This window comes from Bombina bombina, chromosome 1, assembly GCF_027579735.1.
Source record: "Bombina bombina isolate aBomBom1 chromosome 1, aBomBom1.pri, whole genome shotgun sequence".
In the NCBI taxonomy this organism is placed as follows: domain Eukaryota; kingdom Metazoa; phylum Chordata; class Amphibia; order Anura; family Bombinatoridae; genus Bombina; species Bombina bombina.
Genome location: NC_069499.1, coordinates 1042334366 through 1042478544, shown reverse-complemented (window position 1 = coordinate 1042478544; position 144179 = coordinate 1042334366). Strand labels below are relative to the sequence as shown.

At 39.0% G+C, this 144179-nt stretch overlaps 1 protein-coding gene across 1 annotated transcript; it reads right to left on the bottom strand.

Annotated features, from left to right (window-relative positions):
* Positions 1–62497: 62497 nt before the first annotated feature.
* Positions 62498–103219, bottom strand: EIF6 (eukaryotic translation initiation factor 6). Its single transcript, XM_053720650.1, has 7 exons — positions 103070–103219; positions 102765–102898; positions 80616–80701; positions 76044–76219; positions 73105–73281; positions 66443–66624; positions 62498–62699 (listed from the first exon to the last, which is right to left on the bottom strand). The coding sequence occupies exons 2-7, from the start codon at positions 102869–102871 to the stop codon at positions 62690–62692; spliced, it is 738 nt and encodes a 245-aa protein (XP_053576625.1). The 5' UTR covers positions 102872–102898; positions 103070–103219; the 3' UTR covers positions 62498–62689.
* Between the last annotated feature and the right edge of the window lie 40960 nt (positions 103220–144179).

The window sequence follows — 144179 nt, the reverse complement described above, 5'->3', positions numbered from 1 at the left end:
GCCCATGTGGGCTGTTATATGTTGGCGAGACGACCCAAGGGGTCAAGGACCGCATATGCCAACATAAATCCACAATTAGAAATGAGAAAACTGCTAACCTCCCTGTACCTGCACATTTCATTGAGAAAGGCCACCAAATTAACCAGCTCAGATACATGGTAATAGACCAGGCCCCTACACAGATTAGAGGGGGTGATAGGGTTAAGGACCTCCTATATAGGGAGGCCAGATGGATCTGGAAGTTAGATACTATGCACCCCAAGGGATTAAATAGGGAATTTGATTTACTTCCTTTTATTTAAGGCCTCTGTTCATTTTGTTTTTGTTTTTGTTCTAGTTGATCAATACACTATGGATATTTTAGATGTAGCCAAATATTTAGCCATATAGCATAGTTTATATAGCAACTTGCTGCATCTGTTTTTAAATGGAGTCTTTTTCACATGAGGCTCTGAAGGGGTTAACATTTTGACTATGTGAGAATTACTCACTTATTTGTTAGGTCAGGTGAGACCTTAACAGGTGTGTGACCCCTCCCTCTGAGTTTGTGATTGGTCTCCTATGTACATAAATGTGTGTTTTTTCTTCATATATGTTAGCTTGATAAAGGGGCAGGAGCCCCGAAAAGTTGCTCTGTAATAAAGGCACTGTTGCCATCTTTTGAGTGCCACCGGTGTGTTGTTTTACTATAGTGGTACAGATATAGGTACCTATCTATCAAGCTCCGAATGGAGCTTGATGCCCCGTGTTTCTGGCGAGCCTGCAGGCTCGCCAGAAACACCAGTTATGAAGCAGCGGTCTAAAGACCGCTGCTCCATAAAGTGTCTGCCTGCTCTGAGCAGGCGGACAGACATCGCCGCAATTCAAGCCGATTGAGTACGATCGGGTTGATTGACACCTCCCTGCTGGCGGCCAATTGGCCGCGAGTCAGCCGGGGGCAGCGTTGCACCAGCAGCTCTTGTGAGCTGCTGGTGCAATGTTAAATGCGGAGAGCGTATTGGTCTCCGCATTTAGCGATGTCTTGCGGACCTGATCTGCACTGTCGGATCAGGTCCGCAAGACCTTAGATAAATAGGGGCCATAGAATGTACTGCAGTATCCTCTCACAATGAAAGATAAAGAATTGCACAGTAATATATAACATCAGTACAAGATATGGAATAAACTGTAGTATCCTCTGATGAATAAGGGCATAACATTCTATGACAATATATAATAGTAAAAGGAGGGTAAGGTGTATACCTCTCACAAAGGTATACCAATGCATAGTAAAATGACAGCATGACAAGATATGGAACATACTGTAGTATCCTCTCACGAGGTGTACTGAAAGCTATACCATTAATAGAAAGTTTTATATAGACTGTAGAATCCTCTGACAAGTGCAAGTATAACTTTGCATAGCAATATATCACAGTAGTAGAAAGATATAGAATATGCTGTAGTATCCTCTCCAAGTAAAGATATACTATTGCACAGCAATCTAATATCCTCTCACAAAGAAGCATATACCAGTGTATAGAAAAGGTGGAAAATTAGAAACCATACCCTAACAAGGGAGGATAGACAGAAATGGATAAGGAAAACAGCATGGGGGTTAACTGACACAAATCATCCCTCTACCCTAGTGAAAAACAAATTAATAAGTAGTAGCTAAACCCCAAGTAGAGCTGTCCCAAAAATAACACTTAATACCTCCATGCTCTAAGTATTATTATTATTATTTATTTATAAAGCGCCAACAGATTCCACAGCGCTGTCCATAGGTACAAAGATAAACGTACAACAGTGATACAATACAATATAAGACACCGGACAAAATTAAACAAACAAATACAGGGGGAATCAAGGGCCCTGTTTCTGTGGGAACTTACAATCTAGATGGGTAGGAGGGTGAGAAACAGGAGGTGGGGACTGCAAAGGTGATAATGATGTTAGTATGGAGTTTGAAAAGGGCAACTATTAGGCAAGTGGAATTCATTTGTTACTGATTTGGTGATAGGCTTCCCTGAACAAAAAGGTCTTTAGGGAGTGTTTAAAGGGACAGTCAACACCAGAATTGTTGTTGTTTAAAAAGAAAGATAATCCCTTTATTACCCATTCCCCAGTTTTGCATAACCAACACAGTTATAATAATACACACTTTACCTCTGTAATTACCTTGTATCTAAGCTTCTTCTGACTGCCCCCTTATTTCAGTTCTTTTGACAGACTTGCATTTTAGCTAATCAGTGCTCACTCCAGGGTAACTTCACGTGCATGAGCTCAATGTTATCTATATGAAACAAATTAACTAATGCCCTCTAGTGGCCAAAATGCATTCAGATTAGAGGCAGTCCTCATGGTCTAAGAAATTAGCATATGAGCCTCCTAGGTTTAGCTTTCAACTAAGAATACCAAGAGAACAAAGCAAAATTGGTGATACAAGTAAATTGGAAAGTTCTTTAAAATTACATTCCCTATTTAAATCATGAAAGTTTTTTTTGGACTTGACTGTCCCTTTTATTAAAGACCTTTACAAAATATCGGGCACATTGCATTCAAGTGCATTTACTAATGATTGTTACTCAAGGAGGGCAACTGCTATCCTTTTATTCAAGTTTGTTGAGTATATAATGTACCACTCTATAGTCCTGTGTAAAATACTTGTGCTTTATAAAGAATCTATCATAAAAAGTAACAAATCATATATTAATAATGTAATATGAGAGCATCAAAACTAAAGAATTGATTAACTAAAACTACTGCTTTTTCAATTTTAAAAATTGTCACCCACAAAAAGAATAATTGTTTTTATTCTTGCACTTTCCATGATTTTTGTGAGTTTTTCTCATCAGCCAGTGAACTTCTATCCCACAGTCTAGTTCACTTTATGTCTGTTTCCAAGTGAAAATAAAAAAAAACAAACTTATTTTTCGGGCAAAAAAATAAATAAAATGTTTGTAATATGTTGAACACATTCTCATTTATATACATGATAGGAAATGTATGAATTTACTGTTCCTTTGCACGCTGTACAACTACTTTGCTTCTATCTTAAGAATGCTTTCAAATGCTTTGCATGTAAAAAGAAACAAAATATAATTTTACAATTATTCTCAGATACCATTAAATAATTTGCCATATGAACTCCTGCTACAAAGAGGAGACGGCAGAGGTACAAGAGTGACAATTTCATTTTGCATTTCTTATGCTTGTTGATTGTACTATCACCATGGTTATTGGCCTAATCAGCAAGGCACAAACCATACCACTGGGACAGGACAAAAGTAGCCTGTCATTAGTCTCATCAATACATATATTGTGAACCTGTTAAGCTAGCTGAAGTAATCATCAATCTTCTGTATATTTGTTGTATATATGTAAGCACTGCACTATAGTTGTGCCAAAAAAATAAATATTTTTTCACATAATAATGTTTCAACGCTAGTCATAGAAATTAAAACTGCTTACTTAACCATTGATCAGCCTCCCCCCTTTGACATGTGCAATTTTTAACCAAGTGACTAAAACATATATGTACTTTATTCTTAAGTGTAGTAAAAATGTTGTAAAGGTAGTAAGACACAAACGCAGAAACACACAGACAAACATAAGGATTCACATATAGACACTCTAGCAGACACACAAAGAAACACACAAACAATCTCAGACACAGACACACAGACAATCAGCACTTATTCACATTGACTTGACAAGTAATGAGGTAGACTACAGTTTTGTCAAAAAAAGGAGATTTTCAAGACAAAATATGTAATTCTGATTATCTTTTTGTCAAGGAAGATGCCAACTATATGATGACAACACCATGCAGTGGCTGAAAGGAAGGGCCCTGAGTTGCCTAAACAATAATTTAAAGGTTAAGTGGTGGATTGGTTACTTCCAGAAGGTATCATTAGTCTCAATGTCTGTAGAAAGATGTGAATAATCAGTAGTAAGGTCAAAATGTCCTAAAAAGGAACAGACAATGGACACACATACACAAACTCAAACTTGCACATACACCCAAGGAAACACCCACAGAGACAGCCTCAGAAAACACACAAAGACATACACACTCACAGACACACACAGAAAATACACAAAGACATACACACACACCCTCACAGAGACATCCACAGAAACTTTACAGACAGACACACTACCCTCACAGAGAGATCCACAGAAAAAATACATACACACTTATAGAGACACCAACAAAAGCACAAAGACATTAACACATACACCCACAGGAACACAGGAGGTAAAATGTCTGCACATTGCCATCCCCTAAATCAACAGTGTGTGACATGCATGATAATAAAAATAGCAGAAATTACGAGATCACTTTTTAAAGAATCATATTTGTAAATGTGCAAACAAAAATACTTCTGTGAATTCAAAATTGTACAATATTGATCTGCCAGAATGGGTAGATGAAGAAAAGTACTTCTGAAAGGTTGACATATGTTTGGGTCCACCCCCCCCCCATTTTCCCCAACCAAGAGCACCACTTCAAATCTGGTGTACAAATGTTCCCATCTGTCAGCTATACTTATGGATTTTGAAAATGCTGTACTCTATATGGTCTTGGTGGAAGCATAAGCTGTGGCACTAGGTCTCATACCATTAAATATGGTTAAATGCAGGATTTAGGGTTATTTGTTTGTATTTCAAAATTAAGTTAGTTGTAGTGTAAACTAAACAGTGTTAAGTTAACCTGTCTCATTTCAAACACCAAGCAATCTTAGTCTGAGAGTATAACATTTTATACAGATGTAAAAATCTTAGATAAAATACCTCCTGGCCCCTGGAAAGTCATTGCATAAAGGGGCAGTAAACTGGAATGTAATTAAATATATATATATACAAATATATATATCTACCAAAAGGGCACCTACCATTTGTGTATTAAGGAGGAAACATTTCTGCATGGTTTTAAATATAGAATTTCTACAGCATTGTCAAATAATCATAAATACACTGCTGCATATTGCTAAAAAATGTGTTTTTATGGATCCCTGGCCCCACCACACAACTACCACACTGAAGTTACAATCTGAAATTGCAAAAATAAATAAAAAACATTTACTAAGTAAGTCCTACCTACTCTGCAAATGAAAGTGATCTGCCGTCTAAGTCAGGCACACACTGTACAAACTGAAGTGCCAAGTCTGTCTCACACTGTGCATAGTGGTTTAGTGCACACTCAGAAATCCTTTCAAATGCTAATGTTTTACTCCTTGTAATGACATTTCCCACGCTCAATAGCACTCTGCTGTAGCGCCCTCTGGTGGCTGCTAAAATGTTATTTTTTAAATAATAGTTGTGCTTGTCTCATGGAGCCCAATGGGCCCCTGACAGGAGTCACCATATTCATCCCCTGATGGCGGCCCTGCTTGCATGTTCTTTATTATTGCATTATCTCTATTTGTAATGTGACAAGATATTCTCCAACACTATACAGGGGGTAGAAAAAATTAAACCAAGATAGAAAAGGGAGATAAGCGCAAAAGGAAGGATTACAAAGCCTTTCTTCTTAGACAGTTTTCCTCAAACTGTCCCGATTTGTGCGGGACAGTCCCGAATTCTGAAGTCTGTCCTGCTGAGACATCCTTTAGTCCCGAATTGCCCACAGTTCCCTCTGAGGTGTTTCCAACAGAGTGCACATGCCATTCAAAAGTGGGCACAGTGCAGAATAAATGTATTTTTTTTAAACTGTATTTATTTATTAATTGTGGTGGTCCGGAGACTAGCTCACACTAGTTATGTAGAACAAAGTGCAACCGGATTCAAGTGTAGATAAAAAGGATGAAACACGCCACACTGATATATTGCACTTACAATGTTAAAATTTTAATTGTTGCACATCAACACATCCCAACAGTTCTTCAAGCGAAATGAAGGGTAAAACCAATAAACATAATAATGGTGAGCATAAGAAGTAAAACAAGAGGGTCCCTGTGAGTCAGTCACTTCTCCGAAATAATCTCTGAGCCAATCTCAGTGTTCAAAGCTCACTGCGAGTGTAACCATGACCCGCATGAACTTTCGGCTTGCGGCGTAGATTTCAATCGTTGTGCTTGGAAGGGAAAAGCGAGGTATGACTTCTACGGATCCTCAAAAGACTCAATTGGCCTCAACGCGTTTCAACCGCCACCGTGCAGTCTTTCTCAAGAGGTGATATGTCCACAGTAAGAATAGCCTTCCTTAAATAGCTGATAATCTGTTCTTATTGGTCAACAATGCTCCAATGGCCACTTTTCATATTTCATCATATTCTTAATCAGACTTTCCATCTATACATAAAAACAGCTAGACAACAGCTTAAAAACATATATTTAATATTTAAAACTAATAAAATATATTTATAAAAACATCTTACACATAATGACACTATAATCAAAACAAATGGCTTAAAGAACACACAACTTAAAAATATATGTATTCAATAAATATATTTTATATACTTGGAAATAAAAAGATTAATTGATACACAATGATCCACTTTCCATTGAATCAAACCATTATTGTGACAAATAGCTAAAACAACATACATTATTAACAATATATTGTTATTAAATAACATAACATGATTAATATCATAATTGATAACAATTGACTAAAAACCCAGTATAAATTAACTAATACTAACTAAATTTAAACACCACTTTACATGAATGCAGCCAGATCTAAATCAACGTTCAGACCCCCTGTATGTAAACAATTCAACTTCTGGATCCAGTTTCCGGAGGGCAAGTAATCTATTCAGTCTATTAGGAGGGATCCAGTCAATAACTTGGATTCTTAGAGACCTGGAATTCCCCCATGGACATGTCTATAATTAATGGGAACACTATGTTTATCTGATTTGTTTTTAATATTATTAAGATGTTCCATGAACCTAAGTTTAATCTTTCTTTTAGTGCGCCCTACATAAATTAGGTCACACCCACATGTTAAAAGATAAACCACATGTGTAAAATCACACGTACAACGACCCTTAATTTGAAATTGTCTGGTATGATCACTATTTGTAAAACTAGAATCCATATTGACATACTTACACATTCCACAATTACCGCATTTATATGTGCCCTCTTTTAAACTTAGCCAGTTACTCTTGATCAATGTTATATTTTCATTTTTTATTGAATTTAGCTTACTTGGGGCTAAATTCTTAAGATTCCTTCCTTTTTTGAAGGTAATCCGTGGATTATTCGTCAATGTGGGTGCCAATAAACTGTCAGATTTTAAAATTCCCCAGTGTTTTCTTAAAAACATCTTTAATGATTTTATGACCTTCATTAAAAGTGGTGATAAATCTAACTTGCTCTTTATTCTGTTTTTGCTGTTGTTGTTGACTCCTATGTGTCCTATCAACCTCCTCTTTTCTTAGGAGTGATTCCCTATCTTGCCCTAAAGCTCTCATTCTAGATTTTCCTATCATCTTAGGGTCATAGCTCTTCTCCTTGAATTTATTGGCCAAGATATCTGCCTCCTTGTTGAAATCTCCTTCAGAGGTACAATTTCTTCTAAGTCTGAGAAACTGGCTATAAGGAATATTATCCTTCCAGTTTCTCTGATGGGCACTCCTATAATCTATGAAACTGTTTCTCTCTGTGGGTTTCCTAAAGTTTGATACTGATGTTTTGTTGTCACTATTTACAGAGTCGTAAATCCAAGAATTCAATTTCAGTTTTAGAGTGATTCTCGGTAAAGTTTAGGTTATAATCGTTGTTAGTAATATATTCAATAAATTCATTAACCGTAGTCAAATCACCTTTCCACAAAATGATAACATAGTCAATGAATCTGTGGTATTTAACTATGTTGTTCCTAAAGCGATGAGATTTTAATTAACATTGTAAGTGCAATATATCAGTGTGGCGTGTCTCATCCTTTTTATCTATATTTGAATCCGGTTGCGCTTTGTTTTTCACAGATTTTTTGGATTCTACCCTGCTCCGGGCAGCACGAAGGACACCTCCGGTGAACAGCTGCATCTAGTATTCGGGCGCTTTTTCAATATTTTCAGACATCTTCAGTCTGGGGTGAGATTTTGTTTTATGCTATTTTGCTATATGGTATTCTTAGATTCATAATAATCTTATAAGTATATGTATTAACTGGATTTCAGTTCATTTTCATTGTGTATTTGAAATTTTTTTGCTCCATGTCAAATTTTGAGGGGTATAATTAACATTCAAATCACGTCAGGAATATCATTATAGGTTTCTCCCCCCAGGTAGTAAGCACTGTTTAATTTTCTTTTCCACTTATACTAGTTATGTAGAGTGGATGGGACTTAGTTCAGGGGCGATTAAGATCTCCCTGTGACCCTGACTGAGACGGTGCAATCAGTGCAGCAGAGAGGGTTTAAAGGGACAGTCAAGTCCAAAAAAAACGTTCATGTTTTAAATAGGGCATGCAATTTTAAACAACTTCCCAATTTACTTTTATCACCAATTTTGCTTTGTTCTCTTGGTATTCTTAGTTGAAAGCTAAACCTAGGAGGTTCATATGCTAATTTCTTAGACCTTGAAGACTTCCTCTAATCTGAATACATTTTGACCACTAGAGGGCATTAGTTCACATGTTTCATATAGATAACATTGAGCTCATGCACGTAAAGTGACCTAGGAGTGTGCACTGATTGGCTAAACTGCATGTCTGTCAAAAGAACTGAAATAAGGGGGCAGTCAGCAGAAGCTTAGATACAAGATAATTACAGAGGTAAAACGTGTATTATTATAACTGTGTTGGTTATGCAAAACTGGGGAATGGGTAATAAAGGGATTATCTTTCTTTTTAAACAACAAAAATTCTGGTGTTGACTGTCCCTTTAAGCTGTCACGCTATGATATAAACACAACAGCATGTGACAGACTGCACACACTAGCATGCGACACACTGGTCACAGTAACACTTCATTTCCCATGCCTGACCTTGTTCTCAGACACTGCCGGTATATTTACCAGAGGTGGGGTCAGGGGCGTATTTAGGTCTAGGCAGACAAGGCACTTGCCTAGGGCAGCAGATTGCAGGAGGCCAGCACTTTTTTTGTGGCTATATTTGTAAGAAGCTTACAGTTATTTTAGAAGTATTATACAGGTATATAATGAAAGATTTTGCCCAAGGAGCTTACATTCTAGGGGGTATAATAAGAGATTGCCCATGGAGCTTACTTTTTAGAGGTAACTCTGGACCTTTCATTTATTTATCTAGCTATTACCTTTAGTTCTGTTGGCTTTCAGTGCTTAGTATTGAAGAAATCTGTGTTTGGGTTTTTTGTATATATTGCAGCAATAGATAGGTGTGTATGTGTATATGTGTTTGTGCGTGTGTATATGTGTTTGTGCATGTGTGTATGTGTATAAGTGTGTGCAAGTCCTTGTGAACATTTACTTTGGAAATGCCATAGAAGAAAACTAGGCAGAATTTTGAGTGCCTAGGGCAGCACAAAACCTAAATACTCCACTGGGTGGGGTATATGTGATGTGCTGCTTTATGCACTATATGATTACTGTGAAGTTACATAAACACTCTTGGGAATAAATTTACCTCAGAACCTCCATTCTAAGGTGTTTTTAACACCATTCAAAAGTGTGCACAGTGCAGGATAAATGTACTTTTATAAACTGTATTTAAAAATGGCGGTGATCCTGGGACTAGCGCACAATATTTATGAAGAGCGGAAGGGACTTAGTACAGGGAGAGATTAAGATCTCCCTGTGATCCTGATTGAGGCGGTGCAGTGACAGTCAGTGCAGGAGGGTGGGTTTAAGCATCACGCTGTGATAGGGATTTTCCAGGAGTAATGGTGGCAACACTACTTCTATCTACTATCACTTTAATTATAACAAGGCAAAAAATCATTTTTTTTACAGTGCCTGGCATACAGAAGGATAACGAAATATCTAAAATTGCAGTAGACATAAAAAGATGCATTCAAAGAGCATTCCAGAATGGAATTATTGATAATGAAACCAAAAATTATCTAATTAAAGAGGAATACACTATACCAGTACTTTACACTCTCCCAAAGGTTCATAAGAATCTAGGGACCCCCCCTGGACGTCCCATAGTGGCGGGTTCTGACTCTATTTTCACACATATATCCATATATCTTGACAGACTGTTGAGACCATTTGTAGCTCAGGCTATGTCTTTTATTAAAGACACTAATGATTTTTTATCTAAGATTGAAGGTCTGCCAGGGAATATGGATAGATGCATCTTGTATAGCTTGGACATTGTTAGCCTCTATACGTCCATACCACATAGCAGTGGTTTAGATTCTATCAGATATGCTATTGGCAAAAGTAATAGGTTCACTGCTATGCAACAGCAATTCATAATAGAGTTAATGGAAATTATTTTGCACTGCAATTATTTCCTTTTTGAGGATTCTTATTTCTTACAAAAACAAGGAACTGCTATGGGGTCCAACGTCGCCCCAACCTATGCCAATATTTTTATGAATATTTTCGAGGAGAAATTTGTATATGAAAATGAGCTCTTCATTCTATGTGGCGCCACCTGGTGGCGTTACATAGATGACATATTTGGCATTTGGTGGGGTGACGTTGGATCCCTACAACAATTTGTGAGTGAATTGAACAGGGCATCAAGATGCATTAAATTTACAATGTCTTGGAGTGAAGAATCTATTAACTTCCTTGATACAAAAATCTATAAGGATGGTTCCCTTCTAAAAACAGATATATTTAGAAAGGACACTGATAGGAATAGCCTCTTGCACTTCTCTAGTGCCCATTCACCTGCTTTGGTGAAATCTTTGCCTTACAGCCAAATGTTAAGAGTAAAGCGAATAGTGAAAGACAAAACTCTGGCTTTGCAAAGACTACAGGAGATGGGCATTAGATTTGTGCAACGTGGTTATCCCCCTGATTCGATCCAGGAGACTATTGACAAGGTGATACAACTACCTGACGAAAGGGTTAATACTGGAAATACCAATAAGAGAAAGGACCCTGATAGGATGGTATTTGTGTCTGAATACAATTCTTGCAGTTCAGAAATACAAAGGATCATTAGGAAACACTGGCATGTTTTGAGTGAGTGTAACCCTGAAGTACTAGCATTCCGCCAACCACCTATGCCAGCCTATACTAGACTTCCTAGTTTAAAAGACAAAATTGTTAAGGCTGACGTGGGTTCTAGTAAGAAATCCAAATTGGGGTACATTACTTCAGAGAGAAATGGCTGTTTCCCTTGTCTTAATTGCTCCAGTTGCAATAACATGATAAAATCTGATATATTCATCCACCCCCTTACGGGACAGAAATTTAAAATAAAGGGCTACTACAATTGTAATGCTAATTTTGTTATATATCTAATTAAATGTCCGTGTGGGTTAATTTATATCGGAGAGACGACCCAGAGGGTGAGAGATAGAATAATTCAACATAAATCAAATATTAGGACAGGAGATTTGAAGGCCCCAGTTGCCCACCATTTTTTGAGTAAAGGTCACTCTATTGCACAACTAAGATTTCAAATAATAGACCATATACGGAGCCCTAGGCGTGGCGGCAATAGAGAACTGCTTCTCAAAAAACGTGAGGCATTTTGGATTAATAAATTAGATTGCTTAATCCCCAATGGTATGAATAGAGAACTTGATTTAAGTGTATTCCTGTAAAGTATAATATCTTTATCTTTATACAATTCCTTTTCTGGCATTTAATTGTATAATTTTAAATTTTGACATTTTTTGATATCTGCTCTTCAACAAATGTGATTGTTCTCTTTTTTTAATAAAATTTTTTTAATAAAATTGTATGTTTGATATGGGTTAGACCACTAGATGGCAATAGAGGTTAAGAAAAATGTATATCTAAGTAATTAAGGTGAAAGGTGTGGTCTCACCTGACTGATGGCTATTTAAAGGTGATTAAGTCTAACAAACAGTATGTGAACATGACTAAGGGATAACTACCCGAAACGTCGTTCTATTTTACCTGCTCCTACTATGTGTTTAATAAAGGAACTTTTTATATGAGAAGTGGTGCTGCTGCATTCTTTGAAGATTTTGGATACAGAAGGATAACAGCAGAGTTGGAGTGGTAACTAAACATTTGGAATAATTCAGATGGGAATCAAAATGGGTTAAATTAAAGCAAGTGCTTTAATTCATAGGATGTCTCTTTAACTTAATAATAATAATTCCAGTTGATTTTAGTTCCTGTATCTTATGGCAGAATCATATCAGGGCCCACCTGTGACCCCTGCAATCACTTTATGCACATACCATTAACTTGAGTTCATTCCAGGTACAATCTCACATTTATGTACACACACACTCTACAAAGGGTGTCCCTATTTGAAATTTTGGGAGATATGACAGTCTAAGTGTATTTAAATGTATTTCTGATTGTTGCAATACTAGTCTATATATATATATATATATATATATATATATATATATATATATAAATATATATATATATATATATATATATATATATAGGCAGAACCAAAAGGAAGCTCAGGACAAGGATTTATGAACATATAACAAATATAGATATAAGGTTTTAAATTGCATAGCGTATCTGAGCACTTTCGTAAAGTACATGATATGAAACCAGATTATTTGAAAGTGACGGTTGTTGAAGTAATTCCCCCAGTTAGGAATAGTATACAGAGATTACTTAATTTGCGCAAATGCGATACTTAATGGATACATACTGTATATTGGGTAGTCTTTTTCCCCCCATGGGCTAAACATAGATTTAGATCTCCAAGCCTTCATGGGTTAAACATTACCTCTAAATGGGATTCTCTACCTTTTATTATGTCAGTATGTTTATAAATGTTCTCAGTTGGTTTACCGCTTTCGTACTAAAACAGTTCTCTACCGTGAATTTTAAATTGTATTTGACATATCTGTTTTTATGACATTTGTACTTGTAATTAAATATTTGTTTTTTAGAAATTTTTTAGCACATTATTAATGTTTAGTTTAATAATTTTTGTACTTTAATGTAACAGGTTGATTACTATAGGGTTATCCAATATGTATAAAATTTGAAAAATTAAGATGGCGTTATTTCACGGAATATTTTCTCACTGCAAATGATGCTATTAAGGGGTACCTGTTTTTTATATGTAGGATTTAATGTTAGCATAAATTACACAGCACGCAACCTAACGAAGATAGTTTGCCCTTGCTTCAAAGTTGCATTAGTGTAACATACTGGCATTTCAGCGCACAGTGAAAAATCAGCAGGGCTTCTTTCATTCGATATTGCGGCGAGTGTATTATCCAATAAGCGAGCGTGGGTGTGTTTTTGCACCATTTTTAAACCCACGATAGATAGTTGTTTCTCACACTCCGTTAAACTCTGGTGAAAGTCTGTTTAGGTAGCAGATGAAACACGTTGAGTTGCAGCCTTTGTGTTGGAGCTTTTTGCGCTTTATGACAGTTGGAGTTATATAGCATCTTTTCTTATATATCTTGGTATATATCTTGGCGATTGTGTGAGCAGAGAGTTACACCTGTGGTAACAGAATCATTGGGACTGCATTCACCTCGATATCAGCTAAGATATGCCTGTTTTATCCTTTATCTTGTAAGTGCATATGTTTGCGCACTTGTTTGTTTAATAAACGATATAGCCCCTGTGAATTGGAGTTGCGCTTGTTTTCTTGTACCCTCTGCAGATCTCGTTTTCAAGGAAGAGCGGCAGCAGCATTCTCTCCATTCCAGCAGCACCATCCGATTCACTTGCACGAGAAAAGCTGTGGACAGACCTACTTCAAGTTTACTTGTCCCTGGGATATATGGACAGCCCCTATTGTGGATTTTATTACAAGACCAGAGACTCCTATTTTGCATATATTTCTTTATACTACTCAATGCAGCATTTTTAAAGTAATGATACAGAAGAAAAAAATCCAACATTAAAACAATAATGATAAAACAGAGTAAGCATAAGTAATCAATGAAATGGGTACTTTTGAGAACACAGAAAAAATTGACCAATAAGATGAGTCATAGCTTCCATAAACTGTCCAATACGTTCCCCAACTTCCTCTTTCTTTTGCTGCTCGCTGCAGGATAAGTTATATTTTTCATTGCTCTATATTTATGTGTTTTTATATTAATAAATAAAAAGAGAGAAGCGCTCAACCTGGGAACGAACAATAGCATAATAGCTTGTTCTATGGCTAGTTACCACCCTAGAAGCAGCCTCTTTTTGCTCAATGTATGCCTTTCACAGAGAAGAACTTTCCTGTAGCATATCAGTCTGATCCTGACTTAACAGTGCAGTCCAGCCCCGAAATACCAGGCAATCCCTCTCTGAACGAGAGAAACAGCAAAACCCCAGACGTATGTTTCGGCCTATTGTGGGCCTCGTCAGTGAGGTGCAACCATATCCCTCTAGGCACACTGAGCAACGGGTCCACGTCTGGATTCCCGCATCACACTTAGGGAGACTTCCCTAAGTGTCATAATTTGCATAAATAAAAAGAGAGAAGCGCTCAACCTGGGAACGAACAATAGCATAATAGCTTGTTCTATGGCTAGTTACCACCCTAGAAGCAGCCTCTTTTTTCTCAATGTGTGCCTTTCACAGAGAAGAACTTTCCTGTAGCATATCAGTCTGATCCTGACTTAACAGTGCAGTCCAGCCCCGAAATACCAGGCAATCCCTCTCTGAACGAGAGAAACGGCAAAACCCCAGACGTTCGTTTCGGCCTATTGTGGGCCTCGTCAGTGAGGTGCAACCATATCCCTCTAGGCACACTGAGCAACGGGTCCACGTCTGGATTCCCGCATCACACTTAGGGAGACTTCCCTAAGTGTCATAATTTGCATAAATAAAAAGAGAGAAGCGCTCAACCTGGGAACGAACAATAGCATAATAGCTTGTTCTATGGCTAGTTACCACCCTAGAAGCAGCCTCTTTTTGCTTTTTTTTTATATTAATAACCTTGATTTTTTTCCCTTAATATTCTCTTTTAATTTGTTTAATCCCCTTTTATCTTTTATCTATTCCGGTTCTACTATATGTTTTTTATTTCCATTTATTTACAAATATATTTCTTTTTTAATAAAAAAGTGTGCCTCTTTGTCCCTTCGTTTTCATTTACATCCGTTCTACCGTCACACAACTATTCCTTCTTTCAGTGTATTTTATGTTACCTCTTTCGTTTTCCTTGTTAGCCGCTTTACCTTGTTTGGTTTATGACAGTTTACACTGTCTCGCACTGCCCTCCGCCATGTTGTGATGTCACGTTCATCTTATGGTTTCCCGCCTCCTCACCTGCCCACTGACGTCGCAGCAAATTCCGCCCCTCACCTTGGCTGACAGCTCCTCACACCGAGCGTTACATTCCCTGCTCCTAACATCCTGCATACGTTTAGTGTATTTTACCACTAGGTGGAGACTATTATATATATAAATATATATATATATATATATATATATATATATTATTTTTTACTGCCTGGTATAAATCCACATTTTATTATATGCTTACACCATTAGGTGGAGACAAAGTTTTATTTTACCTCACATATTTTATATAATTGTTTAAAAAATCTCTCATTATTTGACTGTTTTAAATATTTATTACTGAAGTTCTTACTTTTACTTTATTAATAAATCGTTTTAGTATAATTTAGTATAATTTATGAGTCAAATGAGCCTTTAACTGCTCAATCTGTACAGTTGATGATTGATAATTCTATGGGCAAATTGATGTCTCATATGTCAAATCTCCTATCTCAGCCTAATCCTAAAACTGTTTTTAAAAGAAAAAGACCTTGTTCTGTTTCTATTTTGGCTAGCAAAAAATTGCTTTCAAAATCTCGTCAGACTCTTGCTGACACCTCAATTCCTGGCGGTAAAGGAAGGAAAACATCCGCAAAACCTCCCCCTAATCCCAAGGGGTTACAAATGGGAAATAAAAATAATGAGATTTTAACTACTGAAAAGCCAAAGAAAATAGTATTATCATGTAATTCTGATTCTTCTACTGAAGAATTATCCAATTCTGATTTTGAGGACTTATCTGACATGGTATCATCAGATTCAGATTCCCCTAAACCTAAAAAATTGAAAAAAGTCCCTCAAAAAATCTAAACTTTCTAAAAAAGAAAATCTTTTTTTTTCGACTGTCTGGGTAATCCCAGATTTTCTGTGGATGATTTGCATCATCCCAGATCCTCTAAGTGGTGCCCCTCTTTAGATGTGGCCTCTTTTATTGATTTTCAATTGAAATTTCCTCTCAAAAAAGATGCCCGAAATAAAATGAGAGCTGAATGCCCTTGTCCCCTTCTCCCTAACAATGCTTGTATAACCCCTGAAATTGACCCCAAAACAATTAAATTTATTGGGTCCCCTGGTTATAAGGTTAAGAAAGGCATGGATAGAGCAAGGAAGACATGCCAAGACAAACTTCTGGATTGTATTGGTCCAGTTGCTAAGCTTTTTTAAATTTCAGAACAAGCCATTATAGAAAATTCTTCTCTTGACCCCTTTGTGGTCAGAGAATGGGTCCAAAGGATTCTCTCCTTTATTGGTAATGCTAATACTGCCATAATTGTTGAACGTAGAAAAAATGTTTTACGTAAGATAGATCCAAAAATTTGTGATAATGCTGTAAATGAGTTGGATTCTGACTCTAATGGTCTTCTTTTTGGAGACATTTTTCTAAAAGATCTTAACAGTTATATTAATACCTTTTCAAATTTAAACAAGGTAAGAACTTCAGTTCGTAAGATTTTTTATCCTAACAGTTTTTCTGACAGGGCCGGGAAAGGCAGAGGTCGCTTTCCAGGCTGCACAAATTACCAATCAAGACCTCAATTCCAATACCAACAAAATTTCCAACATAATTTCCAGCGATCCTTTCAAGACCCCTCTACCTCCCAGTTATTCCCGTCTCATTCCAGACCACGGTTCCAAAGGGGTCAACGATCCAGGGCTAGATCTCGCCCCCCTCCAGGTAAGCTTTCCATTTCCTCCTCCCCTCCCTTCTTTCCCAAAAAATCTTGGTGGCAGACTCGCTCTTTTTGCTCAAAATTGGAAACTTGTATCTTCGGACCCTTGGATTCTTCAAACAGTTCAAGGCGTTTTGATAGAGTTTTCCTCTCCCCCTATTCAAATATTAAGACCTCGTCCCATTCAATTTTCAAAAGAGGATCAAATTCTGGTCCAATCAGAAGTTTCAACTCTTTTTCAAAAACAAGCCATCCAAATTGTAAATTTTTCTCTTTTTGTAAAAAAGAAAAACGGTCAATTCAGACCAGTCATAAACTTGAGAGATTTAAACGCTTTTGTTTCCTATCATCACTTCAAGATGGAAGGAATTCATCTCCTAAGAGATTGCCTCAGGGAAAACGATTGGTTGGTCCGCCTGGATCTGACGGATGCTTATCTGACTGTTCCTATTTCCCCAGAACATCGGACATTTCTAACTTTTTCCTGGAAAGCCCAATTTTGGAGTTTTACTTGTCTCCGTTTTGGCCTTTCCTCCGTTCCTTGGATTTTTACAAAACTACTAAAACCTGTCATGGCCTGGTTAAGACTCAGAGGTGTCCGTCTAATCATTTATCTAGACGATATATTGATTATGAACCAGAATTTATTCTCTCTTCAAAATCAATTATCTCTTACCATTCATCTTCTGGAAAATCTAGGCTTTATAATAAACAAACAGAAATCTGTCCTGATTCCTACCCATTCTCTTATCTTTTTAGGTTTCACCATAGATACTTCCAAAGCTATTCTCAGTCTTCCTCCAGACATGATAAAATATATAAAAAAAAGAAATATCTCGTACCCTCAAATCTCAATTCACTCCTATCAGGAATATAGCCAGAATAGTGGGGTTACTTTCATCCTCTAGTCAGGCTATATTTCCTGCCCCCCTTCACTATCGGGAATTACAACGTCTCAAAATCTGTCATTTACAAAAAGGTTTTTCTCATGCGAGAATCTTGGGCCCCAGGCACCCATAAATCCTATTTTTATGCATGGACAAAGTAGTCTAGCTGGTGCTTGGCTAGGAACTTGGATCCCCTTTCAGCTGATATAAACCATATTATTATTTTCTTAACATCCCTTTTTGAATCAGGTTTAGCTTACAGATCTATCAATTTGTATCGCTCTGCTATTTCGGCTAAACACTCTTTATTAAATAATTTTCCTATCGGTCAACATCCACTTATTTGTAGACTTTTAAAAGCCATTAGACTTAAACGCCCTCCTATTCCTAAGTATATTTTTTCTGGGATGTGGATTTTCTCACTTTTTAAAACTTGGCCTTCTAATAACTTGCTTTCTCTGAAACAACTTTCTGCTAAACTAGCTACCTTATTTTATTATGTCTCATTTCCTTTCGTAGAGTTTCTGATGTTGGTGCTTTAGACTTTAATTCTAAACTTTTCTCTCCTGAAGGTATCATCTTTTTCTTATCTCGTAGAACTAAAACTTTGTCTACTTCTATTTTTTACCCTTACTTACCTTCTGAACCTTCCCTTTGTGTTGTCAAATGTCTTAAAGAGTACAAATCTAAAACCTCTCTTTTTAGATCGTCTTCTTCTAATCAACTTTTTATTTCCTTTATCCCTCCTCATGCTCCTGTCACTAATACTTCTACTCTCTCGCTGGGTGAAATGGGTTATGAAAGAAGCTGGCATTGATATTTCTATTTTTTCTGTCAGAGGTTCGGCTGCTTCCAAAGCTTTTCTTAAAGCAGCCCCTCTTCAAAAAAAATTATTTTCTGCAGATTGGTCTTCTGATTCTATTTTCAAACAGCTTTATTTCAAGCCCATTCATCATCCAGCCAATAATTTATTTTGTTAGATTTGCTTTAAACTAGCAAAATAGGAGTCTCTGGTCTTGTAATAAAATTCCGATTATCCTAGCTTGTGAAGGTGTAATCTAGATTTTATTAAAGACACAGAGACGAGTATTTTTCCACCCTTTATCATTGTACCCTCCCTTATTTTCTCATTATTAACAATCTGTTTGGTTTCAGTTGCCAACCAATTATGAGGATTTACTCAAAAGTGGTTTTATCCCTCTTCATTCTTCGCTTCAATCAAGCCATTACAGTCTTCGGAATTTACTCTCCTGGTTCAGAGTATTTGTTTTGCCTGGTTCATCTCTATGACATGGAATCAAAAGAAGTTTCTTCATTTCCAGCTGGATCTTGGTTCTTCTGATGGTTTTTATTCTGATGTTGGAACTTTCATCTGTTATTTAAAATTTTTTGTTTTTCAGCGTCAGACAAGAAAGAGGAAGTTGGGGAACGTATTGGACAGTTTATGGAAGCTATGACTCATCTTATTGGTCAATTTTTTCTGTGTTCTTAAAAGTACCCATTTCATTGGTTACTTATGCTTACTCTGTTTTATCATTATTGTTTTAATGTTGGATTTTTTTCTTCTGTATCATTACTTTAAAAATGTTGCATTGAGTAGTATAAAGAAAGATATGAAAAATACTCGTCTCTGTGTCTTTAATAAAATCTAGATTATACCTTCACAAGCTAGGATAATCGGAATTACACTCCATACAGTGACTGTATAGCACGGCTGGCTATATTAAAAGCCACTTTTTAAATTTGGTACATTTAAGCATTTGTATTTTATATGGCATTTTAACACTTTTTGTTAGCACATTTTATTATACTGATTGCAGTGTCAATTGTGTTTTGAGCAGTACCACTTTAACACTTACAGTTTCTCAAACTGGTTTATAAGATTGACAAGTCTCAAATACAGTTATTGCTTTAGCCTTTTCAGCGCTGAATTTTCTTTTTGTGTGTTGCATTACTAGTGCTCACATTTTTATAAGGTAATTTTGATTTCATAAGGATCATTTAAGCTGTAGCAAAAGTTGACAACTTCAGGGAGCTATAGCACCAATGTTTTTCCCCTGGACATTGGATAACACGGTATGTCAAGTTGTCAATGAAACCTTAAAAAAGTTACAAACTTGTAGAGCTTTTCAGCTTTATTATTCAAGCACCTGTAACACACACTATGAATGTGCTGTCTTATCTCTGGATACAATTATAATTGCTTATTGGATGCTGTTAAAATCTGTATTCAATAATATACATTTAGACTTTTTGCACTTAGTCCTGGGGTATCACCATTTGGCCAAATGCTGTAACTAACTCTTCCATTTTCCTTTTAATCTAGCTGTGTGCTTGCAAGACAGTGCTGGAATTTTTATATGTTGTGTTAATTTATATTTGTAATTTACCCTATGGCTTTGCACCCTGGCTTGGTTGGAGTGAACTGCATGTGTCACTGAAAGCTCTGTAGCGGTCTGTGAGTGCTGGTGAGCACCCAGGGCTGTGAGTTTTGCAGGGTCATGGGATGTGTACCCAGTCTGGTTTGAGAGTGCAGTCCATTTCCGTGTGTTGATGTGTCTAAGGCAATTACAAAGGGCCTGTATCACCCTTGTTTGCATATCAGTGTGATTGATTGAAGGCAAGCATTGTGTGGCTGTAGGTTAGGGACCCAGGGAGGAAGATTGGTCCTGTGCCTATCACCATTTGGCCAAATACTGTAAACCAAGACCTGATTTAAAGGGAAATTTTTTTTTTTTAAAAGACCCAACCAGTAAACCACCCCAAAGGAGTTTCGTCTTTGATCTTATAATGAACAAAACAGTCACTTAAGAAATCTTGGGATAATAATGTAGTACAAAATATTGGTTAGGAATAGGTAGCTAAACCTTCAAAGCCTAATGCAATTAAATGCATACAACATTTCCTGCATGACATATACATTTTAATTGGGTACTTAGCTTGAAAACACTTATAATTGGGTAAAAAAACCTCCCACAATACTATGAGTCCCTTGCTTCCCTAAACAAATGACGTTACCTTTCTGCCAGCATTGTTTTAATTTGTAGTGTAATAGTGTTTGGCTGTTGCTTCTATGCAGCCTAGTTTTTGTTTTATATAGAAAGAAGACTGTAACCCTTTCCGGTGCATATTTATGTAGTCTATTGCACAACCAGACCCTTACATCCATCAGGACTATCTGTGGCCAGTTTGGACTTTATGCAGCAGAGTATTATTTTCTATAATTTATGGACATATGGACTGTGGTAATATTCTCCTATATTGTCTTAATCTAGTGCAGGCTGATAAATTATGATATATAAATATTAAGTATAATAATAATACATGTATACTACTATGTGATACAGAAGCAATGGTAGCATTTGAAATAAAGCTAAAAAAAACAAAAAAACACTATGCTGTAATATAATATATACTAGTCCTAAAGCCCGTGTACACGGGCAATTTTTTGCAGTACAGCAGTTCCACCTCTTGCTCTCTCTCTATCCCCCCTCTCTTTTGATCTCTCTGCCCCTCTCTTTTGTTCACTCTATTCCCCCTCTTTTGCTATCTCTCTATCCCCCTCTTGTGCTCTCTCTATCCCTCCTCTTTTGCTCTCTCCAGGGCCGTCTTTAATATTGACTGGACCCTGGGCAAAATTTTTCTTGCCCCCCCCCCCCACCCCATGCAATTTCGCTCTCCACCCCAACATCCCAAAAAACAACTAAATCAATTTATTTTGTAATTGTTTTCAAAATTATTAGCCTAGCAGTGGATCATCCACTGCTGGGCTGATCATTTAAAAAAAATGAAATAAATTGCAATATGTGAAACTGGACCTAAGCAGTATTAATAAGTAAATAAATATATAAATTCCTCCACTGTGGATTTATTTAATATTCTTTTGAATGTGATTCTGGTGTGAGGTTAGCTGGTTAAAGAGATTTAGGGCAGCCAACAGGAGCAAAGCAAGTTAAAGACTGAGGAGGAAGCATGGAGGTGCAGGCAAATATAAGTTTACTGACTGGAACAGCAGAACTGCTATGGGAAGCTGTAAAATCTGAGACAGAGAGAAAACAAAAACTATAAAAATAAACCTTACATTAATGTGTGAAGTATCAGCATGACACTATACATCAACCACAGCAGCACATGTCACTTCTTTGCTAGAAACAAGTTCCCTCTCACCCTGCACTAGACAATACTGCATGGGGAGGGGCGTGTGTGCACTCACTTATTATTCCCACTGACACCTTTCTACAAAGCAATGTTTCCCTAACAAACTTCAGTTAGTTGATCTCCTTCAGAGCTGAAATAACACCTTATTTAGCCACAATAAAAAAATTTTAAAATATATCACAATAGCTACAAATACTTAATAAACACCAGAGAGATTTAACTACAATAACCAATTTATATGAAATTTGAGAATAGTAAAACTGATTTATAAATATGGAATGTAAAATCCTTTCTAGCAAATAAAATGACATAGCATCAATATGATTATTTTTAAACTACACCCGGCTGTGGAACATAGATTTAAAATACAAAGTACCTCTTTAAATCACTAGCTTCAATTAAACTGTAGCAACAATGAATGTTCTTGCTTTAAAATATTAAATTAATCACCATATACATTACAACATAAGCCAGTATGAGAATTTTCAGCTTTTTCAGATAAATCCGTTCACCTCATAAATAAGAAAGGTATTTGCAATTATGGAAAAAGAAAGTTAGCCCAATTTTGCTCTATAGAGACTGTGTTTCAAAGGCAACTGTTGTGAGTCAGTCAAAATTCCAGCAAAGACCTCTTTCTTTCCTCTTGCATGAGCTTTTGATGGGCCCTTCGGTGCTGAACATCTCATTGGCTTACTGGGAAGGCATATGATTATTTGATACTACTACCCGTTTGGCTGTAATTCTTGCATAAACCACCAGAGGGAAACATGAGCAGGAAAAACATTAGCACAATATTATTATATCCAAATGTATCTTTAATATACTTACTATTTCCTGATATTAATAAATTATATGTTCAGCATATATGGGACCATATAGTACTTATTAATCTGAGTATTTTCATTCTAAACATGAGTATATCTTTTTTATAATATTCCTATATTCCTACAAACATATATATATATATATATATATATATATATATATATACACACCTCCTATAAACTCAGATATTAGGTTTATGCACAACCTTAAATCTACATAATATACCTATCTGATGCATATTTCAATATAATTCTACTTATAATATTTTAAGAAATGTATTTAAAATCACATTTTTATGAGGGGATTTAAAAGGATTTTAATACTTTCAGCATGAATTTAATTCATATTTCAGTTCATATTCTGATTTAGTGCATCGCTTGATAAGGTTATTTTGAATGCATGAAAACACAGATATGATATATTTCATTGGACAACACTGGTTTCTCACAGGTCTGAAATGAAAGAAACAATGTTGTTATTCATTTTGAAATGAGTAGACATTTTAAATCCATCAATGTAGCTATTATGTTTTATTTAATTTAGCAGACTTTCATCCAACATGGTATATTTTTCAGATCAATACATATACAGATATTTTTACTATGCTCTGAGTATAAATGGAACATTTAATTTATTTATTTATAAAATATTTTACCAGGAAGGATACATTGAGATTTCTCTCATTTTCAAGTATGTCCTGGGACCACAAAACATTGCATTGCTACAATAGGGTACAATAAAATACAAAAACAATAATAATACACAATATATGCAAACATTTAACATAGAACTGGTAGGAAATATTTAATCAACCATGACAGGCACATTCTGTTTTGAGATATGTAGAGAGGGATCTCTTAAAGGATATTAGGCTTGGGGAAGTTTTTAAAGTGTGAGGGAGGTCATTCCATAATTGTGGTGCTCTGTAGGTAAAGGAGGATCGAGCTGCTTTCTTTTTGTTTTGAGGCAAGCTAAATAATGTGCTGTTAATGGATCGGATGTTATAGGAGGTGGGAATAGCAGGGGAGAGCATTCTGCTCAGGTAGGGTGGGAACTTCCCAGAAAGGCTCTTAAACACAAGGCAGGAAAGATGGAGGGTGTGCCTGGATTCCAGCGACAGCCAGTTTAGTTCTTTTAGCATGTCACAATGGTGGGTCATGTAGTTACATTGTAGCAAAAAGCGGCAGAACGAGTTATAAAATGTATTAAGTTTATTAAGGTGAGTTTGCGGTGCAGGTGCATATACTACGTCCCCATAATCCAAGCTAGGCATCAGCATTTGCTGTACAATCTTTTCCTTTACTGTAGGGCTGAGGCAGGATTTGTTTCTGTACAGGGCACCTAGTTTTGGATAAAGTTTAGATGCAAGTTTTTCTATGTGGAGGCCAAAAGATAGATTGGAGTCTAACAACATACCTAAGTATTTAAAAGAGTGTACTGCGGTCAGCATTCAATTGGATTTTGTTTTGATGCGAAAATGGGAATTTTGTAATTTGTGTAATTTAGGTCCCGTTCCAAAGATCATTGTGACAGTTTTGTCAGTGTTTAGGAAGAGTTTGTTTTTTGAGATCCACTTTTCTACCTCTGTGAACTGGTCTTGGAGCACTGCTTCAAGCTGTGGCAGATTGGAATTGTTTGCATAGATTACCTTGTCATCTGCGTACATGTGTACAGTTGAGGATTTGCAGACATTAGGCAGATCATTTATAAATAATGTGAATAGTAGGAGGCAGAGAATGGAACATTGGGGTACACCACATGTGACTGGGAGAGGGAGGGGCATGTGACTGGGAGAGGGAGGGAGTCGCTGTCAGAAATGGAGACATATTGTGATCAATCCGATACATATGATCGAAACCAGGTTAACGGACGATCAGCAATACCAAAGTTTTTTAGTTTGAGCAGTAGTATGTCGTGGTCTACTGTGTCAGAGGCCTTTCCAAAATCAAGGAAAATAGCTCCAGTTAGGTCTCCTTGTTCCATGCCAGTTTGGATGTCGTTGCAAACTTTTAGGAGGGCAGTTGTAGTGGAGTGATTCGGGCGAAAACCTGATTGATCAGGGGGTCAGATAGTTAGATTGTTGGTAATACTCACATAATTGTGTATGGACACATTTTTCTAAGATTTTTGACAATACTGGGAGCGAAGATATAGGGTGATAATTAGAAACCAAGGTTAACTCCCCACTTTTATGGATAGGCACTACTCTTACAGTTTTTCAAAGTTTGGGTATGTATCCAGACACGACACCAAGGATTCGTTTATTAGGGTGGTGACCAGCTTAGCAATTGCCGGTGCACTGAGCTTCAACAGCATTGCTGGGATTTGATCAGGTCCAGACTGTTTTTTCATTTTTAGATTATTAAGGTGTTTCTTAATGATATTGATGGGTACAGGTCTAAAACTGAACTTCTCTATATTGGGTCTTTGCTGATTTAGTGGGGCCTGATCCACATTTGTAGTTTCAGGATGTGTGTCATATATTAGTTTGTCAATCAGGGTGGTGGAGCATCTGTCAAAATAACTATTAAAGGCATTTGCTACTTCTAAGGGGAGTTGCAGGGTATGGTTGTCCACATTGACAGTGGGGGTTTGGGAGTGGATTGGAGGATTTTGTAAGTTATTTATGAGTTTCCAAAACTTTCTAGGGTTTGATATGTTATTGTTCAGATGTTCACAGAAATATTGGCCTTGGCCAATTTTGTTTAGTCCATATATTTCGCCATTGTCTATATACACAGTGATCGTTCATAGAGCCTGTATGCTTGAACTTTGACCACAATGAATTTGAAAATTACACAATTCATTTCATATGAAGTTCTAATTTTCTCCTTTTTAAAAACCAAGATTTACATTGCCAGTTTGTCTGGGAATATATTTATGTAGCTCAGTATGTACCAGTTTGCACCGAAGTGTGAATGGTCATTTTCCTGTAAACTGGTTCTTCTTTGCATATACTTGGGCTTCAAAGATTCATTACAGACAGTATGTCTGTTATCTGCACATGGTGTCATTACCTGGTAACTTTTCTTACATAGACGAAAGATCAGGACATCCTGATTTTTCTTAGTGTCTATTTCTTTTTTTCTGAGTCCAACAAAGTAGGGAATACAGCACAGCTGCTAGTGCTCGGTGTAAGGGGTAAACTGCAAATCCCCAAATGTAATCCAAAAAATCAAATATTCACCTGCACAATATGGTAAAAAGTGAAATCTTTATTTAAGACCCATGTTAAAATAGCAATGTTTTGGGGTTAACCCCTTAATCATGGCATGATTAAGGGGTTAACCCCGAAACGTTGCTATTTTAACATGGGTCTTAAATAAAGATTTTACTTTTTACCATATTGTGCTGGTGAATATTTGATTTTTTGTATTTCTTTTTTTCTGCAAGTCTGTGTTTCAGAACAAAAAGGGAGGGATTGATAGCTCCCATTCCAGCGTTTGTTCACAATGCAGCTAAATCAATTCATAATAGATATTAGCTAAATATTAAATTATGTGATATCCAATGCCACTCAGCCATACCCTGACATAAAATACCCCTTCCAGGGGGCGTGTCTTCAGGTGGCACCTTAAGTGGTTGCAAAATTAGTTGTTGTGTTAGGAGAACTGATACTCTGCCACATATCGGTTGTCTATGAAGCCATTTAATCTGTACACATTGCTGAGTGGACTCTACAGATCCTGCTGAACATTTTGATGCCAGAAATGTGCCGAGTTCCACACCAGAAAACTAATCTGAAGCGTTGAGGCCTGCGGCAACCCTTGTGGAGGATCTCAACATCCCCCCCCCCCCGCAAGTAATTTATCGGGGTATGAACAACTTTTATGCTGCTATAAAACAGTTCAAGCGTTATCTCCTAATCCTATAATGGAGCCTATAGAATTAGATTTGCTGACAGCTTTGGATCGCCTGCTACATGAATGTTTGCTCCGTGTGGAGGACCATCTTGAGACAGCGGGGCGCAGAGCCGGCAAACTTGAGATTATAGACCCTGCATGTGAAAACCAGAGGGAGCTACAAGGAGAGCCGAGCCCTGATCTATCTAAGTCTTTGAAGGCATTTGAAATTGCTGAAACTGGGGTAACTTGTCCAACCATCCAAGTCCACAATGACCTGCTGTTTAAAGCCGTTGGTAGATCAGACATGGCGGCAAATAACCCGAGTGGAAAGAGGAAGCATGCTGCAATATTGCATACTCTGACTAGCGGAGTGAAGGAGATCGCAGATGCAGCGGCGGATGTTAGAGAGAGAGAGACACGCTGCCTAGTTTGGAGCTACTCCCGAATCAGGAGGAAAACTGCTGGAAGATCATGGTACCTGTTCCAGCCACTGCCTGTAACATTACGCAAGCAGTTCGGGAAGTCCAGATTAGATGTTTTCCTCGACTCTCGCCCCCGCAAGTCATCAGCAGTGATGAATGGTATCTCCCCGGACGGTCGGATACAACTATCTCACAGCTGTATTTCAACAAGAAGCCCAGCTGACCTATTTTGGGACTCTGCCAACACCAGACAACAGTCATACACAAGCGGAAACTTTCAGATTTGAGAGGTCCGGTGTGGGTTGATCTCAGCCGCCTATCCACTAAACAATCTTTTTCATGAGGGGCAATTCGTACTTCTACTAGACTTTTTTTATGAGGACTTTTGGTCTGATTCTTGAAGTATCGTTGTCCCTCTGTACACTTAGCAGTATTAGTCTGGTCAGGAAACAACAATTCAGTTATGGCTAACAAAAGCCCAGAGACAATGTTGTTAACCAGGAACCATAGCTTTGTGACTACCCTGTAAGTACAGGGAGTGCAGAATTATTAGGCAAGTTGTATTTTTGAGGATTAATTTTATTATTGAACAACAACCATGTTCTCAATGAACCCAAAAAACTCATTAATATCAAAGCTGAATAGTTTTGGAAGTAGTTTTTAGTTTGTTTTTAGTTATAGCTATTTTAGGGGGATATCTGTGTGTGCAGGTGACTATTACTGTGCATAATTATTAGGCAACTTAACAAAAAACAAATATATACCCATTTCAATTATTTATTTTTACCAGTGAAACCAATATAACATCTCAACATTTACAAATATACATTTCTGACATTCAAAAACAAAACAAAAACAAATCAGTGACCAATATAGCCACCTTTCTTTGCAAGGACACTCAAAAGCCTGCCATCCATGGATTTTGTCAGTGTTTTGATCTGTTCACCATCAACATTGCGTGCAGCAGCAACCACAGCCTCCCAGACACTGTTCAGAGAGGTGTACTGTTTTCCCTCCTTGTAAATCTCACATTTGATGATGGACCACAGTTTCTCAATGGGGTTCAGATCAGGTGAACTAGGAGGCCATGTCATTAGATTTTCTTCTTTTATACCCCTTCTTGCCAGCCACGCTGTGGAGTACTTGGACGCGTGTGATGGAGCATTGTCCTGCATGAAAATCATGTTTTTCTTGAAGGATGCAGACTTCTTCCTGTACCACTGCTTGAAGAAGGTGTCTTCCAGAAACTGGCAGTAGGACTGGGAGTTGAGCTTGACTCCATCCTCAACCCGAAAAGGCCCCACAAGCTCATCTTTGATGATACCAGCCCAAACCAGTACTCCACCTCCACCTTGCTGGCGTCTGAGTCGGACTGGAGCTCTCTGCCCTTTACCAATCCAGCCACGGGCCCATCCATCTGGCCCATCAAGACTCACTCTCATTTCATCAGTCCATAAAACCTTAGAAAAATCAGTCTTGAGATATTTCTTGGCCCAGTCTTGACATTTCAGCTTGTGTGTCTTGTTCAGTGGTGGTCGTCTTTCAGCCTTTCTTACCTTGGCCATGTCTCTGAGTATTCCACACCTTGTGCTTTTGGGCACTCCAGTGATGTTGCAGCTCTGAAATATGTCCAAACTGGTGGCAAGTGGCATCTTGGCAGCTACACGCTTGACTTTTCTCAGTTCATGGGCAGTTATTTTGCACCTTGGTTTTTCCACACGCTTCTTGCAACCCTGTTGACTATTTTGAATGAAACGCTTGATTGTTCGATGATCACGCTTCAGAAGCTTTGCAATTTTAAGAGTGCTGCATCCCTCTGCAAGATATCTCACTATTTTTGACTTTTCTGAGCCTGTCAAGTCCTTCTTTTGACCCATTTTGCAAAAGGAAAGGAAGTTGCCTAATAATTATGCACACCTGATATAGGGTGTTGATGTCATTAGACCACACCCCTTCTCATTACAGAGATGCACATCACCTAATATGCTTAATTGGTAGTAGGCTTTCAAGCCTATACAGCTTGGAGTAAGACAACATGCATAAAGAGGATGATGTGGTCAAAATACTAATTTGCCTAATAATTCTGCACTCCCTGTATGTCAGAACCTCTTTTTCCCTGTGCTCCACTGGCCCTTTAATTATACACATGCCTATTTAAGGCATACCTTTGCCCCTCTTCTACGCTGGATTATTGAATCACTCACCTAAGGGTGTGTGAAACCTGAGCCAATCCGGCTCCACCTGCTCTCCTCAGCGTCTCAGAGCGGAACCCTCTCACGCCTCCTACCCTGTCTCTCAGCACGCCACTCAGTCCTCTGAGAGTATCGGCTGCTAACTAGCCACATCATCAGCTACCGCCAGGTGAAGGAACCTCTCCTCTCAGTCACACGCTGCAAGCCGCAAACTACCGCAACTCCGCTTGGACTTCTGCAGACTCTTGCTTTCAGAAGTATTCTAACAGGTCGTATTGTTACCTATTCTAGTGCCTAATATTCTAAAGTTACTGTGAATAACTTGCCTTATTATTATCCTCATATTAAGTAATACTGAACTGTACTGCTGCGTGAACCTGATCTTTAACCTGCCATCCTAGTTTCATGCAGACTTCCATGTCTGACATCTAAACTAACTTTTGGCACATAGTAATAACAGATAGGTTAACCTACCAAAAGCCTAATTCGTGTTAACCCCATCTGTTACAAATAACATTTTCCTTGCAATCTCATACTCTGCTTGCTATAGAAAACTCTGTAAATTTGAGTGTTTCAAACACTTAAACAAAAATTAAGTTATAACATAATAATCCAGCCTCTTGAACAGGTTATAGCAACATGGACATGACAGAGATTGCAAACCAAGTTGCCACTTTAACCCAACGTATGGATTCAGTAAACTTATCACTCAGGGAAGTACAAACTGAAAATCAGGTCCTTAAGGATTGCCTTAGAGATATGTACTCTGCTAAGACCACACATTCAGACGTACTTCCTGAGCCACAGGTGTCCCTACCTGACAAGTTCAGTGGTAACAGGGCAACTTTCAAGGAATTTAGAAATGCCTGTCTTTTGATGTATGAACTGAAACCCAGAACATACAACACAGATAAAATTAAAGTACTGACGACAATCTCCTACTTAAGGGGTGAGCCCCGTGTATGGGCAGATAGTTTATTCGAAAACCAGAACCCCATTCTTAACTCTTTACAGGATTTTTTAAAGGCATTATCCTCGCTGTACGATGATCCCTTCAAACAGGAATCAGCCGAAACCTCTCTCAGGGCCTTGAGACAGGGCAGGCAACCTGTGGAAAACTACATCTCTCAATTCAAAATTTATGCAATAGAATCTAAGTGGAATGAGCCCTCACTTAGACACCAGTTCAGGATAGGGCTCTCAGAAGACATCAAGGATGAGCTCTTCCGCACTGGCGTTCCGGAGCGTTTGGAAGATCTATTCGCTCACTGCACTACCATCGATAGGCGTATAGGGGAACGCAAACAAGAAAGGGCTAATACTCCAACTCCATACAAACGACACAGTACCCCCTCAGTACCCATTAGGGAAACTGAGACTCCAATGGATATTGGTTTTATCAGAGGGCCCCTCTCCCCTGAGGAGAAAGGCAGAAGACGCACACATCGATTGTGTATGTACTGCGCTGCCCCAGAGCATGATGTGAATGCGTGTCCACTCCTAAAAAAGACGAAAAACTGTAAGACTTCTTCAAGATTTCTTAGCCTATCGTTAAATAGACAGAAACAACCTCATATATCTATGTCCTTTATTTTACAGTGGGATCTGCACTGCTTAAAGATTGACGCTATAACCGATACAGGCGCTTCAGGAAATTACATAGATTGTGATTTTGTAAATAAAAATAAAATACCCTCACAAGCAAAACTGTCTCCTGTTTCTATCAATTTGGTTGATGGTTCTTCCCTATCATTTGGTCCTGTAACACTTGAAACCACTCCCCTGCTTATGTGTACTACTTCTGGACATAGAGAATCTATCAGCTTTGACATTATACCTAGTCCCCTTTATCCTGTCATACTTGGTCTTTCATGGTTACAAATCCACAAACCTGTCTTTGACTGGCACAAATTGACGATAGATCTAACCTCACCTTACTGCTCTCAGACATGTTTCCCTCTCAATAACATTCTTCTCTCATCCACTACCCATCTGCCACATGAATACAATGACTTTCAGGATGTATTTAACAAAACTGACGCCCAGACACTTCCACCACACAGGACCTATGATTGTCCTATCGATCTCTTACCCGGTTCCACAATACCAGTTGGACACATTTACCCTCTTTCTAAACCTGAGTTAGATCACTTAAAACTATACTTACAAGAAAACCTAGCAAAAGGCTTTATTAGACCTTCCACCTCCCCTGCTGGGGCAGGTATATTTTTTGTTAAAAACAAAGACCTGTCACTTAGACCTATTATCGACTACAGGGAGCTAAACATAAGAACTAAGAAAAATCGCTACCCATTACCCCTCATCCCAGAGTTAATAGAAAGATTACGCACTGCCAAAGTCTTCACAAAATTGGACCTTAGGGGTGCTTACAATCTCATACGAATGAGAGCTGGAGATGAATGGTTAACAGCTTTCAGAACTCGCTATGGCCTGTATGAATATACTGTCATGCCTTTCGGGTTATGCAACGCTCCAGCTACATTCCAGTGTTTTATAAATGACATATTCAAAGACATCTTAGACACCTTCATAGTTGTATATCTTGATGACATTCTTATATATTCTGAAACACAACAACAACATGTCACACACATAAGAACAGTACTAGCAAGACTTCGCGAACATAAGTTATATGTTAAACTGGAAAAATGTGAATTCCATTGTAGCCAAGTCACATTCTTAGGCTACATCATCTCAAACACTGGTATTAAGATGGATGACTCTAAGATCCACGCTATCACTCAGTGGCCTACCCCTAAAACCCGAAAACAGGTACAAAGGTTCCTTGGCTTTGTAATTTTTATCGCAAATTTATTCGTAATTTCGCTCACACTGCCAAACCCCTCACTGACTTAACTAAACACACAAATACTTTTAATTGGACGACAGACTGTCAAAGGGTATTTCAGCAACTAAAGGTTGACTTCACCACAGCACCTATTCTTAACTTCCCCGACCCAGATTTACAGTTTATCGTTGAAGTCGATGCATCGGATTATGCTCTGGGAGCAGTGTTGTCACAGAAACAATCCCTTACTGATGTAATGCATCCTGTCGCCTACCTATCCAGGCTCATGCTACCAGCTGAACGAAACTACCCCATAGGGGAAAAGGAACTGCTTGCAATAAAAACTGCATTTGAGCAATGGCGACATCTTTTAGAGGGAGCTTCACACCCCATCATCGTTATAACAGACCATAAAAATCTACAATATTTGCAGCAAAGTAGGACTCTCTCTTCCAGACAACTCCGTTGGAATCTGTATTTCTCACGCTTTGACTTTGTCATCACCTACAGACCTGGAAGCCGAAATGGCAAAGCGCATGCTCTCTCCCGAAGGGATACTAGACCACCAAATCTGGAAACCCCATCTACAGTTATACCCACTTCAAAGTTTTTAGGGTTACTCGTACATACCGACTCTCAGTTCCAAAGACATCAAGTTCTAGATTCCACGAAACCTACTCATCTTTTGCAAAAGAATCAAAATGGATTATATTATCATGGAAAACATCTATATGTACCACCTGTGTACAGGACTTCCCTTCTACCATCACATCATGATTCCCCACTTACAGGACATTTGGGCGTACAGAAAACTCTGGAGCTTCTTCGACGTTGCTACTGGTGGCCGGCTATGCCCTCATCCATTCAAAACTATATATCTCAATGCAGCATTTGTGCCACCTGTAAACCAACACTACAATCTCCAATGGGACTTCTGCAACCATATCCAGTCCCGGATACTCCTTGGTCTCATGTCGCAATGGACTTTATTGTTGATCTACCAAGATCTTCATCTTATACCTCCATCCTTGTAGTAGTTGATTTGCTAACGAAAATGGCACATTTCCTACCAGCTATAGGAGTACCCACCGCCCAACAAACTTGCGATATGTTTATTAAAGAGATAGTTAGGTTACATGGTTTACCTACAGTTTTCCTTTCGGACAGAGGATCACAATTCACCTCTCGCTTTTGGAGACATCTGTGTCACACTTTGCATATCACCCAAAAACTTACAACCTCGTATCATCCACAGACAAATGGGCAAGCGGAGCGCACCAACCAGTGGTTGGAGCAGTACCTCCGCTGTTTTTGTTCTAACCAACAGGACCTATGGGCTGACCATCTCGCTTTGGCGGAATTCGCCTACAATAATGCCAAGAATTCCTCGACTGGTTTTAGCCCCTTCTTTCTCAATCATGGAATCCATCCCAGAATCAGCTTCCTCCCTTATTCACCATCTCCGTGTCCTAAAGTCAACGACACTGTAAATGACATCTCTCAGACTTTTTCTGTTGCCCAGGACAACATAAAACATGCACAAGCATCTTACAAAAGGTATTATGACTTACGGCACACGCCTCAACCCATTTACCAGGTTGGACAACTGGTCTGGCTATCCACCAGGAATTTACGCTTACATACACCCTCAAAGAAAATGAGTAAGCTCTTTATAGGACCCTTTCCTATTGTTGCCATTAAAAATCTGGCCACAGTCACCCTTCGACTTCCTGACACATATAGGATACATCCGACTTTCCACGTCTCTTTGGTCAAGCCCTGTCTCTCCGGCAGCTTGAAGGTTGATTCGGTTTCCCATGCTCTTTCCCACGATGTGGAATATGAGGTACAAGCTGTTCTTGATTCCAGACGTCGTCGAGGTGTTCTGGAATACTTAATACATTGGAAAGGATATGATCATTCTGAGGATTCCTGGGAACCGGCCACCTCTGTTTCCGCTCCCAGGTATGTTTCGCTTTTCCATCGCCGAAATCCGGTTAGGCCCAGTCCTTAGAACCCTCGCTGTGGGTGTTCTTGGGGGGGGATATGTCAGAACCTCTTTTTCCCTGTGCTCCACTGGCCCTTTAATTATACACATGCCTATTTAAGGCATACCTTTGCCCCTCTTCTACGCTGGATTATTGAATCACTCACCTAAGGGTGTGTGAAACCTGAGCCAATCCGGCTCCACCTGCTCTCCTCAGCATCTCAGAGCGGAACCCTCTCACGCCTCCTACCCTGTCTCTCAGCACGCCACTCAGTCCTCTGAGAGTATCGGCTGCTAACTAGCCACGTCATCAGCTACCGCCAGGTGAAGGAACCTCTCCTCTTAGTCACACGCTGCAAGCCACAAACTACCGCAACCCCACTTGGACTTCTGCAGACTCTTGCTTTCAGAAGTATTCTAACAGGTCGTATTGTTACCTATTCTAGTGCCTAATATTCTAAAGTTACTGTGAATAACTTTCCTTATTATTATCTTCATATTAAGTAATACTGAACTGTACTGCTGCGTGAACCTGATCTTTAACCTGCCATCCTAGTTTCCTGCAGACTTCCGTGTCTGACACCTAAACTAACTTTTGGCACATAGTAATAACAGATAGGTTAACCTACCAAAAGCCTAATTCGTGTTAACCCCATCTGTTACAAATAACATTTTCCTTGCAATCTCATACTCTGCTTGCTATAGAAATCCCTGTAAATTTGAGTGTTTCTAAGTGAACACTTAAACAAAAATTAAGTTATAACAAAGTATGACTGTCGGGCTGTTGTGTCTCAGGAGTCTTTGTCACTTTAACTATGGCACTAACCTGCTCCCCCACACCAACTATCGTGCTATGTCCCCACATGCTTCATTTCCCTATGGATCTTTGAGATGTTTTTTTGGGTTTTTTTTACACCTAAATGCTATTAAGTTACCCAGTTCTTTGGACATTGAAATTTCATATGTATATGTATAAGCTGTTTAGTCTTCGTTAAGCCTACCCTGTGCAGTAAATGTATTGGGCTATGATATTGTATCGTGATAAGTTCATGAATAATGGACTTCACACCCACCAAGACAATTTAGATTGTCTGCTATTTCCAATCATAGTTAAATGGGAGGTTGCAAATGTTTTCTGTTATCCCACAACTACCATGTCATTTCAATCAGTGTAAGCCCACTCTGAATCAAACATTATAGTGATTACTCACAAATGACACACTGTATCTTATCCTGGTCCCATAACTTTGATAGTTCACCCCAGACTTGTGAGGGTATAATAATGTCAACCGGTATAATTGAATAGCACCACTATAACGTTTAACCCCCTAATGAGTCTTAGAGCTCTTTAAACCTATATTGACATACTTTCATAAAGCAGGGAAGTTTGCAGCAACTTAAACTTACACCTTTACAGGTATGTATGATATATAACGCCCTTTTGTGTTCCAGGTCATGTTCACCACACATTGAATATGGCGCTCTATCTATAGTTGAATGGTCACCCTATTTGCTCTATTATGTTGGTGTGCTGTCTGTGGCCGAGATAGCTTACCTCAGACTTCCACTAAAGATTACTTTCATTAGTATTTGTGGGCACTTGTACATTTGTTTGAGCACACCTTAGACTACCCTTCCCATCCTCTTTATAATGGTTTGTATAAAAGCCAATACCAGAATGTAAATGTAGGGTGTTTATGACTGCACTAACAACTGATCCTATGTTGGACCCAGATGCTTATAGACAAATATTTACCCTCCTTTTGTGACCTATATAGATATACAGTCTACTTTTGGTTAATATGGCCCCTCTGAAATACCATTCATGAAGGCTTCATTATTATTATTATTATGTTTGTGCAATTTAGTCAATGGGCCCACAAGTGGTTCTACTAATCATAATCCCTTACATCCCCTTCTTTAAATTTGTTCAGCTATTCGCAGTCCAAGAGAGGCTGCCTCATGTTCCAAAGGGGTTTTGCACTCCATTATGATCTACTATATAAAGGGATTTCTTATGTGCTATTATTCAAAACTGAGGTATTGGACATGTTCTGTTGATGTGCTTCTGATCATTATACATTTGGAAATGCAAAAAAAAAAAAATATATACCTCTTCAAATTTGAATATATGTAGGACACGTATTGGAATTGGCTCAAAGTCAGTGGTACTTGGTGAGTGTACTGACGGTATCCACCATAGACATCTTATTATGAAGAGAGTTTGTTATTTTTGAGTCCTCATGCTCGTTAGCTAGCCATCTTTAAACTACAATATTTCTTTAGTGCATTTGGGGATATGATACTTCATTCTCCCTCTATGATTTGTAGTTGGGATCTAGGATGGCACACTTGCAACTGGTTAATATGGACCCATTTGTCTATAAAAGTAGCATTTTTAGGTATCCTAATTTTATAGGCAACTGGAGATATTTTGTCAGTAATGACAAAAGGACCCTTCCATGATGGAAGAAATTTCTTCTCCTTAACCTGATCTCTTCCAAAGTTATAAAGATAAACTTGATAATTTATTTCATATTTCTTTTTGGACGTTTTGAGATCATAATAAGTTTTAGCGGCAGTTGCGGGCTTCTCTATGTTCTTTTGAGCAAATGCAAAGGCATATTGCAGGTGCATCCTTAGGTTCTCCACATATTGATGCATATTTGCGGCATTTATCAAGTTCTGGTCTGATGTACGGTACAATAGATGTTTAGGTAGAACCATTCTTCTACCAGTCATCAATTCGAAAGGTGACATCTTAGTAGCACTACTTGGAGTTGCTCTTAATGCCATTAGGACTAGAGGTAATTTTATATCCAAGTCTTTACCTGTTTCACTCACAAACGTTTTGAGGATTTTCACAATGGACTGGTTGTAACACTCTACACCACCACTATATGGAGCTTCCTTTTAACCCCTAGTATTTTCCACATTTTGGTCAGCACTTCGCTAGTGAAGTGGGCTCCCTGATCGGATTCGATTCTCTGAGGTAAACCAAATTTGGAAAACACGTGGTTGATAAGCAATGCTGCACATGTTTCAGCACTATTTTTAGGTGCACTGATGCACTCTACCCATTTAGTGAACAGACATGTCACTGTTAACATGTATTTGTTACCTCTAGATGACCTAGTTACTGGACCAATAAAATCAATTTGGATATCTAACCATGGCATTACCATCCCAATTTTCTGGAATGGAGCTATATGCGTTGGTGCAGTGGGTTGGAACTGTGGACAGATTAAACAACCTTGGCAGTAGGTTTGAACATCTTTCAACATGTGTGGCCAAAAGGCGTAGTCACGCAATATTTCATACGTTAATTTGGCATCATGATGGCCAGATGTGGGAGTATCTTGGGCATGTTGAAGCATGAGACCTCTGAACTGGGTAGGTACAACCCATTGGTGGATGCCTGTTTTGGAGGTTCTAATTAACAAACTATCCTGTAACTTGAATTGTGATCTGGATTTCATTAAGATTCTAAGATCTTCCTTGCCAATACCGTCCTCTTTAAATATGGGGTTGTTTTCAGGATCGTCTATGTGTTTATAGAAGATACCTATAATGGGTCTTCCTTTTGACTAGTAATCAGGTCCTCACTAGGAGAATCCTGACTCCATTGTACCAGGTTAGGCTCATTTTGTTGTTTTATCCTGGTTTCTGGTAATGGCTTCTACCTGAATTGCATCCATTAAGTGGTCGATATTAAGGAGTTCTTCAGTTATGGCTCCTTGTTTGGCTAATGTATTCGCAAGATCATTGATCATTCAGGACCTAGAATCCTGGAATGACCCTTGGTCTTTTCCCAGTGTATGGTTAAACCATTGGTTACCACTATTTCATCAATCTCGCAGAATAACTTGCCATGTTTGACTGGTTTGTTGATAGTTTTCTGCATGCCATTTCTTTTCCAAGTTGACAGGTATTCAACAAAACTGTCACACACATAATTTGAGTCAGTAATGGTCACAAATTCATGAATACCTTGTTCAATAGCCATCTCAATGGTTTTTAGAACAGCAGTGAGTTCTGCAACTTGACTGGATCTTGGTTCAATGTTGAAAACTACAGAAATATTTGGGAATCCATTTGCCCAAGTTATACCAATTTCGGCGACTAATCTGCGCTCATTATCAATAGTGGCATGGTAAGAACAACCATCAACATATACTCACCGTAATGTTTGTTACTAGTCCTCGTATATTTTATATAGGGAAATCAATTGTTCCTCCAGGAAATCATCTTCTAATAGCTCTTCCCCATGATCCTTAGCAGTACAGTCATGGAGCTCGGCAAGCCCCTGTGCGACTGGATTCTTTTTGTTTTGCTTATAGCAAATTTCTAAAGGCCAGCCTTGTAAGGAAAGAGTCCAAGCTGTTATGCGGCTGTTAGACAGGTTCCCATCTCTTATTCTCTCACTTTGCAGATATAGCAAAGGCTGGTGGGCCGTTTCTACAATAATTTTATAGCCCTGTATATAGCTGCAGAAATTTTTTAGAGCCCATACAGTAGATAAGAGGGCTTTTTCGCATTCACTAAATTTTATTTCTACTGGGGATAAAGTTTTGCTCGCATAAGCAATTACTTTGCTTAAATTATCATGCTTTTGGTATAAAACAGCACTTATTCTTATAGCTGTGTAACCTGTCTCTAAGTAGAAAGGTTTACCCCCTTCAGGGTATGCTAAGCAAGGTGCTTGAGTGAGTTTTCTCTTCTGCTCTCTGATGGCTGTCTCTTGAGCCTCACTCCAGTGCCATTTCACATACTTCTTTAGAAGAAGTAGCAGTAGTTTAGCTAATTCTGCATAATTATCGATAAATTTGCGAGAATAATTTATCATACCCAGGAATGATCTTAATTCCTTTAAGTTAGTTGGGTTCTTAGAATTTGTTATAGCTTACACCTTTTTCTTCTGAGGATTAAACCCTTCAGAAGTAACTTCATGCCCCAAGAAGTTTACACAAGTGTGGCACCATTGAGCTTTTTGTAGGGATAATTTGACACCTGCTCTTTTAAGTTGGCTGAGGACGTGTTTAAGTTCTGTGATGTGTTTTCAAAGTCTTTGCGTTTGATCAAAACATCATCAACATAAGATAATGTTCCCCTTTCCAGTGCATCGGGAATGGCCTTATGCATGAATACAGCAAATTCATGTGCTGAATTTATGTATCCAAACGGAAGCCTTTAGAATGCATACTGGACCTTTTGGAACGAGAATGCAAGCTTATACTGGTCTTCCTCATGTACCTTTATGGTCCAATATCCCTGTGCACAATCAATGGCAGTGAATATTTTGGATCCCTGCATCTGCGCTAGGCACTGGTCAGTATATGGCATGGCCCAGGCAGATATGTACACTCGTTTGTTTAGCTGTCTTAAGTCAGCACACAAATGCCATTGTCCATTTGGCTTAAGAACACCTAGAATAAGATTGTTATAAGAGCTATGCACCTGTCTGATGATACCCCTTTCTTCCAGGTTCCTTATGATTTCTACTAGAGAATCATATGAGGCTGAAATAAGTTATTATTGTTTAACAAAGACAGGTGGTGCATTGGGATCTGTTTGGATTATTGCAATGTGTAAGTCTGTAGTACCACAGTCATAAGAATCCCTAGCAAAAATATCCTTGTACTCCATCAGGAGTTTTCGTAGCTGTCGGCGTTCATCATCACTGGAACAGTCATTAGCTAAGGAGAGTTGCTCTTCGACTATTTGCTGAAATCCTGGAAAGATTTTAGGCTGTCCTATCTCATAGGCTTCTTCCAACCTAGAGGTGAGATCCCCTTGATTATAATTTACATTGTCCCCATGATTCTTGGTATTGGGGTATTCTTGCTCTTTGATCGGCTGATCAAATACTAGGGAGGCTTCTTCAATTTTACAGATGCCTTCCTCTGAGCTGAATGGATAAATAGACTGAATTGTAAATAGTCCCTCTGGCATAGATGCAAAGGATTGTTCTATTAACTGTTCTTCATTTAAGTATCCTTCAGGTATTAGCCCAATTATATTATTCTGTAATCCAAAAGTGTAATAACTCGATTCCAGTGCATATCCTATGGTAGTTCCTTTGGACAAGGTAATATCCTGTGGGGTCATGTTATGCACAATAACATAACATGTATTGGAATAGTTCCAATATTTACCATAGGAATATGGGTCATTGTTATACCCAGATTTGGCATATTATAGGAGATGCATATTAGTGTTTCAGAAGTTTTTAATTTCTTTTTACCTGTAAGGATAAGAGGAATTTATCAACCTCAGCAGGGATTACAACATCATTAGACACCTGCATATTCACAGCACATGGCATTTGCTGGTTTGATTTCAGGGCTGCAATTTCATCCTGAAATACTTCAGGGTCCCTCTTTAACCTGCTCCAGAGGTAAAGGTTAATCAAATCTATTTGTATGGCATATCTATATAAGAGATCATTGCCAATGTATATTTGATTATGGGGATTATTTAAATTTAAAAACAGATGCTTCGCTGATTTATTACCGATGGAGATAGATAATAAACATTTAGCTGTGACGTTATAGCTTTCAGATTTGTCATCCAAGTCATGGACCCAGAGATCTTGGGGAGAAATATATTTAATCATCTTAGGTTCAGCTATCTGCACCAATAAGCCTTTGCTTATATAGCTAGCTTCCTGTTTATAAGTTCAATTTGACATACTTGCCTTTTCCAAGGTTATGCAACTGTATAGGAATGAATAGATCATCCTTACCTATCTCAATTTTCTGCGAGGAATTTAGAGTGATCTCCCCCTTTAGGGGATTTAGGAAATATTTGCTATCTTTCCATGTGAAATTTTAAAAGTATTACTATCAGAGTCACTTAGGGGAATCTGATTATCCATTTGTAGGATGGTTATTTCAGGTACAGAGTCATTTCAGTCGTTTCAGGAGATCACTACCAATTATTAAATGATCAGTAGGCAGATCCACTATAATGACAGGGTGTCTTATTACCCTGTTCCCCAGCTTTAGCTTTAACCATGCAGTATCGTAGACTTTGAGAGAGACACCCCCAACACCTATTAATGAACCATCAAATTCCTTTAGTTTAGGCTTGTGGGGTGTTAGCTAATTTAGCTGTGTGTAGTACCTGTGGGATAAAATAGTTGCCTGAGATCCAGTATCAATTAATCCCATGATAGGGTTGGTAACTGAATCCTAGAGTTTAGTTAATACATAATATCTCCCTGCAGCTTCTACCATTTCACACATAAAATTTTTACACAATTGTGGGCTTCGCCACATTTTACCTGTATCAACCACTTTACCTGATGCAGAAGAATATTCACTCTTACCGTTCATTTTCTCTATAATAGGGCTGACAGGGTTCCTGTGTACTGCATCTGTGGGAATAAGGTTAGGGGACAACTCCAAAAGAAGAGGTTTGTTAGAGCTTCCAGGCTGAGGTTGCTTATAATCACAGCTAGGACTTCTGTTTCTCAGCTGTAGGGAGAGAACATGATTAGTACCTTTATTGACATTTATCATTTCATTTGGTATATCTCTCCCCTCTCCCTCAGGTAATACTGGAGTATTTATGACCGTGCCTGTGGCCCACTGCTGGCTGTACCCCTAAAAAAGGATTATTAGGGTTCTGAGCTGTCAAAACTTGACATTAGTAAATAGTGTACATAATTGACTTACTTGCGTACTGAGTTGGCCCACTTCATTGGACAAGCTATTTCTATCCATGGACCGATTTTTTGATATCCCAGGGTACTGATTCCTGGATCCTTGAGATCCCTCAGAATCATAGTTAGTGTTTCTATATTGATGTGGTTGTCTTTGGGGTTCAACTTGTTCAGTGTTACTATGTTGGGGAGCACTATTTACTTGGGGTGTCTGGTTACCCTGAGAGTATTTTCACCACTTTTGGTATTTATGTTTACGGGGATAACTATTTGTCTGGGTATGCCCCCCATTTTGAGTATATCCTCTCTGCACGACTCTAAGTTGAGGGGGCTAGGTGACACCCTAGTTTCTGCCACAATTTTAGGGCTGGGCCTTGGTTCCCTTTTAACCCCCTGTTCACCGGACTGCTGAATAGAGAATAACTTTGTACTCTCTTTCATCAGCCAGTCCAATGAGCAGTTCTCATCAAAATTTCTAGCCAAATTAAGCTTAATTTGTGCGGACAATGCTTTGTAAAATAAATTCACAAACTCTGAGCTTTCAAATATGGGGTAGACTTCAGCCATAGTGTACTCACTTTTTAGTGCAGAAAGGAATTCTATAGGGCTTTAAATGGCGCCACATTTTAAACCGTATACAGCTATTTTAGCGGCTGTTTTCGTGTGATATTGCCCAAACTCCTTTTTGCACTGTTGCTTTGTTCCACTCCAGGAATAAATATTCATATCCTTTAGTGAAGCAAAGAACTTGTGATGTTTACTCTCAAATACCCAGGGCAGAAATGTAATTTTTGACTGCTCACTATTAACATTCATTATGGATAAAGCATTTTCATAGGCCTCTAAGTAGTCAATTATAGAATTGGTTCCCTTGTTGAAAAAATTAGGTACTGCACCACTTAAGAAAGTAATTATTTTAGGGCTGTCATATACCTTATTATATGTATCTTGGGCCTTCCTAGGGACCTTATTTTTGGGGCTGGAGCCCCACCCTATCTGCCCTTCTTTTACAATGAGGAGACCCCTTACGTATATTAGTATTATATGGGCTATCTGGGTAGCTGACTCACTATTAGAGTTGTCCTCCCCCTGTGAAGTATAGCAGTTCCCTGGATTTAAAACATAAGGTGACTGTCTGTGGGAAGTTTACCTCTGACCCAATAGTGGTCCTTTATATAAATTCTTCCCTAATGTTCTGCAGTTCATTTCTCATAAATTCTTTTAGGGTTTTTAAAATATCTGCACTATCCTCATTAGTAATAGAGGGGGGCGTATTATGGATATACTGCCTTTTCAGTTCACTAAGCTCTTTTTGGCTCTGTGCGAGTTGTTTATTCAAATCCTGTATTTGGGCTACTAAATTTTGGTTATACTTTTGTAAGGTGGCCATGTTCTGGGCAAGCGCATTAATTTTATCCTTGACTTGCTCCACCTCCTCTTTACCTAGCCTTTAGGAATAATTTTCACCCCTCAGTTGCTCCAATTGTGAGTTCTGTACTTCAATCTTATTGTACATTTCATTGTTCACATAGAGGAGCAGACCCCAAGTTTTGAAAATTATTTCATCGCGTTTTCTCGGTTTCTGAGGTTTGCCAAATTTTAACAGCCCTTGAAATATTTCACTTTTGCCACACCATATATTTGCAATATTTTTGGCCTTAGTCTTAAGCATCTTAATGTAAGCGCCTAATTCTCCCTTAATAATCTATTTTCTTTTTAATGACACAATGAGTCCACGGATCATCTAATTACTATCGGGAATATCACTCCTGCCCTGCAGGAGGTGGCAAAGAGCACCACAGCAAAGCTGTTAAATATCACCTCCCTTCTCTCCCACCCCAGTCATTCTCTTTGCCTACGTTAAGAGCAAGGAGGTGGTAAAGTAAGGTGTTAGAAAAGATTCTTCAATCAAGAGTTTATTATTTTTTAAAGTAGTGCAAGATTGTGCTGCTTTGTCCTAGGGTGTAGCCGTAGTCCATATCAGTCTCTTCAGTAGAGCAGTGGTGGCTTTAGAGCAATGGGAACTTGTGGGACATAATTCTCACTGCGCCTCCCATATATTTTATGCTGACCTAATTATGAAAGCCTGAGGGGAAATACTCAGTCTTTTTTGTTTCCACGGGTCTATGTGAGGGAGAGGACCTCTCAAACCTCGTGTTGGGCAGATTTGTGAGGTAAGTGCTGACTTTAATTATTTCTGGGAAGGCAAGTCACTCAGAAAAAGGGGCCGTTTTAAAGAACTTTATTTTCACAAGGGACATTTTAACTTTCCTTACTGGAGAGGACTCTTAGACAGCATGTTATGCAGGCACTGGGGCTGAGATAGCTGCTTATTGATTAAATTCTGCCGGTTCCACTTCTCCCGGCGGTTAAACTTTAACAAATATACCAACCGGGAGATTGTTATTTTGAGATGCCCATGAGGGGCGGAGCTAAGTGAGGCAGTAATCTCAGCATTACGCTCCATGTTACTTGCATCTGAGAGTGGAGGAGACTGAGTTTCAAGGGACTGCCTAGAAACGCATGATTTCCTGGAAGCATGCAATTCTAGGATCGGAACTCGACTAAGATGGTCTGCTCCTGGAGTCCGGATTGTTTGGCTGCTAAAGGGGACTAAACTCTGGTGTTGCAGGGCAGGTAAGCACCTCAGCATAGAGCTGTGGTGTAGAGGTGTTTTATTTTCTCTTATTTAACTGAATACCGCATTCTGCAGTTTGGAGTAAAAAAGTTGCGGTTTAAATTTTAAAGAGACAGTAATGTTTTTTCTCAATTTTTCTTTTTTATTAAAAATTGAACTTATTATTGTTAATTTGATCCATTGTGAGTCAGAATGGACCAAGAGGCTTTGCAAATTGTCACTTGCTCTTTGTGTTTTTGATGCCAATGTGGAACCACCAATCCCTTTCTGTTATTCATGTATTGAGAGGACTTTAAATTATAGGGATAGACCTTTCTCTGAGCCAACATATTCCAAGGCGGATGTTGTTCAGGAGTCTATTGACAATGTTCAATATATGCCGCAGCTTTCTCCTCAAACGTCCCAAAGTTTATCGCCCACACAAGCAGTGCCCTGCGCTTCCACTCTAAATCCTTCTGGGGTTACGTTACAAGACATCGCTTCTCTCATGTCTTCTGCAGTTTCTGATGTGTTGTCTGCTTTTCCCATGTTACAGGGAAAGCGTAAGAGGAAAAACAGATTCAGTAAGAGAGGTTTCTGACGCAGTTGTTGCTATTTCGAATGCCCCCTCCCAGAAGCCGGAGGAGGAGGATACCTTAGTAGCATCTGAAGGTGAAATTTCAAATTCTGACAGTGTAATTCCTCTTGCTGATACCAAAGTTGTATCTTTCAGATTTAAGCTAGAACACCTCCGTCTGTTACTCAAGGAGGTTTTAGCTACATTGGACGACTGCGACACCACGGTTGTAATTCATCCTAAGAAATCCAGTAAGCTAAACAAATATTTTGAAGTACCTTCCTTGGTGGAGGTTTTTCCTGTACCAGATCGAGCTACTGAGATCATTGCTAAGGAATGGGAGAGACCAGGTATTCCTTTTTCTCCTCCGATATTTAAAAAGATGTTTCCCATAGCAGACTCTATCAAGGAGTCTTGACAAACAGTACCCAAGGTGGAAGGGGCAGTTTCCACTCTGGCCAAGAGAACTACTATACCCATAGAGGATAGTTGTGCCTTTAAGGATCCTATGGATAAAAAATTAGAGAGGTTACTCAAGAAGATGTACGTACACCAGGGGTTACAATGGCAACCTGCAGTGTGAATTGCTACCGTCACTAGCGCGGCAGCATATTGGTTTGATGCATTGTCTGATGCTATTAGGACACTCCCCTTGATGAGATTCAGGATAGGATAAAAGCCCTTAAATTGGCTAATTACTTTATTACTGATGCTTCCCTACAGGTTATCAAGCTGGGAGCAAAGATTTCAGGCTTTGCCGTTTTAGCCAGAAGAGCCTTATGGTTAAAACCTTGGTCTGCGCATGTGTCATCTAAGTCTAAACTTTTAGCGATTCCTTACAAGGGGAAGACCTTGTTTGGACCAGGCTTGACGGAAATAATCTCTGATATCACGGGAGGAAAGGGTCATCTTCTCCCTCAAGATAAGAGAAACAAGCAAAAGGGACGTCAGAGTAATTTTCATTCCTTTCGAAATTTCAAAGGAAATTCTTCCACCTCCAAGCAGGAACAGCCTAAACCTTCATGGAGACCCATTCAGTCTTGGAATAAAGGAAAACAATCCAAGAAGCCTGCTATTGAATCAAAGACAGCATGAAGGGCATGCCCCCGATCTGGGACCGGATCTTGTAGGGGCAGACTTTCCTTCTTTGCTCAGGCTTGGGTTTGAGATGTTCATGATCCCTAGGCAGTAGAAATAGTGTCCCAGGGATACAAAATAGAGTTCAAAAGTTTTCCTCCCAGAGGTAGGTTTCTGCTTTCAAGATTATCTGTAGACCAGACAAAAAGAGAGGTGTTCTTACATTGTGTACGGGACCTCTCTGATCTAAGAGTGATAGTTCCTGTTCCGATGCAGGAACACGCTCTGGGATTTTATTCCAATCTGTTCGTGGCTCCCAAAAAAGAGGGAACCTTCAGACCAATTTTAGATCTCAAGAGTCTAAACAAATTCCTCAGAGTACCGTCCTTCAAGATGGAAACTATTCATTCCATTCTCGCTTTGGTCCAAGAGGGTCAATTTATGACAACAGTGGATTTAAAAGACGCGTACCTACATGTTCCCATTCACAGGGATCATCACAAGTTTATAAGGTTTGCTTTTCTAGACAATCACTTCCAATTCGTAGCTCTTCCTTTCGGTCTTGCCACAGCTCCCAGAATTTTCTCAAAGATTCTGGGATCTCTGTTGGCGGTGCTTCGATTATGGGGCATTGCAGTGGCACCCTATCTGGACGACATCCTGGTCCAGGCACCATCCTTTCAACAAGCAAGGTCCCACACGGAAATGTTGTTATCCTTTCTGCGATCTTACGGGTGGAAGGTAAATTTGGAAAAGAGCTCCTTATTTCCAAATACAAGGGTAACTTTCTTGGGAACCATAATAGATTCCCTATCAATGAAGATTTTTCTGACAGAAGTCAGGCAATCAAAGATTTTAGATTCTTGCCTAGTGCTTCAGTCCGCTCCTTGGCCATCAGTGGCTCAGTGCATGGAGGTAATCGGGCTGATGGTGGCGGCAATAAACATCATCCCATTCGCTCATTTCCATCTCAGACCTCTGCAGCTAGACATGCTCAGTCAATGGAACGGAGATTATGCCTATTTGTCTCTACGAATACTACTGAAGCAGGAGACAAGGGATTCTCTTCAATGGTGGTTGTCTCAGGATCATCTCTCCCAGGGAACCTGCTTTTGCAGACCCTCTGTTGGGTAATTGTGACAAGACGCCAGCCTTCTAGGATGGGGAGCAGTCTGGGGCTCCCTAAAGACTCAGGGAGTTGGACTCAGAGTCTGTTCTACCTATAAACATTCTGGAACTAAGAGCGATCTTCAATGCTCTTCTGGCCTGGCCCCAGTTAGCCTCAGCCCAGTTTATCAGGTTCCAGTCGGACAACATAACTTCAGTGGCTTACATCAATCATCAGGGAGGAAAGTGGAGTTCCTTGGCAATGACAGAGGTAGCCAAAATACTTTGGTGGGCGGAAGCCCACTCTTGCTGTCTGTCGGCGATCCACATCCCAGGGGTGGACAACTGGGAGGCGGACTTCCTGAACGGGCAGACTTTTCACCCGGGGGAGTGGGAACTCCATCCGGAAGTGTTTTCCAGCCCGATTCTCAGATGGGGTCAACCGGAATTGGATCTCATGGCATCTCATCAGAATGCCAAGCTTCCGAGGTACGGATCGAGGTCCAGGCTGTACTGATAGACGCCCTGGCAGTAGCATACCTATTTCCTCCGTTCGCTCTTCTTCTTTGGGTCATTGCTCGAATCAATCAGGAGAGGGCGTCAGTGATCCTCATTGCACCGGCTTGGCCTCACAGGATTTGGTATGCAGATCTGGTGGACATGTCGTCTCTTCCACCTTGGAGACTTCCGTTGGGGAAGGATCTTCTACTTTAAGGGCCCTTCCTTCATCTGAATCTAGTTTCTCTGACCTAACTGCTTGGAGATTGAATGCTTAATTTTATCCAAGCAGGGCTTTTCAGAATCGGTCATAGAAACCATGATTCAGGCTCATAAGCCTGTAACTAGAAGAATTTACTACAAGATATGGTGTAAATATCTCTATTGGTGTGAATCTAAGGGCTACTCTTGGAGTAGAGTTAGGATTCCTAGAATTTTGTCTTTTCTCCAAGAAGGTTTGGAGAAAGGATTATCGGCAAGTTCCCTAAAGGGTCAAATATCTGCCTTGTCTATTTTGTTACATAAGCGTCTGGCGGATGTACCAGACATGCAATCTTTTTGTCAGGATCTGTGTTCAAACCAGTTACTCCTCCCTGGAGTCTTAATTTAGTTCTTAAGGTTCTTCAAGGGGCTCCATTTGAGCCTAGGCATTCCTTAGATATTAAGTTATCTTGGAAAGTTTTGTTTCTTGTTGCTATTTCTTCTGCTCATAGAGTGTCAGAACTCTTGGCATTGCAGTATGAGTTTGCTTACCTTATTTTTCATTTGGATAAGGTAGTTTTACGTACAAAGTTAGGATTTCTACCTAAAGTAGTTTCTGACCGGAACATTAATCAGGAGATTGTTGTTCATTCCTTATGTCCTAATCGTTCTTCTCAGAAGGAACGACTGCTGCACAATTTAGACATGGTACGTGCTCTAAAATTTTATTTACAGAGGACTAAGGATTTTCCTCAGTCTTCTACCTTGTTTGTGGTTTTCTCGGGAAAATGTAAGGGACAGAAAGCCACGGCTACTTCGCTTTCCTTTTGGCTGAAGAGTATTATTCATTTTGCCTATGAAACTGCTGGACAGCGTCCTCCAGAGAGTGTTACGGCCCATTCCACGAGGGCTGTTGCTTCCTCATGGGCATTCAAAAATTAAGCTTCTGTGGAACAGATTTGCAAGGCTGCAACTTGGTCCTCTCTTCACACTTTTTCAAAATTCTACAAATTTGACACTTTTGCCTTGGCTGATGCCGCTTTTGGGAGAAAGGTTCTTCAAGCAGTGGTGCCTTCCATTTAGGTTCCCTGTCTTGTCCCTCCCTTATCATCTGTGTACTCTAGCTTGGTTATTGATTCCCAATAGTAATTAGATGATCCGTGGACTCATCATGTCATTAAAATGAAAATTTATGCTTACCTGATAAATTTATTTCTTTTTTGACACGATGAGTCCACGGCCTGCCCTGTTCTATAGACAGGTTGTTGGTTTGTTATAAACTTCAGGCACCTCTGCACCTTGTTGCTTCCTTTCTCTCCTTTACTTCGGTCGAATGACTGGGGTGGGAGGGGAGTGATATTTAACAGCTTTGCTGTAGTGCTCTTTGCCGCCTCCTGCAGGGTAGGAGTGATATTCCCGATAGTAATTAGATGATCCGTGGACTCATTGTGTCAAAAAAGAAATAAATTTATCAAGTAAGGTGATTATGGGGAACATATTTTAATACTATGTATAGATTCAATTGATTCACTTCTAGTAACAGACATTATTTTGGCTTAGTATTTGGTTAAATTAAAACGCTAATACGATTTTAACCAACGTGAGAAAAAATTTTAATTTTAAAATATTCATTTTTTTTTCTAGATAATTTTTACTACAAATATATTATATCAATGTGATAAATATAATAGTCTTACAGCCAGATTATATGTTAGTATATGCTTGGTTACAAAATTATTATTTAGCAGTAATCTCCAATTAAAATGTTGGTGTATTTATCTCAGCAGTTCCAACCAATAAAATGTATTCACATAAAAATATATTTATTACATTTTATATTTATTCCTTAATTCTAGATCAGTTATCCTTATGGACACCTTTAATTATATTTATGTAGAAACTAGATTATGAATCAATTAAACACACTTATTACAATACCACAAATGGTTCTATATAATTCCAATTAAAACCACCAGAAATTGTGTATTGTTAATACAACAGCCAATTTATATGCCAATTAATCTGAGCTGAAATAACCTCTTATTTAGCCACAATAAAACAAATGTTAAAATATATCAGAATAGCTACAAATACGTAATAAACACCAGAGAGATTTAACTACAATAACCAATTTATATGATATTTCACAATAGTAAAAATGAGTTATAAATATGGGATGTAAAATCCTTTCTTCTACTAGATACGATGAGTCCACAGATCCATCCTTACTTGTGGGATATCATCCTCCTGCTAACAGGAAGTGGCAAAGAGCACCACAGCAGAGCTGTATATATAGCTCCTCCCTTCTCTCCACCCCAGTCATTCTCTTTGCCTATACTAAGTAATAGGAAGAGGTAAAGTGAAAGAGGTGTTAAAATGATAGTTTTTATTTTCTTCAAACAAGACTTTTTTATTTTAAATGGTACCGGTGAGTGCTATTTTTCCTCAGGCAGCAGATGGATGAAGATTTCTGCCTGGAGGCTGATGATCTTAGCAGTTGTCACTAAGATCCAGAGGAGTTCCCACAGAATGGCTGAGCAGTACTTGAGAAGCTTCAGTGTGGGGAACGTTTTTCATGCTACAAGCATTGAGGTATGTTCAGTCATTTTTTTCTGGAGAGACTGTGGTATTTCAGAACTGGCTGACATAGTTCCCATGAGGGAAGGGGTAAGCAGTAATCCTACATGTCAATGAAGGGGTATTACTGGGACCTGTATATTATGGGCTAAGAATTGGTTGACACTGGTAACATAATGTTTTGATGAGGAAACGGTTTTATGTTTAAGGGCAACATAACGTTTTTATGAGGAAATGTTTTTTTTGTTTGATAGCACTGGAGGGTTTCACATGGCTTATAGTGTTATACTGGGAATATGAAAAACCCATATGGCTAGTTTCTATACCGCTTTACAGTGGTTTTTACTAGGCAGAGAGACATTGCATAGGATTGGCGGGGCCTAATTTTGTGCCTCAGATGCGCAGTTGAATTTCATATGAAGGCAGCAAGCTCCAGCTCCGGTGGGCCTAAGCTGAAGACATAGCCTAACAAAGTGATAGTGAGATTTCTCAGACCCCTGAGGGAAGGTAGGCGCCACAGCAGAGCTGTGGCGAGGTGCAGGGGGTTGCTATTCTATTTTTCATAACGTTTTTGGGTAAGGTTTTTTTCTAATAGAGGGTTAATTGTCCCTTACTTGTGGTGCAATCTTAGGTTACTAGATAAGACACATATATGCTAAAATTGTGAGAGTTAGAACATTTTAAAGCAGTTTTGGAAAAATAGTACGCTTTTTTAATCTTAAAGGCACAGTACCGTTTTTTCAGATTGTTGTTTTTTTTCATTAAATAAAGTGTTTTCAAGACTTTTTGTGGTTATTACTAGCCTGTTCAACATGTCTGACATTGAGGAAAGTCAATGCTCTATGTGTTTAGAAGCCATTGTGGAACCCCCACTTACATTGTGTCCCTCATGTACTGAAAGGGCCTTACATTGCAAAGAACATATTTTAAGTGATAAAAGTATGTCTAAGGATGATTCTCAGTCTGAAGAGAATCCGGTTATGCCATCCAATTCTCCCCAAGTGTCACAACCTTTAACGCCCACTCAAGCGACGCCAAGTACTTGTAGTGCGTCTAATTCTTTTACCCTGCAAGATATGGCTGCAGTTATGTCTACTACCATTACAGAGGTATTATCTAAACTGCCAGGTTTACAGGGTAAGCTCAGTAGGTCCGGTATTAGAGTAAATGCTGAGCCCTCTGATGCTTTATTGGCCATCTCCGATGTACCCTCACAGTGTTCTGAGTTGGGGTAGGGGAATTGCTGTCTGAGGGAGAGCTTTCAAACTCAGGAAATGTGTTCCCTCAAACAGACTCGGACGTGAAGGCCTTTAAATTTAAGCTTGAACACCTCCGCCTGTTACTCCGGGAGGTTTTAGCGACTCTCGATGATTGTGACCCTATTGTAATACCACCAGAGAAATTGTGTAAAATGGATAAATATCTAGAGGTCCCTACTTACACTAATGTTTTTCCAGTACCTAAAAGGATTTCGGACATTGTTACTAAGGAATGGAACAGACCAGGCATTCCGTTTTCTCCCCCTCTTACTTTTAAGAAAATGTTTCCAATATCTGACACCATTCGGGGTTCCTGGCAGACGGTCCCTAAGGTGGAGGGAGCTATTTCTACCCTGGCTAAGCGTACAACTATACCTATTGAGGACAGTTGTGCTTTCAAAGATCCTATGGATAAAAAATTAGAGAGTCTTTTAAAGAAATTGTTTATTCATCAGGGTTTTCTTCTACAACCTATAGTGTGCATTGTTCCAGATACTACTGCAGCAGCTTTTTGGTTTGAGGCTCTAGAGGAGTCTCTTAAGGTTGAGACCCCGTTAGATGATATTTTGGATAGAATTAAGGCTCTCAAGCTTGCTAATTCTTTTATTACCGATGCCACTTTTCAAATGGCTACATTAGTGGCAAATAATGCAGGCTTTGCCATTTTTGCGCGTAGAGCGTTATGGCTCAAGTCTTGGTCTGCTGATGTGTCATCAAAATCTAAGCTTTTAGCTATTCCTTTTAAAGGTAAGACCCTATTCGGGCCTGAACTAGAGGAAATCATTTCCGACATTACTGGAGGTAAAGGTCACGCCCTTCCTCAGGACAAGACTGTTAAGATGAGGGCTAAACAAAATAATTTTCGTTCCTTTCAAAACTTTAAAGGCGGACCCTCTACTTCCTCCTCCGCCACAAAGCAGGAGGGGAATTTTGCACAATCCAAGTCAGTCTGGAGACCTAACCAGACCTGGAATAAAGGTAAACAGGCTAAGAAGCCCGCTGCTGCTACCAAGAAAGCATGAAGGGGCAGCCCTCGATCCGGGAGCGGATTTAGTAGGGGGCAGACTTTCTCTCTTCGCTCAGGCTTGGGCAAGGGATGTTCAGGATCCCTGGGCATTAGAAATTGTGACCCAGGGGTATCGACTAGAATTCAAGGATTTTCTCCCAAGAGGGAGATTTCATCTTTCACGTTTGTCTGTAGACCAGACAAAAAGAGAGGCGTTCTTACGCTGTGTAGAAGACCTCTATACCATAGGTGTAATTTGTCCAGTTCCAAACCTAGAACAGGGACAGGGGTTTTACTCAAATCTGTTTGTGGTTCCCAAAAAAGAGGGAACCTTCAGACCGATTTTAGATCTCAAATGTCTAAACAAATTTCTCAGAGTCCCATCGTTCAAGATGGAGACCATATGAACAATTTTACCAATGATCCAGGAAGGTCAATATATGACCACCGTGGACTTGAAGGATGCGTATCTTCACATTCCTATCCACAAGGATCATCACCAGTTTCTCAGGTTCACCTTCCTGGACAAACACTATCAGTTTGTGGCCCTTCCTTTCGGATTGGCCACAGCTCCCAGAATCTTCACAAAGGTGCTAGGGTCCCTTCTGTTGGTTCTAAGGCCGCAGGGCATAGCAGTGGCGCCCTATCTGGACGATATTTTGATTCAGGCGTCAACTTACCATCTAACCAAATCTCACACGGACATCGTGTTGGCTTTTCTATGAAATCACGGTTGGAAAGTGAATATAGAAAAGAGTTCACTAGTTCCACTAACAAGAGTTCCATTTCTGGGAACTCTTATAGACTCGGTAGACATGAAATTATTTCTGACAGAGGTCAGAAAGCCAAAGATTCTAAATACTTGCCGAGCACTTCAGTCCCTTCTCCGGCCATCAGTGGCTCAGTGCATGGAGGTCATTGGATTAATGGTAGTGGCAATCGACATCGTTCCGTTTGCACGCTTTCATCTCAGGTCACTGCAGCTGTGCATGCTCAGACAGTGGAATGGGGATTATGCGAATTTATCTCCTCAGATAAATCTGGATCAAGAGACCAGAGACTCTCTTCTGGTGGTTGTCACAGGATCATCTGTCCCAGGGCATGTGCTTCCGCAGGCCAGCATGGGTAATAGTGACGACGGACGCCAGCCTCTTGGGCTTGGGTGCAGTGTGGAATTCCCTAAAGGCTCAGGGTGTTTGGACTCAGGAGGAGTCTCTCCTACCAATCAATATTCTGGCATTGAGAGCAATATTCAACGCGCTTCAGACGTGGCCTCAGTTTGCTTTGGCCAAATTCATAAGATTCCAGTCGGACAATATCACGACAGTAGCATACTGTTCTCTAGCGATGATAGAGGTTTCAAAGATAATCCGATGGGCGGAGGCTCACTCTTGCCATCTATCAGCAATCTATATCCCAGGAGTATAGAACTGGGAAGCGGATTTTCTAAGTCGTCAGACTTTTCATCCGGGGGAGTGGGAGCTCCATCCGGAGGTGTTTGCAGCATTGATCCGTCAATGGGGCACACCGGAATTGGATCTGATGGCATCTCGTCAGAATGCAAACTTCCTTGTTATGGGTCCAGATCAAGGGATCCCAAAGCCGTACTGATAGATGCTCTAGCAGTACCTTGGTCGTTCAACCTGGCTTATGTGTTTCCTCCATTTCCTCTCCTACCTCGTCTGATTGCAAGGATCAAACAGGAGAGGGCTTCAGTAATCCTGATAGCGCCTGCGTGGCCACGCAGGACTTGGTATGCAGATCTAGTGGACATGTCATCTCTGCCACCGTGGAAACTGCCATTGAGACAGGACCTTCTCATCCTAGGTCCGTTCCAGCATCCAAATCTAAATTATCTGTAGCTGACTGCCTGGAGTTTGAACGCTTGATTTTATCTAAGCGGGGATTCTCTGAGTCGGTCATTGATACCTTGATTCAGGCTCGAAAGCCTGTCACTAGGAAAATTTACCATAAGATATGGCGTAAATATCTTTATTGGTGCAAATCCAAGGGCTACTCATGGAGTAGGGTTAGGATTCCTAGGATTTTGTCCTTTCTCCAAGAAGGATTGGAGAAGGGATTATCAGCTAGTTCCTTAAAGGGACAAATTTCTGCTTTGTCAATTTTACTACACAGGCGTCTGGCGGATGTCCCAGACGTTCAGTCTTTTTGTCAGGCTTTAGTCAGAATCAAGCTTGTGTTTAAACCTGTTGCTCCGCCATGGAGTTTGAATTTAGTTCTCAATGTTCTTCAAGGGGTTCCGTTTGAACCTATGCATTCCAAGGATATTAAGCTTTTATCCTGGAAAGTTTTGTTCTTAGTTGCTATCTCTTCTGCTCGAAGGGTGTCTGAGCTTTCTGCGTTACAATGTGATTCTCCTTATCTTATATTCCATTCTGATAAGGTGGTGTTGCGTACTAAACATGGATTCCTTCCTAAGGTTGTTTCAAATAAGAATATTAATCAGGAAATTGTTGTTCCTTCCTTGTGTCCTAATCCTTTGTCTAAAAAGGAATTTCTGTTACATAATTTGGACGTGGTTCGGGCCTTGAAGCTTTACTTACCAGCGACCAAGGATTTCCGTCAAACATCTTCTCTATTTGTTGTTTATTCTGGAAAGTGTAGGGGTCAAGAAGCTACAGCTACCTCTCTTTCTTTTTGGCTGAAAAGCATCATCCGTTTGGCATAAGAGACTGCTGGACAGCAGCCTCCTGAAAAAATTACGGCTCATTCTACTAGAGCCATGGCTTCCACATGGGCTTTTAAAAATGATGCTTCTGTTGAACAGATTTGTAAGGCTGTGACTTGGTCCTCCCTTCATACCTTTTCCAAATTTTCCAAATTTGATACTTTTGCTTCTTCTGAGGCTATTTTTGGGAGAAAAGTTCTTCAAGCAGTGGTGCCTTCTGTTTAGGTATCTGTCTTGTCCCTCCCGTTCATCCGTGTCCTGTTGCTTTGGTATTGTATCCCACAAGTAAGGATGAATCCGTGGACTCGACGTATCTAGTAGAAGAAAAGGAAATTTATGCTTACCTGATAAATTGATTTCTTCTATGATACGACGAGTCCACGGCCCTCCCTGTCATTTTAGACAGATTATATTTTTGTTTTCAAAACTTCAGTCACCTCTGCACCTTTTAGCTTTTCTTTTCTCTTCCTATACCTTCGGTCGAATGACTGGGGGTGGAGAAAAGGGAGGAGCTATATATATATACAGCTCTGCTGTGGTGCTGTTTGCCACTTCCTGTTAGCAGGAGGATAATATCCCACAAGGATGAATCCATGGACTCGTCGTATCGTGGAAGAAATCAATTTATCAGGTAAGCATAAATTTCCTTTTCTAGCAAATAAAATTACTTGGCATCAAAATTATTATTTTTAAACTACACCCGGCTGTGGAACATAGATTTAAAATACAAAGTACCTCTTTAAATCACTAGCTTCAATTAAACTGTAGCAACAATGAATGTATTTGCTTTAAAATATTAAATTAATCACCATATACATTACCACATAAGCCAGTATGAGAATTTTCAGCTTTTTCAGATAAATCTGTTCACCTCATAAATAAGAAAGGTATTTGCAATTATGGAAAAAGAAACTTAGCCCAATTTTGCTTTATAGAGACTGTGCTCCAAAGGCAGCAGTTGTGAGTCAGTCATAATTCCAGCAAAGACCTCTTTCTTTCCTCTTGCGTGAGCTTTTATCCAGTGATAAGCCTGCATATATTTAGTAATTATTGGTGAATATTTGGATACGCACCATTGGTGCTCGTCTATGATAGGCCCTTCGGAGCTTAAAGGCACAGTCAAGTCCAAAAAAAAACTTTCATGTTTTAAATAGGGCATGCAATTTTAAACAACTTCCCAATTTACTTTTATCACCAATTTTGCTTTGTTCTCTTGGTATTCTTAGTTGAAAGCTAAAACTAGGAGGTTCATATGCTAATTTTAAACAACTTCCCAATTTACTTTTATCACCAATTTTGTTTTGTTCTCTTGGTATTCTTAGTTGAAAGCTAAAACTAGGAGGTTCATATGCTAATTTCTTAGACCTTGAAGACTGCCTCTAATCTGAATACATTTTGACCACTAGAGGGCATTAGTTCACATGTTTCATATAGATAACATTGAGCTCATGCACGTAAAGTGACCTAGGAGTGAGCACTGATTGGCTAAACTGCATGTCTGTCAAAAGAACTGAAATAAGGGGGCAGTCAGCAGAAGCTTAGATGCAAGATAATTACAGAGGTAAAACGTGTATTATTATAACTGTGTTGGTTATGCAAAACTGGGGAATGGGTAATAAAGGGATTAACTTTCTTTTTTAACAACAAAAATTCTGGTGTTGACTGTCCCTTTAACATCTCATTTGCTTACTGGAAAGACATATGGTTATTTGATACTTCAACCCATTTGGCTGTAATTCCCGCATAAACCACCAGAGGGCAACATGAGCAGGAAAAACGGCTTTGTTAGCACATTATTATATCCAAATGTATCTGTAATATACTTACTATTTCCTGATATTAAAGGGCCAGTAAACCTAAAAAATAATTATGTTAGCTTTAAGCAATGTAATATTGCCTGTGATTTTTTATAAAAAAAAGACTGTTTTTCAGACCCGCTCTCTGTGCTCTTCTAAGCGGGTCTGTTTTTATCACAGAGCGCATCTGGCCAGCCGTCTAGTCACAGCCTGGCCCGACCATTACACTCAGTGCAGCTCGCTCCTGCTCTGTCTGACAGATGGCACAATCGGGCCGGGCTGTGACTAGACAGCTGGCCAGATACACTCTGTGATTAAAAACAGACCTGCTCAGAAGAGCATAGAGAGCCGGTCTAAAAAAGTATTTTTTTTATAAAAATTCACAGGCAATATTAGATTCCATAAAGCTAACGCTAATATAGTTATATAATTCTGCACAATGTGCAGAATTATATAACATTATTTTTTAGGTTTACTGGCCCTTTAATAAATTATATGTTCAGCATATATGGGACCATATAGTACTATTTAATCTGATTATTTTCATACTAAACATGAGTATATCTTTTAAAATATTCCTACAAACATTATATATATATATATATATATATATATATATATATATATATATACACACAACTCCTATAAACTCAGATATTAGGTTTATGCACAACCTTAAATCTACATAATATACCTATCTGATGCATTTCATACAATTCTACTTATAATATTTTAAGAGATGTATTTAAAATCACATTTTTATGAGGGGATTTTAATACTTTTAGCATGAATTTAATTAAAGGGACAGTCAAGTCCAAAAAAACCCATTCATGATGTAATTTTAAACAACTTTCCAATTAACTTTTATCATTAATTTTGCTTTGTTCTCTTGGTATTCTTAGTTGAAAACGAATTCTAGGAGGTTCATATGCTAATTTCTTAGACCTTGAAGACTGCCTCTAATCTGAATGCATTTTGACCACTAGAGGGTGTTAGTTCATGTGTTTCATATAGATAACATTGAGCTCATGCACGTGAAGTTAGCCTGGAGTGAGCACTGATTGGCTGAAATGAAAGTCTGTCAAAAGAACTGAAATAAGGAGGCAGTTTTCAGAGGCTTAGATACAAGGTAATCCCAGCAGTAAAATGTGTATTTATATAACAGTGTTGGTTATGCAAAACAGGGGAATGGGTAATAAAGGGATAATCTTTTTAAACAACAAAAAATCTGGTGTTTACGGTCCCTTTAATATTTCAGTTCATATTCTGATTAAAGGGATACTAACCCCTCAGTGATTCTTTCATGATTCAGATAGAGCATGCAATTTTAAGCAACTTTTTAATTTACTCCTATTATCAATTTTTCTTTGTTCTCATGTTATCTTGATTTGAAAAAGCAGTAATAAAAGGTTAGGAGCCGGCCCATTTTTTAGTTCAGCACCTTGGTAGAGCTGCTGATTGGTTTGCTACATTTAGCCACAAATCAGCAAGTGCTACCCATGTGCTGAACAAAAAATGGTCTGGCTCTAAAGCTTACAGTACTGCTTTTTCAAATCAAGATAGCATGAGAACAAAGAAAATTGCTAATAGGAGTAAATTAGAAAGGTGCTTAAAATCTCATGCTCTATCTGAATCATGAAATAAAAAAATTGGGTTTAGTATCCCTTTAAGTGCATATCTTGCTAAGGTTATTTTGAATGCATGAAAACACAGATATGATATATTTCATTGGACAACACTGGTTTCTGAAAGGAAAGAAACAATGTTATTCATTTTGAAATGAGTAGACATTTTAAATCCACCAATGTAGCTTTTATTTATATTTAATTTAGCAGACATTCATCCAACATGGTATATTTTTCAGATCAATACATATACAGATATTGTTTTAATATGATCTGAGTATAAATGGAACATTTGACAATTACACAATTCATTTTACATGAAGTTCTAATTTCTCCTTTTTTAAACCAAGATTTACATTGCCAGTTTGTCTGGGAAGATGTTTATGTAGCTCAGTATATCCCAATTTGCACTGAAGTGTGAATAGTAATTTTCATGTAAACCAGTTCTTCTTTGCATATACTTGGGCTTCAAAGATTCATTAGACAGTATGTCTTATCTGCACATGGGATCATTACCTGGTAACTTTTCTTACATAGACGAAAGATCAGGACATCCTGAGTTTTACAAGTGTATTTCTTTTGTTCTACAAGTCTGTGTTTCAGAACAAAAAGGGAGGGGTTGATATCACCCATTCCAGCATTTGTTCACAATGCAGCTAAATCAATTCATAGTAGATATTAGCTAAATGAGATATTAAATTATGTGATATCCAATGCCACTCAGCCATACCCTGACACTAAGGGCTTTCTATGATTTTTTTTTAGAGCCAGGCAAAGATCTATAGAAAAGTTATAGGTTATTATCCTATATCAATACAAATTCTTGCAAATATGGTTGATTCATTGAGAGCTGTAAACATTTACCCCTGGATGACAAGGGACTGATAATACAAGGCAGATACCTGATATTCTATGGGAAGACATTTGGACAAGTGGAGGTGCCCCTTCTTGCCATAATGTGGAGAAGAGTGATCTATGAAAGGTCATAAATAACTAGTTTTCCCATCTGCTTTCAACAAGATTAGGACAATGAATGACAATGGTGTAAAAGAGAATACAAAATTATATTATAAGTATATTAATAAATCACTAGATACAGTAAACAATAGAAATTAATTAATACAATTATTAAAGGGACATTAAAGACTAAATAAATTATATATGGAATGATGCAAATAAGAAATTAGTCTGAGAATAACATGTAGATGTATTTGTAAGTTTCATTTCTTGTTAAATAGTGACAAAATAAGTGTAGAATTTTAGTGTCTATAAAACAATAGGAGCTGCCATGTAACTTAGGTTACCTTCTCTGCTGTGGCCAATTAGAGACAGTTATAAATAGGTCACTAGTGTGTGCAGCCAATAGCTGTGTAGAATAAGACATTTTTCTGCACTTCCATTTCTAACAGGAACTGAAAAAGTTTACAATTTCAGAATGGAATTACAGGAAAATGGAACAAAAAAAAAGAAGTTTTTTTTTCATATTACCATATCAAAGTGTTTACTGTCCCTTTAAGAGGAATTTACTGATTATCTATGCCAATACTGCTTACAGTAAAGTTATTGACAATGGTTTCAAATTTGTGGCCAAATTACCTCCTACAATTAGTAAAAAAGAATTAACAAGGCTAAGGTCACAAAACCCAATTGGCTACACAAGATAAAAGGCTCCTTTAAATGTGGTCATAGACCATGTCATGTAAATGTTGTGCTTATGTATGCAAATCTAGGAAGTTTAGCTCTAATAATACTGGTCAAACTTATACTGTCAATAGTAGGGTCACTTGAAACAAACAATTTTTTAAGGAGGTCTTTTTGATTAGACCTGATATCCTGATGGCATAAATCAAAGGTATGTTGATTTTTTTTTTTTAGGTGTTGGGTTTGTTTGTTTACCCTTCCTATTCTCCTGTATGAGATAAAAAAGCATTGAAGCATTTTGACATAACAGGGCTAAATTAATTTGAAGTGCTTTTTCCTCCTCCATTTCTTTTCCTGTGTATGTGACTTCCTCCAAGTCTCCTTTTGTATAATATTGTGCCTTTGCCTCACAGTATTGGGCTCACAATCATAATTGCCTTGTTTTCATCTTTATAACAAAGTATTAAAATATAGCTTGGAACTTTGCTGGATACTTTCTTATTGCTTTTATTTTAATGTTGTAGTACAATGGTCAGTTTAACTAACTTATAAAACTTACTCTTAAGAGTTAAACAAACAGGTGTTCACTTCACATTGTTTAACTATCTGATGATGATTGGTTAAGGGTTACATCCTTTTCCTTTATAAATTAGCCTCTGGTGTTAGTAAGGATCTCTGAGGAAGTGTGACCAGTGGAGCAGGAAACACGTGAGATCTTTTGTTGGTATGACCCAGGATTTAAATGTATTTATATATGTTCACAATAAACTACAGACTTTTTACCTGCATTTAAGTGTAGTCTGCAATATTTGCCTTTTTTGTTATGTGAACAAAGAGACTGATGTGATTTATATTTGCATCTTATCTTTGGCTATTCTTATTTTTTAATTCCCCTTTGAAATAGCTAACTGATCATATTTTGGGATTCTTGTTTGACTACATCACCCCGTCTCTCATTTCCTTAAACTTTGTTGGACCTCACTCCCTTCTGTATAGTACCTGGATTTCAATAGTTTAACCCTGAAAGAAAGCCTTAAAGAGAATGAACTCATGTGGTATAGGCAAATAGTTTAAGGTGTATCTTTATCAGGTCCGTATAACAACCTTAGAAATAAAAGAATATAATAATGTATTTTTTACTAATCTTTCCCAGTAGAAAATGCATCATGGTTTGGTATACACCACCTGTTATAGTGAAGCAGAAATCCAGATATTTTGTCACTTAAAGCAAAATTCATACATTATAATGGGACCGGAGTATGTTATCAAATTTGATAGTGCTTAATCATTTAGGGATTTTTACCAAGAACTCAAAAAAAAAAAAACGTCCATCTTCTTGAGCAATATAATTACAGCAGCGTGGGAGCGCTCAGGACATCCGCTCTGTGCGATCGTATGCGCTGGTGTGATCTTCACGTAGGCAAACACTCCCCCCTTCCTGACGTCACAATGACGCGCCACAGAAACAATCAGCTGTGCCGGTGCAATGCTAGAAGCGATCCACCACCGCTTCCATAAAACAACTACAAATGCAACATCCAATGCACCCGGTGGCTGTTGAAGAGTATGTAGTGAAGGAAAAAAAAATGACAAAAGGCTCAGTTGCGTTTGCAAAAATATATATTCCAGTGAAGTTCAATAGCAGAAGTGAAGGTAACAGACAGGCATTAGGATAGCAGGTCAAACGCGTTTCATATATGCTACATTACTTCATCAGTGACCATATATGAAACACGTTTGACCTGCTATCCTAATGCCTGTCTGTTACCTTCACTTCTGCTATTGAACTTCACTGGAATATATATTTTTGCAAACTCAACTGAGCCTTTTGTCATTTTTTTTTCCTTCAATACATACTCTTCAACAGCTACCGGGTGCATTGGATGTTGCATTTGTTCTTGAGCAATATATAGGCTTTAATTTTTTTTTTTTTTTTTACTTTTTGTCTTCTTAAGTAAGCAACAAGTTAATATCCCAATAAAAGAATCCATTAACTGTCTCAAAAGAAATTGCAAGAACAATATTTCATATCAAACAATGGCTAAAAGTAATTTCAATAAAAAAAAAAAAAAAAACTCATTTGATGTGATAAAAGTCTTTATTTGTTTTAAGAAAATTTTGTTTTTGCTTCACTTTACACTTATTTTATGAACAGATTAATGGTTTTAAGCTATAGATATTTCAGCAGCGTTTAATGTCCTATACACCTGTGCGATATTGATAAGCAGCAGAATTAGTTTTTCAACAAATGTACAAATTTCCTCTTGCAACTTATGTCAAGCTGAAAAAGGACAAAAAAACCATGGTCAGAAAAGGCATTTTAATGACAATATATACATTTTTCTTTAAAAGTTTTGTTTGTTTAAAGTGAATGTAAAGTTTCACCAAGTAGTGCCCGGTTTTTAAAAATCCGATTAAAATCAGGGGCACTTTCATTGAAGAAACTTTACATTGCACCATATTTGTAGAAATACTTACCTCTTCGTTTTGAAAGCCGCTCCAGAGCTTCGCCAGCCCGTCGCAAGCCTCTTCCTACGTCAGCAATGACGATTCCTGCATCCTCCAATCAGGGCTCCCCCCTGTGATTGGAGGAAGGCCGGAATAGTCATTGCTGATGTAGGAAGAAGCTTTCGACCGGCGGGGGAAGCTACATCAGCGATCCGGCTTTCAAGACGAAGAGGTAAGGATTTCTACAAATATGGTGCAATGTAAAGTTTCATCACTGAAAGTGCCCCTGTTTTTAATAATATTTTTAAAAACCGGGCACTACTTGATGAAACTTTGCATTCACTTTAATAAGAAATATTTTGGTAGAGAGAACATGACCAAATCGCAGTGAAATGTATTTTAGATGCTAGACATAATTTATTCTAAATAAAGGTTAGTAACGTTATAAAAATAGTTTTGCAATTACATACTTATTGTAGACCCAAGTCCATCTTTAACCCCTTAATGACCGGACCATTTTTCAATTTTCTTACCCTTAATGACAATGGCTATTTTTACATTTCTGCGGTGTTTGTGTTTAGCTGTAATTTTCCTCTTACTCATTTACTGTACCCACACATATTATATACCGTTTTTCTCGCCATTAAATGGACTTTCTAAAGATACCATTATTTTCATCATGTCTTATAATTTACTACAAAAAAAAATAATAAAATGAGGAAAAAAATGGAAAAAAAAAACACTTTTTCTAACTTTGACCCCCACAATCTGTTACACATCTACAATCACCAAAAAACACCCATGCTAAATAGTTTCTAAATTTTGTCCTGAGTTTAGAAATACCCAATGTTTACATGTTCTTAGCTTTTTTTTGCAAGTTATAGGGCCATAAATACAAGTAGCACTTTGCTATTTCCAAACCACTTTTTTTCAAAATTAGCGCTAGTTACATTGGAACCCTGATATCTGTCAGGAATACCTGAATATCCCTTGACATGTATATATTTTTTGTTAGAAGACAACCCAAAGTATTGATCTAGGCACATTTTGGTATATTTTATTCCACCATTTCACCGCCAAAAGCGAGCAAATAAAAAAAAAAAAAAAAAAAAACTTTACATTTTTCACAATTTTAGGTTTCTCACTGAAATTATTTACAAACAGCTTGTGCTATTATGGCACAAATTGTAAAAGCTTCTTTGGGATCCCCTTTGTTCAGAAATAGCAGACTTCTATGGCTTTGGCATTGCTTTTTGGTAATTAGAAGGCTGCTAAATGCTGCTGCGCACCACACTTAAATTATGCCCAGCAGTGAAGGGGTTAATTAGGTAGGTTGTAGGGAGCTTGCAGGGTTAATTTTAGCTTTAGGGTAGAGATCAGCCTCCCACCTGACACATCCCACCCCCTGATCCCTCCCAAACAGCTCTCTTCCCTCCCCCACCCCACAAATGTCCCCGCCATCTTAAGTACTGGCAGAAAGTCTGCCAGTACTAAATAAAAGGAGTTTTTTTTTTTTTTATAAAAAAAATAAAATATTTTAGCTGTGATGGACTCCTGCCTTAGCCCCAACCTCCATGATCCCCCCCCCCCCCAGCTCTCTAACCCTCTCCCCTATCTAATTGCGGCCATCTTGGGTACTGGCAGCTGTCTGCCAGTACCCAATTTGCCCAAAAACAAAAGTATTTTTTGCTCTTTTGCTTTTTTTTGGGGTTTTCTGTAGTGTAGCAGCCCCCCACAATACCCCTACCCCCTCCCAGATCCTTTCATATTATTTAAAAAAAAAATCTTTCCCCCCCCCCCATCTCATTGGTGCCAGTGGCCAGCTAATGCGCGCGCACGCGCGCCCCCCGCACGCTCCCGGCGTGCACATTGCACTTCTAGGAACCGGATGCCGGGTAGCGATGGGCCGCCCACCCGCCTCCCTGTTGCGCTCCCACCAACGAACCGGCACCATCGCTACCGGTGCAGAGAGGGCCACAGAGTGGCCCTCTCTGCATCGGAGTCTTCTAAAAAGTTATTGCAGGATGCCTCCATATGGAGGCATCACTGCAATACCCTGAGAGCTGCTGGAAGCGATTGCGATCGATTCCAGCACTCTCTTAGACAACTGACGTACCAGGTACGTCCATTGTCATTAACTACTTGTTAATGCATGACGTACCTGGTACGTCAGTTGTCATTAAGGGGTTAAGCAACGTGAAACCCAACATTTTTCTTCCATGATTCAGATAGAACATACACTTTTAATCAATTTTCCAATTTACTTCTATTATATAATTTGCTTTATTTTCTTTATATACTTTGTTGAAGAAGCAGTAATGCACTACTGGGAGCTAGCTGAAAGTCAATGGCAAGAGGCATATGCAACCACCAATCAGCAACTTCTACCTACGTATACTTTTCAAAGGAACAAAACAAATGACATACAATAAATAAATTGGAAAGTTGTTTAAAATGGTATACTCTGAATCTTGAAGAAAAAAAAAAAAAATTGGGTTTAATGTTTCTTTATGCAGGCATTTTCATTAACGTGCATTTATGAAATTGAATCCTTTAGATATACTGTAGGTGACTGTGCAAAACCAAAACCATCTTACAATACCGTATATTTTTAAATGATTTGAATATATGTACATATACATAGTAGATGAGGTTGAAAAGAAAAAAAAAAAAAAAAAGACCGAAGTCCATCAAGTTCAACCTATACAAATCTAAAATATATACAAAAAGCTCCAGTTAAGATTAAATAATCCCACTAAAAGGTGACCCATTTAATACTAGCAATCATATCCATGAATTTTGTTTATAGACAGAAATGTATCCAAATAATTTTTAAATGTATCTAGGGTATTGGCATTCACTACCTCCTTTGGTAATGAGTTCCAAAATGTTATTGCTCTTACAGTGAAAAAACGTTTCCGTTGCAGGAGATTAAATCTCCTTTCCTCCAACCTTAAATTGTAACCTCTGGTCACAAACTATTTTCTTGGAATAAACAGCGCTTCTGCCATCTCAGTATAAGGGCCTTGAATATATTTATAAAATATAGGGGAATAAAAGTAGAATGTTATGTGCCACAATCTTTTTCAGATTTTGATGTTGATATAATAGAGTTATAGATTAATGGCAAAGCAAAGTGTAATCTAGGTTGGGTGGTTCTTGTATTGATTTTTGATGAACTAGTTGTGGAACCCGAGAATCTCTCTCAAAATGCGTTGTTCCTATGACCTCTATATACTCTAACATTGAATGTAATTACAACCTTGTACCTAGGTGAATTAAGGTAAATGTTTTATTGCTATCATCCATACAATCTATTATAACGTAGAAATTCTAGTCTAGAGAACTACAAGTTGTTATTTAATACCATTTATACAATGTCACATTTTATTTTTTTAATGTTACAGTGTGAACTCAGAAAATTACAGGTATAGCAATTGAAAAACTGCTTTGGAATGTGTAAAAAATAAACTTACAAACCAAATGCCAAACATCTAGTACTGTACACTTATTAAATACAGCTGCAATTTTAACACACCTGATATTAGAATGAATAATGTAAAAATAATACTATACCTGTCAATCAGGGAATCTCTCATACTTGTAGCAATACTGCTAGGCTGAGCATCGCTTAATTTAAATACACTTTCAATGACTGAAAGCTCTGTGCTGGTTGTATCCAGGCCACAAAAAGAACACCAATCATTAACAACCATTCCTGCAGCAATCACTTCACTTCCACGATTAACTGTCCCAGCCTGCAATTACATGGTAAACAAAAAATATACAGACTGTAAAACTCCTGTAGTACTATCAGAATTTGCAGCTGATTTGAGATCACTGCAGTGAGTAAATATAAAACACATTCTAGCTTTATGGATAGTGCTGATCTTGCTAAACTTTGCTTGCCAAGTACAGGGTGCATGATGTGCTTTGCAAAATGATAAAAAATAACTAAAAGTTGAAAAAGCAGAAATAATGTAATCTATTATTCTCATTTCTCCTGTTAAGTGTAGTCAGTCCACGGGTCATCCATTATTTATGGGATTATAACTCCTCCCTAGCAGGAAGTGCAAGAGGATCACCCAAGCAGAGCTGCTATATAGCTCCTCCCCTCTACGTCATATCCAGTCATTCTCTTGCACCTAACTAAAGATAGGACGTGTGAGAGGACTGTGGTGTGTTAAACTTAGTTTTTATTTCTTCAATCAAAAGTTTGTTATTTTAAACGGCACCGGAGTGTGTTGTTTGTTCTCAGGCAGCATTAGAAGAAGAATCTGCCTGAGTTTGTCTATGATCTTAGCGGTCGTAACTAAGATCCACTTGCTGTTCTCGGCCATTCTGAGGAGTGAGGTAACTTCAGAACAGGGGATAGCATGCAGGGCCCACCTGCAAGGAGGTATGTGCAGTAAATTATTTTCTAAGGAATGGAATTGACTGAGAAAATACTGCTAATACCAATGTAATGTAAGTGCAGCCTTAAATGCAGTAGTAGCGACTGGTATCAGGCTGATATGTATGTATGTATACTCTGAGGTATTTCTGGGGAATGGAATTTCACTAAGAAAATACTGTCAATATTAAAGTAATATTTGAGCCTGCACTGCAGTGAAAGCGACTAGCAGCAGGCTTATTAACACTTCATAATTTTCAATTTTTAAAACGTTTACTGGCATGTTAATCGTTTTTTCTGAGGTACTTGGTGATAAAACTTTATGGGCATGATTTTACCACATGGCTGTCGTTTTTTTCTGAATAGAAACAGTTTACTGAGCTTCCCCACTGTTGTAATATGAGTGGGAGGGGCCTATTTTAGCGCTTTATTGCGCAGTAAAAATTTAGTCACAGTCTTCCTATTTCTTCCTCCATGATCCAGGACGTCTCTACAGAGCCCAGGGGTCTCCAAAACTAGTTTTGAGGGAGGTAATCAGTCACAGCAGACCTGTGACAGTGTGTTTGACTGTGATAAAAAAGTTTATTATTTCAACTGTTATCCGTTTTGGGTATTAAGGGGTTAATCATCCTTTTGCTGGTGGGTGCAATCCTCTGCTAACTTTATACATTTTCTGTTAAAATTTGGTTGTTTTAACATATTTGGTTCATTGTTAATTCAACTGTGTCACATTTTTATTTTTCTTAAAGGCGCAGTAGCGTTTTTTATATAGCTTGTAAATTTATTTAAAAGTTTTTTTCCCAAGCTTGCTAGTGTTATTGCTAGTCTGTTTAAACATGTCTGACAAAGATGAATCTGTTTGTTCACTATGTTTAAAGGCCAATGTGGAGCCCAATAGAAATTTGTGCACTCAATGTATAGATGTTACTTTGAATAAAAGTCAAACTTTATATGTTAAAAAAATATCACCAGACAACGAGGGGGAAGTTATGCCGACTAACTCTCCTCACGTGTCAGTACCTTCGCCTCCCGCTCAGGAGGTGCGTGATATTGTGGCGCCAAGAACATCAGGGCGGCCCATACAAATCACTTTGCAAGACATGGCTAATGTTATGACTGAAGTACTATCTAAATTGCCAGAATTAAGAGGTAAACGCGATCACTCTGGGGTAAGAACAGAGTGCGCTGATAATAATAGAGCCATGTCTGATACTGCGTCACAATTTAAAGAACATGAGGACGGAGAGCTTCATTCTGTGGGTGACGGATCTGATCCAAGTAAACTGGATTCAGAGATTTCAAATTTTAAATTTAAGCTTGAGAACCTCCGTGTATTACTAGGGGAGGTATTAGCGGCTCTGAATGATTGTAACACGGTTGCAATTCCAGAGAAAGTATGTAGGCTGGATAAATATTTTGCGGTACCGATGTGTACTGACGTTTTTCCTATACCTAAAAGGCTTACAGAAATTGTTAATAAGGAGTGGGATAGACCCGGTGTGCCCTTTTCACCCCCTCCTATATTTAGAAAGATGTTTCCAATAGACGCCACCACACGGGACCTATGGCAGACGGTCCCTAAGGTGGAGGGAGCAGTTTCTACTCTGGCTAAGCGCACCACTATCCCGGTGGAGGATAGCTGTGTTTTTTCAGATCCAATGGATAAAAAGTTAGAGGGTTACCTTAAGAGAATGTTTGTTCAGCAAGGTTTTATATTACAACCCCTTGCATGCATCGCGCCTGTCATTGCTGCGGCAGCATTCTGGTTTGAGTCTCTGGAAGAGACCCTTAGCACAGCTCCATTGGATGAGATTATGAACAAGCTTAAAGCCCTTAAGCTAGCTAATTCATTTATTTCTGATGCCGTAGTACACTTAACCAAACTTACGGCTAAGAACTCCGGATTCGCCATTCAAGCGCGTAGAGCGCTGTGGCTTAAATCCTGGTCAGCTGACGTGACTTCTAAATCTAAATTGCTTAATATTCCTTTCAAAGGGCAGACATTATTCGGGCCCGGCTTGAAAGAAATTATCGCTGACATTACTGGAGGTAAGGGCCATGCACTGCCTCAAGACAGGGCCAAACCAAAGGCTAAACAGTCTAATTTTCGTGCCTTTCGTAAATTCAAGGCAGGAGCAGCATCAACTTCCTCCGCTCCAAGACAGGAAGGAACTGTTGCTCGCTACAGACAGGGCTGGAAACCTAACCAGTCCTGGAACAAGGGCAAGCAGGCCAGAAAACCTGCTGCTGCCCCTAAGACAGCATGAAGTGAGGGCCCCCGATCCGGAAACGGATCTAGTGGGGGGCAGACTTTCTCTCTTCGCCCAGGCTTGGGCAAGAGATGTCCAGGATCCCTGGGCGTTGGAGATCATATCTCAGTGATATCTGCTGGACTTCAAAGCTTCTCCTCCACAAGGGAGATTTCATCTTTCAAGGTTATCAGCAAACCAGATAAAGAGGCGTTTCTACGCTGTGTACAAGACCTCTTACTAATGGGAGTGATCCACCCAGTTCCGCGGTCGGAACACGGGCAAGGATTCTATTCAAATCTGTTTGTGGTTCCCAAAAAAGAGGGAACCTTCAGACCAATCTTGGACTTAAAGATCCTAAACAAATTCCTAAGAGTTCCATCGTTCAAAATGGAAACTATTTGAACCATCTTACCCATGATCCAAGAGGGTCAGTACATGACCACAGTGGATTTAAAGGATTCCTACCTTCACATTCCAATTCACAAGGATCATTACCGGTATCTAAGATTTGCCTTCCTAAACAGGCATTACCAGTTTGTAGCTCTTCCCTTCGGGTTAGCTACGGCTCCAAGAATCTTTACAAAGGTTCTGGGCTCTCTTCTGGCGGTACTAAGACCGCGAGGCATAGCGGTAGCTCCGTACCTAGACGACATTCTGATACAAGCGTCAAGTTTCCAAACTGCCAAGTCTCATACAGAGTTAGTTCTGGCATTTCTAAGGTCACATGGGTGGAAGGTGAACGTAGAAAAGAGTTCTCTATTGCCACTCACAAGAGTTCCCTTTCTAGGGACTCTTATAGATTCTGTAGAAATGAAAATTTACCTGACGGAGGACAGGTTATCAAAACTTCTAAATGCTTGCCGTGTCCTTCATTCCATTCAACACCCGTCAGTGGCTCAGTGCATGGAGGCAATCGGCTTAATGGTAGCGGCAATGGACATAGTACCATTTGCGCGCCTGCATCTCAGACCGCTGCAATTGTGCATGCTAAGTCAGTGGAATGGGGATTACTCAGATTTGTCCCCTCTGCTATATCTGGATCAAGAGACCAGAGATTCTCTTCTATGGTGGCTTTCTCGGCCACATCTGTCCAAGGGGATGCCCTTCCGCAGGCCAGATTGGACGATTGTAACAACAGACACCAGCCTTCTAGGTTGGGGCGCAGTCTGGAATTCCCTGAAGGCTCATGGACTCAGGAGGAGAGGCTCCTTCCAATAAACATTCTGGAGTTAAGAGCAATTTTCAATGCTCTTCTGGCTTGGCCTCAGTTAGCAACTCTGAGGTTCATCAGGTTTCAGTCGGACAACATCACAACTGTGGCTTACATCAACCATCAAGGAGGAACAAGGAGTTCCCTAGCGATGATGGAAGTCTCAAAGATAATTTGCTGGGCAGAGTCTCACTCTTGCCACCTGTCAGCGATCCACATCCCAGGCGTGGAGAACTGGGAGGCGGATTTTCTAAGTCGCCAGACCTTTCATCCGGGGGAGTGGGAACTTCATCCGGAGGTGTTTGCCCAACTGCTTCATCATTGGGGCAAACCAGATCTGGATCTCATGGCGTCTCGCCAGAACGCCAAGCTTCCTTATTACGGATCCAGGTCCAGGGACCCGGGAGCGGTGCTGATAGATGCTCTGACAGCACCTTGGGTCTTCAACATGGCTTATGTGTTTCCACCTTTCCCGATGCTTCCTCGATTGATTGCCAGGATCAAACAGGAGAGAGCATCGGTGATTCTAATAGCGCCTGCGTGGCCACGCAGGACCTGGTATGCAGATCTAGTGGACATGTCGTCCTGTACACCATGGTCTCTGCCTCTGAGACAGGACCTTCTGATTCAGGGTCCTTTCAAACATCCAAATTTAATTTCTCTGAGGCTGACTGCATGGAGATTGAACGCTTGATTCTATCAAAGCATGGATTCTCAGAGTCAGTGATTGATACCTTAATACAGGCTAGGAAACCTGTTACCAGGAAAATTTACCATAAAATATGGCGTAAATACTTATATTGGTGCGAATCCAAGAGTTACTCATGGAGTAAGGTTAGGATTCCTAGGATATTGTCTTTTCTACAAGAAGGTTTAGAAAAGGGTTTATCTGCTAGTTCGTTAAAGGGACAGATCTCAGCTCTGTCTATCCTTTTACACAAACGTCTGGCAGAAGTTCCAGACGTTCAGGCTTTTTGTCAGGCTTTGGCTAGGATTAAGCCTGTGTTTAAGACTGTTGCTCCGCCGTGGAGCTTAAACTTAGTTCTTAACGTTCTGCAAGGTGTTCCGTTTGAACCCCTTCATTCCATCGATATCAAGCTGTTATCTTGGAAAGTTCTGTTTTTAATGGCTATTTCCTCGGCTCGAAGAGTCTCCGAGTTATCGGCCTTACATTGTGATTCTCCTTATCTGATTTTTCATTCAGACAAGGTAGTTCTGCGTACTAAACCTGGGTTCTTACCTAAGGTAGTCACTAACAAGAATATCAATCAAGAGATTGTTGTTCCATCATTGTGTCCTAACCCTTCTTCAAAGAAGGAACGACTTTTGCACAATCTGGACGTCGTCCGTGCCCTGAAATTTTATTTGCAGGCAACTAAAGATTTTCGTCAAACTTCTTCCCTGTTTGTCGTTTATTCTGGACAGAGGAGAGGTCAAAAAGCTTCGGCTACCTCTCTCTCTTTTTGGCTTCGTAGCATAATACGTTTAGCCTATGAGACTGCTGGACAGCAGCCTCCTGAAAGGATTACAGCTCATTCCACTAGAGCTGTGGCTTCCACTTGGGCCTTTAAGAATGAGGCCTCTGTTGAACAGATTTGCAAGGCTGCAACTTGGTCTTCACTTCACACTTTTTCAAAATTTTACAAATTTGACACTTTTGCTTCTTCGGAGGCTGTTTTTGGGAGAAAGGTTCTACAGGCAGTGGTTCCTTCCGTGTAAAGATCCTGCCTGTCCCTCCCGTCATCCGTGTACTTTTAGCTTTGGTATTGGTATCCCATAAGTAATGGATGACCCGTGGACTGACTACACTTACCAGGAGAAAATATAATTTATGCTTACCTGATAAATTCATTTCTCCTGTAGTGTAGTCAGTCCACGGCCCGCCCTGTTTTTTACGACAGGTCTAAATTTTAATTAAACTCCAGTCACCACTGCACCCTATAGTTTCTCCTTTCTCGTATGGTTTCGGTCGAATGACTGGATATGACGTAGAGGGGAGGAGCTATATAGCAGCTCTGCTTGGGTGATCCTCTTGCACTTCCTGTTAGGGAGGAGTTATAATCCCATAAGTAATGGATGACTCGTGGACTGACTACACTACAGGAGAAATGAATTTATCAGGTAAGCATAAATAATATTTTTTAGCCTGGTACTCTGCAGCATTGATTACAATGTATGCCATGTTTTAAAGGATTGGAAGCCATTTATATTTTGAATCAATTGTGCTGCAATACAGGATTACCAAGAAACAGGGTTTGCCAAAAGTTCATCACCCAAGATATGATCAAGTAGAGACACTGTTTACAATATCATGCTAAGAAGAAAAACAAACTGATGATCTCTCTAGGGTCTTTGTGTCTAATACACCAGCAGAATTACTTACCACAAGGGGAACTTGTAAGAGTGAAGACAGTTCATCTTGATCTTCAATTGATGTTTTTGGGTGCACTAAGCCTCCTTGATTACTAAATGCACAGTAGCTGCCAACCAGAACTTGCTCTGCAATAGTCTGCCTAAAAACTTCAACTTTTAGGACATCTGCCAAAATCTCTTCTGTCTCCTGCAAGAAAGGTTATTGGTTAAAGGGCCATGAAAACCAAACTTTTTTCTTTCATGATTCAGATAGAGAATACAATTTTAAACAACTTATATTTACTTCTATTATCTAATCTGCTTAATTCTTTTGGTATCCTTTGTTAATGCAGCAATGCACTTATGGGAGCTAGCTAAACACATTAGGTGAGCCAATGACATGTATATATTCAACCACCAATGAGTAGCTCCTAAGCCAATCTAGGTATACTTTTCAACAAGGATACCAATAGAATAAAACAAATTAAATAATAGAAGTAAATTGCAAAGTTGTTTAAAAATTACATGCTGTATCTGAAACAAAACAAAATTGGGCTTTATGCATCTACAGTATAAGTATAAACAGTCTATTACATACTCAAGAAGACTGTATATTCACCAGAGGCACTGTAGATATAACAGACTGCATATTTAACATAGTTTTGCTGCATTTCTGAGTGGTTATACTGAAGGCTTAGACAAGAAGAGTGCAGAAGATCCTTCCTTTGTACACAAAACACAAGAAGTGGATCAGTTTCTTTCTTACTATAAAATAGAGAAAGTCCACCTCATGCTTCCTTACAAATGAATGAATACAAGTTATTTGCATTTCAATTAGACACTTTATCTAAATATCTGTTTTAAAAGGGGGGTTTAGAAAAAATGATTACATTTTTTTATTATTTAAATTTTTCTGTAAAAAAAAAAAAAAATCTAAAGATTTTCTATTGAATACACAGTCCAAATTATTCATCCTGAAATAAGGATTAGTTTTTTATTCTATAGCATGAGGTTGCATCAACGGATTGATGCTGCAATGTTTGCAATTTTTGATAAATGAATTACATTTCTGTAAGGTTATTTTAAACATTAACCCTTTCCCTCCATTAGGATGTTCCATACCATCCTAACTGCGCTGGGCTTTAGCCATTTGGCTGTCCTAAAACCATACGGCTTGATAAATGGGATCAGGGCTGGAGGGCGTGCCTAGCGTCATAGGCACTCCCCCTAACTTAATACCATAATTCTGATGTAAACTCATTGAAATCACGTGATACACAGGAGGATCCCATAAATCCTCAGAAAGGGAGCTGAGGATTTATGGGATCCTCATTTTATTCAAATTATGGGAATAATCTGAGTCGCAGATAGAGGTGTTGTATTTACCCTTACTAAGATGAGGTAATATTAGACTGGTAGTTGACTGATAAACTCAGCATTGCTACAAGATAAAAAATAACTCAGCATGCTTATGTGCAACGGCGCATTTACTGATTAAAATGTATAAGCACCAAACCTGCTATACTGAGTGATATGATTTAATTTTATGTACTATTGACAATTTAGTTTAAACCCATTTACTAAGTGTTGCCATAACATTTTTAGTCAGGATTCGGTATGTTAAGTAAGCTAGTTTGAATTTAACCCGATTTTACCGATGCCTACGGAGCAATATATTAATTATATTAAGATCATACACACATGAGTTTTTTCATTTAAATATCTACTATTGCTATCTGCATTTATTTAAATTTAGCAAATATACTGTTATTGATAAATACTTGTGTTGCGATTCGCAATCCAAACATTGTTGTTAGATAGCAACATCAATTCACTAACTTGTTTAGAATTTGAATGACAGTTTAATATAGATGTATCTAGTAGCATCATACCGTTTATACATTACACAAAGCGAAGAGCAGCTTGTATCTATATCTATGCCTATTTAAAGTGTCAGTAAACCTTAAAAATAATGTTATATAATTCTGCACATAGTGCAGAATTATATAACATTACATTAACCAAACTTTTTTCAATTTTTCACATAATTTTTTCATTTTTGAATAAGCAATCTGACACGGTTTGGTTTCTTTATATTTGCAATCACAAAGGATAATTTTTCACCCTCTTGACCACTCTTATAATTTTGTACACATTATCACCACTAACATTGGTACACAATATCTCTTACGGTATCCTTTTCCTAGTCGATATCAGCAATCCATACATTTGATTTTATTGTATTTATTTAAATGCACACCTTGGATTGATTTCTTTCAGACATTGTTTGAATTTTCTTATGTTTTTATTGGAGGTTCTATCATTGCTTCTACATCAATTCATCATTCAGTGTTTTTATATAGATATATCCAATATTCAATTTGTACAAGAGTGGATCCACATCTTATTGTTTTTATTGTCATTTATTATCACTGTACCCATCGTGGCATGTTTTATTCTTGTGTAAATTACTAGATCTACAATTAAAATAATTCTAAACACACACTCTATACATTGTACAACACTTAGCCTATTTTGAGCCGCTCTGAAAACATTTATTTTCTTAGTATATCTTCTAAGCTAGCTAGCTCACTGTTCAGAGCTATAGGTGTCCGTCTTTGGCGCTATACCCCATTGAAATCCTTATTACCTTAATAATAAAACTTCACGTGAAAGAACAAAAAAAGATATGCATGCTACTAGTGCTTTACTATCATTACTGAATGCAAGGATTAATCACAGAAGCTTACAGCACTGCCTGTGCTACTTTCAAAAGAACAGAAGCTTTTATTGCTAAATATTTAATGTTCACATAACGTTTTAATTGAAGCACACACAGGTGGTTTTCATTTAAATTACTGTCTGCTGTTTTTAGAGTCTGCATATGTAAGAGAATCCCAGTAGATAATAAACTTTTCCATTTACAAACTTTTGGGTAAGTTACATCTTCAATAAATTCAAAATACATACCCTGTCAAGATCTGGATGGACAAGTGCCACATAGTCATTACATGCTATTACATTCCCTAAGGCTGACAGACGTTCCTCTACTCTCTGGATGCGGACAGAATCTGGCAAACTGTTTCTGATATGCTGAAGCTCCTGGTCTGTTGTACTACTTGGAACTAGAAGACCATTACGGTTTCCTAAAATATAAGACATTTTTCATTTAAACAAAGCGGTGCACCAATTTCTGTTGACTACTAATTTTATGACAGTTAAGAACAACTTTTCTTAGCCAGACATCTTTGAGAGATACCATAGTCAGCTTTTATTCTGTAAATCTAAGAGGGGATTTTAAAATGTAATTCCGTTTTAGAAAAAAAAACCCAAAACACCAACTCATTTTACTGTCCTGAATAAACTAATGTTTTGTTCTCACACTTGATGTCTCTCTACTTGTAAAGCAAAGGCAGTTGTCATTATCAGTCAGAGGATTTACTGTAGTATACTTGCATTAAATAGTTTTACTATTTTATTTTCAGGCCAAAAAATGTAAATTACTGAATGCTACTGTTACATATACATGATATATAATGTTTGAGTACACAGTCTCTTTAAATGGACATTAAACTGCTGGGTACAAGTACAGAAGAATGGTTACTACTCACAGTACTATTGTTTTTCCTCCTGTGATTGCTCTTATTTTAACCCTTCAAAAGTGCATGTAAATTTTGAATGAAACAGTGCCCGGTTTTTAAAAATACTATTAAAAACAGGGGCACTTTCATTCATTACAATATACATTGAAGCATTTTTTTTTAATACTTACCTTTTTCTTTAGGATAAGAAGACTAGTGATCCTCAGCTAGCTTCTCCTGCTGTACTTAGCATATCAATGACGAAACCGGCTTCCTCCAATCGTTGCGTGGTCTCATGAGCTGGACGCCTTGGGGTGCTCGCAACGACTGGAGGAAGCCGGTTTCGAAATGGCGGTTCTAAGTACAGAGGAGAAGTGGGCAGAGGATCGCCAGTCTGGTTTTCCTAAAGAACAAGGTATTTTAAAAAAATGCTTCAATGTAAATTGTAATGAATGAAAGTGCCCCTGTTTTTAATAATATTTTTAAAAACCGGACACTTATTCATTCAAATTTACATTCTTTTCACACTGGGCGGCGCCATGTTTGGAATTTAAGAATTCTTGTACCCTATGACACAAGTGTTGCACATTTACAGATCAGTGATATTGTTGTCTTCTTGACAAGCTGTATCCTGCACTTCAGTTTAGCTGCACAATACAGAGTGGGAGCTGTACATTTTTGCATGGGCTGCATTTCAATGTTATTTGAGGGCTTTTTAGATTTGTTATGTAATTTTAAATTGTTTAAAAAAAAAAATGTAACTTCTGCTTTCTAATGATACAGAACATAAGTTTTGCATAAATTAGTTTATTTGAAAAAACAGAATTTATGTTTACCTGATAAATTTCTTTCTCCAACGGTGTGTCCGGTCCACGGCGTCATCCTTACTTGTGGGATATTCTCTTCCCCAACAGGAAATGGCAAAGAGCCCAGCAAAGCTGGTCACATGATCCCTCCTAGGCTCCGCCTACCCCAGTCATTCGACCGACGTTAAGGAGGAATATTTGCATAGGAGAAACCATATGGTACCGTGGTGACTGTAGTTAAAGAAAATAAAATATCAGACCTGATTAAAAAAACCAGGGCGGGCCGTGGACCGGACACACCGTTGGAGAAAGAAATTTATCAGGTAAACATAAATTCTGTTTTCTCCAACATAGGTGTGTCCGGTCCACGGCGTCATCCTTACTTGTGGGAACCAATACCAAAGCTTTAGGACACGGATGAAGGGAGGGAGCAAATCAGGTCACCTAAATGGAAGGCACCACGGCTTGCAAAACCTTTCTCCCAAAAATAGCCTCAGAAGAAGCAAAAGTATCAAACTTGTAAAATTTGGTAAAAGTGTGCAGTGAAGACCAAGTCGCTGCCCTACATATCTGATCAACAGAAGCCTCGTTCTTGAAGGCCCATGTGGAAGCCACAGCCCTAGTGGAATGAGCTGTGATTCTTTCGGGAGGCTGCCGTCCGGCAGTCTCGTAAGCCAATCTGATGATGCTTTTAATCCAAAAAGAGAGAGAGGTAGAAGTTGCTTTTTGACCTCTCCTTTTACCTGAATAAACAACAAACAAGGAAGATGTTTGTCTAAAATCCTTTGTAGCATCTAAATAGAATTTTAGAGCGCGAACAACATCCAAATTGTGCAACAAACGTTCCTTCTTTGAAACTGGTTTTGGACACAGAGAAGGTACGATAATCTCCTGGTTAATGTTTTTGTTAGAAACAACTTTTGGAAGAAAACCAGGTTTAGTACGTAAAACCACCTTATCTGCATGGAACACCAGATAAGGAGGAGAACACTGCAGAGCAGATAATTCTGAGACTCTTCTAGCAGAAGAAATCGCAACTAAAAACAAAACTTTCCAAGATAATAACTTAATATCAACGGAATGTAAGGGTTCAAACGGAACCCCCTGAAGAACTGAAAGAACTAAATTGAGACTCCAAGGAGGAGTCAAAGGTTTGTAAACAGGCTTGATTCTAACCAGAGCCTGAACAAAGGCTTGAACATCTGGCACAGCTGCCAGCTTTTTGTGAAGTAATACCGACAAGGCAGAAATCTGTCCCTTCAGGGAACTTGCAGATAATCCTTTTTCCAATCCTTCTTGAAGGAAGGATAGAATCCTAGGAATCTTAACCTTGTCCCAAGGGAATCCTTTAGATTCACACCAACAGATATATTTTTTCCAAATTTTGTGGTAAATCTTTCTAGTCACAGGCTTTCTGGCCTGAACAAGAGTATCGATCACAGAATCTGAGAATCCTCGCTTCGATAAAATCAAGCGTTCAATCTCCAAGCAGTCAGCTGGAGTGAAACCAGATTCGGATGTTCGAACGGACCCTGAACAAGAAGGTCTCGTCTCAAAGGTAGCTTCCAAGGTGGAGCCGATGACATATTCACCAGATCTGCATACCAAGTCCTGCGTGGCCACGCAGGAGCTATCAAGATCACCGACGCCCTCTCCTGCTTGATCCTGGCTATCAGCCTGGGGATGAGAGGAAATGGCGGGAACACATAAGCTAGTTTGAAGGTCCAAGGTGCTACTAGTGCATCCACTAGAGCCGCCTTGGGATCCCTGGATCTGGCCCCGTAGCAAGGAACTTTGAAGTTCTGACGAGAGGCCATCAGATCCATGTCTGGAATGCCCCACAGGTGAGTGACTTGGGCAAAGATTTCCGGATGGAGTTCCCACTCCCCCGGATGCAATGTCTGACGACTCAGAAAATCCGCTTCCCAATTTTCCACTCCTGGGATGTGGATAGCAGACAGGTGGCAGGAGTGAGACTCCGCCCAAAGAATAATTTTGGTTACTTCTTCCATCGCTAGGGAACTCCTTGTTCCCCCCTGATGGTTGATGTACGCAACAGTCGTCATGTTGTCTGATTGAAACCGTATGAACCTGGTCCTCGCAAGCTGGGGCCAGGCCTGGAGCGCATTGAATATCGCTCTCAGTTCCAGAATATTGCACACCAATTTTTGAAGCTTTAACCCTTAAAATAACGGAACCGGAGCCGTTTTAAGCTTTAAACCCCTTTACAGTCCCTGGTATCTGCTTTGCTGAGACCCAACCAAACCCAAAGGGGAATACGATACCAAATGACGCCTTCAGAAGTCTTTTATAAGTATCAGAGCTCCTCTCACATGCGACTGCATGCCATGCCTCTCAAAAACAAGTGCGCAACACCGGCGCGAAAATGAGACTCTGCCTATGCTTTGGGAAAGCCCCTAAAGAATAAGGTGTCTAAAACAGTGCCTGCCGATATTATTAAATCAAAATACCCAGAATAAATGATTCCTCAAGGCTAAATAAGTGTTAATATCAATCGATTTAGCCCAAAAAAAGTCTACAGTTTAAATAAGCCCTTGTGAAGCCCTTATTTACAATCGTAATAAACATGGCTTACCGGATCCCATAGGGAAAATGACAGCTTCCAGCATTACATCGTCTTGTTAGAATGTGTCATACCTCAAGCAGCAAGAGACTGCAAACTGTTCCCCCAACTGAAGTTAATTGCTCTCAACAGTCCTGTGTGGAACAGCCATGGATTTTAGTTACGGTTGCTAAAATCATTTTCCTCATACAAACAGAATTCTTCATCTCTTTTCTGTTTCTGAGTAAATAGTACGTACCAGCACTATTTGAAAATAACAAACTCTTGATTGAATAATGAAAAACTACAGTTAAACACTAAAAAACTCTAAGCCATCTCCGTGGAGATGTTGCCTGTACAACGGCAAAGAGAATGACTGGGGTAGGCGGAGCCTAGGAGGGATCATGTGACCAGCTTTGCTGGGCTCTTTGCCATTTCCTGTTGGGGAAGAGAATATCCCACAAGTAAGGATGACGCCGTGGACCGGACACACCTATGTTGGAGAAATAAAAAAATAAGGTAAACACAGAGTAACTTCTATTGCTTAAGATGTTTTGGATAGAAAATCCCTTAAGACAAATGCCATACTCACCAACGCACATTCTTCCAATAATCCTGCATCCTGCAATTGAGGCATGGACTACAGGAATTGTTTCAGAAAGTTCCCCCTCAAAAACACTGAAAAATAAAAAGTTCATTGTAATCAAAGATATGAATATTTCAGGTAATATGATACGGCACACCACCAATTAATTAGCTTGCACTACAGTATATAGGCAGTGCCTGACATATAACACTACCACGAACAAATATAAAAAACCAATCGCTTGAGTGAAACCCCCCCACCCCCATAATTTATGTAAGAACTTGCCTGATAAATTAATTTCTTTCATATTGGCAAGAGTCCATGAACTAGTGACGTATGGGATATACAACCCTATCAGGAGGGGTAAAGTTTCCCAAACCTCACAATGCCTATACATACACCCCTCACCACACCCACAATACAGTTAAATAGCCAAGTAGTGGGGTGATAAAATAAGGAGTAGAAAAGCATACAAAAAGAGGAACTGGAAAAATAACTGCTTTTATACAGAAAATCATAACCACCATAAAAAGGGTGGGCCTCATGGACTCTTGCTAATATGAAAGAAATTAATTTATCAGGGAAGTTCTTACATAAATTAGGTTCTCTTTCATGTAATTGGCAAGAGTCATGTGCTAGTGACGTATGGGATAGAAATACCCAAGATGTGGAAGTCCACAGAAGAGTCACTAGAGAGGGAGGGATAAAATAACAGCTATTTCCACTAAGAAATTAAATCCACACAATAATTCAGTTTTCCTCAAAAAAACTTAAATCAATCAAAAGCAGTAAAATCAAACAAATAGCTGCCTGAAGCACTTTTTCTACCAAAGACTGCTTCAAAAGAAGCAAAAATACATCAAAATGGTAAAAACAATAAAAGTATGCAAAGAAGACCAAAATTACTGATTTGTAAATTTGATCAACCTAAGCTTCATTCTGAAAAGTCCAAGAAAATGCGACTGAGCTTAGGAGAATGAGCTGTAAAACTGAGGCGGAGCCTGCCCTGTCTCAAAATAAGCCTTGAAAAACAAAAGCTTTAATCAGGATGCCAAATAAATGGCAGAGGCTTCCTAAACTTTTCTGGAAACAAAAAAAAAAGCAAATAGACTAGAAGTCTTCTGAAATCCTAGTAACCTCGATATAGAATTATAAAGCTCTTACCACATCCAAAGGATGTAAAGAACTCTCAAAGAATTATTTAGGATTAGGACACAAAAAGGGACAACAAATTCTCTACTAATGTTCAAATTCACAATTTTAGGAAAAAAAAAAAAAAAAAAAAAAGTCCACAAAACAACTTATCTAGATGGAAAAAAAATTTGAAGGAGGCACACAAGAGAGCTGATAAATCAGAAACTCTTGTAGCAGAAGAGATAGTCAAAAGAAACAACACTTTCCAAGAAAGTAGATAATCTCCAAAGAAAATATAGGCTCATAAGAAAAAAAAAAAGTCAGCAATATCTTTAAACCAAATAAGACTCCAAAAAGGAGAAATTAATAAATGAACAGGCTTGATACCAACCAAAGCCTGAACAAAACAGTGAATATCAGGAAGTCAAAAATTTGCAGACAAACTTATCCAAACCATCCTGAAAAATCCTAGGAATTCTAAAAGAATGCCAAGAGAATTTATGAGAAGAACATTATAAAAATATAGGTTTTCCAAACCTGATAATACATGTTCCTTAAAACAGACTTATAAGCCTGCAACATAGCGATAAAAACAGAGTTAGAGAAACTTCTATGACTAAACACTTATAAATTTCCATATCCCCTAATTAGTCATTTGAGATCCTGATGGAAAAATAGCCCCTAAAACAAGAGGGCAGGCCAAAGAGAAGCAGCCAATGATGGCAACTGGACATCCGAACAAGATCCACATACCAAACCTGTGAGGCCATGCTGATGCTATCAGAAACATGACACTGTTCCAATATGATCTTGAAAATCATCTTTGGAAGAAAAAAAAAAAACAACAACAACGAGGCGGAAAGATGTAGTCAGGTTGCAAAACCAAGACACTGCTTAATGCATCCACCATCTCCACCTTAGGATCCCTGGACCTGAAAAGGTACCTGGGAAATTGAAAAAACACATCTGTATAGAGACACCACTCTCCCGGATGTAAAGACTGACGGCTGAGATAATCCACTTTCCAAATGTCTAAAATCGTAGAAAATAGACAGGAGATGTATTCTATCTAAGAACGTATTCAAGATGCTTCTTAATTGCTAAGGAACTAAGAGTCCCTATTGTTGATTGACATATACCACAGTTATGATATTGAACGTCTGAAAGCAAAAAATAAAGTTCTCTCATAAAAGAGGTCAAGCCTGAAAGAGCTCTGAAAAATAGCACAGAGTTCCAAAATATCGATTAGAAACCTCGCCTCTTGAAGTTTCCAAACCCCTTGTGCTGTCAAAATACCCTCAGACAGCTCCCCAACCTGTAAGACTTGCATCCATTAAGAATACAGTCCAGGAAGGACGAACAAAAGGAGGCCCCCTGAATAAAATCATAGACAAATCACCAAAACAGAGAGAGAAGAGTGTTAGGATTTAAAAATATCAATTGTGATATGTAAAAACAAACCCTGTATCATTGATTAAGGAAGCAAATCAAAAAGATCTCAGATGAAAAACGAGCAAAGGGAACCAAATGAACTACATCACCGGACTAAAAGTAGTGCAGAAAAAAAAACCCCCTCTAAACCTCCAGAAATAGTGGAGATAATAGAAATCAAATAACTTATCCTAACAAGAGAGAGATAATAAAATATATTTGAAATCATAATAATAGATATAGTAAACATAATTAAATGAATACATCTAAAGTAAATAAACAGAGTTATATACTTAAGAATCTGAAAACTGCTTATATTAACTGTTCAACAAAGGATGAGAGAACAGTAATGTCAGCCACAGATAAAGCCGAGCTAAAAATATAAACAGTACGTGAATATGCTTTACTAAGGTTATATTTAAATTCTAAAGAATCCTAAAAACAAGTACCAATTTCCATAGAAATAGTAGTACAGTTCCAAGAGGGAATCAGAATAACCATTCTCTAGAATATAATACAGTACAGATAGTATAATGAATAGGAAAAAAACCTCAAAAGCAACAAATGTTAAAATCCAGTTTTGAAAATGATTATTAACATAGTTAATAGGAGGACTAGACTCCTAAAAGCTATAAATAGAAAAAAAATCCTTAACAAAGAACAAAAAAAACGTTCAAATGAAAAATAAGGAGTATTTTCAACAAACTGTCTGATACAGGAGCCTTTGAGCTATCAGTAGAATAAACTTAAGTATGCTGTTGGTCAGAACAAAATTAAAACAATTTTGAAAAGACCTCATAAGTTTACTCAAAGGCATAAAAGCAGTCATAACCTTGTATGATATAAGAAACAACATGTGATGTCTGCAGATTAAATCAAGTACATGAACTGAATATGTAAAAAACAGTAAAATGTTATTGTACATGTAGAAACATTGCTAGCATAAAACATGATAAATAAATTCCACATAATTAAGCTGAAACAACAACAGCTAAAAAAATGAAAAGATTACATTTAGCTTTGCAGAATTGTGTTCCAAGGCATCATAGTTTCTACAGTAACATCAGTCAGGATCAGAATGAGACATCTCGCAAAATGTAACAGAAAAAAACAAAAAACATTTAGGCAAAACATTCAATTTCCACAATGTAACAGTTTCAATAGAGAAAAACAAAAAGCAGGCATAATAGTTTATGAAAACCGCGAGTAAGAGAGGGATAAAATGTCTAAATTTTGGCGTCAAGAATGACGCATTACACAAAAAGTTAACATTTTTTGGTGCAAAACTAACACCAGGAAATGACACAACTCGCCTACATAAACACTATTTCGTGCAAAATCAACTAGCGTCAAAGACGCAGGAAATGACGAAATTTGCGCCAAAGGAGCAACTTAGCTCCAAAAATGATGCAATAAAAAAACAGCATTTTGCGCCCTAGAAAAAAAAAAAGTCAAATTAGAAAAAGACTGAACCCCAGGTAAAAAAAAACAGAATTTATGTTTACCTGATAAATTACTTTCTCCAACGGTGTGTCCGGTCCACGGCGTCATCCTTACTTGTGGGATATTCTCTTCCCCAACAGGAAATGGCAAAGAGCCCAGCAAAGCTGGTCACATGATCCCTCCTAGGCTCCGCCTACCCCAGTCATTCGACCGACGTTAAGGAGGAATATTTGCATAGGAGAAACCATATGGTACCGTGGTGACTGTAGTTAAAGAAAATAAAATATCAGACCTGATTAAAAAAACCAGGGCGGGCCGTGGACCCGACACACCGTTGGAGAAAGTAAATTATCAGGTAAACATAAATTCTGTTTTCTCCAACATAGGTGTGTCCGGTCCACGGCGTCATCCTTACTTGTGGGAACCAATACCAAAGCTTTAGGACACGGATGAAGGGAGGGAGCAAATCAGGTCACCTAAATGGAAGGCACCACGGCTTGCAAAACCTTTCTCCCAAAAATAGCCTCAGAAGAAGCAAAAGTATCAAACTTGTAAAATTTGGTAAAAGTGTGCAGTGAAGACCAAGTCGCTGCCCTACATATCTGATCAACAGAAGCCTCGTTCTTGAAGGCCCATGTGGAAGCCACAGCCCTAGTGGAATGAGCTGTGATTCTTTCGGGAGGCTGCCGTCCGGCAGTCTCGTAAGCCAATCTGATGATGCTTTTAATCCAAAAAGAGAGAGAGGTAGAAGTTGCTTTTTGACCTCTCCTTTTACCGGAATAAACAACAAACAAGGAAGATGTTTGTCTAAAATCCTTTGTAGCATCTAAATAGAATTTTAGAGCGCGAACAACATCCAAATTGTGCAACAAACGTTCCTTCTTTGAAACTGGTTTCGGACACAGAGAAGGTACGATAATCTCCTGGTTAATGTTTTTGTTAGAAACAACTTTCGGAAGAAAACCAGGTTTAGTACGCAAAACCACCTTATCTGCATGGAACACCAGATAAGGAGGAGAACACTGCAGAGCAGATAATTCTGAAACTCTTCTAGCAGAAGAAATTGCAACCAAAAACAAAACTTTCCAAGATAATAATTTAATATCAACGGAATGCAAGGGTTCAAACGGAACCCCCTGAAGAACTGAAAGAACTAAATTGAGACTCCAAGGAGGAGTCAAAGGTTTGTAAACAGGCTTGATTCTAACCAGAGCCTGAACAAAGGCTTGAACATCTGGCACAGCTGCCAGCTTTTTTGTGAAGTAACACCGACAAGGCGGAAATCTGTCCCTTCAGGGAACTTGCAGATAATCCTTTTTCCAATCCTTCTTGAAGGAAGGATAGAATCCTAGGAATCTTAACCTTGTCCCAAGGGAATCCTTTAGATTCACACCAACAGATATATTTTTTCCAAATCTTGTGGTAAATCTTTCGAGTTACAGGCTTTCTGGCCTGAACAAGAGTATCGATAACAGAATCTGAGAATCCTCGCTTCGATAAAATCAAGCGTTCAATCTCCAAGCAGTCAGCTGGAGTGAAACCAGATTCGGATGTTCGAACGGACCCTGAACAAGAAGGTCTCGTCTCAAAGGTAGCTTCCAAGGTGGAGCCGATGACATATTCACCAGATCTGCATACCAAGTCCTGCGTGGCCACGCAGGAGCTATCAAGATCACCGACGCCCTCTCCTGATTGATCCTGGCTACCAGCCTGGGGATGAGAGGAAACGGCGGGAACACATAAGCTAGTTTGAAGGTCCAAGGTGCTACTAGTGCATCCACTAGAGCCGCCTTGGGATCCCTGGATCTGGACCCGTAGCAAGGAACTTTGAAGTTCTGACGAGAGGCCATTAGATCCATGTCTGGAATGCCCCACAGCTGAGTGACTTGGGCAAAGATTTCCGGATGGAGTTCCCACTCCCCCGGATGCAATGTCTGACGACTCAGAAAATCCGCTTCCCAATTTTCCACTCCTGGGATGTGGATAGCAGACAGGTGGCAGGAGTGAGACTCCGCCCATAGAATGATTTTGGTCACTTCTTCCATCGCTAGGGAACTCCTTGTTCCCCCCTGATGGTTGATGTACGCAACAGTCGTCATGTTGTCTGATTGAAACCGTATGAACTTGGTCCTCGCTAGCTGAGGCCAAGCTTTGAGAGCATTGAATATCGCTCTCAGTTCCAGAATATTTATCGGTAGAAGAGATTCTTCCCGAGACCAAAGACCCTGTGAGGAAGGGACGACGCTTGAATCAGAATGTTGTCCAGGTAAGGTACTACTGCAATGCCCCTTGGTCTTAGCACCGCTAGAAGGGACCCTAGTACCTTTGTGAAAATCCTTGGAGCAGTGGCTAATCCGAAAGGAAGCGCCACGAACTGGTAATGTTTGTCCAGGAATGCAAACCTTAGGAACCGATGATGTTCCTTGTGGATAGGAATATGTAGATACGCATCCTTTAAATCCACCGTGGTCATGAATTGACCTTCCTGGATGGAAGGAAGAATAGTTCGAATGGTTTCCATCTTGAACGATGGAACCTTGAGAAACTTGTTTAAGATCTTGAGATCTAAGATTGGTCTGAACGTTCCCTCTTTTTTGGGAACTATGAACAGATTGGAGTAGAACCCCATCCCTTGTTCTCTTAATGGAACAGGATGAATCACTCCCATTTTTAACAGGTCTTCTACACAATGTAAGAACGCCTGTCTTTTTATGTGGTCTGAAGACAACTGAGACCTGTGGAACCTCCCCCTTGGGGGAAGTCCCTTGAATTCCAGAAGATAACCCTGGGAGACTATTTCTAGCGCCCAAGGATCCAGAACATCTCTTGCCCAAGCCTGAGCGAAGAGAGAGAGTCTGCCCCCCACCAGATCCGGTCCCGGATCGGGGGCCAATATTTCATGCTGTCTTGGTAGCAGTGGCAGGTTTCTTGGCCTGCTTTCCCTTGTTCCAGCCTTGCATTGGTCTCCAAGCTGGCTTGGCTTGAGAAGTATTACCCTCTTGCTTAGAGGACGTAGCACTTTGGGCTGGTCCGTTTTTACGAAAGGGACGAAAATTAGGTCTATTTTTTGCCTTGAAAGGCCGATCCTGAGGAAGGGCGTGGCCCTTACCCCCAGTGATATCAGAGATAATCTCTTTCAAGTCAGGGCCAAACAGCGTTTTCCCCTTGAAAGGAATGTTTAGTAGCTTGTTCTTGGAAGACGCATCAGCCGACCAAGATTTCAACCAAAGCGCTCTGCGCGCCACAATAGCAAACCCAGAATTCTTAGCCGCTAACCTAGCCAATTGCAAAGTGGCGTCTAGGGTGAAAGAATTAGCCAATTTGAGAGCATTGATTCTGTCCATAATCTCCTCATAAGGAGGAGAATCACTATCGAGCGCCTTTATCAGTTCATCAAACCAGAAACATGCGGCTGTAGTGACAGGGACAATGCATGAAATTGGTTGTAGAAGGTAACCCTGCTGAACAAACATCTTTTTAAGCAAACCTTCTAATTTTTTATCCATAGGATCTTTGAAAGCACAACTATCCTCTATGGGTATAGTGGTGCGTTTGTTTAAAGTAGAAACCGCTCCCTCGACCTTGGGGACTGTCTGCCATAAGTCCTTTCTGGGGTCGACCTTAGGAAACAATTTTTTAAATATGGGGGGAGGGACGAAAGGAATACCGGGCCTTTCCCATTCTTTATTAACAATGTCCGCCACCCGCTTGGGTATAGGAAAAGCTTCTGGGAGCCCCGGCACCTCTAGGAACTTGTCCATTTTACATAGTTTCTCTGGGATGACCAACTTTTCACAATCATCCAGAGTGGATAATACCTCCTTAAGCAAAATGCGGAGATGTTCCAACTTAAATTTAAATGCAATCACATCAGGTTCAGCCTGTTGAGAAATGTTCCCTGAATCAGTAATTTCTCCCTCAGACAAAACCTCCCTGGCCCCCTCAGATTGGGTTAGGGGCCCTTCAGAGATATTAATATCAGCGTCGTCATGCTCTTCAGTAACTAAAACAGAGCAGCCACGCTTACGCTGACAAGGGTTCATTTTGGCTAAAATGTTTTTGACAGAATTATCCATTACAGCCGTTAATTGTTGCATAGTAAGGAGTATTGGCGCGCTAGATGTACTAGGGGCCTCCTGAGTGGGCAAGACTCGTGTAGACGAAGGAGGGAATGATGCAGTACCATGCTTACTCCCCTCACTTGAGGAATCATCTTGGGCATCATTGTCATTATCACATAAATCACATTTATTTAAATGAATAGGAATTCTGGCTTCCCCACATTCAGAACACCGTCTATCTGGTAGTTCAGACATGTTAAACAGGCATAAACTTGATAAGAAAGTACAAAAAACGTTTTAAAATAAAACCGTTACTGTCACTTTAAATTTTAAACTGAACACACTTTATTACTGCAATTGCGAAAAAACATGAAGGAATTGTTCAAAATTCACCAAATTTTCACCACAGTGTCTTAAAGCCTTAAAAGTATTGCACACCAAATTTGGAAGCTTTAACCCTTAAAATAACGGAACCGGAGCCGTTTTAAAACTTTAACCCCTTTACAGTCCCTGGTATCTGCTTTGCTGAGACCCAACCAAACCCAAAGGGGAATACGATACCAAATGACGCCTTCAGAAAATCTTTTCTAAGTATCAGAGCTCCCTCACATGCGACTGCATGCCATGCCTCTCAAAAACAAGTGCGCCACACCGGCGCGAAAATGAGGCTCTGCTTATGCTTTGGGAAAGCCCCTAAGAAATAAGGTGTCTAATACAGTGCCTGCCGATATTATTATATCAAAATACCCAGATAAAATGATTCCTCAAGGCTAAATATGTGTTAATAATGAATCGATTTAGCCCAGAAAAGTCTACAGTCTTAATAAGCCCTTGTGAAGCCCTTATTTACGATCGTAATAAACATGGCTTACCGGATCCCATAGGGAAAATGACAGCTTCCAGCATTACATCGTCTTGTTAGAATGTGTCATACCTCAAGCAGCAAGAGACTGCACACTGTTCCCCCAACTGAAGTTAATTGCTCTCAACAGTCCTGTGTGGAACAGCCATGGATTTTAGTTACGGTTGCTAAAATCATTTTCCTCATACAAACAGAAATCTTCATCTCTTTTCTGTTTCTGAGTAAATAGTACATACCAGCACTATTTCAAAATAACAAACTCTTGATTGAATAATAAAAACTACAGTTAAACACTAAAAAACTCTAAGCCATCTCCGTGGAGATGTTGCCTGTACAACGGCAAAGAGAATGACTGGGGTAGGCGGAGCCTAGGAGGGATCATGTGACCAGCTTTGCTGGGCTCTTTGCCATTTCCTGTTGGGGAAGAGAATATCCCACAAGTAAGGATGACGCCGTGGACCGGACACACCTATGTTGGAGAAAATAAAATTATTTAAACTTCCCAAACATGATTCCTATACTGAAACTGTTTAGACTGCAAAAGGGAAATACACATAGACCTGACTCATGGCAAATATAAGAATACATAGATTTAAAACTTTATATTAATACATAAAGCGCCAAATCATAGCTGAGAGAGTCTTAAATAATGAAAACATATTTACCGAAAGACACCCATCCACATATAGCAGATAGCCAAACCAGTACTGAAAACTATCAGCAGAGGTAATGGCATATAAGAGTATATCATCGATCTGAAAAGGGAGGTAGGAGATTAATCCCTACGACAGATATCAGAGAACCCTTGAAAAGATTTCCCGCAAGGAAAACCATAAAATCAATAGGCGATACTCTCTTCACATCCCTCTGACAAACACTGTACTCAGAGGAATTGGGCTTCAGAATGCTTAGAAGCGCTTATAGAAGAAATCATAAAAAAACAAGCACAAACTTCACCACCTCCATAGGAGGCAAAGTTTGTAAAACTGAATTGTGGGTGTGGTGAGGGGTGTATTTATAGGCATTTTGAGGTTTGGGAAACTTTGCCCCTCCTGGTAGGATTGTATATCCAATACTAGGGCTGCACGATTAACCGCACATGCGTTTTTAAACCGCGATTAATCACCGCAGTTAAAAAAACCGCGAGAGTACGCGATTTTCTTGAAAAAAATAAATTCTTTAATCTTCATGAAAACTGAGGTGGAGAGGGAGGATGAGAGGCGAACCAGGGTGCGGCCGTGGGCGGACCTGAGAATGCCCGCGAAACGGCCATTTTTGCAGAGAATTATGAGTGAGTGGCAGCAACTGGCTTTCATTCTGACCAGCAGTCATCTGGGAGTAGTGTGGCGGTGGTCAAGCGTTGGTGTGGCGGTGGGACAGCTCAAAGTTAACTTGTTATGTACTACTACCTCCTGTCCTGTATATAACTGTGTTGATGTGTTCTACTTCTTAGTGATCTTTTATATAGATCTACTACTACAGAATAGCTGTGACTAGTGTGATTGTCTATGACAGGCTGCAGGATGTCAGGATTGACCTTGTCAATGCAATATCCCTCATGTTTCCCTGGACAGTAACTCCTAAAATGAATAACACATGCAGCAGTGTGTGCATTCATTGTACTTACTTTACTGCTAACTGCACTTAAATGTATTTATATATACAGAACTTACAAGTCATACTGTTGTAAAGAGCAATTTTCAGGTTTCTCCATGCTTACACTGCTTCATATGTTAATTATACCACTGTGTCCACACTGTTAGAATGACTGTCCAATAAAACATGAATCTTGTGTGAACTTGTGTGTCATAAGACCTAATAACCGGCTAGTGGCTACTACTTTATCACATCACAGGCAGCACATTTTATTGTAACTATTTTTTGTTTTGTATTTTTATGCTCAAATAATGTATTGGATATTGATAAACCTGTACATTAATATTCAGTAGTGTTAAATAAATTGTTTAATGCTAAATGAAGGTGTTATAGTCATTTTTTTGGTCATATCGCCCAGCCCTATCCCATACGTTACTAGCTCATGGACTCTTGCCAATTACATGAAAGAAATGTCTTTTTACTAAAGTGGTCCTTAAAGGGACACTGAACCCAATTTTTTTCTTTTGTGATTCAGATAGAGCATGCAATTTTAAGCAACTTTCTTACCCCTATTATCAATTTTTCTTCGTTCTCTTGCTATCTTTAATTGAAAAAGAAGGCATCTAAGCTTTTTTTTTGGTTCAGACCTCTGGACAGCACTTTTTAAATTGGTGGATGAATTTATCCACCAATCAGTGAAGACAACCCAGGTTGTTCACCAAAAATGGGCTGGAATCTAAATTTACATTTTTGCATTAAAATAAAGATACCAAAAGAATACAGAACATTTGATAATAGAAGTAAATTAGAAAGTTGCATAAAATTGTATGTTCTATCTGAATCCCGAAAGAAAAAAAATTGGGTACAGTGTCCCTTTAAAGTGATGGTACAGGGGGGCGGAGCCTGACTGTGCTCAGAGATGGCGGTGTAATCTCTGAGCTCCAGGAGCTAAGAATATAAAACAGTGATTTTGAGCTGTCTGAACAGTTAATCTGAGACGGAAAACCCTAGCTTATGAACCGGAGATATAACCCTTGCTGATGTAAGGCTGATAAGCTGCAGAGAACAACTTGTACCTCAAACACGGAGGCGGACATATGAGGCCTAGCTAAGTGCTCCCATCCGGAGCCACGTCCGGTACTACAGTGACAGAGACGCAGGGATGCCTCTGAAAGGACTTAGCCGTTAACCCAGGCCACCGGACATCACTATATGAGGTGAGCACCCCCGGAGGGTAGCGGGCACTAACCGGCTAGCCTAGGGTTTAAAGCGCAAACTGAAGGTGACATGCAACGTGGCGGCAAATGGCGGTCTGACGCAGCCACTTTTTTACACAAGCGGTTGCCATAAAACAGCAAGTAAACAAGTCATAAGCAAGAAGGGATCATGAATAGGCAGAAAACTACAGTAACAATTCATAGCGAACAGCAGGCTAGAATATTTGAGCCAAATTTATTAAAAGCAAATAAGTGTATGATTCATGTTTCGAGGGGCCCCGGTGTCAAGCGCAGCCCACACACATAACTATTGAGACATAAAACAAAATAAGGACTGAGTGAGACTACGGTACGGTCATTAAAAGAAAGGAAGATTTGAGCCAAAATAACCACGATAGACCACGTGTATCACTTCTGCAGTGTAAGGCTTCTGTAATATTCCACACAAGCAGCTACTGGAACATTAAACAGAACGACGCAACACTACAGCTATTACCTCCCAAGTATTAGAGGGAACTGCTTTATACCACATACCACAATACCACCTTTCAGGGTTGGCTACACTGTTACCACTACAAACGGAAGGCGACAAGACATCTATCAAAATCTTTAATTATATGAGATGGCGGCTAAAAAACTGACAAAAGCAGACAAAGTTTCTAAGTCACAGAATATCAACCCATATTTCAGACCCACCAAACTCAATAAACCTACAAATGATACTATAAGAGATGAAGATGGTGACTCTGAGCAGGAGACAGACACTTTGGGAGCTGAAGGAGATCAAACACCAGCTACTAGAGCAGATTTGCGCCTACTAGTCTCAAAACAGGACATAGCAGCTAACTTTGAACGTCTGTGGGAAAAGATAGACTCTATGCATACCTCTGTTACCGATAGTCTCACTGATATTAAGTCTGATATTACTGATTTGGGAGGCAGAATTGAAACGCTGGAAGAACAAAAAGAGGCTATATCAGAAGATCTCTCCTCAGTAACTGAGGCAATCAATTCCCAACAACAATCTATCAATGAGCTTCAAGACAAAATTGAAGATCTTGAAAATAGAGGCAGGCGAAATAATATTAGAATGAAAGGCATACCAGAAACGGTCCTGAACAAAGACCTCCACATATACCTGCAACAGCTGTTTAGAGCCATTGCTGGCGACAAAGAGGACTCCACATATAACATTGAAAGGGCCCACAGGGCTCTCAGAGCAAGACCGAAAGATGATGCCCCACCGAGAGACGTCATTGTGAAGATGGCGATCTTTCAAGAAAAGGAGAAAATTATGTCTGCATCCCGACAAAATTCAACATTTAAGTTTCAAGGTACAATTGTCCAATTCTTTCAGGACTTGAGCGTCAGAACCTTACAGAGAAGATTCCAGCTACGACCACTCACAGCTATGCTACGGAAGCACCAGATCCAATACCGCTGGGGGTTCCCGTTCGCTCTACACATTATCAGAGATGGCAAATCCTTAACTGTAAAAGAAGAAGAAGAAATTCCAAATATCTGTGGGCTGTTGGGCCTGGATCCTCCATCGATTCCAGCGAACATACCAGCTAAACAACACAAAAACCTTCAACTTTCACAACAAGATACCCCACAGTCAAAATGGCAGTCTTCTAATAGGAAAAAACTTAAAAACAGATGACTCTTGCTGAGAGACTTCAGGGTATCACCTTGGAACTAAGGACACATACTGAACTTTGAGGTTCGCCTCAGAATTGTATATACCGATTTCCATAGCATTCTTGTCTAAGACTGGGTAAAGTATGATTCACACTGTCTTGCCAATTGCATTAGAATTTACTGTTCACAATTTCTAACTGTTAATTTCACTGTTTAAAATACTAGTTATATTTATAGAGGCCGCTCCTTCAAGATGAGTCATCATGAGATTTGTTGTCTCTCTATATAAGAGAGACTTGGTTAATGTATTTCTTTTTTTCTATTTTTTATGCATATTGTTCTTTTTTCTTATTATCTTTTTTTTTCAATCAATATTTTATTATGGTTCTGAGTCACATATTACATTGAGGTGTGTGAGAGCGAAGCTTGGGTGGAATAGGAAGAATGCTACAAGACACCAGGGGAGGGTAAGATTCTTTCATATGTCAGGAGATGTAAATATATGGCGAGCAAACACTACTAATGCCTAAAATACACTTAGTTTCTCACAATGTGAGAGGATTAAACTCAGACATTAAGCGCAGGGTAGCTATGGCGCACTACCTTAGACTGCACGCTAACGTTCTTTTCCTACAAGAGACTCATCTAACACATACAAATATCCCTAAATACTGGTCTCGAGCGTTTCCACTCCACTATCACGCCACCACAGAAACAAAAAAAAGAGGTGTATCCATACTCATTCACTCTTCCTTAAACTTTAGACACGAATCCACTCTAGCAGACCCAGAGGGCAGATATCTAATTATAAAGGGACAGCTGGATGACTCCGATATTATTTTTTGCAATATATATGCCCCTAATGACAACCAGCACACGTTCTTTAGGGACATTTCCCACTTACTAACAGACTGGTCGCAACATAAAGTAGTGTTGGCTGGGGATTTCAACGTTAACATGAAAACTATTAATTCCGACAAAAACCTAAAGTTAAACAATAAACAACTCCGACATAACAGGATTATTAAATCAATTCAAGACACCCTTACACCTCATACTCTCACAGACACTTGGAAATTCCTGTATGGGGAGACTAATGACACCACATTTTATTCAGCCGCTCACAAGTCTTATACAAGAATTGACTACATATTAGTTAGCCAGATTTTACTCCCACTAGTGCTATCATCAGAAATCCATCCATGTACCTGGTCTGATCACTCCCCAATCTCAATTCAACTCAATGGGGTTACTGACCCTAAAAGATCTAGAACATGGACCTTTGACCAGTCCGTGCTTAGAGATAAACACACCCTAGCTAATATAAGCGAACTGTTGAGTGAATTTTGGAGATTTAATAGTGATTCTACCAACAACCCGATACACACCTGGGCAGCACACAAAGCGTACCTCAGAGGTCTGCTAATCCAGCTTAAATCTCGCTCTTTATACCACAAAAACACCTTAATAACTCAGCTTCAGAATGATATAAAACAGCTAGAAAACCAACACAAACGAACCCAGAGCAAACCAGTCATAAAAGAACTAAACAAGAAAAAAGATAATCTAAATAGCATTCTAAACTCTATTGCAGCCAGAGCGATAATGAAATTAAAGACGCAATACTATGTGTTCGCTAACAAACCGGATAAATTTCTTGCACACAAAATACGCGAACGCTGTAGAGCCTCTGCTATACCAAACATAATTAATTCACAGGGGGTGTCTGTGTCTCATCCCCAGGAGATTGTTAATACCTTCGCAGAATTTTATGGGAAACTATATGATGGTAAAAAAGTTAGTCATACACAACAAATTGAGTCAGAAACTATAGACTTTCTCACCGATGCTAATCTAAACCAAATTTCAGAAGATGATAGAAAGTCATTGAACTCACAGGTTTCCCCTCAGGAAGTATCATTAGCCATCAAAGACCTTAAAAAAGGTAAAGCCCCTGGTCCAGACGGATTTGCAGGAGAATATTATAAAATGTTTAGCCCCATACTGCTCCCCCATTTAACTAACTTGTGCAACCACATTCTAGAGGGCCATCCAATTCCACCTGAACTTTTAATGGCGAAAATAGTGGTGATTCCCAAACCAGGTAGAAACTCAAAATACTGCTCAAATTATCGCCCCATATCACTTATTAATCAGGATCTCAAAATATTTACGAAAATTCTGGCTAATCGTCTTAAAGCAATACTGCCCAACCTGATACACCCCGACCAGGTGGGTTTCATAAAAGATAGGGAAGCCCCAGACAATATCAGACGTATAATAGACTCCATACACTACTTGTTTGTCACCAAAACGCCTTCTCTGCTCCTATCCTTGGATGCGGAGAAGGCGTTTGATAGAATAGATTGGAAATACCTACTTCAGGTGCTCCGCACCATGGGATTTAACGGACCTTTTGTAACAGCGATTGAAAGGATATACTCGAACCCCACAGCACAAGTCACAGGTTACAAATCCAAAATCTTCCCCATCCTCAACGGAACTAGGCAGGGATGTCCTTTGTCACCCCTCCTATTTGCCCTCTGCATAGAACCTCTAGCAGCCCAGATTAGGAATTCCCCAGACATATCAGGTTTTAAAATTAAATCCACTGAATACAAATTGACATTGTTCGCTGACGATATTTTATTAACAATTACCAAACCTCTGATCTCACTGCCTAACCTATACCAACTTTTGGACAAATTCTCATCGATTTCGGGTTACAAAATTAATTTAGAGAAATGCGAAGCCCTACCTATCACATTACCAGCCCACACACAAAAACTAATTGAACTAAACTTCACCATGAAATGGGCTAAACGTACTATTAAATATCTAGGTGTCCATTTAACGACCCAATTCAGCCAACTGTACAAAGCCAACTACACACCACTGTTCAAAGAGATCCGGCATGATCTCCAGAAATGGGCACATTATTCCTTTTCCTGGTATGGCCGTAAAGCAGCGGTCAAGATGAATATCCTACCACGCCTGCTCTACCTTTTCAGAACACTCCCAATCAAAATCCCAACCCCAGAGCTAGCTCAGATTCAATCAGAGTTGATTAGATTTATTAGAGGGAAAAAATCTCCTAGAATTCCGGCCACCTGTTTAACGAGACATAGAACATTAGGGGGAGTGGGGGTCCCCAATCTTGTCGACTATTATAAGGCGGCAAGATTGGCTCAAACAACCTTACTAGATAACCCCAATATTGATACTATATGGCCAATCCTGGAAGCTGAAATGGGGGGCTGGAATTACCCAGCAGACGTCCTATGGGGGAAGGAGACACAGACACTCACCACACAACATATTAGACTTCCTACCCTAGACTCAACCTTTATATCCTGGAACAAAGTAGCTAAGATGACCAAACTGAAACCCACATATTCTAAAAACATACCAATTAAATATCTATTGCCGCAAGATTCCCACCCGATAATAGACAAATGGCGTAATAAGGGTCTCTACAGAGTGGCTGACTTTCTAAGTGGAACGACAATTTTAACATTTACCCAGATTCAGGAGAAAATCAATCCTTTAATACTAAACTGGTTTTTATACTTGCAAATAATATCGGCCCTTAGGAAATTTCAACAACACTATACAACCCAGAACACTACAGTACTGGAGATCATATGCAAAGCACCGCACAGACCAAAACACACCATCTCAAAGTTGTACTCTGCTATACAATCTGCACAGACACAGACAAAATCCCAATTAATATTAAACTGGGAAAGAGATCTGGGAATAGAGAAAGACCTACAGGAGTGGGATGATATATTTAGGGAAACAGATAGAGGACTACTAAGCGCAGACTTAAGGGAAAATGCACTTAAAACGGCCTATAGATGGTACTTGACTCCAATACAGACAGCACATATGTCCCAGACGGGAACCAGACTATGCTATAGAGGATGTAATATGTTGGGAACCTACTCACATTTATGGTGGAAATGCGACAAAATTAAGCAAATTTGGGACAACCTCTCTTTACTAATAAGTAATACTTTAAACGAAAAGATTCAACTTACACAATCACAGGCACTCCTACATGTCCGACTGCCTAATTTTAATAAACCAATTAACACATTCATCAAGATCTTATGCACGGTTACCAGATCTTGCATAGCTAAATATTGGAAAACTGGTGCACTAACATGGCAAGAGGTTTTAAACAAAATTAACGCAACTTATTCTATGTATGATTCGGCAGCCTGGATTCTGGATAATAAAGCAGCAGTAGACAAAATATGGTTTTATTGGATTCTACAAGGGACACCTCAAATCACTCATATCCCCACAGAGAATCTTGATCCTCTGCCCAGCGCCTAATCTCTACACCCACGCCACTCATAACTCCATGATGTGTATACCTTTATTTAAACTGTCACAAAGATACTAACATTATTAATAATTGACTCACACAATTGATAATTGATATTTTTTGTATTTCTTTTATCCTTTTATTTATGTTTTTCTGTTGCCTTGTTTTTGAGTTTGAAAAGGTTTATTATCATAATGTACGATTGTAAATGTACTACAAATACTGTTCAATAAAAAAATTTCAACATAAAGTGATGGTACAGACTATAAGAATGTTGCAATGGAAAATATTTTAGTTTGCAAGCAAAACCACAATTATTTTTTAAAGTGGTTTTTATAATAAAAGATTTATAATCCTAATTGATATTGTCTGTTCCTCCACCCCTTTCATTTCCTCTTTTGGCTGGGCTGTGATGTATAGAGCAGTCCCACCCACTCTCTACCTAGGCTTTCTAAGGGCTGGACTTCAAGATTATCAAAATGACACGTTGACTGAATATTCATCCAAGTGGGCCGGCATAACATTACAATAGAAGCATTACTTTATGCACTAATTAACCCTTTCACAGATTGATTAACCCCTTAAGGACCAAGGCCATTTTTCAATTTCTTTCCCTGAAGGACCAGGGCTATTTTTACATTTCTGCGGTGTTTGTGTTTAGCTGTAATTTTCCTCTTACTCATTTACTGTACCCATACATATTATATACCGTTTTTCTCGCCATTAAATGGACTTTCTAAAGATACCATTTTTTCATCATATCTTATCATTTACTTTAAAAAAATGATAAAATATTAGGAAAAAATGGAAAAAAAACACTTTTTCTAACTTTGACCCCCACAATCTGTTACACATCTACAATCACCAAAAAACACCCATGCTAAATAGTTTCTAAATTTTGTCCTGAGTTTAGAAATACCCAATGTTTACATGTTCTTTGCAACTTATAGGGCCATAAATACAAGTAGCACTTTGCTATTTCCAAACCACTTTTTTTTAAAAATTAGCGCTAGTTACATTGGAACACTGATATCTTTCAGGAATCCCTGATTAACCCTTGACATGTATATATTTTTTTTTAGAAGACATCCCAAAGTATTGATCTAGGCCCATTTTGGTATATTTCATGCCACCATTTCACCACCAAATGCAATCAAATAAAAAAAATTGTTCACTTTTTCCCAAATATTTTCACAAACTTTAGGTTTCTCACTGAAATTATTTACAAACAACTTGTGCAATTATGGCATAAATGGTTGTAAATGCTTCTCTGGGATCCCCTTTGTTCAGAAATAGCAGACATATATGACTTTGGCGTTGCTTTTTGGTAATTAGAAGGCCGCTAAATGCCACTGCGCATCACACGTGTATTATGCCCAGCAGTGAAGGGGTTAATTAGGGAGCATGTAGGGAGCGTCTAGGGTTAATTTTAGCTTTAGTGTAGTGTAGTAGACAACCCCAAGTATTGATCTAGGCCCATCTTGCTATATTTCATGCTACCATTTCACAGCTAAATGCGATCAAATAAAAAAAAAACGTAAAATTTTTCACAATTTTAGGTTTCTCACTGAAATTATTTACAAACAACTTTTCAAAGTATGGCATAAATGATTGTAAATGCTTCTCTGGGATCCCCTTTGTTCAGAAATAGCAGACATATATAGCTTTGGTGTTGCTTTTTGGTAATTATAAGGCCGCTAAATGCTGCTGCACATCACATGTGTATTATGGCTAGCAGTTAAGGGGTTAATTAGGGAGCTTGTAGGGAGCTTGCAGGGTTAATGTTAGCTTTAGTGTAGAGATCAGCCTCCCACCTGACACATCAGACCCCCTGATCCCTCCCAAACAGCTCCCTTCCCTCCCCCCACAATTGTCCCCGCCATCTTAAGTACTGGCAGAAAGTCTGCCAGTACTAAAATAAAAGGTATATTTAAAAAAAAAAAAAAAATTGTATTGCATATTTACATATGCAGCTGTGTAGGACCCCCCCCTTAGCCCCCAACCTCCCTGATCCCCCCCCAAACAGCTCTCTAACCCTTCACCTCTACCTTACTGGGAGCCATCTTGGTTACTGGCAGCTGTCTGCCAGTACCCTGTTTTCAAATACAAATGTGTTTTTTTTTAAAAAAAAATTATTTTTTCTGTAGTGTAGCTTCCCCCCCCCCCCCCCCCCACAGACCAATTACCCACCCGCTCCCAGATCCCTTAGATCAGTGATTTTTAACCTTTTTTTTGCCGTGGCACACTTTTTTACATAAAAAAACCTGTGGCACACCACCATCCCAAAATTTTTAAAAAAATCACACATTGTAGCCTAATACAGCATATATATATACACATACACACAAACACACACATACTGTATGTATTGTGCTGTTATGCCATGCCTCCTACAAACTACCCCTGCACTGGGAGTAAAAAACAAGCAAAGTTTTAAAAATATGTCACACTGTTGTCAGTCTGCCGTGGCACACCTGAGGATCTCTCACGGCACACTGGTTGAAAAACACTGCCTTAGATTTTCTTTTGTTGGGGATTTTATCCCCCCTTACTGCCACTCATATAGCATGTATTTGCTGTAGTGTAGCGGTTCCCACCTGCTCCCTCCCCGTGCACGCGCCCGCCACCCCCTGTGCACGTGCGCGCTCCCGACTATCCCGCCCCCCTCTCTCTTCAGTTTTTCATCGATGGCCGCCCACCCGCCTCCCACGGTCAGCTCCCACCCACCAACGATTGCGGCCATCGATGCCGGTGCAGAGAGGGCCACAGAGTGGCTCTCTCTGCATCGGATGGGGGAAAAAGGTTATTGCAGGATGCCTCGATATCGAGGCATCACTGCAATAACCGTAAAGCGGCTGGAAGCAATCAGGATCGCTTCCAGCCGCTTTAATCCCCAAAGTCGTACAGGGTACGTCGCTGGTCTTTAAAGACCAGGTTGTGTGCGACGTACCCTGTATGACTCGTGTCGTTAAGGGGTTAAAAAAAGAAATGTACACAATACATACTTTTTTAATCGCAAATATTACATATATGGCATTTGATTAGTTAAAGTTTAACAATCTTCAATCCTCAAATGAAAAAAAGAATACAGGATCATAGTGCACCACTGTAACATAATAGACAATCCACTTTATAAGAACACTGGTACTCATGCTCTTCTGAGCTACGATTAGCAAAAAAATAAAAGCTCCATATAACAACCCTCAGGAATCCAAATCTCCTTCATACAACATTTATTTAAAACACTGGGAATATTGAGCCTTTATCCGGTTACTAATAACAGTAAACGTGTCTCTAGAACTCTGCCCACTAAGGTATTGTACAAACAAAGAGATGTAAAACAGTTCTGGTACATCCAGCAGAGTCCTGGAAGCCAAGCAGTCTTGGTTGTCAAGTGTCAGAGGCATCTGCCTTCATATGGTAACAGAGCACAAAAAAGCATACGTATGAATGAAAGCTTAGGAGTCGGCCTATATTAGGTTCAGCACCTGGGTACCGCTTGCTGATTGGTGACTAAATGTAGCCACCAATCAGCAAGCACTATCCAAGGTACTGAACAAAAAATGGGCAGGCTCCTAAGGTTTCATTCCTGCTTTTTCAAATAAACATAGCAAGAGAACAAAGAAAATTGATAATAGGAGTAAATTGGAAAGTTGCTTAAAATTGCATGCTCTATCCGAATCATTAAAGAAAAAAAAATGGGTTTAGTGTCCATTTAAAGGTACAGTATACACTCATTTTCATATAACTGCATGTAATAGACACTACTATAAAGAATAAGATGCAGATACGGATATAAAAATCCAGTATAAAACGGTTTAAAAACTTACTTAGAAGCTCTCAGTTTAGCTCTGTTGAAAAGGTAATTGGAAAGCCCACTGCAAGTGGCAAATAAGACCCCCCCCCTTCTTTTGCATATGAAAAGACCCTTTACACAAACAGGAGCAAGCTGGAGTTGGTAGCCGACGGTATTCTAATAAAACTTTGGGGCTTGGTTGGTCTGAAAATCAGAGCAATGTTATTTAAAAATAAGCAAATCTATACATTTTAAAAAAAACAAAACAAATGTATGAGCTATATAAAATAATCTACAAAATATTTATGCAAAGAAAAATGTGTATAATGTCCCTTTAAGTTAAGAATATGCTAACAATGCTTTACATAAGATTATATTACATCTAACTTGGCCTAGAAAAACTATGTAGGTTCTGTAATATATCGTAATAACGTGGTATCAAATATTAAAAATGTGTGGGTTGTGCGCAACACTGACTGAAAAAAATCTAGCGAACCAGCTATACAATATAGGAATAGGGGAGTATTCTCACTGGAGTTTATTAACAGACAATTAATCATAAAATAAAAATGCTTGTTTCATTACTACAGTAAGGAGATCTAATATAATACGGTCCTGATACAGTAATTACTGCCCACCTATAGAAATTCTCTGATCCCCCGATGGCAACCAGGCAGTAAGTGTTAGTGAGTTTAGCGAAACATCCGATCTCATTATTATTTTCGAAGGAGGCCCGAACTGCCATGACTGCTCCACAAGGCGAATTTTCTTACTAAAAATAATAATAAGTATGTTAATTATACCGATAGCGACGGTGTGTAGATAATCACACGCCCAAATATCTTCTGTCTGCCAAGAAGGGCTGCATCACATTTGAGTCCGACGTTAATGCGTTAACTATAGTACTTCAAAATACATCAGTTAAAAGATGTCTGGGCCTTACCGTTGCCCGGTAATGCCAATTTCGTTCTCGATTAATTCCTATTAAAGCCTGAATACAGTCTCTCGCCAACTTCAGTGCAAACACGTGGCCACCAACACCGTAATGAACCCCACGGCTGTGTCCCTCTACACTCTTCCGGGTTGCGTGACGGCTGCCGGAAGCGCAGTTCCGTTGCCATGGTACTAGCAAAGCAGATTTGCAAAAGCGAGTATGTACTTCATACGCCATCTTAGATAAGGGAATTATTTTCTGGAATACAGACTTTGTTGAATAGACATGCAAATGTAATTTGTACAGCCTACAATTGTGCTCATTTTAGTTTAGCCAATTGCATGTGATAGTAGTCGTAACAAAGAATCTTCGATGGCTTTAGCTTAGGATCAGAATTTAACTAAGGACACAAACATACTTAATTTCTAGTTCAGCCATTATTTTGTTTAAAAAACACTGTGACGTATAAATACTGCCTGAGAAAGGTGGTTTGTCACTTGCCTTCTGTACTCAGAATAATATCTCAAGAACAAAAATATAATTTCCAGGAACACTTTTTAGCAGAACAAGGACCATTTATGATTTGTATAGCTACCCCAAAACAATCACATTATCTAGTAGTATATTTTAGCTATAACTTATTGCTTAAAGGGGGTATGTGAGTCAAAATGAATCTTTAATGAATCAGATGGAGCATATAATATTTAATTTCACTTCTAATAAGAAATTTAGTTTGTCAGTCTTGAGTACCTTTGTTGAAAATAATAAGTACATATCTTCAGCAGCAGGAATGCACTACTGGTGTTTGGTGGGTTTCTTTTTTTTATTGACTCACCAGATGTGCTCTGCAAGCTGCTCCCGCCTCCCAGCAGAAAGCAGTGCATTGTTGCTATGGATATGACTTTAACTATGGGTTTAATCCCTTTGCATGGTTTAAACACATAGTTATATGCAAGCAACAGTGCAATATTACTTTTTACAGTTTGTTTCTACAACATTACAGCCCTTAGATGCAGGTTAAACTATCAAGCTCATCATCACCTCCCATACTCTCAAGCACATAATTAGTATAGAAAGAATAACTTTACAGCAAGTACCCAAATAATTAAGCAAGAGTTAAATTAGTAACCCTTTAGCATCTGTACAGCATTACACCATACTAGTTCATAGATGTTACACAGCCTTTAATGAGACAGGTTTTCCCCACAGTTTGGTTAAAGGGACAGTATACTCCGAATTTCCACAGTCAAAATTACATGTGCAACATGTATTTAACCAATGTTTAATTCATCAAATGTTTAAATAACAGTTTTTATCTTATCTATTTTCAACTTAAACTTGTACCACTTGTGTATTCACTGTCCGCCTCCATGACCGCCGCTTTTTTTCAATATATTGGAAGAATCCCAATTCATCCAATAATGTTGATATCGGTCGCGCTATGTACCTGCTATGCGAACGCGCGCACGATGACATCATCTGCTTCTGGGTTCCGCTATTCCTAGTTCTGCGCATGCCCAAAATCATAAGTTCACGTCAAGCGCTCGATGCTTCCAAGATTGCATATACTAGATTGAGGAGCGTGAGTGAGCAATAGTGGGAGGTTAAATGTGAGTCACATCATTTGCATGTGGGAAGTACAGAGTTGGTCTATACCTCCCACATTGGAGATGCCGTGGAGGGGTTGGAGAATGGACATAGAGTAACGGTTAGGCTGCAAAACTTATGATTTAATAAAACATGTCAATTTTATTTTTTGTCAAAATTAACAATGCGGTTAGATTATAAGGATATAGAAGACGTTAGTGTTAGCTTTTACATCCTCTGAGTTTACTGACCCTTTAACCTGCTAAATGCTGTGTTGCAGTGCTGGAATAGAAAATAATATATTTAGATACATGGAGGATTTGTTTTTTTTAAATGTTTTACTTTTGCTAAAACACCATTGAAAGCCTCACAGGCAAGTGGCATTTGATGAGGTAAATAGTATATATTTTTTTATCTTTGCTTCAGCAGTAATTGTGGGCAATAGGTTAATAGACAAAGAAATGCCCCAGTAAATCTATATATTTTTCTGTATATTCTGTGAATTCAAGTCCCAGCACATAGTTAAAGTCCCACTGTGAGCTTCAAGAGCTGAAGCTGATCATAGCCAGTGATTGGTGGGGTTCTGCAACTGCTGCTGCAGATTGGCTCACTGTTTGTTTGCTGTATTGGACCAGCAGTTTTCTGTGGTTTGTCAGTGGGACTGTAACTATGTATTTAACACCCTTGTGAGAGATAGGCACATAGAGTTGGATTGCTTGTAGTGCAGAAATTACAATAGAATATCCGTTATAAAAAAATTTAGGCTGACATTCTCCCCGCTGTTTGAGCTAGGCAGATAGTTTTGTCTGTGACAAGGGGGATGGTATGTGACATGGAACATATCTCTGAACTATCCTGATACAAATGGTACAGGAGTTAGCCCTAGGAAGGATAAATACAACATCTAGTGATGGCCCTAACTTTTCTCTGTATATGGTGAGGATACTACGCTTCAGTTCCTATCCTCTCTGTATCTTTGTATTCTTCAAGTGGCTCTGTTCCTTTTTGCCTCTTTTCTGCTTTTTCCCTTATACAAATTATTTTTTATAAAAAGAAAGTGTCCGCAGCTAATAATTGGAAATGAACAACAAAATATAAGCAATTTCTATATCTTGGCCCATACCCTGGGCCCAGATTCAGAACTTTTTTTCATTTTCTGCAATGAGATTTTTTTGTAGTGTCTCTGAAGAGCCAGTGTTGCTGCATTCTTTGTCCTTACTCAGTGTGCATGAGGACTAGTTCATGTACAGCCTTGCTGATGTCTGCTGTACGTTCCCACAGTGTCAGTTTGTCTGGGAACCTGCTCTACTGTACTGCTGGGGGTCTATATGCTTATTTTGGAGGGGCTGCTGCACCATGCTTATACTGCTGATGTATACTATATGCTTCCTAAAGGATGGCACTTAGAAATGAGAGTCTCTCTCTCTCTCTCTCTCTCTCTCTCTCTCTCTATATATATATATATATATATATATATATATATACCCACACACACACACACATATATATATATATATACACAGTACACACACATATATACAGTCGTATGCAAAAGTTTAGGCACCCCTGACAATTTCCATGATTTTGATTTATAAATAATTGGGTGCTTGGATCAGCAATTGGGTGCATAACTGGAACTGGAAAGTTCTACACAGGTAAAATGGTTGATGACGCAAGAACTAGAATGGCAAACCACCGCTCTAGTATTCGGTCAGCAATCCAAAAAGGGAAATCTGATCTACCGGTGGCCCGGCACTTCTTAGAAGCTGGTCATTCAGTGAAAGACTTAAGATTTCGTCTCATAGATCATGTCCCCAAACTGAGAAGAGGACGTGACAGAGCGAAGATCCTCCTAAGGAAGGAGGCTAGATGGATCTATGAGCTCGGAACGCTCAGCCCTAGGGGACTCAATGTGGAGTCTGGATGGCAATGCTATTTAGACTGAACTGACATAGAGAACAGATTTGATAGTCTGCATTCATTTATGGTCTTGTCATGGGCGGCTATAACATTTGTGACAACTTTTGGATCGTTTTGATCCTATGAAAGTCTACTATTCATTAATTGGGTTGGTGCAGAGGGGGCAGTCCCTCAACCTGACAATAGAGTAATCCCATGAGCCTACGCCTTGAAGCTTATTTACACCTCATGTAAAGATTTAGTTGATGTATATCTTAACATATATCTGACTATATAGTGTAGCTGATTACCACTGGTCAGTTTGATACTTGTTTTTAAATTTTGTTTTAATTGTATAGTTAGCATAAATATATATTTTTTTATGTATACACACACAGTAATGTTGCTTTTTACTTTGCTGGTCACTAGTGGTTCACCTGGATATGGAATTTCGATTAGTGTAACCTTATTCCCATAGTCACCGATGCTTTGTTGTAGGGTGGTAATCATGCCTTAGGCGATTTATTAGGAGGGCTATTCCCACTTTCAGATGGAGTTAGAGAATAAAAAATAGAGCTAAGGATTATTATGCTCTTGTTCTATTAGGACTAATGACTAAATAGGGTCAACACATAGATTGTAAGTTTTGAGTATATATTATAGATAAGATGGTATATGGGTTGGGGCTATTTGTTTTTGGCTCTAATGAGATATTAAGTTTTTTCTACTACTTGATATTTCTTTCTGTGGGATATTCTTTGTTCTTGTTTTTTGATATATATATTTTTTTGGTTGTTGATATTTTTTATGGTTGATATATTGTTTGATAGATTGTAATTTGTGTGGATATATACTTGATAGGCTTTACTTTTTGTCACCCTTTGATGCTCATGTCTAGTTTGGAGCAATTACTTGCCTCTCATCGGCTGCTATATAGTGTAGGCTTGACGTTTTTTGTTTCTCTGGTAACAAATACTTTTACCCACGCCTATGATGGGCATGGTTTAAAGGGACAGTAAACCTTAAAAATAATGTTATATAATTCTGCACATAGTGCAGAATTATATAACATTATATTAGCCAAACATTATAAAACATAATTGTACCCTATTAATTTAAAAAAAACCCCCGCTGTTTTACAGACCCGCTTTCTGTACTCTGCTGAGCGGGTCTGTTATATTTACTCGGCGCATCGGGCCAGCTGTATAGTCACAGCCCGGCCCGACTGCGCCATAAGACTAAGTGCAGCTCGCTCCTGCTCTGTCTGACAGCAGGAGCGAGCTGCACTTAGTGCTATGGCGCGGTCGGGCCGGGCTGTGACTATACAGCTGGCCCAATGCGCTGAGTAAATATAACAGACCCGCTCAGCAGAGTACATAGAGCGGGTCTGTAAAACAGCGTTTTTTTTTTTAAATTAATAGGGTACAATTATGTTTTATAATGTTTGGCTAATATAATGTTATATAATTCTGCACTATGTGCAGAATTATATAACATTATTTTTAAAGTTTACTGACACTTTAAGCCTGTCAGCTGTCAATGGTTGTAGCCTTTTACCACGGACGATCGCGGATTTGACTGAAAGTGCTAATGGGCTTTTGTTTCTCTAGGAACGCATACTTTAGCAACGCCCATGATGGGCGTGGCTTAAGCTTGTCAGCTGTCAATAGATGTTTTCCTCTTACAGCGGACGATCGCGGTTTTGATGGATAATGGTGAGATGTCTCTATGCGGGTTATACTAGTTTAGGATATATGCGTGAGAGATTCTGATGTTAAGCATTAACGTAGAACGCTGCCTGGGAGGTTAGCGAGAACTCCATGACTTTACCTGTGATTGGATGAGGCTTGAGGTATGTCAGTAAATAAGAGGCTTACATTGGTCGCTGAGAAAAGCATGCCACAGACGCAGGATATTTGTTTATGTTCAAAGGAGTTAGGCTTATTACTTACTCCGGATTGGATGATGATTAGGTGTGGTATGTGCAAGCGATTTTTATTGGGTGCTGATAATGAACATTTTGTAGCTGTTATATTTTATTCTGTTACGTTGTTTTATATCCTACTACGGTATTTTAAAGGTGAACCATAGTTGATCAGCATAGTAGCATCACATATTATATGATTTTTCACTGTACACTATGAAACGAATATGCACTTTCAATTATGAGCATTCATGAAGTCACTGATTTGTTTGTACACGGGCAGCCAGTAAAGGGGGAGTGTCACAAAGACCTTTAAAAGGCCAAAGTTCACAGCAGTTGTTTGTCATAGGAAGGGACTGTTTGTGTCCCGAAATGTCACAATAAAGGATATATATTTTTTGTCACAGTTGACTGAAGTTTTACCCAGAGAGTGCTTATTTCAACATTCTTATTATCTTTTTATAGCCACCTGGAGGCTGGTGAGAGTTTGTGAGAGTGCATACACCGTGGACTATATATAATTTATACTGTTCAGTGCACCCACCACAGGGTTGTTTACTTTGGATCCTCCCATTCCCTGTTACAACATTTACCTGGTCATGGAATCAGCTACACTTAACACTCAAACTGATGATAAACATGAGGATATATTTACATTTACGGATGAAGATGCGAATAACATCCGCTTTGGCTCAGTTGAAGAACAACAAATTGAGGAGTCATATCAATCATTGTACAACACACTTGCAAAGCTCAAGCAGCGTGAAATAGACCTGAATTTACATGGAACCTACTTGTCAGACTACCACAAAAAACGGATGATACCAAGCGGTTTCCGTGTAAAGAATATACCCACCATAGGCCGCTCTAGCTCTGAGTTTTGCATTAATTGGTGCAAAATATTGAACAAATGCTCCTTTAATCTTATGTTGCTTGTTATCAGAGAAGTGGGATGACTTTTAAAAGATATCAGAGTGGAAATCTCTACCTTTGAGCAAGAGAAGCTGGAGACATTAGGGTCTGATACCAACACAGACTGGATTAATAAACTATCATTACAGATGAAAACCTATAAACAGGATTTAATAGCGTTTAAAAATCGGAAATTACAGACAGTGAGCCAATATTATACATACAAAAGTATTTATAGATGGACATTGACACCTGATGAAAGAAGAACTTTCCGACCTCAAAGAGATAGAAGATTTGCGAAAAAAGCGATCAATACAATTGATACAAGTTCACGTGATAGTTCTGATCCTGAAGTACCTACAGGAGAGGATAGGATATATACGGGATGTGTCACCACACGCTCTAGAGGGGGGCGAGGATTAACACAATGGGATAACACAAGTGGGAATATGGCAGCTTTACCACCAGTGGTAGCACATCCAGGCTCACACTCTTTTAGGCCAAGGCCACATACATTGAGGGGGGGGGGCATTGCCCTCCGCACTCCAATGCAAAGGAGAAGATAAGCATAGTATTCAATATCAGTTCTCGACAACTTAGTGCCGCTGAAGAAAGCTTGCTGATGTTTGTCATTTGTTCCAGCTAAAAGGATGAATGAGTTTGATTCATTTATCGATGTTCAGAGATATGGGAGAAATCTGAGACTCAAAGAACATTTTAGGGATGGTTTAGAACACTATGATCATTTTAGAGTTAGGGGACTATTTGATCCCAACTCTAATAATTCAACCATCAATACTGTCACCAATTATTTGACTCAACAGACACGACAAAAATCCTCTACAGGATTTCGTGACAATCTCACTAGAGATGAACAGATTGCTTTGAAATACAAGAAGATGACTATATTACGATACGTCCGGCCGACAAGGGAGGAGCAGTTGTGATGGACACCCTGGATTACAAAGCAGAAATAATGAGACAACTTGGTGATACCAATACGTATTTACCCTTATCTACAGACCCAACTCAACAACTGAAATGCAAGATTGACCTAATGCTGGCCAAATGGAAAGCCGCTGGCCATATTTCTGAACAGGATTATAAATTACTACATCAGGATTTCCCGGTTACACCAATAATCTACACTTTACCCAAGATCCATAAAGATGCCATGAAACCACCAGGCAGACCCATAGTACTATTACAGCCCCTGGCACAATTTTTTGATTTTTATTTACAACCATGGGTCAAACAACAGAAATCTTACATACGAGACTCCTGAGACTTCATCTCGCAGATCACCCAACTTACTGATATTAATTCAACTAACATACTTGTTATGTTAGATGTTGGAAGTCTCTACACCATGATACCACATGCCTCTGGCATAGCAGCAGTGGCTGATGTCCTGAGAAAGGTGGCATATATTGGGCCATAAGAAGAAGTTCTTATTACATTGCTAAGACTATGCCTTACTGAGAACTATTTCCGTTTTGACAACAGATTCTATTTAAAAACAAAGGGTACGGCGATGGGGTCCAATGTGGCCCCATCCCTAGCCAACCTTTATATGGCCCAATATGAAACAGAAGAAATGGGCATCTATGAGATGAGTAGTATCAAATTTTATTGTCGTTACATTGATGATCTGTTTTTAATTTGGAGTGAAGGAGAAGATAAGTTGAATACTTGGATCAAACATCTAAATGAAATAAGGAGTACTATTAGATTCAGCCACAAAGCCAGCTTGGAATCTGTTGACTACTTGGATGTGAGGGTCTTCAAAGATATTGACAGAGTGGGGACAACCTTGTTTTTCGCAAAGACACAGATCAAAATTCCATATTACACGCCGGGAGCTGTCACCAACTGACTCTGACAAGGAATATACCAAAGGCACAGTACCAGAGAGTCATTCATAATAATACTGATCCATCTAATTGCACAAGACAACTAAAAGAGATGACTCAAAGATTTGTAGAGAGAGGTTACAATAGGAAGAACCTATCTGAAATGTGTGAGTTAGCCTTGAGATCTACATTAGTGAAGGAAGAAGAAGTTATATCCCCACAACAGATGACCTTCATGACAACATATGCATTGGATAGCCACTTACTCACTAAAGCGGTGAAAGACGAGTGGAAATTGTTGAAAGCGGACCGAACATTACCTTTTAAGGGATGGCTAGCTCCCAGGATTGGATAGGAGAGGCAGGATCCTCAAAGATGTGTTAATTAGAACTGACATTGACTCAACAACAACACAAAATCAATGACTGAATAAAAAGAAGGGCTGCTACAGATGCATCAGCTGTGTGACATGTAGTGGGATGATCACAGGTACACACTTTCAACACCCAGATTGTAAAAGAAAATATGAGATCAAATATTTTTTGACGTGCACCACTCAATATGTGGTCTATCTTCTTAATTGTCCCTATGGAAAGTTCTACACAGGTAAAATGGTTGATGACGCAAGAACTAGAATGGCAAACCACCGCTCTAGTATTCGTCAGCAATCCAAAAAGGGAAATCCGATCTACCGGTGGCCCGGCACTTCTTAGAAGCTGGTCATTCAGTGAAAGACTATGGTTGTCCCCTTTTACCGCGGACGATCGCAGATTTGACTGATAGTGCTGATGGGCTTTTGTTTCTTTTGTTTCTCTAGTAATGCATACTTTAGCAACGCCCATGATGGGTGTGGCTTAAGCTTGTCAGCTGTCAATAGATGTTTTCCTCTTACAGCAGACGATCGCGGTTTCGATGGATAATTGTGAGATGTCTCTATGCGGGTTATACTAGTTTAGGATATATGCGTGAGAGATTCTGATGTTGAGCATTAACGTAGAACGCTGCCTGGGAGGTTAGCGAGAACTCCATGACTTTACCTGTGATTGGATGAGGCTTGAGGTATGTCAGTAAATAAGAGGCTTACATTGGTCGTTGAGAAAACCATGCCACATACGCAGGATATTTGTTTACGTTCAAAGGGGTTAGGCTTATTACTTACTGGGATTGGATGATGATTAGGTGTGGTATGTGCAAGCGATTTTTATTGGGTGCTGATAATGAACATGGTGTAGATTTTATATTTTATTATGTTACGTTGTTTTATATCCTACTACGGTATTTTAAAGGTGAACCATAGTTGATCAGCATCACATATTATATGATTTTTCACTGTACACAATGAAACGAATATGTACTTTCAATTATGAGCATTCATGAAGTCACTGATTTGTTTGTACACGGGCAGCCAGGATTGGCTGATAGTAAAGGGGGAGTGTCACAAAGACCTTTAAAAGGCCACAGTTTACAGCAGTTGTTTGTCAGAGGAAGGGACTGTTTGTGTTGTGAAACGTCACATTAAAGGATATATATTTTTTGTCACAGTTGACTGAAGTCCAGCGAGTGCTTATTTCAACATTCTTATTATCTTTTTATAGCACCCTGGCGGCTGTTGAGAGTTTGTGAGAGTGCATACACCCTGGACTATATACACACACATATATACATATACATATACACACACACACATATACACACACATTTACACACACACACACACACACATATATACACACACATATATTAACACATACACACACATACATATAAACACATACATATTAACACACACACATACATATTAAGTCACACACATTAACACACACATATTAACACACACATTAACACACATACATACACACACATATTAGCACACACACACATATATATATATATATATACTGTATATATACACACATACACACACATATATATATACACACACATACATACACACACACACACATATATATATATATATATATATATATATACACACACACATACATAGACACACATATCAACACACACACACACATATTAACACACACATATTAGCACACATACATTAACACATACACACACACACACATATATACACACTATCTGCGAGATTACGAGTCTTGCGTTAGCCTTAAAAAGCAGCATTGAGAGGTCCCAACGCTGCTTTTTAACGCCCGCTGGTATTACGAGTCTGGCAGGTACAGGTGTACCGCTCACTTTTCTTCCGCGACTCGAGCTTACCGCAAATCCCCTTAAGTAAATTGCGTATCCTATCTTTTTAGTGGGACTTGCCTATGCCGGTATTACGAGTCTTGGAAGAAGTGAGCGGTAGACCCTCTCCTGTCAAGACTCCTACCACATTTAAAAATCAGTAGTTAAGATTTTTATGGGCTAACGCCGTAACATAAAACTCTTAACTAAAGTGCTAAAAAGTACACTAACACCCATAAACTACCTATTAACTCTAGTGCCTTAGATCTGAAGAAAGAAATACAACCACTTATAGTAATATACAGGCAGCATATAATTTAACACTGCTACTTCACAGCGATATCCCTGTTTGTAATCACCTACTGCTGGGTCTGTCTCACCAATCTAGACGCATAAAGCTCTGTCTGAGGGTGCCTATGTAATGTCTAATAGAAGACAAACCAGACTGCCTAAGAATTCCCAAACTACAGTGATGGACAACTTTTTAATAGCAAATGATCCTGCAACCCCCCTAGGGAGGCCTGAGACACACCAGAAAGGAGTAACAGCACAGATTCATAATTCTGAAACAATGTCTACCCACCAAAACTGTGTGACTAAAGAGGATATAAAGCTTCTTTCTTCCAAAGCAGACATAAAAGAGGCCATGAGGGAATTCAAATCTATGTTTCATGAACTTAAACAAGACATTTCAGCTGTTGACCGCAGAGTAACTCAAGTAGAGGAAAAACATGAGGCACTCAACTCTGACCTACAACATCAAGCCAGCTTTTTACAAGCACAAGAGAGCACTGTACACACGCTATTAGATAGAATTGAAGACCTTGAGAATTGCAGTAGGAGGAACAACCTCAGACTGCGAGGAGTTCCAGAATCAATTGAACCCCCTGCTATTCAGGAATATATCCAAGACTTTGTCAAATATCTTAGAAATGATATTGTAGGCCCTGAGATCCAGATTGAAAGAGCGCATAGGGCGCTGCGCCCTAAACCCCCTGGTCGGGCTCCACCTAGAGACATCATCTTAAAATTGCTATCCTTTAAAGAAAAAGAAGAAGTGCTTAAACTGGCTAGAAATAAGCAACATATAGAATTTAGAGGCGTGGAGCTACAAGTGTACTCAGATCTAAGCCCAACTACTCTCCAAAAGAGGAGAGACCTCAGATTTGTTACCTCTGTCTTGAAAGCTAATAGAATCCCATACAGATGGGGATTTCCCACCAGCCTCATGGTCACAAAAAATAATGTCACACATGTCTTCAAGAACCTAGCTGACCTCCCTTCCTTCAACCAGGCACTGGATCTTAACATAAGACTTCCTGTGAAGGCTCCCGTGGCCCCAGAGGGCCCAGCTGATGGAGAACCCAGTGGCTTGTAGCAATCCGCAGAAGGATTATAAGGAACATTCTCTTTCTTTAACATTTTTATGCTGTGACCTACCTATCCTAGCACCAGTCCTGAACCTGGGTTGCAATATCCTGGACATTGAGAATCGTCTCAGATAAATTATGATCTAATGGTGTTTTAATTTACTTCAAGACTTGACTGATTATAGCCCATGTGGTCAATATTTAGAACTATACTGGTAATAATGATAGATGAATACATGTATTCCCTATGCTTAGGATGTTCTGTTATAACTGCACATGTATGGATAATTGTATTTTGTTGCTCATGGTTCTAGAGATTAGAGTGGATTATATTAATATTAATAATTATATCAAGTCCATAAGACAAACCAGTGGGGAGCAGAGGTGCTTGGGTCTGTCTCAAGAGTAGACTGACCACAACCCATGTGATCAATCCAAAGAATTATACTGTTAGCAGTACTGGATAAATGTATGTGGTTCTTGTACTAATAATGTCTTGTAGCATCTACACATGTTTGAATTATTACCTGTCATTGCCTCACGTTTCAAAGCTAGAGTCTAGAACTACAATCACATCACCCCCGTGTATTAGTAAGGTTTGATTGAAACACGGATCACTTGACTCAGACAGATCAGCACTCAAAGCCTAATTGGAACACACCAGCTAGCATGAGGCTTATAGAAATTAATCTGTCAATGAAAACACATTGGGTTACAAAGTATAGGTTCTACAGTAAGACCCTTCTAGAACAATCACAGGAAGTCCTTAATCTAAGTCTCTTTCTAAATATGTGGAGTAACATTTATGCTTATCTAAATAATTATTAGGAGTTGTTAGAAAAGGGGGAAAATGTATCTTAGCTCCCTAAATTAACAGACTAGGGCAGAGGGAGATGACATCATAGTATAATAATCCTATTGTGCTCCTAAATCAAATCAGAGGAGAGCAGAGGTGCTACAAAATTGGGCCTCCCTTTATTCAGATACCTCTCGACCAATCTTAATAGACGCCTTTTGCCTACTCGAAGTAGAAAGCACCCAATAAGCGCACAGTTAGACAAGAACAACATGGTTGGCCACAAGTTTAGAGAACACCTAAAAACAATCACCTAAATCACCAAGGTATAGAAGAGACAAGGACCTCTTCAACACATAGACTACTGATTTTATGTTAGGTCCCCCCCTGACATCCGATAAGAGATTCAACACAGGAGCGCACACATAGAGATATGGTGGGTAGGTCGTGAAAATGCTATCACTAAATGCACTTATTACTGTTGTTTATCTTTTCTAAGTAATATATATGTAGTGTAAGTAGGCGGGGAACACTACCCCTGCTTTTACTGTTTATTGTTGTTATCTGTTCTTTCTTAACAGATTGGTTTCTTTACACTATCAGATTAGATTTTACGTATTCATCCTTCTAACTTTCATCTATTCTCTCTTACTCTCCCTCTATCCCCTCTGTTCTCTCTACCTCCCCCCTTATCCTATTCCTCTACCCCCCCCCTTTTTTTTTTTTTCCCTTCTGAAAAGAATAGGGAAAAATGGCGAACCAGCGCTTAGGAATAGTATCTCGTCCCATAGAATTAATTTCTATAAATGCAAAAGGCCTGAACAGCCCAGCTAAACGCTCTATGGTAATGAGAGACTTACATAGACAGGGAGGTAACATCATCTACCTCCAAGAAACACACTTCGCAATAGGTCATGAACCCCGCTGGTTTAGCCGACAATATCCACTTGCCTTTTTTGCCTCCGGCCCCCAGAAAAAAAATGGGGTAGGTGTCCTTTTTAGTGCAGACATACCTTTCAAACTTGCACAAATATACAGAGACCCAGAAGGTAGATACTTGATTCTCACAGGTTCACTATACAACAGACCTCTAACTTTAGTTAACGTTTACTGCCCGAATCAATCTCAGCAGGTCTTCTTTCAGAAAGTAATCCACAAAATGCTTGAGGTCCAATCTGGGATTCTATTCTTGGGTGGGGACTTAAACATCTCCCTGGCTCCAACCCTTGACACCTCCGATGGACTTTCCAGCGTCCCCCATAAATCGCTTAAACGATTACTGACTACTATTAAGGACGCAGCACTACATGACATTTGGCGAATACACCACCCCACAGCCAAGAACTATTCATTCTACTCCCATCCACATAGAAAATACTCCAGAATAGATTACTGGTTAACAGACACTATCGGACTCACACTCTCCACCAATAGTAACATACTTCCCATTACATGGTCAGATCATGCCCCGGTTACTTGTACCGTATTATGGTCTAATGTCCCGGCCACACCTTACATCTGGAAGATGGATGACCTTCTCCTGGAGGATCCAGTATTTAAACTGGAAGTTGAAGGGGCTCTAAAAGAATACTTCCAAATACATAGAGATTCGGATTCCCAGACCACTGTGATCTGGGAGGCTCATAAATGTACAATCAGAGGCCTCTTTCTCAAACAAAAGGCTAGACTAGTCAGGAGAAGGAGAGAGAAATATCGCAGATTGCTTGATGCAGTAGAAACAGCTGAACAAGCACATAAAAGAATGCCAACTGATATCGCATTAACCAAGACTCTAGCTCAGGAGAGGTCGGAACTTATGAAGTTCCTTCAAGTAGACTATCAAAAAGCGGCCTTAATTTTAAGGCAACAGTTTTACGAACAAGGTGATAAAGCTGGACGCTTACTGGCCAGAGCAATAGCGAGGAAAAAAACCAAACACTATGTATATAGTATGATCCACCCAGACGGGGAATCGAGAGAGGATGGCAAGTCAATCGCTGAGATCTTTGGATCCTACTATGATGGCCTGTATAACATACAGAGAATGCCTAATGTAGGAGACGAGCCCCTCCTCCGATCACGAGAATCGCAACAGATTGTGGAATATCTAGAAGGGGTAAAGATCCCTCAGCTTTCTGAACAAGATTCTGAAGCGTTGGAGTCTCCGTTCACGCTGTCAGAAATTAAACAAGCCATTAAAGATCTGGCAACCGGGAAGAGCCCAGGCCCGGATGGATTTGGAACCAAATACTATAAAACATTCGGTGATATATTGGCACCAGAACTGCAGACTCTTTTTAATCAATTGTCTGACTCCCCGGTTTTACCCCATTCCATGCTCGAAGCGCATATCACAGTCATCCCTAAACCCAACAAACCTGACAATAAACCAGAGAACTTCCGCCCTATCTCATTACTAAATTCAGATATCAAGATTCTGGCGAAAGTCATAGCCAATCGTCTCAATAAATACCTACCGCAGCTGATTTCCACTGACCAAGTGGGCTTTATTCCAAAACGTGAGGCAAGGGATAATACCCTTAAGGTCCTCCAGATTATAACACATGCTCACATCACCACAACCCCGCTGGCCCTGGTCTCTACAGACGCAGAAAAAGCGTTTGACCGGGTCAGCTGGGTGTTTATGCGACACACTTTAGAGAAATTCGGCCTGGGCTCCAAATTTATAAACAGAATCATGTCCTTGTACTCGTCTCCGAACGCTAGAGTTAGGGTGAATGGCGTGCTTTCTGGCGCCTTTACAATTCGCAACGGGACTAGGCAGGGATGTCCCCTGTCCCCTCTCTTATTCGCGTTGACAATTGAGGTCTTAGCGAGTAGGATCAGGGCAAACCCAGATGTACACGGTATTCCGGTGGGAGGCGATGAACATAAGCTCGCCATGTACGCAGATGATGTCTTACTTATGATATCGGATGTGAAGGGATCCCTGACGGCGGCCTTAGAAGAGTTCACACTCTTTGGCACCGTATCAAACTTCCTTTTGAACCCTACCAAATCAGAGATTATGAACGTTACAATTCCACACCCTGATTTTCAGGCGTTGGAAGACTCATGCCCGATAAAAATAGCACAGGGCAAACTGAAATATCTTGGTATTCATCTAACTTCAAACATAAAAGAGATAGTGGATATGAACTATAAAAACATCAGAGACGAAATCCTTAAGGACCTATCGTCCTGGAGAAATAAAACCATCTCTTGGCTGGGGCGCATAGGGGTGGTCAAGATGAATGTGTTACCACGGGTGCTATATGTCATGCAAACCATCCCTTTATCGATGGCCTCACACATTATTCATCAGATACAGTCTGCTCTAGAGTCCTATATTTGGAGAGATCTGAAACCGAGAATCAACAGGAAAACTACTTTCCTACCTCGGAATAGAGGCGGACTAGGTATACCAGATTTAAGAATGTACCACACAGCTATATCCCTCCAGCGATTAGTAGAGTGGTGTCACAACTCGGCCCAAAAGGCATGGGTACAGATAGATGGTGTAATTCTAAAGAGGGGCAATGTGGGAGCTCTCGCGTGGACCCCTACTAATGACAGACCCCCAGTGATCAGTCTATACCCAATGATCGAGGAGGTATTCTCGATTTGGGATAAACTACTTAAAAAAGCCAATTATGTCTCGACGCTACCCTCACCGATTACATCTCTCAATGAAAATCCTGAGATGGAATTTCTGCAAATCTCCCGAACTCAATCTCCCGAACAAGACGTATAGTTTAAGCGAAGCAGCAATATATAACATACTCACTCGGGACAAATTGAAGTCACAAGAAGAACTAGTTGAATGGAACAGAGAGGCATTTACCTCATGGTTCACAGTGACACAGACTCTGCACTACTTCACCACTCATAAAGCTAAGTCAGATCTGACTAGACGCAGAACTTACTTTGAAACTCTGTGCACAATGACCACGCCCCCTTCTCATTTGATCTCTCAGATTTATAGATTACTACAGCAAGGTGGAGAAGACTACCTTCCCGGTTTCACACAGACTTGGCAAAATGAGCTAGGCTTAGATATAGGACCTAAGGAATGGAACAAGATATTTGACAAAACAAAGAAAGCTTCAATTTCAGCTAGGGTTCAAGAAACACAATACAAACTGATGAGCAGGTGGTATCTGACCCCACAAAGGTTAAAACACATATACCCCCACACAAATGGGGGATGCTGGAGAGGATGCGGAGAAAATGGCACCCTACTACATATTTGGTGGACCTGTCCCCTACTAACACCTTATTGGAATGACATAATGGCCGAAATGAGTAGGGTCCTCGAGGTGATCATCCCTCCTAATCCAAGTTACTTACTATATCATCAGCTACCTAAGATCACGAGGGAAGATAAGTATAGGCTTCTTCTGGTGATGCTCAATGGAGCAAAAAGCTTGATTCCCATGTATTGGAAAAAACAAACCACCCCCAGTGTTCAAGAGTGGAGAGCTAAAGTGGCAGACCTGCTGAGACTCGAAAGATACCACTACCTTAAAATAGGAAAACTAGGTACACATGAGATGATGCTAATGATCTGGGAGGGAAGAGGATTATGAACTAACGAGGTGTCGCAATGGTCTGAGCTGGTACACAGTTTAAAGGGGAAGAGTCTCCTTCTTCCCCCCCCTTTTTTTTTTTCTTTCCCCTCCCCTTTTCCCTCCCTCATCTCTACATCCTGTAACCCTTACCCACTTATTCTACCTCTCTAGATATCTACTTTTTTTTTAGGAGTACAGTATTATAGGCAGCAGTGTGATAGGAGTAAGCTGCTGAAAATCGATAAATACCATGTGATCTGTACTCGAGAAATTATGATTATCCTTCTTTCTGATATCTTCTATGTATTTATAATTTGTATCACTAAGCAGCTGATGTTAGACGTTATTGTTATATAGTCAGTATACATTTCTGTGGTATCTGACGAAGTTTTTTCTAATGCTGTTTGATTTGAACTAATTCCTATCTGCGAAATGACATAATCAAACCTTAACTGTACAGGTGTTTGAAATTTTGTACAACTGACTTTGCAATGTAAGCATATTAATGCCCTGTATTTTTCACATTTCGCCAATAAAGCTTTATTTTGAAAATTAAAAAAAAAACAAAAAAAAAAAAAACTAAATACCTGTAAAATAAACCCTAAGATAGCTACAATATAACTAATAGTTACTTTGTAGCTATCTCAGGGTTTATTTTTATTTTGCAGGAATCTTTGTATTTATTTTAACTAGGTACAATAGTTATTAAATAGTTATTAACTATTTAATAACTACCTTGTTAAAATAAAGACAAATTTACATGTAAAATAAATCCTAACCTAAGTTACAATTACACCTAACACTACACTAGCATTAAATTAATTACCTAAACTACCTACAATTAATTACAATTAAATTAACTAAACTAAAGTACGAAAAACAACAAACACTAAATTACAGAAAATAAAAAAATAATTAACATTTTTTAAAACTAATTACACCTACTCTAATCCCCCTAATAAAATAAAAAAGCCCCCCAAAATAATAAAAATCCCTACCATATACTAAATTACAAATAGCCCTTAAAAGGGCCTTTTGCGGGGCATTGACCCAAAGTAATCAGCTCTTTTACCTGTAAAAAAAAAATACAGTACCCCCCACATTAAAACCCACCCACCACCCTCACACCCAACCCTACTCTAAAACCCACCCAATCCCCCCTTAATAAAACCTAACACTACCCCCTTGAAGATCACCCTACCTTGAGACGTCTTCACCCAGCCGGGCACAAGTGGTCCTCCAGGGGGGCAGAAGTCTTCATCCGATCCGGGCGGAAGAGGACCACCAGACGGGCAGAAGGCTTCATCCAGGCAGCATCTTCTATCTTCATCCATATGGAGCGAGCTGGTCCATCTTCAATCCAGCCGACGCGGAGCATCCTCTTAAAATGAAGTCCAAGCGAAGAATGAAGGTTCCTTTAAATGACGCCATCCAAGATGGCATCCCTTGAATTCCGATTGGCTGATAGGATTCTATCAGCCAATCGGAATTAAGGTAGGAAAAATCTTATTGCCTGATGCAATCAGCCAATAGGATTGAGGTCGTATTCTATTGGCTGATTGGAACAGCCAATAGAATGCGAACTCAATCCTATTGGCTGATTGGATCAGCCTATAGGATTGAACTTCAATCCTATTGGCTGATTGGATTAGCCAATAGGATTTTACCTACCTTAATTCCGATTGGCTGATAGAATCCTATCAGCCAATCGGAATTCAAGGGACGCCATCTTGGATGACGTCATTTAAAGAACCTTCATTCTTCGCTTGGACTTCGTTTGAAGAGGATGCTCCGCGTTGGCTGGATTGAAGATGGACCCGCTCAGCTCCGGATGGATGAAGATAGAAGATGCCGCCTGGATGAAGCCTTCTGCCCGTCTGGAGGTCCTCTTCTGCCCGGATCGGATGAAGACTTCTGCCCCTCTGGAGGACCACTTGTGCCTGGCTGGGTGAAGACGGCTCAAGGTAGGGTGATCTTCAAGGGGGTAGTGTTAGGTTTTATTAAGGGGGGATTGGGTGGATTTTAGAGTAGGGTTGGGTGTGTGGGTGGTGGGTTTTAATGGGGGGGTATTGTATTTTTTTACAGGTAAAAGTGCTGATTACATTGGGTCAATGCCCTGCAAATGCCCTTTTAAGGGCTATTTGTAATTTAGTATAGGGTAGGGATTTTTATTATTTTTGGGTGCTTTTTTATTTTATTAGGGGGATTAGAGTAGGTGTAATTAGTTTAAAAAAATTGTATTTTTTTTTAATTTTCTGTAATTTAGTGTTTGTTGTTTTTTGTACTTTAGTTTATTTTATTTAATTGTAATTAATTGTAGGTAGTTTAGGTAATACATTTAATGATAGTGTAGTGTTAGGTGTAATTGTAACTTAGGTTAGGATTTATTTTACAGGTAACTTTGTCTTTATTTTAGCTAGGTAGTTATTAAATAGTTAATAACTATTTAATAACTATTGTACCTAGTTAAAATAAATACAAACTTGTCTGTAAAATAAAAATAAATCCTAAAATTTAAAACTAAATACTTACCTATAAAATAAACCCTAAGATAGCTACAATATAACTAATAGTTACATTGTAGCTATCTTAGGGTTTATTTTATAGGTAAGTATTTAGTTTTAAATAGGATTAATTTATTTAATTGTAGTTATTTTATTTAGATTTATTTAAATTATATTTAAATTAGGGGGGTGTTAGGGTTCGACTTAGGTTTAGGGGTTAATAACTTTATTATTGTGGCGGCAACGTTGGCGGCGGCAGATTAGAGGTTAATAAATTTAATATAGTTGCGGCAACGTTGGGGGCAGATTAGGGGTTAATAAATATAATGTAGGGTTCGGCGATGTTGGGTGCGGCAGATTAGGGGTTAATACATATAATGTAGATGGCGGTGCTGTCCGGAGCGGCAGAGTATGGGTTTATAATTATAATGTAGGTGGCGACGATGTCGGGGACGGCAGATTAGGGGTTAATAAGTGTAATATTAGAGGTGTTTAGACTCGAGGTTCATGTTAGGGTGTTAAGTGTAGACATAATATTCCTTTCCCCATAGGAATCAATGGGGCTGCTTTAGAAGCTGAACGCTGCTTTTTTGCAGGTGTTAGTTTTTTTTTCAGCCGGCTCAGCCCCATTGTTTCCTATGGGGAAATCGTGCACGAGCACGTTTAGCCAGCTCACCGCTACCGTAAGCAGCGCTGGTATTACAGTTAGATGTGGAGCTAAATTTTGCTCTCCGCTCACTTTTTTGAGGCTAACGCCGGGTTTAAAAAAACCCGTAATACCAGCGTTGTCTTAAAGGGACAGTAAACCTTAAAAATAATGTTATATAACTCTGCACATAGTGCAGAATTATATAACATTATATTAGCCAAACTTTGTAAATCATAATATTGCCTTTTTATTTTGTAAAAATACCGCTGTTTTACAGACCCGCTCTCTGTACTCTGCTGAGCGGGTCTGTTGTTTTTACTGAGCGCATCGGGCCAGCTGTATAGTCACAGCCCGGCCTGACCGCGCCATTAGACACAGTGCAGCTCGCTCCCGCTCTGTCTGACAGGTTTACTGTCCCTTTAAGGGAGCGTTGAAACGCGTTGAAACGCAACGCACCCCTGTTACCGCAAAACTCGTAATCTCGGTGATTGTTAGTATATGACTAAGTTACAAAAAAAATATTTATTATTATGTTAGCAGTAACCTCCAATAAAATGTATATATTATCTCAGCAGTTGCCAACCAATAAAATGTATATACGTAACAATATATTTATTAAAATCCATATTTATTCCTTAATTCTAGATTAGTTACCTTTTATAGACACCTTGATATATATTTATGTAGAAACTAGATTATGAACCAGTTATATGTCTATGCTGTTACAATATTCTTTACAAAGCAAACCAAAATGTATCTCTAAAATTAACCTTACTCACAATGAATCACATTAAAATACCCCAAATGATAATACCAGAATAGTCTATAATTAGCCAATAACTCTAATGCTGAATTTATAACCATCAGAGAAATTGTATATTATTAACATAATAACCAATTTATATGCAATTTCTAAGAAATTTCACAATAAGTAAGATTGACTTATAAATATAAAAGTACAAATTATTTTCTAGCAAATAAAATTATTTATCATTAATATGACTAGTTCTAAACTGTACAGGACTATGAATATAAACTTAAAATACCAAATATCCCTTTTAATCACCGGCTTCAATTAAACTGTAGCAACAATTAATGTATTTGCTTTAAAATATTAAATTATAACCACTGCCATACCTTACCACATAACCAATTTGAATTTTCAGCTTTTTCAAATAAATCACCTCATATGAGAGGCAATTATGGATAAAGAAAGGTTAGCCCAAATTTGCTTATAAAGACGGTGTTCCAAAGGCAGCAGGTTTGGCTGTTATACCAGTTTTAGTCCATTAGGGGGCAGCAGACATAGAAAAACTGTTTCATTATTAAAGTGCTACAGCAAATACAGATATTCATTTATTTATTTAAATGTATATTTAATATAATCACTATTTTCTGATACTAATAAATTCATCTGGTCCACATATATGGGACTAATTAATACCATTTAATCTGAGTATTTTTATACTAAACATGAGGTATCTGAAGACACTGCATTTAAAAATCAAATTTTTATGAGATGGATTTAAAAGGATTATAATACCTTCAGCATGGATCCAGTTAATATTTTAGTTTATAATTTCCGTCTTAATATCACATACATGTAATTTGAAATGAGCTGACAGCCAGATTACGAGTTTTGCGTTATGACTGGCTCGCTAATAACTTGCAAGTTATTTCCACCACTCACCTTTAATAGCGCTGCTATTACAGGTTTGCAAAAAAACAGCTTGTGCGGGCGATATGGCTGCGTTGAGCTCCATGCTTCCCCCAAATACAAGTGGTGTTTGATGTGCTCGTGCACAATTTCCCCATAGACATCAATAGGGAGAGCCGGCTAAAAAAAAGCCCAACACCTGCAATCGCGGAGCGTAAAGCTCCGTAACGCAGCCCCATTGATGTCTATGGGAAAAAAATGTATGTTTAAACCTAACACCATAACATAAACACTGAGTCTAAACACCCCTAATCTGCTGCCCCCGACATCGCCGACACCTACATTACACTTATTAACCCCTAATCTGACCCCCCAATGTCGCCGCCACCTATATAAATTTATTGACCCCTAATCTGCCTCCCCCAATGTCTCCACCACCTATTTAAATGTATTAACCCCTAATCTGCCACCCCAATGTTGCCGCCACCTATATAAATTTATTAACCCCTAATCTGCCGCCCCCAATGTCGCCGCCACTATACTAAACTTATTAACCCCTAAACCTCTGGCCTCCCACATCACTAACACTAAATAAATATATTAACCCTTAACGTAACCCTAAGTCTAACCCTAACCCTAACGTAACCCTAACACCCCGTAACTTAAATATAATTAAAATAAATCTAAATAAAACCTACTTTTAATAACTAATTCCTATTTAAAACTAAATACTTACCTGTAAAATAAACCCTAAGCTAGCTACAATATAACTAATAGTTACATTGTATCTATCTTAGGTTTTATTTTTATTAAAATTTTGTTAAAATAAATACAAAATTACCTGTAAAATAAAACCTAACCTGAGTTACACTAACACCTAACATTACAATAAAATTTAATTAATTAAATTAACAAAATAAATTTTTCTAAATTACAAAAAATAATAAACACTAAATTATCAAAAATAAAAACAAATGACTCCTAATCTAATAGATCTATCAAAATAAAAAAGCCCCCCAAAAATAAAAAAAATCCTAGCCTACACTAAACTGCCAATGTCCCTTAAAAGGGCATTTTGCGGGGCATTGCCCCAAATAAATCAGCTTTTTTTACCTGTAATAAAAAATACAAACAACCCCCCAACAGTAAAACCCACCACCCACACAACCAAACCCCCCAAATAAAATCCTATCTAAATAAACCTAAGCTCCCCATTGCACTGAAAAGGGCATTTGGATGGGCATTTAGCTCTTTTACATTGCCCAAAACCCTAAGCTAAAAATAAAACCCACCCAATAAACCCTTAAAAAAAACCTAACACTAACCCCCGACGATCCACTTACAGTTTTTGAAGACCGGACATTCATCCTCATCCAGGCGGCAGAAGTCTTCATCCAAGCGGGCAGAAGTCCTCATCGAAGCCGGCAGAAGTCTTCATCCAAGCGGGCAGACAGACGGCATCTTCTATCTTCATCCATCCGGCGCAGAGCGGGTCCATCTTCAAGACATCCGGCGCGGAGCATCCTCTTCTTCCGACGTCTGTTGAAGAATGAAGTTTCCCTTTAAATTACGTCATCCAAGATGGCGTCCCTTACATTCCGATTGGCTGATAGAATTCTATCAGCCAATAGGAATTAAGGGGAAAAAAACCCATTGGCTGTTGCAATCAGCCAATAGGATTGAGCTATCATCCTATTGGCTGATCCAATCAGCCAATAGGATTGAGCTTGCATTCTATTGGCTGATTGGAATAGCCATTCCAGGGCCATTGGCAGTTTAGTGTAGGCTAGGTTTTTTTTTATTTTGGGGGGGCTTTTTTATTTTGATAGGGCTATTAGATTAGGAGTAATTCGTTTTTATTTTTGATAATTTCTTTTTTTATTTTGTGTAATTTAGTGTTTATTATTTTTTGTAATTTAGAAAAATGTATTTTGTTAATTTAATTAATTTTATTTTAATGTTAGGTGTTAGTGTAACTCAGGTTAGGTTTTATTTTACAGGTAACTTTGTATTTATTTTAACTAGGTAGCTAGTAAATAGTTTAATAACTATTTACTAACTAGTCTACCTAGTTAAAATAAATACAAACTTAGCTGTGAAATAAAAATAAAACCTAAATTAGATACAATGTAACTATTAGTTATATTGTAGTTAGTTAAGGGTTTATATTACAGGTAAGTGTTTAGTTTTAAATAAGAATTAGTTAGTTATTAATAGTAGGTTTTATTTAGATTTATTTTAATTATATTTAAGTTAGGGGGTGTTAGGGTTAAGTTTAGGGGTTAATAGGTATATTATAGCGGCGGAGTGGGCGGACGGCATATTAGGGGTTAATTATTTTAAATAGTGTTTTTGTTGCGGGAGGGCGGCTGTTTAGGTTAATAATTTTATTATAGTGGCGACGATGTCGGGGAGTGGCGGAATAGGGGTTAATAATTTTTTTAAGTGGCGGCTATGTCTGGAGCGGCAGATTAGGGGTTAATAAACTTATTTTAGTGTGTGCAATGGGTTAATAGGTAATTTATGGGTGTTAGTGTACTTTTTAACACTTTAGTTATGATTTTAAGCTACAGTTTTGTAACTTAAAACTCATAACTACTGACTTTGGATGGTGGTACGAATCTTGTCAGTATAGATTGTACCGCAAAACTCGTAATCCTGGCGCTACGGAAGTCCCATTGAAAAAGGACTTTTTTTAAAAGTGCGGTACTGACGTTGCGTGACGGCCAAAAAAGTGTGTGGTACACCTATACCTACAAGACTCGTAATTCCGGCGTTAATCTGACTGTCTTATTCTTAAAATATATTTTTATCAAATGTCTATATTTGATATTTTCATATCTTCCAGTTCAATAAACTAAGCTGGTCAGTACCTATTTCCTCTGAGTGGTTCACTATACGCCTCAAAAATTCAAGAAGATGTTATTTGTTTCATACATCTTTAAAATAAGGCTATACAGTTGTTCATTTAATCTATTACAAATCTGAATTGCATTTCCCAGCTCCATATATATATATATATATATATATATATATATATATATATATATATTATATAATCATTTATACAGTCTGAGTATCAAGGAAACATTTGAAAAATACAAAATTTATTTTATACGAAGTTCTAATTTCCCTTTTTAAAATCAAGATTTACATATCCAGTTTGTCTGGGGGAAGTTGTGTACTCTAGGTAAGATTCAAGGAATGAATAGCGTTCAAGTGTAATGTTTACCTTCCCTGTAGAGCTTTGGGCTTCAAAGGTTGGTCTCAGACTGGGCGACTGTTGTTCTTGCATAGGGTCATTATCTATTTGGACTTTTATTAGGGCAATAATTTAAATCATAGATGTTGATCTGAGCAAAGGTATTGAATATAGACTCTTTGTAGTTTGGGACAAATGTTTGTTCTTTAGAAGCCCTGTTTAATGAAACTCTGAACAGCAGGAGGTCTGAGTACACATTTTTTTTTTTCTGTGCAGTGAAACTTACAGTAATAACTTGATACCATTAGCTTAATATATGATATCTATTTCAAATTATATATATATTTGTGCACATAGCTTCCAATGGTATCTCACCTTTTACATGACAACATACACACATATTAACACACACACACATGCATACATAAACACACACACATATACATATTAACACACATTTATTAAAAACCTAAATCTGGCTTCTAAGTATGGGAGATATAAAGGAACTGGCGCAACGCCCGACTCAAGTGTATAAAAACAAATTTATTCGACCCCTTTAAAAGTATTGTACTTACAAGATAAAATAATAAAAAATGAACATATCATACACATTGTCTCAGTCTCCGTATTGGTTGCCGTTCATTGTAACCTCACAGTCTGTAAGTACAGGTTACTGGTGGGTATATGATGAGTCGTGTCTCACTTTATCAGAAAGCCCCCTTGTCCAGTAAATAGTTACCCGGCAATTAGTCCATTCAGGACTCAGGACAAAGTCAATAAATCAGTATAATAAAAACTAGGTACTTCATACCATACAAGCAGTCCCTCAGCGCCCGTTTTCTTGCACGGTCAAGTGCAACACTGGAAGTACGGAAGCCTCTTTGGGACAGAAAAAACTCTACGCGTTTCGTTTTTCAAGAGTGAGTTAACGTCCCTGGTTCTGGATTTATATATGCTCATCCTCTCAATGTGCCCCACTCACAGGGAAGATATTTAATGATGGCATAGTCAGACATGAATGTCTAGCTGACAAATACAGATTTGAATCCATTTAAATTCAAGTTAATGGAAAACAAACTTTCACAAGCAAAGGCAGAATGGCACACATAGAAAATAATATAAATTCTACATAAAATTTTCTGAACATGCCTTCGTATGTCTTAAAAAATCTAAGTGTACATTAATGTTTACAATTAAAAATCACTAAAAATCCTAAAAAATTATACAAATGTAAATTCTTAGAAATATAATAATATAAAAAATGTTAAACATTATACCTATTCCTTTATGGAGCATGATCAGCTTATAACATGAGTGGGTATTTTGAAAATTTCATCAGGACCCCATCTAACGTTCATTAAAGAAAAAGAGGATAGGGGGAGGATTAACTGTTTGTATGCATGTTGTATTTACATGTTATATATATACTTCAATAACACCATGGAAAGAAAAACCTTTGAAATGAAAATGATAATGCACTTCAACCTGTTTAATTCTGGACTAAATGTGGACTCTGGATTCTTAACACATTATCAAAATTTTTTGTAATGTACTTTCATTTAGTCAATTACATTGTATATTCCACATTCTTTATACATAGGTACACAGGTAAGCCTATGTCCACACTTTTGTCTTTTCTTAACTTTTGTATTCCCCCTGTTTATACAATTTCACATCTCTATAGATATTGATTCAATGTTGATATATAACTTTATGTCAGTATATGCTCTATGTAAAGCTATATATTTCCCCTGTCTGTTCTCCTACACTGGACACTGTCTGCCTGTTACCTAAGCCCCCCTCATGATTTTTACGACACCTCCTCCTCTCCCTGCACTGTCTTCTTAGCTATTCTGTGTTTTAAGATACAATCTGTAAATTCCATTGAATTGGTTAGTATTGCTTCAGACTTGATAAAGGAAGGAACTCTTCCGAAAGCTTGTCATCTTATAAATGTATAGTTAGTCCAATAAAAAAAGTATCATTGCTCAATGCAATACTCTTGTTATTTTGATATATATATATATATATATATATACACATACTGTACATATTTATCTGGAGATTCATGATAAATCATGTTTAAATAATAGCAAGTTAATATCTGTGAAAAAACTACACTGAACAAAACACTTTAGTTGGCCAGGACCCAAATCTTTTAAAGATTATGTTAATAAAGGTCACATGGGAAAAAAAGGATGTTATACTAAAAGGTGTCAGAGTTCATGTCTGCCTTTGCTTGTACCTTTAAAATCACAGCTCTATGACTCATTTTGTCCTGCCCACCAAACCATTAAATCTACCTTGTTTCCAACCCTTGTGCTTAGTATTTTGTTGCTGTTAGTCTTAGCAGCTGCTTTCTCTGAGCTACTCCTGTTACGGATTTCTACCTGTATTGATTACCATAGTGTTCTGCTGGAATTCCCTCACTGAATTACTTGATGCAGAATTGCAACATTGTTTCCATACAGTTGTGAGCCTTGCGCACATGAACTTTCCTGCTACATTGTTTACTAATTACATTGCCGGAGGCTCTCTGCTGCGCTTGCAGCTCAGCTCTCTATCCCACAACATGCTTTGGAACTACTCACTGAGTATACTCGGTTTAGCCAGTCCCCAGGAGGTCACGATCTGGATAATATAGATGCTGCATTTTAGATATCAACAGCACATCTGAAGATCAGAACTTGCTTTGGCAGGAAAACTCCTCCCCCATTCCTCCCTTTACACGCCGGAGTGCCTTTCAGAATCAGCTGCTCTGTGCAACAGACATATACGCTCAAGGAAGCACTTCTTCCTACTCATCTCTACTCATAGCTTTCTTCTGCTAACGGCCACTCCGGATAACACTTACCCTGCTCTGTGCAACAGACATATACGCTCAAGGAAGCACTTCTTCCTACTCATCTCTACTCATAGCTTTCTTCTGCTAACGGCCACTCCGGATAACACTTACCTAAGTGAGGATCTATTACGCCACCTACTGAACATAGTCTAATTGCACTTGTTATCACTGAACCCAACATTCGGCTCTACAGTCTATCTGGTTGATTGTTGCGCAAACCAACCCTTACAATAGTGATCAGCAAATACTTGTTTAACCCCATCATAGCTTTGCTGGATATTCATATAAGTCTTCTCCAGTTAACCTCTTTTAGCCTCAGAAATTATTTCCTTTGAAGGCTAGTTGTTGCTAGTAAAGTAATTTCCCTTTCTGGACCTTGATAGCACTCTCAGATTACCATAGTGTTATCAATAGGGGAGCTGATACATATAAATATATATTTACTATCTGCAGTTGAGTTCCAATAACCTACTTTTAACATTACATAATACTAAGCCCTCTAAGCATGGAACCAGCGGATATCCCACAAGTTGTGTATAATTTGACGCAGAAGGTAGATCAGATCGCACAGGCGGTCAGAGACTTACAGATTGAGAATCAATCTCTGAGGGATATCATCAAGGACTCAATAGCTGTCAAGGGTGGTCATGACACCTTCTCTGGGAACAGGAAAATGTATAGGCTATTCAAAAATTCCTGTCACTTGCTCTTTAAACTGAGACCTCGTAGCTACCCTACAGAGAGAATTAAAGTCCTAACGGTTATATCGTTCTTCAGAGGAGAACCCAGAGTTTGGGCGGATAATTTATGTGAGCATGAGGATCCAATAATAGCCTCTCTTGGGGTTTTCTTTAATACCATGGATGAGTTGTACCTGGACAAGGATATCCAATTGACGGCAGAAGCCAATATGAGAGACCTTAAACAAGGCAAGAGGCCTGTGGAGGACTACATTACCGAGTTCAAATTGTATGCCTCAGACTCATTATGGAATCCTATAGCCCTCCGCAACCAGTTCCGCTTAGGTTTGGCTGAGAACCTGAAGGATGAACTAGCCCGTATAGATCTGCCACACACATTAGAGGCCTTGATGAAAGTCTCTACCCAGATCGATAGGAGACTTCAAGAAGGACGATCTGAAAGATATCATTCTGAGTCCTCTTCAAGGAGTCCCGGAACAACCTCCCGCACTACCCCAGCTACATCAGCACCTCAAAGTATTCCAATGGAGATCGGGGTCGTTCGAGTCCCACTAACCCCTGAAGAGAGGTTCTGAAGAAAAGCTAAGAATTTATGTATGTATTGTGCAGATCCTTCACATACAGTGTATGATTGTCCCACCTTGCAGAAGAACAAAAACGTAAGTTTACTTCCATCCACTCCTCTCAATTGATACATGATAAGTTAACTTACTGTAAATTGTCTCTCTTATTGCAGTGGGATCACAAAAGGCTGCATACTGAAGTCATCATTGACTCTGGAGCATTCAGAAATGTAATTGACTCCGAAATTGTTACCTCTAATAAAATTCCACTTGTGTTGAAGAAAACTCCTCTTGTAATTCGTGTTATTGATGGCTCTACACTCCGCAATGGTCCAATCACACATCATACTGTTCCATTGTTGGTTGTTTCAGATAAAGGTCACACAGAATATATTTATTTTGATGTACTACCTTCACCTAATTTTTCCGTCATTTTAGGTATAACCTGGCTCCAGCAACATGAACCCACTATAACCTGGTCCTCATCACAGGTATATTTTAATTCTCCATACTGTGGTAACACTTGTTTCCCTCAACACTATGTTCTTCATTCTATTTCAGATCAACAGTTCTTACCCAAAGAATACAAAGATTTTGCTGACGTCTTTAGTAAATCAGAAGCAGAGAGCCTTCCTCCACACCGTCCCTACGACTGTCCGATCCAATTACAACCTGGAGCCACTATCCCTTTCGGACATGTCTATCCTCTAAATCAGCCTGAATTGGAACACCTAAAGTTGTATCTTGAGGATAATCTGAGGAAAGGTTTCATCAGAGCTTCAACATCTCCCGCTGGAGCGGGTATGTTCTTAGTTAAGAACAAAGATGAGACCCTTCGCCCCATAATAGACTACCGCGAGCTCAACAAACGGTCGATCAAGAATCAATACCCTCTACCCCTGATTCCTGAGCTGATAGAACGCCTGTCGGAAGCTACCATTTACTCTAAACTAGATTTGAGAGGGGCCTACAACCTTGTTCGTATACGTGAGGGTGACGAGTGGCTCACGGCATTCTGGACGAGGTATGGGTTATTTGAATACCTTGTCATGCCGTTCAGATTATGTAACGCCCCGGCCACTTTCCAACATTTTATCAATGACATTTTCCGGGACTTGCTTGATGTCTGTTTGGTAGTCTATCTCGACGACATTCTTGTATACTCCAAAACCACAGAGGACCACATTAAACATGTACGCTGGGTTCTTTCTAGACTCCGTGTGCACAACCTCTACGCGAAGCCCGAAAAATGTCAGTTCCATTGTACCAAAATTTCCTTCTTAGGTTATGACATTTCTCCTACTGGTATAAGAATGCAGCATAAGAAGGTTGAGACTGTCTTGGATTGGCCACAGCCCACAAATAAAAAGGAACTCCAGAGGTTTCTTGGATTCTCTACTACCGTAAGTTCATCAAGGGTTTTTCCAAAATAGCGAAACCTCTCACCCAACTCACCAGTCTCTCCAAACCATTCACCTGGACCTCACATGCCACTCCTGCTTTCAACTTCTTAAAGACCAGTTTCTCTACAGCTCCCATTTTACGTTTTCCAGATGCTAATTTACAATATGTCCTCAAAGTTGATTCTTCTGATTTCGCCATAGGCGCAGTCTTATCCCAAAGGCTATCCATTTCTGAACCTTTACACCCTGTCTCTTACTTCTCAAAGATAATGAACCAGGCTGAGATGAACTACTCCATTGAGGATAAGGAGCTCCTAGTTATCCGAAGGGCCCTTGAAAACTGGAGACACCTCTTGGAAGGAGCTAAATTCCACATTACCATTTTCACAGATCATAAAAACCTCCAATATTTACAAAACAACAAAACCCTGTATTCAAGACAGGTTCGTTGGAGTCTCTTTTTCGCTAGATTCGATTTCCATATTATCTACCGACCTACCAGTAAAAATGTAAAGGCTGATGCCCTGTCCAGGATGTATACTAAACCTCCACAACCATCTAACACAACTTCTATAATTCCCAGAGAACGCTTCATCGGTGTCATCTCACATTTTCTCAGTGACATAAGGAACTCCACACGGCAAGATAAGGACCTGCCCCTTAACTTGTTAAAGGAAAAAGCAGGAATTTACTACCACAATGACAGAATCTACATCCCTCCTTCACTCAGATCTGTGATTCTGAAATATCACCATGATAGCCCCATGTCAGGACATCCTGGTGTGAAACGCACAACAGATCTGCTTCAAAGAAACTATTTGTGGGCCGAGAATGAAACAGTCCGTCTTAGATTATATCAGGTCTTGCATTACATGTGCTACTGCTAAGACTGAAAGATGCCTACCATATGGTCTTCTAATGCCTCTACCTATCCCAAAAAGACCCTGGGAAAAACTTTCCATGGATTTCATAGTGGAATTACCTTTCTCTCAAGGACAAAATACCATTTTAGTGGTCATTGACATGTTCACCAAAATGGGACACTTCATTCCTTACCATAAATTGCCTACTTCTTCGGAGACTGCTAAGCTTTTTCTTGACAACATCGTGAAATTTCATGGCATCCCAGCAAAAATAATCACAGATAGAGGCACACAGCATAGATGCACCAAGGCTCATTTCGCTTTATCATCAGAGAAACCCCGATCGACCTAGACCTCAAGCTGTGGGACAGCTTGCTTGAGGAGGGGGTGATGTCAGAGTTCATGTCTGCCTTTGCTTGTACCTTTAAATTCACAGCTCTATGACTTGTTCTGCCCACCAAGCCATTAAATCTACCTCGTTTCCAACCCTCCATGCTTAGTATTTTGTTGCTGTTAGGCTTAGCAGCTGCTTTCTCTGAGCTACTCCTGTTACGGATTTCTACCTATATTGATTACCATAGTGTTCTGCTGGAATTCCCTCATTGAATTACTTGATGCAGAATCGCAACATTGTTTCCATACAGTTTCGCGCCTTGCGCACATGAACTTTCCTGATACGTTGTTTACTAATTACATTGCCGGAGGCTCTCTGCTGCGCTTGCAGCTCAGCTTTGGAACTACTCACTGAGTATACTCGGTTTAGCCAGTCCCCAGGAGGTCACGATCTGGACAATATAGATACTGCATTTTGGATATCAACAGCACATCTGAAGATCAGAACTTGCTTCCGTAGGAAAACTCCTCCCCCATTCCTCCCTTTACACGCCGGAGTGCCTTTCAGAATCAGCTGCTCTGTGCAACAGACATATACGCTCAAGGAAGCACTTCTTCCTACTCATCTCTACTCATAGCTTTCTTCTGCTAACGGCCACTCCGGATAACACTTACCCTGCTCTGTGCAACAGACATATACGCTCAAGGAAGCACTTCTTCCTACTCATCTCTACTCATAGCTTTCTTCTGCTAACGGCCACTCCGGATAACACTTACCTAAGTGAGGATCTATTACGCCACCTACTGAACATAGTCTAATTGCACTTGTTATCACTGAACCCAACATTCGGCTCTACAGTCTATCTGGTTGATTGTTGCGCAAACCAAACCTTACAATAGTGATCAGCAAATACTTGTTTAACCCCATCATAGCTTTGCTGGATATTCATATAAGTCTTCTCCAGTTAACCTCTTTTAGCCTCAGAGATTATTTCCTTTGAAGGCTAGTTGTTGCTAGTAAAGTAATTTCCCTTTCTGGACCTTGAAAACACTCTCAGATTACCATAGTGTTATCAATAGGGGAGCTGATACATATAAATATATATTTACTATCTGCAGTTGAGTTCCAATAACCTACTTATAACATTACAAAGGCTTGGATGTCAATTTCTACATTTAAACCCTTAGGTTGGATACAGTCTAATTCCCAATCCAAAATGTTTCCCTTTGTCTCAAATGAAGCAGTCTATTGGTGTCCCATATATTGGGGCAATCCACTCTATAATTCTGATCTCTAAACCCTCAATGTTTTGGCCATGTTTCTTCTTGAAATGTTTGGAGACACTATGTTGTTCAAAGTTGTCTTCAATGTTGTTTATGTGCTCTCTGAATCTCTATTTTTTTTTATAATTTCTTCTTTATTAAAGAACCAGCAGTATATAATAAACATACAGTTTGCGCCTTGCATGGCAATCAACCAATGAGGTCATACCGAACAAACAAAATATAATATTTGCATTATTTGAAATCACAACCTGATTAAACCTGTAAGACTGGACCAAAGTATCTTTGCAGTTCTGCTCTACACTGCTAAGGTCTTTTATTTTCTATTATACCCCCATCCCACAAAAAAACCCCAGTAACAATAACGCAAAATAAAAAAAAGAAAAAAAAAAAGGGGAGGAGAAGAAGAAGACAAAGAGAAGGGGGAGAGGAGGATGGAGCGGAGAGAGGAGAGGGGAAGGCAGGTAGAATGCATCCGCTTATTTCCCACTGTACTAGTTCTGAATTCCTAAACGGGAATATCATGTAATCTATCTCGGTAACCAGGAGCGATTTAATAAATGCTTTCCATTTATTGAAAAATTGTCTGATATCTGATTCATTATCTATATTAGTATCCCTCTGTTCCATTATACATTGCTTCTTCAAGCAATTTCTAATCTCTGAGATACTTGGAATCACTCTCGTTTTCCATTTCTTGAAAATTAAGTATCTGGCTGCCAAAACAGACAAAATTATTAATTTTTTACTCGGTTGGTGGTCCTCATAATTTTTTAGACAAAGTGTAACCTTCTAATTTCCACCAAAAATGTCTGATCTTTGGTCAATTCCATAACATATGTAGCAGGTCTGCTGCGGGGAGGAACATTTAGGGCATTTATTAAAACTTACATTTCGGAGTTTGAAGAATTTAACAAGAATGAAATATGTCTTATGTAAAAGTTTAACATGAACTTCCCTCCAGGTAGCTGACAGAGTGGCCTGCAATACTTTATGAATAGATACTTGAATGGATTTAGGGTCAATATTATTCTGGGATATCAACAGGTTCCAATCTGATGCCATTTTCTCTAAAATAGGAACTCCCTTGCTAGATCCAAGGAGTTAGTAACACGGGGTGATAGACATGCGCCCATTCTTAACCAGTATGAGCCATCTTTCCAAGTTACCCAAGGCCCAGCACCAACCTACCTCTTTCATTAATTCTGTAACAAAATTTCTTATTTGCAAGTATGCAAAGAACTCCTTGTTGGTGATATTGAATTCATTCTTTAGTTCCTCAAATGTTTTAACACATTTTTTTCCTTTATCAATAAGATGCACTACCCTATCCAACCCGACAATGTGCCATTTCTTAAATAATGCAGAGTTTAAACCTGCTTGAAATTTTGGATTCCCCATCAAAGGTAGGTACTGAGAAACTTTACAATTTATTGATAGATTACATATTTTCCACCAGAACTTCAATGGATTAAAAAAAGTTTTAAGTCTCTTGATTTACATCGGTAGTTCTTTTGGCTCACAGTGGATTAATGCTATAGGGAGAAACGGGTTGGAAATGCTTTCCTCAAGTGCATTATTCACCACATAGTTGTTGGAGAAGATCCAATCTGCCACTATGCGTGCTAGAAAGACATAATTGTACAATCGTATGTCAGGCAGTGCAAGACCTCCGCATTCCTTTGAGAGGGAAAGTTTTGTTAGGGATATCCTGAATATTTTCTCCTGCCATATAATCTTTCTGAGTGTGCTATTCAGCAATCGGATGTCCCTTTCTAGAAGGATTATTGGGGTGTTCTGTAAGACATAAAGCAACTTCGGGAGAAGGACCATCTTAAACAAGGCTATCCGTCCAGAAATAAATAATGGTAAATTTTGCCAGCTTTTTAATTTCTCCCTAAAACTTGCTAGGACTGGGGGATGTTAATATTATAAATGTCACCTGGCTTAGATGAGAACAGAATCCCCAGGTATTTAAATGAGTCTTCGACCACTCTAAAGGGCATATTTAATAAAAAGCTGCTGCCTTTTCTGAGCCAAAGGAGTTCCGATTTTGCTGCATTAACCTTATATCCTGAAAAGACCCGAATTGATCAATAATCCGAAGGAGTTTAGGTATGCTTATTTTAGTATTTGCCAAATATAAAAGTATATCATCCGCATACAGCGTGATTTTCATCTCCTGTTTACCTATTTTAATACCCTCCAATTGGTGCCTGACCATGATTGCTAGTGGTTCAATGGAGACATTGAAGAGAAGAGGGGAGAGAGGACATACCTGGCGAGTTCCTCTCCTCAGCGTAATCTGCAAGGACAAAATACTATTGATTATCATTTTCGTATGAGGTTCATTATACAAATTTTTTATGAAATTGAGAAACTTACCCCTGAAACCAAACTTGACTAGGGAGGTGAAAATGTGATCGAAATGTACAGAGTCAAAAGCTTTCTCAGCATCGATTGAAACAATAGCTAAATCAGGGACGTCCTCTCCCCCCCTCCACCCGATGCCCTCAGGTTCCCGAACTATTCTATAACTACCAAAGCTTCTTTTATTTTTGCTGAAGAATTTCGCATATGCATAAACCCGGCTTGGTCTGTATGAATGATATTAGGAAGAATCATCTGAAGCCTCTGAGCTATAATTGAAGTGAGAACCTTATAATCTGAGTTTAGGAGGGCTATGGGTCTATATGACTCCTTATAAGTAGGATCTTGCCCCCCCTTAAGGATTAAAGTTTTATATGAGGCAGAGAAAGAAGGGGCTACTGGTTTACCATTAACATGCATATCATTATAAAGTTTGCAGAGATATGGGGTAATCTCTGAGGGCATCATTTTGTAAAACTCATTGGGTAACCCGTCGGGTCCTGAGGCTTTATTCAGAGAGAGATCAGAGATAGCTTTTTCAACTTCCTTCTCGGTGACCGGGACATTAAGGGTTTCAATAGATTCAGCTGTTATCGTGGGATAAGTGATTCTGCACCAGAAGTTATCAGACTGACCTATATCTGAGCTTCTGGGGGAATAAAACTCTTGATAGTATTTTACAAATACATCTGAAATATCTTCAGATTTTGTAAGAGTCTTCCCCTCATGTTGAAGTTTCTCAATCAGAGATGACTTATTGTCCCTTTTGACCAGGTTGGGCAGGAGTTTCCCGGACTTATTTCCAAATCTGTGCAATTTAGCTTGGAATCTTAGGTCTTTTTGTGTTTCTTGGAACACTGCAAAGGTGTCTCTCTCATTCTTAGCTCTAATATATTTTGCCCAGTTTGCTGATGTTTTTTTTTTTTCCAGCAGGAAGCGATTATAAGAGTTGGTCACTGATTTGATTACTTCTTTCTCTCTTGACTTAAGTTTCCTGGCTATCATTGAGCTGTATGCTATTATTTTACCCCTAAGCACTGCCTTTGCAGCTTCCCAGAAAACTGTGGGGTGATCTATATAGTCACGATTAAAATGAACATAATCTTCAAATTTGGTTTTAAGCCATTTTTTAAATTTTAAATCGGTTGCAAGAAAAAAAGGAAAAATAAAATGCGGGGGTTTAGATTTCAGGCGATTAAGTCGAACCTCTAAAAAAATAGGCCCGTGATCTGATACGATGATAGGCATTATTCCTGCCTTCACCTTCATTGTGCATAATCTTTCGTCTAGAAAGTGTTTTATGGGCTTTGGATAAACAGGTAAAGTCCCTTATATCGGGGTTCTGAATTCTCCACAAATCCTTAATTGCTAAATTCTGCATGATTTTTTTAAACATCTTGGTTTCTAAGTTGTCCCTTTTATGTTTTAGCTGTTGGTGCTCTGTCTTAATCTGTCCAAAGGACAATGTGGGGCCATATTAAAATCTCCCCGAGAACCAAATAACCTTCGGAATAAGAAAGAATTTTGGACTGTAACGCATCCCAGAACTCTGGATCAAGGACATTAGGTGCATATATATATATTAGAAAGCGTAAAAATCATTTTGGCGATTTTGACTTTCAGCATCACGTACCTCCCCTCTGTATCTACTCTGGTGTGTATGACTTCTAAATTGATCCTTTTTCCTACCAATATAGCCATGCCTCTCTTCCTCCCAGGACTTAGTGAAGCAAAAACTTCTTTAACCTATGAGGTCTTCAACTTCATAACTTCCTCTAAATTTAAATGTGTTTCCTGGAGGAACACTATATCTGTGTTGATCTTTCTCATTTGGGTAAGGATTGTTTTCCTTTTAATGGGGGTGGTAATACCTCCCACATTCCAGGAAACTATCTTAAAGTTAACCATCTCCTTTTCCAATTACACAGAGAGAAGGGTAGAAAAAAAAAAAAAGGAGAACTCCACATAAAAAAAAAAAATATCCCTGTTCGAGACCTACATTCTATTAGTATATGTTATGCAACAGTGCGCTGATCTGATCAGCTATTAATCTGGGGAGTTTAATTCACTTAAAAATGTTTCTGCCTCTTGTGCTATATCAAAAAAATGAACTTCCTCTCTAAAAAAAAGTTTAACTTTAAGGGATAGATTATAATGGCCCGGTAACCTTGTTGTATGAATATAGTGCAGACTGGGGCTAAATCCCTTCTCTTTGTTGCTGTTTCAACTGAAAAATCCTGGAATAGGAGTATTTTAACATCCCCTACAGTAATGGGCTGGTTCTTGCGAAAATACTGAAGGAAGGTAACCTTATCTTGGAAATTCAACAGTCTTGCTATCACAGGGCTAGGCCTGCTATTTCCTTTATTATCTGCCAGGGGTTTACCTATCCTGTGCATTCTTTCGACTATTACCTGATGATAGGTAAGGGGAATTTTGAGAAGCTGGACTAACGTCTCTGAGATAAAAGTGCTTAAGTTTTCATATTGTTTCCCCTCTGGGACCCCAATGATCCTAATATTATTCCTTCTAGAGCGGTTTTCAAGGTCCTCAATTCTGGACTGCATTTTAGAAATATTTACGTTAGTGCCTTCTAGATTGGAGCTATGTAATGTAGTAAGATCTTCAAGATCTGACACCCTTTGCTCAACTTCTTGTATTCTGTTGGCGAAGTGTCTAATTTCCTGGGTTAATGAAACGATATCCTGTTTGATCTCTGATTTAAGTGCATCGAATTTGGGGGTCAGGGCATCCGAAATATTGCCAACCAAGGTTTTGAATATTGGTTGCTTCGGTTATGGGTGCTATATTTATATGGGCTGCATGTATGTCTGCCGCGGTATCAAGGGTGTTTTTGGCTCTCCTATCCCTATGTTTAGCTGCCATAGCTGGAGAAGGAGTCCTGGTGTGAATGTGAAGAAATGTATCCATGTGCCGTGCACTCAAGATATGTGAAAAAAAGAATTAATCAATGAATAAATCGGGGGGGGGGGGGGGGGAGAATCCTCCAATGTGGGGGGTGGAGGAGAGAGAGGGGAAGGGACCGTGAGGAGGGGGGAGTGAGAAGTGACTAGGAACTGGAACGTTAAAAATTAGGTGGGACTTGCTTGACCAGCCAGGAACAGTAACATCAGACATGGGAGGCCAATTTAACTTATGGTAGAGAGTGATTTTGCAGAGCTCACGAAGAGGCCCTTATAGACACTTAGGCCTAGATTTGGAGTTTGGCGGTAGCCGTGAAAACCAGCGTTAGAGGCTCCTAACGCTGGTTTTAGGCTACCGCCGGTATTTGGAGTCATTCAAAAAAGGATCTAACGCTCACTTTTCAGCCGCGACTTTTCCATACCGCAGATCCCCTTACGTCAATTGCGTATCCTATCTTTTCAATGGGATCTTTCTAACTCCGGTATTTAGAGTCGTGTCTGAAGTGAGCGTTAGAAATCTAACGACAAAACTCCAGCCGCAGAAAAAAGTCAGTAGTTAAGAGCTTTCTGGGCTAACGCCGGTTCATAAAGCTCTTAACTACTGTACTCTAAAGTACACTAACACCCATAAACTACCTATGTACCCCTAAACCGAGGTCCCCCCACATCGCCGCCACTCGATTAAATTTTTTTAACCCCTAATCTGCCGACCGCCACCTATGTTATACTTATGTACCCCTAATCTGCTGCACCTAACACCGCCGACCCCTATATTATATTTATTAACCCCTACCCTGCCCCCCACAACGTCGCCGCCAGCTACCTACAATAATTAACCCCTAATCTGCCGACCGCCACCTACGTTATACTTATGTACCCCTAATCTGCTGCCCCTAACACCGCCGACCCCTATATTATATTTATTAACCCCTAATCTGCCCCCCACAACGTCGCCGCTAGCTACCTACAATAATTAACCCCTAATCTGCCGTACGCCACCTACGTTATACTTATGTGCCCCTAATCTGCTGCCCCTAACACTGCCGACCCCTATATTATATTTATTAACCCCTAACCTGCCCCCCACAACGTCGCCGCCAGCTACCTACAATAATTAACCCCTAATCTGCCGACCGCCACCTACGTTATACTTATGTACCCCTAATCTGCTGCCCCTAACACCGCCGACGCCTATATTATATTTATTAACCCCTAATCTGCCCTCCCTAACATCGCCGACACCTAACTTCAATTATTAACCCCTAATCTGCCGACTGGAGCTCACCGCTATTCTAATAAATGTATTAACCCCTAAAGCTAAGTCTAACCCTAACACTAACACCCCCCTAAGTTAAATATAATTTTAATCTAACGAAATTAATTAACTCTTCTTAAATAAATTATTCCTATTTAAAGCTAAATACTTACCTGTAAAATAAATCCTAATATAGCTACAATATAAATTATAATTATATTATAGCTATTTTAGGATTAATATTTATTTTACAGGTAACTTTGTATTTATTTTAACCAGGTACAATAGCTATTAAATAGTTAATAACTATTTAATAGCTAAAATAGTTAAAATAATTACAAATTTACCTGTAAAATAAATCCTAACCTAAGTTACAATTAAACCTAACACTACACTATCAATAAATAAATTAAATAAAATACCTATAATTATCTACAATTAAACCTAACACTACACTATCAATAAATAAATTAAATACAATTCCTACAAATAAATACAATGAAATAAACTAACTAAAGTACAAAAAATAAAAAAGAACTAAGTTACAAAAAATAAAAAAATATTTACAAACATTAGAAATATATTACAACAATTTTAAACTAATTACACCTACTCTAAGCCCCCTAATAAAATAACAAAGCCCCCCAAAATAAAAAAATGCCCTACCCTATTCTAAATTACTAAAGTTCAAAGCTCTTTTACCTTATCAGCCCTGAACAGGGCCCTTTGCGGGGCATGCCCCAAGAAGTTCAGCTCTTTTGCCTGTAAAAAAAAACATACAATATCCCCCCCCCAACATTACAACCCACCACCCACATACCCCTAATCTAACCCAGCCGATCCAAATTCTTCATCCAAGCGGAGCAAGAAGAGGTCCTCCATCCGGTAGAAGTCTTCATCCAAGCGGGGCAGAAGAGGTCTTCCATCCGATTGAAGTCTTCATCCAAGCGGAATCTTCTATCGTCATCCATCCGGAGCGGCAGCATCCTGAAGACCTCCGACGCGGAACATCCATCCTGGCCGACGACTGAACGACGAATGACGGTTCCTTTAAATGATGTCATCCAAGATGGCGTCCCTCGAATTCCGATTGGCTGATAGGATTCTATCAGCCAATCAGAATTAAGGTAGGAATATTCTGATTGGCTGATGGAATCAGCCAATCAGAATCAAGTTCAATGCGATTGGCTTGATTCTGCAGTTTACACCTCAACATTTTCAAAAAACAGGATACTCCGTTACTAAACTGGTATAGTGTTATAAAAGATGCTTCACTATGATAGAGTCAAGGAGTTTTCTTATAGAGTAAGATTTGTATCAGAATATAGATTTCTACTCCTGATGATTCACTGGTAATCTTCCTTTGTCGTATGTTAGTGGTTACACAAATATACAATTCTGCAGGACTTTCACTAGCACAGTACACATTTACCCTCTAATAAA

Excerpts from the sequence above, each read along its gene's own strand:
- EIF6 (XM_053720650.1), bottom strand. The coding sequence starts at position 102,871 with ATGGCAGTTCGGGCCTCCTTCGAAAATAATAATGAGATCGGATGTTTC. Across the intron at positions 80,702-102,764 it reads GGATCAGAGAATTTCTATAG|TGTTTTTGAGGGGGAACTTT; the intron begins GTGGGCAGTAAT and ends TTTATTTTTCAG. Across the intron at positions 76,220-80,615 it reads TATTGGAAGAATGTGCGTTG|GAAACCGTAATGGTCTTCTA; the intron begins GTGAGTATGGCA and ends CTTATATTTTAG.